At 41.7% G+C, this 138226-nt stretch overlaps 1 protein-coding gene across 1 annotated transcript; it reads right to left on the reverse strand.

Annotated features, from left to right (window-relative positions):
• Positions 1 to 55600: 55600 nt before the first annotated feature.
• On the reverse strand, positions 55601 to 120958 carry FOXO1 (forkhead box O1). The gene is made up of 3 exons (XM_032679630.1): positions 120103 to 120958; positions 60134 to 61487; positions 55601 to 59746 (listed from the first exon to the last, which is right to left on the reverse strand). Exons 1-2 carry the CDS (start codon positions 120700 to 120702, stop codon positions 60147 to 60149), a joined length of 1941 nt encoding a protein of 646 aa, XP_032535521.1. The 5' UTR covers positions 120703 to 120958; the 3' UTR covers positions 55601 to 59746; positions 60134 to 60146.
• Between the last annotated feature and the right edge of the window lie 17268 nt (positions 120959 to 138226).

A 138226-nucleotide genomic window follows, 5' to 3' on the forward strand; every position in this document is an offset into this window, starting at 1 on the left:
AGCTCCTCCCAGTTTGTTGTCAATAGGATTAGCTGAACCTTGGGGAGCTGGAGGCAAGCAGAATGTGGATGCTGCACCCAGACTATGTACCAATCCAATCTCCCACCTTCCTATGAGGTCTGGAGCCAGACCCACACAGAGGTTTGGGCCGAGGCCCTCATAGGGATTTGCCAGTATCTCTGCAGAGGGGGAAGGCAGTGCATGTAGACAATACTGACTGTTGCACTCAGAGAAAGATAGAAAGTTTAGAGGAGGGGTTAGTTGGGCAGAGTAGAAGTTATGTACCTGGGAAGATAGGGACTGTAGGGGGGTAAGAGGAAGGAGGAAAAAAATCACTGAAATGGAAATAATTATCCAATTAAGCTATCACTGAATTGAAATAAATTCAGGTGGGTTGTTTTGTTGGGTTTTTTCAATTACTGAAATCTCTGTTGAGAAGCAGAAAAAGGAAAACATGACTGGGAATTGCTGGTCTGCCTTACAGATATGCCATTATACCTGCTGAGTGAAACCAAAGGGAATAGGACCATCACCGCATTCAAGACAAAAAGATGCACCTCTTAAATGAAATGTTCTGCTCACACATCCGAGCTAGGGCTCTGGCCTCAGATCCAACCAGTAACAGAAATAATAACTTCTTTTTTGCTTCTGACTTCTTATTTCACTTTTAAATTATGAACAAAGGTTTCTGCCTTTGGTTTGGTCATGAATCTGGCCCCTCCAAAATGGGCCTTTTAGATTTAAAAACTTTTGAAATTTACACCAAAAGAAGAGAAAGCAGTGTTGTGAAAAAGGATGAAGAATCTGTGTAGTGAGACACCATCATCTCAGAAATGCTAACAGAGAGCTTTTTGCCCATGCTAATGAGTACCAAACCAGATTATGCTCCTATCTGCACTAGAATTGGGGTATTTTGATCAAATCTTTTCTGCTCGTAAAAAAAAAAAAATAAACAACGGTAGGGATGAAAGAGGCAAAGAAGTCTCATAGGCCAATATCTGCTTTCTAAAGCAAACAGTGGCTCACCTGGACTTCCATCAGACTCCTGAGAAACATCTTAACTCAGGCTGTGACTACAAGTGAGCACTGTACCCAACATATCATCCAGTCAGAATGAGAGAGAAACCTTTTGCATGGCAAAAAATATTTTGCAACTGAACAGAAATATACCAGTATCATGACCATCTTTCATCAACCATGCAGATCCTCTCGATGAGCATGCGAAGATGTTTGAAAGAAGTTGGATTTTGCCTTTCTCTCCTCATGAAGTTTTGCCATCTTACTTCCCCAGCCACAGACACAGAACTTCATCCCTATTGTGGTTTGCTTGGGTGCAGCCATCCTGACACCCAAACACCTCTTCAGCATCCTACTGCTGTGGCCTTCACACAAAACAAGCAACAGCAGCAGCTACTTAAAATAAAAAATGAACAAAATCTCCTCCTGAATGATGAAGACCATGTATTACACACACACCACAAACTGGTGTTTAGCAAATGACTGTCCTTCACTTTGTCTTCTCTTTACATCATGTACACCCATATGTTTCAACCCTGCTGCTGGATCAGCCTGGGAAGATATACACAAGGACAAAAGTAAGGAGGCCTGGCTCAGGAATGGGAAAGCTGTCCTGAGAGTGTGCAACCTATTTCTAGCATCCTCGTCACATGTGGATTTGTGCTTTGCATGGGGCAGAAGTCCTCCTGAGGTGAGTCAGGAAAAGAAGAGACGAGTGAGAAGAAGCAGGACAAAAACATTCTAGTCACAGCTAACAATTTTAGTCAGGCAAGAAACATAACAATTTTTAACATGAGTTTTACGTTTGGAAACCTTTTATTTAGAAGTTACAAAAACATCCATTTACAGATGGTGGAATGTAGCAAAAGCGAAAAATCCCTAAGCCAGGAAGTGCTTTCTGCTTGTTCATGATGGAAAAGATCTGCACCTTCAAATTGCCTCAGTCTATTTTGGAGGTGCAACCTGCTCTGCAGGAGAGAAAGTGATGGGGATGGGCATACACCTGTGCCTTCTCCACCTTTGTACTGCCATATACTCGCTCATGAGCACCCATACCATGCTGCCCCACTGACAGGAGTTCACGTGGCTCTGAGCTGGGTCAATTCTTGGGTTGCTCAGGACCCCCTTCCATTCAGGTGCTGCAATTTCCATTGGGCACTGTTCAAAAGGCGGATGGCCACACTTAGGACCAAGTGCCCTAAGTGTTCCATGGCCCTCTGCTTGGGTGTCCTGCAGGAGTGTGGTGAGTTGACCATGGCCAGCTGTCAAATATCCCCAGCCACTCTGTCATTCCACTTCCACAATAGGATCAGAGGAGAAAATAAGATGAAAAGCTTGTGGGTCAAGTGATCAAGACAGGGAGATTACTTATTGATTACCATCATGCATGAAACAGACTTGACTTGAGAAAAATTAATTCAATTTATTACCATGTTAAAATAATCTTGGGTGAGAAGAAACAAAGGCAAACATGGGAAAAAGAAAAAAAGAAAGATAGAAAGAGATGGAAAGGGGAAAGGAAGGAAAGATGAAAGGGAAAGGGGAAAGAGAGAAACAAAAGAAAATGGAAAATAGAGACAAAAGGAAAAGAGAAAAAATAAAAGAAGGAGGGTAAGGGAAGAAAAAGAGAAGAAGAAGAAAATTATGAATCAGGACTAGCTATTGTTCCCAAATACACTGCAGGTGGAGACAGGCCAGTCCAGGGAAGGACCAGGAGCTTAAGCTCATTTGGAGGTCTATTCCTCAGATAAGAGAAGAAACCTAATTCACTCTAAAGTTTGCCATGCATTTTTTCTAGCATAAATGCAGTAATCTGTGAAGATCTTCACCAATTGAACAACCAACATCAATTCTGGCTGTAGGATTAGTCCAGTGGTTGATGTTTATTACAGAAAACACTTTATGAATATAGCATCCTGGAAACATGCTCACCATATTCCTGAACAAGACTTTAAGCACACTGTCAGACACCTTAGACATGCATATGGGACACACACATGGTCAGTCTGCACTCAAAGCTCTGCTGCAATGGGGTAAAGTTAAGAGCCATCCTACGCCCTGAGACCTGGTGAGGAACACAGTCTATCACAAGCCCCCTGGTTTTCTCTGCAAGGTGAATTTTACCTCAACTGCCACATAAACAATCTCAGTTCTATATTTTAATATCACACTTTGGTGCCCTTGGGTTGTCAGAGCACCTTGGGATGCATTATAATGTTTTATTTCATTCACATTTTGAATAAAAGGCTCCTATATAGGAAGCTGTGAAATAAATTTCTATCTCCATCATGTTCTATCTTAAACCATGGGTCTAAGGCTCTGGAACATTGAACCCTCTATATCTGGAAGGTCTGGGTAAGAGGTGAAGGGCAGGTATCCTTGTGTAGCCTAAATATACTTCAACAGACCATTTCAAAATATATTCTCCAAGTGCATATTTCTCCCTTAAGCCCTATAAATGAAATCTCTTAACAGTAATTAAGCTTTCTCCAGTTGGTTTTTTTGGGTTGTTTTTTTCTGGAATGAGGATTCTCCACATTTGCACCTAACTTCCTAGATCTGTATCTTTGTAGACATCTCTCAAATGATTCTTTTTTTTTTTCAAACAAAGTATCATATACAAAGTGTGCTTTTTATTCTATTTGTACTTTTAATTCTTACACAAACAAAATATTTGTTCCGATTCCCTTGTAATTTCTTGTTGATTGGTTCATTGTTCAGCTATAAGCTCACAGATCAAAATATTCAGAGGAGAGGGCTTTCAGGAGGTCATCTAGTGGTGCCCAAAGGCAGAGTTGACTATACATCAGCTGTTCTTGGCAGCGGCTTGTCTAACCGGTTCTTAAAAACCTCTAGTGATGGAGATTTCATCATTTCCCTAGGCAACCTGTGCCAGAGCATAACTATCCTTATCATTAGAAAGCTTTTCTTCCCAGAAAGTAGGATCATCTACTGGAAGACATATCGATCACTGAGAAATGCTTTGAGATAACGCTGCGCTGTCATCCAAATCCACCAGGTGCTTACTTAGGCTTAACGTTTGGTAAGGAGTATGCCATCCTTGAAAGATACAGAAATGTTTTTGAGCCACTCCCAAGACAACAACTGATAGCAACTGATTCAGATTCAATTAGCTATTGGATCCTTAGTGGCAATAAATACCTCACTGTCTGCTCCTGGATGTCCTCCACACAATGAATGAGTGAACTGGGAACAACACTTCTCCAAAATACTTAATTCTTAAAGAATAGCCATTAAGGGAAAAAAACATTGCCTGGATCAAATACGGAGAGCATCCAGCCCATGATGAGATCCAGATGGCATTGTGAAACAGATCAGATTAGGCTGGATTAAGCCAAATATATATTCCAAGTTGTTTTGCCAACGAGCAAAAAGAAGAAGCTTCCAAGAAGGCCTACTGAGTTTGCAATTTAAACTGGCACTCCATGCAACATAATCAAACCACTTTAGTGACAGGCAGCCTTGTGAATGTGTGGCTTATTTCATGTGTGGCTGTTCTAAAGAAAAAATACAGCAGTTGTTTAAGGGCATTTTCAGTGGTGTTCTGACTAGCAGCTTTTATTTGCTCTGCACATTTCAAGAAGGAAAATGGAGGCCAGGAGAAATCAATCCATTTTGGCTAATTCAATTTTCCATGCCGGGGATTTCTGACTTTAAAAAGAAAGAGACAGAGATGCATCTTATTTCTTTATTAACTTTTGTAAGAAAAATATTGAAGCTGTTCTCCAGCTCTATTGAAAAAGCTTTCCATGGAAACCAGATAATGAAGGTTAAAATAGAAAAAGAAATAGATAAAAAAACAAGCAGAAACTCCAAATCTCAATCACAAACCCTCCATTAAAATTTTATTCTATTCACATCCTAACATTCACTTGATCCCCACCCAAATGATACCTGAGAGATGCTGCTGAGTCACCTACTTTTTTCTTCCATTATCTGTCAAGAAAATCAGCAAGCTCTGTGCTAGTGTGGAGGCTCAAACACATGCAGGGAGGCTATGTACTAGGAAATCCTACAACCCCAAGAATGAACCAGACGTCATATGAAACACTACAGGTGTGAAAGCAGATGAACATTACAGTGGTTTTCAGTGGTCCCATTCTGGACTTCCAGGGCGCTTGTGCTTGAATTCACCCCCTCTAACTCAGGCATGTAATTGAAGTGCCTCTTCACCCTTGGTGACTTCATTAGTCAGTGGAGGGAGACAGAGATTTCCAGCCCACCCAAGCCTTGTGTTACTCTCAGAGATCTCACTCTTACACTATTGCTGACAATAGAACTTTGGAGCATCCAGTTCCTAAATTAGATGCTTCCTTTAAGAGGCAAAAATTAGATAAGAATGCAACCAGAGTTTACAGCACAGTGGAATGCAACAGGGCATCTTAGCTAGGCAATTTCATGCCTTTTGCAACGTATGGTAGAATCTGGGGGACGCATGAACCCATGAAAGAGTGGGGGTGCCTGTAAGCTGTTCTAAGAAACAACCTCTAAGAAAGTTTAGAGCTTGACTCCAGAATGCAGAAAGGGCTCTTCACTCCTTTGAGATTCTCCAGGACATGGACAACATGGCAATCCTGAGACTCAGTTGGAGAAAGGCAATGCAAGAAACTCCTGACCAGAGTACTCCTTGTTGACACCAGACAAGGAGTCCATGGCAAGCCCTCCTCCTGCCTGAGGGCATTTCAGATCACTTCTCCTACGAAACAGCTGTAATCACAAAGGCATGGAACACCCAGATGATCCATTCAATTTTGGCCATATAGCCCCCATCTTGGCAGGCCAGGTGATCATTTCTGTACCTGTGATTAGAATATGTCAGCAGGGTAGGTCCTAGAGCAAAGCTGAAGCAATACCTAGCTGAGGGTCTACTTTCTGACCCTCTGTGAATTTGCACACATAGGCATGTCTGCATTTCCCTGTGGATTCCTTACCAAGGACCTGAAAAGCTGGAGTTGAGACTGTCCCAAAATAATGTATCCTAGGTTTTAAATCAAACCTCTCATTTTCTGGCAGTAGGAACTTAGTCAGCATTCTGTTAGTGTTCGCACGTTGCAGACATGATCATTAAAAAAGGCTTAGGGTTGTCTGCAGCCAAGACTCCCTGTTAGACCCCTTCATCTTGCAGTACCGAGGCTATGTCCTAGAGAGACTAGCAGCATCCCCTAATCCTTTAAACTCAACCGTTCTAGACCACCAAGGACAAAAAGGATTGGCTATGGTTCAGCCTGTGTTTTTTCAGTTGTATTTTAGACTACCTTGTTTTCACTGTCCCCAGCCCAAGACTGACATTTTAGGTTGCAGCAGCTCTGGTGTTTATCTTGCAGAGAGGGCTGCCAAAAGGGCAGCCACCGTCTTGCCCTCTAGCAGTGTGGCCTGGGAGGAAGCAGCAGAGCCACTCTCTCCTACAGCCCTGAAGGAGCAACCCCTGCCTGTCTGGGGAGCAAGCACCTGACTGAGCCAAAGGGCTTTCACCCTTCAGGCACTGTGGTAGATCTGTTCCAGTAGGTCTGGGAGTACTTTACCTGTCATCTCCATCCTTCGTCCCAAACCAGTCAACTCTTTGAAGTACAAAAAAGAATAGCAACTAGACATGAAAGCAGGGAAAGCAGGGTGTCCTCACCTCTCCACAGATTTATTTTCCCCAAACCATTCAGTCTGTAAGAAGAAAAATCATAACAATTCTTTAATCTTAGTTTGGGCATGACTAGTAATGAAGATAAGTGTTTTATGACCAATCTGTACATTGTCACGAGATTCAATTTCTCAGTGATGAACAGAACTAGAAATTATGCTTCGAAGAGATATTCAATTCTATTGATGAAAATCTAACTAAATATAATATAACAAATATATAAGCCTAGAGTTGTCAGTTGGCCTGTTTTCCATGTATTGAACAACAAAATTGCCCTGGCACTAATGCCTGGGAAAAGAAGAAAAAGAAATTACTCACATTGTCTCTCTTTTTCCTTCCCACCACGAAGTCATCCAGAGCCAGTTCCTTATCCTAACATGGGCTAGTTAATAACTCATTTTGGAAGGAATAAGTATATACACTTTAATCTCGTGCCATGATTACTTGCTAATGATAAAAATAAATCTGATCGGGTAGGAACGTAGGAGAGTTTAGAGTGGCCAAAAAAGTCATAATTTCCTCAACTGAACAACTGACATTGAGTTATTTTCCTAAATCCTGTGTGAAAACCAGCCAGCTGCAGGTCTGACACTTTGAGGTGGTCCAAGCTCTGTGGTCCACTATGAGTTAAGATACATCCAAAGTATAAAAGGTACATCCAAAGGGAAGCCAGTCAAGTGGGAACTCAAAGATTAATTAATGGATCTGGTAACTCTTAGCTTCTAGATTCCTGTCCTGCAGATACAAAACCTGTACAAAGCAAAAATCCACCTCAGTATTTCATTCTCCCTTTGCTCCTCAATGAAGACAGTCAGTCCATACAAGACTGCTTTCTTGTTTGATGTTATTTCAGTGACACTGAATCAGGGATTCATATTCAACATTCTTTGCCATGACGATCTTGACTCAAATCTGCAGGAGTAGTTTTTCTTTACAGCTCCAACTAAAAACTGAGGTGCCTTTATGAAAAGGATCTCTCAGCAATGAAATACAAATGTCATAAACTTTGATGAGTTGGGAACTTCCACCATTCTCTGCTCCGAAGTTTGAAAGGACAGTGGGTTTCTGACAAAAACATATTCAAGCAGATACAGTATTCAAGCTAAGATTGGCTTTCAGGAACTATAAAAAGTTTTATTCCTTGGCAATCACACTGTTGTTGTGATTGGCTGGAATTTGTGCATTTCCAAAATAAATGACTGGCTACAGGGGATGCTCTAATGGGCAGAGGCTGGTATCCAATCATAACAGAGTATCCATTTTTACATAGAATTATATACTTATAATTGCACTTTGGCTCTTATTCCCAATGGACCAAACCACAATAATTCTCAATAAGAAATTCAACTGTCAACTACTGAGCCTCCAAAACTTTGGACCTCCAACTAAATTTGCCCAAGCTCAGGAGATCACTTCTGCTAAGACACAATGCTATTAAAATGTTTCAAAATACAAACACTGGGACATAAATTCAGCTTTGGGGCAATCTGACAAGCAGGCTTTACTTTCAAAGCCTCACTTCCACTTGTTAAGCCAGGGAGTGTGTGATTTGGTGCAGATGTTGCAGTTTATGCAACATCACCCAGCAGAAAACCAAAATGCACGTGTCCCACACTGACTCAGCAGAACATGATTACAGGGATGTGGTCTGATGAGGAGGGATCATGCACAAGCTCAGCTCACTGGTTCCCCCTTCCTGGCCTTCCTCCTCCCAGGCAAACAGTCCGTGAGCTGGCAGCTACTCAGGGTGCCATGTAGCCTACAGACAGGGCAGCACAGCAGATTTACGAGCATTCAGTCACTACTGACTCCAAAATACACGTATGGGTATGGGACCAACAGCCCAGACACCAGAGACACTCTTTGTGAGCTCAGGGATGCTGATGCATGTGAATCATATCATTCTCCTTCCCTCTTTCTGGGTTATTCTTTCCCTCTTCCAAAAACACTGTCCCTCTGCCTTCCCTCTGCACCCTGCTCCCACCAGACCTACAGCAGGAATGGAATTTCTTAATCCTTTCTCATAGCCCCACTTCCTGCACTCCAAGCTATGAGCTGTAATGTGTGAGTGCCAACTTTGACATTTCTAGTGTGTTTTGAATTCATGCTCCTCTCTGCCTGAACTTGAGCTCCAAACTCAGCTGGTGGGGAAAATTGTCCTCTTTCTTTTTTCTTTTCAGTTACTTGCTGAGACACCATGCTTCAAGTCTGACTCACCGCCTCATAGAAAGACCCAGAAGGAGTTAACTTCCTTGTCACCCTGCTTTGAGGTTTCCTGCTTTGATACTGCAGAGACTCTTCATATCAAATGAATAAGAGAAGGCAGAGGGGGGTGAAGCCCTTCTAGTTGTAACACCTGGTCACAATCTGCTTGCATGAATAAAAATTACACTCCTCTCTCTTGAGTTGAAGACAATCAGGACTATTTCCCTGCAACCACAATTAAATAAGCATACAGCCAGGCTGAGAGGGGAATGAGGAACTGCACATCAGTCAGTGTCTGGGGTCCAAGCTGCTATTGGCTTCAGCAGCTCTGCCTGTATGCTGCAGTGGGGGGATGTACAGACCAGCCCACATTCACGATTCTTTGGGACTAACCCTTTGATGGCAGAGAGGCTATACCTGTATTATGTAGACATGGCCCTGGATCTCTGTCACTGTGGTCCCCTATAAGAGTATCAGACTCATAGAACCATAGAATATCTTGAGCTGGTAAGGAACCATAAGGATCATCGAGTCCAACTCCTTCCTCCTCACAGGACTACCTAAAGCTAAACCACATGACTAAAAGTGTCTTCCAGATGGTCCTTGAACTCTTGACAGGCTTGGTGCCATGATGCTTTCTCTGGGGAGCCTGTTCCAGTGATTATTATTATTTTTCATGCATTTCTTAACTGAAATTTTCTGAAGTAATGAGGACTTTGCTCCAGCCCAAGCATTTAGTGTCATGGCACCAAGAGTCCATGTTGCACGCTCTTGGGTGACAAGAAGGTGTGCAGGTATGTTTGAGGACACAAAGCCCTCTGAGATAGTGCTGGATGACTGCACAGGGCATGCACACCTGATGCCCTCCTGGTGGACAATATGAGCTGTTCCAGGTAATCTGCTGGGACTGTGTCTTGGACTCAGCTCACTGAGAGAGCCAGGGAATGAGTTAAGCTGTAGAGTCAGCCATGAGTTCAGCGCCCACAATTATTTCTCTGACTTTTCTATTTGAAACTGTGAACATACCTGATGTGGCTGAGGGTGTGGAGTGCCCATGCACAGACATACCTTTCTGGGAATGTCCACAATGGCATGCCTGCAAGGCGTTTGTCACTGGGAAACTGGACCTAGCAAGGATATAGGACCCACTTAACTCAAATGAGCCAATCCATGTCAGTTAGGTATAAGTCTGCCCTCTCCCTGAAAAGAGGGCCTGTTTAAACCACAGTAACAAGGGGTTAAGCTGTGTCAGATTTCCTCCCATGTGCCGAAGAGTAGAAGCATGCACTCAGTTACTGCACCCCAGCTGCTAGTCAATGTATTTATTGTGCTACAATATGCTGATCATAAGTCTGAGCCTCAAGAAATGATTAACATTTCTGGTTTGATTAAGTGAAGGTCCCTTTTGAAGCTGCAAATGATGCCTCTACAATCTATCAAGTAAATATGTATTTATGAATATTTAAAAATGCTAGTTATGCAAATGTGCACTTAGGGAATTTAAAAATACATGTAATTAATCTCTTTGGAGTTGCTGTGATCTGTTGAGTGAATATATATCCAAGGAGAATAATCAAGTCAATAAGCCAACAATGACTATTGCAGAAGGATATTCAGTTGTAACTCCCTTCTCCACAGATGATGGTAGCACACAGTGGTTCTGGAGTAGATAGTTATCTTATGTCTTCAATCATTTCTCTGCTAGGCTGATGAAACATTCTCTGCCACAGCCACAGTTAATCAAGGCATTAAGACTCTCAACAAAATCATTGATGCAAAAAAGAAAAAGGGTATAAAGAATCTTTTCTAGGCTAAATGTTTGTGTTCACATCCTTCATTCCTCCATTCATTTCAGACAAAATCCTTGAAGTGTGCAATGCTTATTTTTGTGATATGTGACCCCAAAACACCTCACTCTCTTGTGGAATCCTCATCCCTAAGTGCACGCAATGTCCAAGGAGTGTGGATTGTCTAAAGGAAGAAATCCTGGAAAACCAGCCAGGTTGGGATTCACTTAAGCTAGCAAAGACATAAAGGAAAGAGATGGTGCTTAAAGTATATAAGGGTTGTTTCCCTTATCTAATAGCTTACTTTCCATGCTTACTCCTGCATCTTGGTCCTCTTGCAGCTATCCTCCATCTGTATTACTTCACACCTAGGATCTCTTTTGTAAAAGTCAACAAGATAAAACACCAACACAGTAATAGCAGGGCAGACTTAGCCTAAGAGGCTGAATGTATCAGCAGCACCTGTCTCTGATCACTTAGCATTCCCACACACTGGCTGCCCAGCTGCTCTCTTATGACTTGCACCTAAGCCTATGAGTCTGTCCTTGTGGAGCAAACAAACAGCTCTAGGAGCCACACATGGTCTCCGGGCTATACAGTGTAAAGGACCATTGGAGAAATCTAGTATCTTTGAGACTTCTTTCTGTTTGCTTAATTTGATTGAAATTAGATAAAGCATTTAAAATTTATCGGGGGCTGGGGCAGGGGGAAGAGCTAGCAAGAACATACGTGCAGAATGTATTCTCAGAAGACTTTCGTATAATTTTCTCAGAAGACAGCATTTTAAAAAGTATATTTGCACATTAGTCTCCTTGGTTACTTACCTAATGAGTAAATAAGAATCTGAGATTCTTCTACCTGAGTTGGAGCGGACCAAACACATCTCCTCTTAACCTTTCAGACATCCTAGGGTGAGCTTCCAGCTAGATCTATTTCACTTCTTCCCTTATCCATGTCAATTGGTAATTGGCTTCATATTCTGTTTGATAAGGCTTTCATCTGAGGTACAAGAGACTGAGGATCAGATCCTTCTCATAAGCCATTTGAACACTGTTCAACAGCCAAGATTAAGAAAGCCTCACACCATAATTCTCCACAGACAAGAGTTCACCTTGTTATTTAGATCAAAGAGAAGAATTTGAACCTGATAGAAGAAGCTTTTGACTGTCCATGTTCCATTCTTTCTGCCTGCTGGACAAATAACCTTCACTAAGACATGATCTGAGTGCATACTTTAGGTTTGACTGGAGACCATCTGCCCCAATGACTGGAGCCAGCACAGCACCCATCCTGTGTGCATGCTCGGCATTTGATTTTTCAGATTTGGTAGCCATAATTTTCAAGACACCAAGAGAACTTCATTGAAATATCTTCCAATGAGGCAGTGCCTCATGCATAACTGCAGTAATGGTGGAAAAGTACCGTTCTCCTACCTCCATGGTTTTCATGCCACGCTTTGCCTGCTTATTCAGTGACAGAGCTTAAGTCCTTATAGGTCCTGTTCTTGGAATAGTCTCACATGGAAACATCCTTTCCACAGCTTGCAGAGGATTCAGCGTGCAGCAGGCCAGTATTGAATACTGGGGGTCACTGGCATCTACTGCTGGCCTGTCCTTTAAGCCCATCAGCCCGTACTGCCCACATGCTTGAGCAGTTAGGCTCCAGGACAGGAATCCAAGAAATAGAACAACTATTTAGTCCTCACACTCAGAGGATAACACTAAGCCCCAAATATTACACACTGATAGCTCTGTATAAGCAGCATAGTTAATTTTTTATTTGTTTCACACATCAAATAAGACAAGCAGTCAATTTCCATCTCCAGACTTCCCAGAGTAAAACGGAAAGCATGAAAGAACCAGCTAAATTTTCAGTGACAAAAATGAGAATGCAATAAAGGTATTTAAAAATAATTGCTTTGAAAACATGGGAGCTGGATCAATTCTTTCTGGAAGTGAAAGGTATATCAGGATCCTTCAAAAGGCATTGAACAGGCTACAGACCTGGGATACAGAGAGTAAGGGCAAAATTGATTCTCATGAACATGTCTGCAGTAAATTTGGGCTGTACTGAAGCCCACAGTCCATGCAGTCCTAAGTACTCTCCATCACACACATAATAACACAAACTCTCTGCACTTACGGTAGCCACCCCACACAGGAGCAGTGCTGGTCCCAGAGCAGGTTTAGGAAATGTAAGGGCAACTGGGTACCAATACAATGCAGCAGATGATACCGTGGATGGTTACACTGACTTAGCAATTCCTTTCCAAAAGCATGTAAAGGCAGCACAGTCTTTCACAAAACTGGTGGTAAAATCTAGACCTAGGGCCAGGCTTGTGCAGAGAGGTGAAGTTCAGCCTTTAGGGAACAGCATTAGTTTCGTAGATACCTTTATTAGTTACATCAGAATCCATCACTACCACACTCATGACCAGGAGCAGCAAATGTACCTTTAAACCCTGCGTGGAAATCTGATCAGTGTGAAAGGGACCAATGAACCTCAGCACAGTTCAGCAGTCTGACTAAAGTTTAAGAATTGACAGCCTGTGTCTAATTTCAGATGTCTGTGAGAAAAAGGCAAAATCAGGACCGTCATGTTCAGCAGTGCACAGACTGGCATTTTCGTGTGCTAAGTTTCAGTAACAAAACCACTTACCTCTAGTGGAAATATTGACATAAATACAGTGACACCAAATACTTTTAGAGAGGCATTTTATTTCTGAGCTTATGACTTACTGTTTCAAGCGGCCATGACTAGTAGATCTCTTAAGCAAATTAAGTCCAATTAGCTGATGTCTAAATTAGAATCTTCTCCCTCCTCAGCTCCATTTGCAGCAATTTTTAGCACAAGAGCAATAACAGTTACACACACTTACCTAATTACAGATAATGATCTTTATAAAGAACTGCTAGAATATGCTAAGCATCTTAGCATAAACATACTCATTCATTCCTACAGGAAGATTATGGTAAAGCCTAGTGATTGTGGCACATAGTATCCCCATGGAAGCTCAGTACAAAATACTGTGTTAGTTGAATGACCTATATCCTCCCTTTCTTACATCCCATCAGCTGCAGGTGATCATTCCCAGGTCAGAGAGAAGATGTCAGTCCTTCCCTCATACCAACAGTTTTGTGGAAAGCATCTTTTATTGCCTCTGATTTGTGACTCTGTCTCTTACTGCTGCCATGAGGCAGGCCAGTCTGAAGATCCTATTTTGTCCCAGACCCCACACTGCTCACACTGTTAGGCAAAAATTAATGTCCAAATTCTTCTACTAGGGCAGATTAAAGTCACCACTTGTCACAAAAGGGCCAAATTTCTACAGTATGATTGGGACAGTCAACATAATAGACCTCCATTTCTCTCCACTACTACTCCTTCCCTTCTTTAATCTTGGTAGTCTGATTCTGATGTCACATAAAAATAATGTATGAAGAAATCTTTTGGCACCAAATGATTGTGGATGAAACTATAGCTGCACTGTATCCCATACACTGAAATTTAACCTGCACATTATAGATTTTTCCTCACTGAAGGGTTCTTTCTACTAAGTACAGCTCAAAGAAAGAGATCTCCTATCCACTTGTAAAATAGAAGCCTGAGCCCAAATGTGGCACTTGGGGACCTGTGGAAGGCTATGGTTACATGAGGAAAAGCCCTACCTCCAAGCAGCTCTGTGTCCCAAGAGTGCTCAAGGCACAGCCCTATATCCCTGTGATGTCCAGGACTCCTCAGCTGCTGCTGTTCCCCAACCCACAGCAACCCTGCAGGTAAAGCAAAAGGCTCCCCAGCAACAGTAAGCTTTCCAGATAACTTGAGGGAGCTGGAAAGGGAGAGGATAAATACACTATAAATACAGATTCCCCGACACCTTGGCAGTGGAGCAACATCAAGATCATGCCTTTGCCTCTCCTGACATTGCATCCTAGGAGCTCAGGAGCAAATGCTGCTGGTTGCTAAGATGGTCGGTGCCACACTTTCCAGCCCTCTCAGCATAAGACCAGTTTCATCTCACTGGAAAGACAATATCTCCTTCTGCCACCATGAACTCCCATTGGCACGTCTCTGAAAAACAGATGTGCTGCTAACAGAGAGCTAAAAGGAACTGAAACACAGTCCCTGCGTGAGCAGGAGCAGCTGTTGAGTTCCTGGGATAGTCCTTTGTGCGGTTTTGGAGCACCCAGATCCTAACGTGCTGTCTGGAGCACACACACATTTTTATGTCTGAGGACCACAACTGCAAGATCTAGGGAAGCAGGCAGAGCAGCAAGTGCATTTCCTCCCCTTGCTGCCAGCAGACCTGAAAAACCACAAACCATGGGGCTGGGAGGGACTGTGGGAGCAACCTCTTCACCAGAAAGTGGTCTAGCATCTGCACCTGACACAAGAGCCTCCCAAGAAAGATTGTACTACTCAAAAAGTTTTGCCAGAGTGGTATGTGCTCTTGTAGCTTTGATAGTACTGGGCTCACCTCCTTAAGAAATTATTCCTGCTTTGTATCCCAATGAAACAACAAAAGAGAAGAAGCCTCTTCTTGTGCAGATCTTGGTTCACAGTTCTGTACTCCCATCCAACAAACTGACAGCAGCCTGTAGTAGAAAATTTTGCTACCCTCATCATCTAATAGAAACAGAAATTCCTGCACAGGACATTGTGAGAAGCACCACATGGGACACTTAAAAGATGTGTTTCCATGAGTTGTTGAGAATATAAATAACACACTTGTATCAGGAGAAATACACAAGGAAAGCACCTTTGCTGCTGTCAGGAACAAGAAGAGATGCAGCAATAAGAGAAAATTAGTAAATGACCCCATTAAGGCCTCAGCTGTTCAATACTGCTAAGTTATAAGGTCAACTCCGAGAACAGCATGATGCTGAAACAAAACTGCTTTGAGAGGCCAAACCCATGCTTGGGAGAATCAGTAGAGATGAGGGTGTTACAAAAGAAGCACGTTTGGTGAAGGACCTGCTTCTACGTGTGGTACTCCATCTGTGTGAATATCAGCTCCTATGCCAACTCATATGACAAGTTACTGTGCAAAACCTTTCGTAACATAGAGGTGAGGTTGCAAGACTGCTAACCTCACCATCACAAACCTCAACACTGTAGGTAAACCCATCTTGTGGCTGTTCCTTGCAGCCTACAGCCAGACCCTCCCCACTGTCTCTGTACAGAGCAACCATGCAATGGGTTTTTAGGAAACACTAATAGTGTGCAGAACGGATGAGCGTGTAGCTCGTGTGCTGGGTTATGAAGATTTCCTGCCTCTTACCCAGGAAGGGCATGGTCTGCAGGTGTCATCTGGGGTGAAAAATAAAGTGCAGTGACTTATTCCTCGTTACTGCTTTGACTTTCAAGGTTTGTGTTACTGAGAGAAACCTTGTTGTATTTATATGGAAATATAAATGTCTAGAGTAGATGTGATAGTAGGGAAAAGAAGCACCGTATTATTTTGGGCAGACAGAGTGCAATTGCAGCTACACATACACAAAACTCCACTCCTTCCAGTGCTAGAAGAATGTACAGACCTGTTTCCAGCACTTGAATATGTGTCTGCAGTGCCATTCCATGACTGATGAAAAAAATAGAGATCCCACAATTGAGGGAGACTTTCCACCTAAACCATCTGCACCATAGCAGCTCTGTGAGAATCACCCAAGAACAACCTCAGCTGGGTGGATTTAACTGTCAAGAAAAAAGGCATTTCCTGCTGGTATGAGCAACAGCACTAACTCTTTCCTGCTCAGAAATTTTTTTGTCCCATTTTACATATTAAGAAATGAAGAAAAAGAAAAGGGCTGTGACTCACCTGGACTAGAGTCAGGCCTAGGACTCATCTGCATTGGTGAAGAGATTGCACTATCTGTTCCTGATTCAAGACTTTCTCTTTAAAGCAACACAGCAGCAGAATCAATGGTGAGTGCACACAGATGCACATTTTTCAGTACCTGAAACTGCACATTTTCTCCCAAATGAGCTCTGAAAAGTGATCTGAAATACTCAATCAAATACAATCTTGATTAAATGAAGCTTTCCATAAAATAATTCCTTTGCATAACTAGGAAATGTGAAGGGCATGTTCTCTTCCGCATACACAGACCTCCTGCTGCATGGGTCCAATAGGCTTTAACAATTCTGCTGTTGAAAACTACTTGCCATAGACCTAATCTTGAACAATAATTCTAGCAACTTCCTTGAATAGTTTCATCTCATTTATTACAAAGCTCATTCTTTACTTTCAATTGCTAATCTCTTTTTCTGCAGCTAGTCCTATACTTTGCAGAAAAGATGGTGTACCTAATTTATGTTATTACTGCAAGCATTTATTAAAATAGTGCTTTAAGGATATCAAGGTGCAGTGGGTCAGGTTTCCACCTCCAAGGCCAGGGCTACAGAGCACAATAACATCTGTTTTACTAAGCAAAATCTAAGCTAGCAAGATGACCTGGAAGCATTGTGAATGGGCATGAGGCATTTTCTTTCTTTTCTCCTGCCTTTTTCAAAAGAAAAGCAAACCCAGCATGCTTTTCTAACTAGCTGAAAGAATAAGGAAGTTGTTCTATAGTGGGACACATCAAGGGGCACTATATTTCACCCAGGGACAGTAGAGAATTTGACTTGGTTACAACATTATCAGCGGACAGGACAAAATCCTTTTATCTGCTTCTAAGCACAGTTTTCATCTCTCTTAGACAATGAATTAAAAGGAAGTAAAGAAGCAGAACCCACAGTGATTTAAAGACTGATGATGATACCAAATGCCATTGTTCAGAGCAAGAAGATCTCCCTGGCTGTGCTGAACTTTCCTGTTATGATACGCCCAGCACCCTTCAGGCCTCATTCCCTGGTGACCACCTATTTACACAGTCTCTGGAGATTCCTCAGACAGGCAGTGAGGAGCAAAATGAGCATTTCTTTTGCTACACTAAGTGGGAAAGTTTGCAAGCACTGTTCTTTCACTTTATGCTGTCACGTCATGTCTGCCCTCACACAGGCATGTCCACCAGAGAGGTAGAGCCAAGAAAGACCCCACAAAGCTGTGCAGCATACTGCACAGTGACGCATGAATATCTCGTAGCCCTGGAACTCCATGCCTTCAGGCCTACGCAAAGTATCTTTAGCAAAAGGAAAACAGGATCATGGCAGACCTACATTTTGAATACTGTGGCATATTTTGGCCCTGTCATTTCAAAAAGTATATAGCAGAATTGAAAAGAGTAGAGTGAAGGACCAATACAAAGTCAAAAACTTGAAGCTACTTCTGTGTAAGCAATAGTCAAGGATACAAAAACACTTCAGTTCAGAAATTATTTGGACTTGTGTGAAACAGGACATCCTTGTCTCTAAACTGGAGAGATATGGATTTGACAGATCAACCACTTAGTGGATAAGAAATTGGCTAGATGGTTGTGCTTTATAGTTGTGGTCAAAGGTGCAATATTCAGGCAGAGGCCAGTCATGAGTGGCATTCCTCTACAGTTGGTACCAGGACCAGTGCTGTTTGACATCTTTGTTGGCAATGTGGGCAGTGGGATGGAGTGCACCCTCAGAAAGCTTGCAGGTGAAACTGAGCTGTGTGGTGTGGTGTGGTTGATGTGCTGGAGGGAAGGGATGCTACCCAGAGGGAGCTGGGCAGGCTTGAGAGGTGGACCTGTGTGAACCTCATGAAGTTCAATAAGGCCAAGTGCAAGGTCCTGCACCTGGGATGGAGCAATCCTAAGCACAAATACAGGCTGGGTGAAGAATGGATTGAGATCAGTCCTGAAGAGAAGGACATGGGGTTGTTGGTTGGTGAGAAATTAAACATAAGCTGACAGTAGCAACTTGCAGCCCATAAAACTAACCATACCCCGGGTTGCATCAAAAGCAGCATGGCCAACAGGTCAAGGGAGGTGATTCTGCCCCTCTACACTGTTCTCATGAGACCCCACCTGGAGTACTGCAACCACATCTGGGGCTCCCAACATAAAAACATGGACCTGTTGGAGGAAGTCCAGAAGAAGACCATGAAGATGATTAGAGGGATGGAACACCTCTCTTGTGAAGACAGCCTGAAAGAGTTTGGGCTGTTCAGCCTGGAGAAGAGCAAGTTCCAAGGAGACCTTGGAGTAGCCCTCCAGCACCTGAAGAAGAGCTAAAAGGCTGGAGAGGGACTTTTTACAAGGGCATGCAGTGATAGAACAAGGGGTAATGGAACTGAGTGAGGCTGGGGTTAGATTAGATATTAGGAAGAAATTCTTTACTGTGAGGGTGGTGAGACACTAGCACAGGTTTCCCAGTGAAGATGTGGATGCTCCATCCCTGGAAGTGTTCAAGGCTACATTAGATGGGACTGCAAGAACCTGGTGAAGTGGAAGGTGTCTCTGCCCATGGCAAGGGGGGGTTAGAACCAGATGACCTTTAAGGTCCCTTCCCAGCCAAGCCATCCTATGATTCTATGAAAAACAGGAACTGAGGGGGAATATGACATTACATATATATCAAATATGCATGTATCAAATACATGTATCAAATGTGTACATGTATCAAATGTGTACATGTGTATCAAATACCCATGTATACAATACATACATGTATCAAATACACATGTATCAAACACAGGTATTAAATACACACGTATCATATCTTGAGAGATATGGAGGAAACAGGGAACTTTTCTACATTTGTCTCCTCATATGCAAAGAATTAGAGAGCATTTTATAAAATTAGCAGATGGCAGATTCCAAACAAATGAAGACACACTTCACACAAAGTTCAGCTGTGCTCCTCACAACTGACTACTGTGGATGTTAAACAGTTTAAAAAGCAATCCTACAAGTTCACAAAATTTGTGAAAACTTTGAGAGCCTGGGAAAAAGAAATAATCTATTGACAGATATTAAGCACAAGGCAATACCCCTTCCTCCCAACTGAGAAAGTGCCTAGAAGGATAACTCTTGGAAGTCGGGTAAAATTTCCCAGAAAAAGGTGTCCACTTTCCCTTTGTAGCCTCATCCTTAGATACCCACTGAGGAGGGAAGGGGAGGAAAGGGGAGGGGAGGGGATAGCTCAAGCCTGTTGACAGACTGCATCTGTTCCTAAAGTTTTCCATTTAATTCCTAATTGTCTTGATGCGTAAACCTTATGTATTACCTTACATGTAAGATTTAGTTTTGCACCTACTTGCAAAGCTTGTTTCCATTAGATGTTGCTTCCCTCTGAGGTTCTGAGCTTCATCCACTTTCATCCACTTAGGAGTTGAGCTGCATTTCACAATGAGAATGAGCTGGAGGTGATGGCAACTGCATAAACATCAGGAAGAGTGTATTTTCTCTCCAGCACAAATCACTTCACTTGACTGGGTCCTTGTCAGCCTCATTTATAGAGGTGAATATATTTACCCTCTTTGGAAATCTACAAACACAAAAGCATGAGGTGAGTGCGGGATGGTAACACTACAAAGAGACATTGCCACCAGCTGCAACTTCCTTTAGCAATAAGTAAAAGACATGGCTGTGAGTAGAGAAGGAAAATAAAATTCCTTCTTATTCACTCACCTACAGTATAATTGTAAATTATCCTTGATCAGATGACATGAGAGGAAGAAATGCTGTTTCTAAACTTGCTTAGAAATCAGTGTCACTAGCACCAAGTGTTCCAAACAGGGACAGTAAAACTACAGTCCTTGCCATGCACACTAACAATGACAGATAATGTAACTAAACAGCTTCTATTCTGCAAATTAAATGCAAGTGTTCTCAAAGGGATGTGTTTGTGTTCATTTGTATTCATTCAACGAACAGCCACAGGGCAAATGATTACTGAGTGTACACAGCAGAAAAATTCTCTTTCTTTGCAGGCAGGTGATTTAAACTATAGACCCTGCACTGCTACTAGAAGGTGCACATCCTAAGACCTGTAGCATTCTGTCCATTTATGCCAATGGGAAGTCTATCCAATTACAATCAATGTGCATATCATTGTTCAAGTCTCTGTAAAACACACACACATACCACAGGTTGGAGGAAATCACAAGTGAGCCATTATAATGATTAAGTAACCGAGCAACCTCTTGAGAAGTTCCAAGTAATTTAGTTTTCCCTGGGGCCACGCTGCTGAGTCCATAGAGAGAGCAGTGCAGCAAGACAGTGAGAGGCTGGCTGGGAGGGCAGCCATCCTGAAACTCTGCTTGTGCATGCAAACAGCGTTTCTGGAACATTCACCTCTTTAACCACTCATCCACCAAGTACACGTTTCAAAGCTACAACTATATTACATGCTTCTGCCAAAAACACAGCTGACACATGACGAAATTTTAAAGAATTTTATTTGCTGTCTGACTACAGAGCTTGACCGGCCCCACATCACTTCTCTTGGCAACTTCATGGAAAGACAATTTTTCTTTGGCCAGTTTCTGTAAATAAGGGCTGGGGGAGTGAGCACTTGGATGGCAGATCCTAGGTCTGCCAACTTTCTTCCTTTAGAATACTGATTTTCACGAAACAGGGAACATTCTGCTGAAACAAAGAGAAACACTGACTTCATTATATTTAAAGTACTTATTAGTCTAGTCTGGGTGATTAAGAAATGAAATCTTAGAGATTGGTTGCAATTTAGCTATGAACAACTCCACAGGAGAGGCACATGGAAATGAGTATCCAGAAAAACCCGGCTTAGCATCCAGAAGTGCCTACACTGCTGTGGTCCTCTGAAACAAACCCATAAAGTGTGGGTGTGCAAGTGGCACTACTCCATGTACCCAGAAATAACTGCACAGGACCTACACACAGACCTATTAGACAATTTCAAATGTCTCTCACAACACAGAGAAGTATCTAAAAGGCTGGAAGGAAGGAAATGGGTATCCATCACAGGAGGTGTTCCCCGCTCAGTGAAATCAGGTCCCTGGAACCATCATCTCCAACACACAAGTACATCTTCAGGTGCTAGATACTTCTGTAACTCCAGTCCAAAACAAACTTCAGTCACTGGGGAATCTCCGCAAGTGCTGTCCTCATCTTCATCTGCAAAATAATCAGGTTCTGGTCACCCTTCTTTTAAGGGTCACATGTTCTCAAAAATATCTCTTAACTTGCCAGAATATAGCAATAGCCTTGTAATTTACCTCACATTACATGGAAAAACATCAATGAAGTAGCAAAACCTTATGACTTTAACCACAGACTGCCAATTACTGTTCAGAAGCAAATGAAGTCTTAACCAAAGGTGATAAGTGTCACTGTGTCGTTTTTCTAAATGAGACAGAAGCAAAAACCAAAATTTGAAACTAATACAGTTTTCCATCTTTTTCATGAAAGAAAACAAATATTTGGCTATGAAATTAGATTTGCTCTTTCAAAAAAAGACCCGAATGGCATTTTTTGTTATATTAATGCTAGTCCATCACCATCATCACTGAAGTCAAAGGCATGGGGACACAGCAGATGATTTTGGTAGAGCTAGGTTCAACTAGTGTTACCTGTTTTTAAAGACCCAGGCCCTGTCCAGAAGGTCCTCCACATGCACAGGTTGTGCAAAATCAGGGCCCAAATAACAGAACTTCAAGTGAGAAGGAAGTAGGTAAAGAAGAGACTGTAGTGAGTTTTGATGAAAGGGGAACTATCAGTCTGTAGAGAGGCTCCTAATAGAAATATTCAGAGAGCAGCCTTGGGTCCATTTTCTTTAATGTTTTTGCAAGTGAGCATGATATGCAAAGTGAGTGCGCTGCTGGTATTTGCTCATACCATAAAGGAGACAGGTCCCATTTTTGTAGGAGAGGTTTGCAAAGCCAAGAACTGGAGGAGCAAGGTGACTGGAGACAGAAAAATGGGATGAAATTCAAAGCTACTCAACAAAAGATCATGTATTTGTGGAGTAATAGTGAGAACTGCTACCATAAGCTCAGAGCTCATTAAACGGAGATGACTGAGGAGGAGAAGAAGCAGGGAACATTAGGTAATTATAGGATGACTTAAGCTACCAGGTGATGCAACAATGAGAAAAAGCAAATATGATCCTACGATATGTCAGCCAAGATATTTCCAGAGAAGACATACAGTGGTTGTCATGACATAAAGCAGTGGTGCAGCATGGAATGGTAATAACATAGAAATGGCTGTACTAATTCAAATCAAGAGTCCTCCTAGCCCACTACCATTTCTTCAGCTGTGGCCAGAGTAAGAACAGGAAGAATAAGAATAGGACAAGCACATTTAAGACTTCCTTCTGATGCTCTCACAACCTTGAAACATTTTCAGCTCAGGGGATTTCCTTCATTAGGAGGGTGGTTTGACTATTAAGCAACCCACAATGTTTTTTTCTTCCAAATTATTTTCAATCTACTCGTGAGCCAATGTAAATTACTTGAATATACTGTGTCCTTCTGCAAGGACTTCCTCACATTTACTGCTTATCACATGGAGAATCACTCCCTTTCTTTTCCTTTTGACCTTAGTTCCAAAGTTTCATAATGTGCCCCCTAATTCTTGTTCAGGATGAAACAAGGAACAGTCAATCCCCATCAACCTTTTCCCAAATTTTTTAATCTTCTCTCATATGTTCCCAAGTGGGCTCTCTTCCAGGCCAAACAGGTCCCATGTCTTCAGTCACTCCATACCCCTGATCATCCCTGCTGCCCTACTCTCAGTTTAAATAGACCCTTTCTGAGCTAAGGAGAGCAGGACAGATTTCAACAGTGTCATAAAGATGTTGTGTTCTCTTTCTGCTCCTAATAGTTCCTATATTTGATATGGATGGGGATTTTTCTTTTACTTTCTGATGAGTATAAATCACTAGTCCACTCATCCATGCCCAAGAAATGTTAGCTTCACCTTGAAGAGGAACAGAAGTACAAAATCAAGCTGAGATAATGAGTGACATGAAGATTTCATCATATGTGTTGAGTTTAAAAGAAAAGTTATGGCTCCTCTCTGTACATATAGCTGAGAGTACCAGGCAAGGAGCAGAGTTACTGGAAACGAAAGGCAGCGTTAGGACAAAGACGTAAACTGGGTTTAGATGTAAATGAAGCTTGCATATAGTCAGATTGGCGATTAGAACAAAGCCTGGAGACTGGGAGACTCTGGAACAGCCTCTCAACAGAAAAGGGTGTAAAAAATTAAATTAGTTACAGGATGGGGCAGAGTCAGTTTGTGAAAGGATGGTTACCTACAGTACCGGGAGATTCATAACACAGGAAGGCCCCACCTAGGTATGCATTTAATAACATAGGAGGTACTTCACACCAGCTCTCTCTATGGCTGTGTTTAGGCCTTCCCAAGGACAATGCTGCTTGCTTGCCTTGTAGGACAGAGTACAATTCTTTGCACATAGATATCCAGAGATCTACTGAAAGCATTCACAAAGAAGTAAAGGTAGACAAAGGCTGTAGAGCTTGCTGCTGGTTAGGGTTACAAGCCATTACAAGATGAAGAATTAGCATGAGAAGATTCAGGAGAGTAAGAAACCTACATTAATCCTACTGCAGAGCAATGTGGTGGGAGGAGCAGGCTACATAATCCCTAACCATTTAAATAATACAGTACTTATTAAACAGTTAAATAATTTAAGCAATTATTTATGGATTGACTAATCCCCTCATTTATTGTTCCCTGTGTAGACAATCTTGGAGTAACCATTACTTCAAATACCCGAGTTTATAATAGATCAGGTAACAGGAGTGTGTAACTAGGTATAGGATGGACAAAGAAACAGATTTGGTTTGGGATAAGGGGCTTTTTGGTAGGGTTTGGTTTTCTGGGTGTTTTTTTTTTTGGTTGGTTGGTTGGTTGGTTGGGTTTTTTTTCATCAACCTCAGCATTTATAAAACCTCAGACTACTACCACATTAAAGAGAAAAAAAAAAAAAAAGACAGAGCTGCCAGATGTCTTCAGGATCACTGTTTTCCTTATCACTTGATATATGATTAAAACACTAGAGGATACATGCTGGAAAGATAACTAGTCCAAGGTGTTATTGTATACACTGGAATAACCTAGGCACATTTCAGAGAACTGTAAAGCAACTTTAAGACATTTATTTCTCTTGGGAAGTCAGAAAACTTGGAGGATCATTTCCGTATGCTCAGAGATCCTGTCTCACAGGCAGGAAGATTAAAAGTCTTCCTTACTAAATTACCAGTAGAGATGGTAACCCTGATTCAAAAGGGTGAGATTAGTCCTGTAAAACTCTCTTTACCTCAGCTGTCAAACATCTGCTCTTTAATGTCAAAAGATTCAGTCTAGTGACATTGGTTGTAATGGTCATAATGCTATGTTTTAGTGCCAAAGTCACCCAGGCAAAACTAGTGACTAGAAGGACAAAGATTTAGAGCTGGTAGATCTGGTTAAATAATCTTATAACATGAAAATATGAAATGTGAAAAAATAATGTCACTTTTCTATAAGGTACTTGGGAAAAAAGCATGTAAAGGTTGTTGAAAATTATTTATTTCATTACTTGGTGTCTATATAGGCAGTGCACAAATTATTCTTTTCTCAACAAAAATACATATTGCCTCTCCCAGAAACACACAAATGTGAGTCTAACGATTGCCCTCTCTATTGTTCTTTAAACAGTAGAGGAGGGGTGTATCACAAAGGCAGCTGCGGAATTTTGGAGGTAAATATTCACCCAGCTATTGACACCTTACAAAGAAGCCCCAGCTTGCACATGCATAGAGATCAGCAGAGCACAATAAAACCTCTCTAAAACAGAGTCCCAGTAAATCAAAATTCTTGAAATCTTGTTTGGAAAACAAACAAAACAAAAAAAAAAGGGGGGGGGGAACCAAACAAACAAAACAAAAACCCTCACGATTTCTGTTCTATTCCCACTGGGATTGTGTCATCTCATCATCAAGAATAACAATAAAATCAATTCATTATGTTCCATTGAAGGCAGCCTCAGGAGAGAGATCAAAGAATGACAGGAAATGAAAGCTGACCGACTTTATCACCTTTGGAGCCAGTCCCAAAGATCTCAAATTAATTTAGATTGGTGGGGCAGTGCATAAAAACTGGCAAGCCCTTAACCAGTGCAGAGTCTCTATACAAACCAGTGAAGTGCTGTTGTCTCTGGGGTCTTTCAGTAAGCAAAACCTTTTTGTGAGTGCTAAGTACTTTTTCCTTTGGTCAAGTTTATTATTGGATACGAGGGGAATACTTTCACGTTTTCCTCTCGAATTCTGCAGGGAGCCATCTCTCTCTCCTGAAAGACCCGGTTGTGACATTTCTGCGAGAAAACCCTTCCCCTGTGGGAGGCTGCCGGCCGTCAGCCCTTTCTGCTCCCGGCAGCAGCCCTGTCTGGCCAGCGATCCTGGGAGAGCATCCCAAGCAGACAAGGGCGCCCGCAGGAACTGGGGGCTGCCTGCAACGAGGCTTTCTCTCTGCTCGAGAGAGCAAAGCAACTCCCCAAAGCTGCAAGTCACAGGGAGCTTGCCAGGGTTGCTGCAGTGCAAAAACTCTCTGTGGGACACTGTGACCCAAGGGTGCTGCTCACATGGGGAGCAGGGATCCCCCCTCCACCGACTACAGTAGGCAGCACAAAACCTCAACCTCCTTTCCCTCATTCACAACAGACCCTGGAGATCCCTCACCCTGCTCTTTATTTTTGTCCCTTTCCTACAAATTTGATTTCAGATGCTTGAGAACAGCCCTCTGAGTACTAGTTTTCCCTCTGGACTTTCCTTGCAATGCCTTATTGTGTTTCATTTTCAAACCAGGTCACTATTTCCTTTTTAGCCTTTGATTTATTCCCCAGGCCTTAGACAACTAGACATGATACTGGCTCTGTGCAACTGCCCTGCCTTATCCCAGACCAAATTTCACAGCATCTGTGGTACAACATGCCAGAGAGAGAGAGAGAGAAGATCCTGGCAGATACCTTCCCTTCCCTCCCCTCACTTCCTTGTCAAACAGCTGCTTCTTGGAAACACCCAGTTAGTCAGTGGATCCCATTAACCCCAGTGATTCAAAGCAGTGTCATCTGCAGCTGCAGACAGGCACTGTCTTTTTCCCCTCCACTGCCAGCAACTGCCAGCAACTCTCTGAATGGCATGAAGCATCTCTGACCTGATTTCTTAGCAGCCCGCTACATGGAGTCTGAGCCTACAACGCTGCAACTCCCTCAAAATAAGATGTGCTTGATACCTTAATACTTTCTACATGTGCTATAGGATGCTTTGAACTGCATGTTTTAGAGAGCGTTCCAGGCAGCTATGCATTCCTCACCATGTGATAGAGCCCCACCACTAAACCCAGGGCCCTATGAAAGGATTCTTTTTCATCTACCCACTGAACATTCAACAAAAGTTGAATTCCTTCATTCAGTCCCCGTTCTACTTTCAGAAGAGGTAAAACCTCATGAAAAAAATGTATTTTATGGAATAGTTCCTGAATTCCAACTTAACTTACCACCTGAGGACTCCCACAAGGAGCCCCACAGAGACTGTACAAAGTTTACATATCCTACTGCATCAGCCAATTTTGAAGGCTCAGTCATGAAAGAAAGCTGCTATGAAGAGTTAAGAAAAGATGTACTTATTGCCATCAAAAATCTCTACTCTTCACAACCAGCTTAAAAACCAACACTTTCTTTTGCTAGTCCCCTCACCATGTTGCCTCACTGGAGAGCAGCTAATATTTGTGGAGGGTCTCCTTGCCTGTCATTCCCAAGGCATAGTGGAAACACATCATGAATAATCCTTGTCATGAGCTGTGTGCTCCCAAAAGAGAAACTCTGTCCTGAGTCCATCTCTTGATCCACAGGCATTCAAATTTTTGTGCAAATAAAAAAAAAAAAAGATTTGACACTTTTTTTTAACTGTCTGACAGCTGTTCCTTGACTTGAATGTGAGGAGGAGTCACTTGTCTCAGAGTAGCTCCTGATGGATATATGCACACGATCAAAACCACTTCCAAAAGCAAAGGGTACTCAGGCTGCTGGCAAGCTCAGAGGACAGAAGGGAAGAGAGACAGAAGGACTTTTCAGCTGCTTTTGCTGGTGGTCAGCTGAGTGTCAAAGTACAGTGACAGTCTAAAGCAGAGATGCTGTCACTGGCACTTGCCTGCCTTGCCTGTAAATAAATAAAAGGCATCATTTTCCTCTGCAATGAATCTGGCACTTTTCACCAACACTAAATTGATTTAAAACCTTCCAAAGGAAAAGCCTCAATGTTTAATTTCTCTGGCTAGCCTTAGATTCTTGGCCCTACTTTTATTTTCCGTAACATCCAGTTTGTTTCTTTTGACATTTGTTATCCTTCAAAAATGCTATTGTAATTAGATCATGACACTCTACAACTATCTCCAAACTTAAATATTCCCTTTCAAGACACTTCATGTGTAAATTTCATGAGATTTTGAACAATGTTATCTTGAAAGTACACTGTGTTCAGAGCCAGGGTGAAAGGAAAATAAACTCATAGAAAATAAAAAGCAATTCTTTTGATCCTCCAGAATAATTTACTTGATTTTATTTATTTTCCCATTCTTCTTTGCTTCCTCTGTTCAGACTAGGAGGGAAACTCTGAAATATGGCATGAAAAAAACTATTTTTTACTGTATTTTCAGCTCAGCAAGGACTGGAAAATTAAAGAGAAAGTAGTGTGACCTGAAAGTAATCTCCATTCATTCACCTCAGGAAAGTTGTCCGACTAAGGGCTGTTATGTAATAAATTATCTGAAATATGGATCTGTCCATTTCAAACCGGTGTGATTCCACAGACTCACCTAAGGTCAGTGGCTGGTACTGCCAAACTCATTCCTCCCCAAATTACTTTGAGTTCATCCTCACATACTTCAACATCAAATAGTTCTCTTTTTACCAGAGTGGCTGTGGCCTAAAACCAGAAGACTGCTTTCTTTTCCCAATTAAATTAATCTGCTAAGGAAACCTCTTCAAAAGCAAGCAAACTAAATTGGCTATTTTTGAAAGATGAAAGATTCATGGTCAGCCTCTATTTGTCTCCAAGTGCACGCAACTGCTTGGAAGTTTGGCTGGAACCTCTCTCTAACTGCTAGCTATCAGTCTTGAGGGCCCCTTTCCACACCAGCATCCAGGGGTGCATCCATAAATTTCCCCTTGAGTTTATGTATGGGCCAGAAGCAGGTGCTGGCCTTGATTTGGCAAAGCTGTATGACCAGTCACATAAATACACCCTCAAAACACTGAATACGAATGAATGCAGGGAGAGGAATCTCTGAGCTGCTCTCAGGCCAGGTGAAAGAAGGAAGAGGCAGAAAAGAAAAAAAATCATGCAAGAAAAAATATTGGAACCAGGTCCAATAATGTTCCCACTGCCTTTGTATACTACTGGCACCAAATTTCTGCAAACTAGTGACTCACCAAAACAAAGAATGATGTTATGGGTAGTGTTATACAAAGATCCCAAAGCCTCAAGACAAGCAACAGAGTCCTAGAGGTGGTTCCTTTTACCACAGACACATTATGGGATCCAACCACAATAACCAACAGACTGTCTGACCTATTTGATCCTGATGCTACACAGCAGCCCACTGTGCTGGGCAGGACTCAGATTTTATGTTCATGCTCTGGGTATACAATCTCTACATAACCTGCTCAAACTTCCATTTAAATCACAGGCTTGCCATGTAGGCTTGGTTTCCATGAGGTTTTCTGACTACGCTCAGGCTCCCAACTCTCCCACCCAACCCTTGGAAACAAACCCACTCTGTGACACGGTATCTAGAAATTAGTATTTCTAGAGTCTGAAAGGATACCAAGCTCATTGCTTAACATGTTAAGAAGAGGAGACCTCTCTTTACCATCGATGTGCTCAGATTTTAGGAGACCAAGCTCCTAAAATTTAAGGCACTTGGCTTTGGAGCAATTGCCGTAGAAATCTGGTAATTTGGTGATTTGGTTTATGTTGATTGGTAGTTTTCAAAGCAGATGAAGATACCTTTCTGGCACATTTTGTATGTGAAAAGCGTATTTCTTGGCCTATGAGGTCATCCTTCCCCTTCCAAAGCAGACTGCCTTTAACAGCTGGGCTTCGTTGCCCAGACCATGAGCTGTTCCTCTGAAATTGTTTCTTCTCCCTGTAAAACTTCTTAGAGTATATTAAAAAAAAAAAATAATCCTCAAGCACGTTAAGTAATCAGTTCAGAATCATTAGGATAAAGCTGTCACTGAAACCCACAGGCGTTTTGTCTCAAGGGTCAAAAGGAGTGACCATTACTAGGTTCTTCTGAAGGCTTCCCCTTTAAAACCTCTTGTCATAGTTCAGTCTAGTCCCTTGGAGCAAACACATGGTAATAGCATTAATCCCCTTCTCTGCCAAACAGGTTTGTTTCCTTCCTCCACTGATATGCAGTAAAACTCCCAACATCAATTCACCACTAGAAGGAAAGGTTGTGAATGAGCAGTAGCGTCAGAGGTTTCAGCTCCTCTCACCTTTCAGGGCACTGGGGTACTCTTCAAAACATAGTTCCACACCTCCTAGTTTGAGTACCATCAGAGGGTATCCTATCTCCTCTCTTACTTTTCCTCTTCTGAAAAAAAACCAGTTCATACTGGGAGGAAATTCATTCAGGCTTAACACCCCCAGTATAAAACTTGATAACACTTTGGGTGTTCTACGAACAGATCAGAGGGACTAAAAGTGTACCGTGCACAATTCAACTAAGTGCAATTCAAATTTTAAAAATGTGTGAAAACAACAGAAGTGCAAGGTTCCTGGATAAAACTGGCCCCTTTCTTCTGCTGTTAAAGGAGTTAAAGGGATTGTTCTTTCCGATTAACAATGGTAATACACTCAGTGTGTCCTAGGGTCAAAATTCTCCTTCAGTTCCTGCAAGTACAAGATGGAAAGAATTTCATGAGACATTATCAGAAAGAATTCACAGTGAGATAAACACTTACTTCTTCCATTTGTTTTCATTCAGGCTTGACTTGTCACCAGTAATTATGACAGAGGATGTGATAAATGTCCGCTCAACATTCGTAAGAACAATATGCTTTACCCAAACAAGAGAACAGACAGGAAAAAAAGGCTAATCATAAGCTAATTATTTCTTTCACTAATTGTTACTGTTCTGAGTCACTGTTTCTATGCATTGCCTCACTTTTTTTTTTCCTTCAGGAATGAAGCAAAGGAATATTTCAATCTTGTTGTGTTTCTTACCTTGCATCTTTTTCTTTTAATGATATGTATTTTATTTCTCCTTGTCAAGAGTTTGTTGATGTTCCAAAACCTACATTTGAGTTTTACAGCCTTCAAAAATCTATTTAATGGCCAAGAAAAGTGAAAATACCAAAATGCTGTGTTTTCTTTCATCCAGAATGTCACTCCTGGGAGGTACACTCTTTTCATGGACTTGGATGGAGCTTGAATGACAATTTAGACCTTTAATTTAGATGCTTTACTCCTCTTTCACCTGCCACTTTTCCAGGAGGTGGAAAAGCTCTTTTGACATAGAGATAAGACCTGTTCTTATTTTGGGCCTCTGCTTTGCATTCATACCTTAACAATAGGTGAAACATCTTGAGCAGGCCACTTTCTCACCATTTCTGAATGAAAAATAAATATGATACATTCAAAGTCTTGACACTTCCTGCTTCCAGGAGAATGAAAGTCATACCAACAGCCTTGGAGAGCAGGTGCCATAGGTAGGTGGTGAAGGAAATGACACAGGCTCTGTTGGAAGATTATATTTGTTGAACCAAATGAATTTAGAAAAGTTGACATTTCACTGAGTTGAATATTTCCTTCAGGAACTGTTGTGGTTCTTTTCATCAAAGCAACTGTGTAAAATAGCAAAACTGAACAAACATTTTGGGGTCTTGTAATTGCCAAGAGAGTTTTACAGACACTGATACTTGCTCTTCTTCTAGGTACATTCTGTGGAGACCTATGTGGACTCTCAAACACACCATCATGCTGTCCAGAAATGGAACCAGGTATGCTGCTGGACACCTCCAGGGTTTTGTGCTGCTAAGCAGGTTTTCTACGTATCTTATTATTTCTTCTTAAATGACAAAGTCTAGATTCTGCAACTAACTGTATAGCTCCTGTGCTACTGAGTGCTCTCACCTTTTCTTGGCTTCCTAAGAAGTGCAGGATTCACAGTGCTTTACAGTGGATTCTCAGCAACCAGCTGGATTTACTCCTCAATAAAAATTTAGGAAAGTCAGGTCTATCATTTACTTAACATTTGAGAGATATGAGAAGTTCTGGATAGTCTACAATCTCCGGGGAAAAGAAAAAAACCACCAACCACCAACAAATGAACCGGGGACAAATTAACATATTGCTCTTTAGAAGCTGCACAGACTGACAATTACACAGCAATTTGGAGTTATTATCAACAACCCTATCACCTTGGAGACTGGCTGACGCTGCACAGAAATATTAGATGGGAAATTAAGGTTAACAAAGGGTTTCCTACTGTTGTTCCTAGTAATATAAGCACTTTACACAGCAGTTCTAATTCTGTTGAACTGAGAAAAAGGAAATGGGAGAAGACAATTTAAACAGGGACCACCGATTAAAATTAGAGGTACCCCATCCTCAATAGACTCACTTTCCCACCAGAAAATCACAGCTGCAGTCTTACTTTACCTTGGTTGACTTCTTCAGAGGCAGTCTTTTGATTGCAATTGCTTTAAAGTTCTGTGATTTTGCCATTAACCCAAGTTCAATAGCTGTTCTTCAGCAAGGTCTTGATTCTGTACAGGTAGAAACATGATATTGCAATGCCCTCAAAGACAGGACAAATTTTTATCCAAAAGCTATGTCAGGTCTGATGCTGAGAGGCAATGGCAAGCCTGACAAGCAGTGCCATTGATGCAATGCTGTCTCAGCACTGCTCATCCCAGTGTACATCAAACGTTCCAACTGAATATGAACTCAAGTCTCTTGATAACAGCTGTGTTGTGTTTTGCTTTCCAGCAAGATTCTGATGTGAATCAAGTGAAAGACAAAAATTCCCATTTCTCTTACATATATGCATCAGCACTAATAAAAATATTTCAAGAGATCTAGGAATTCATTTCCAGTTAGACTGTCTTTTCTGCTGTTTTCTCAAAGTACTGTAATGTTGCCATCTTGCACTAAGAAACACTCAGGTGTTCAGAGATCATACTGCCAAATCCACATTAATATGAGTGGTTATGGTTCTCCATGTTCTCACATGCTTGGGAAAAAAAATTGGTTATTTTGAAGTAGAAGTAGCACAGCATGCCTGCTTAGTGCATCTTTCATCAGGACCCTGAGATGGAGGAGCAAACGTTTCCCAGGTCAGAATCCTGTCCAAAGAGAAAAGCCTTTCAGCTTTCTCCTCATTTACGTGGAGAAGAACACGTCCAACCTTGGACACTGAACGTTCCCAAGGCACCTGGGCCAAATGGACCTTAAACATCAAGTCTTAAGTTCTGCTCTCACTCAAAGACTCACAGCCATCCTGAGCGTGCTGTTAGTTGCACTCCCAGGGATAAAGATGTTTGCACAAAATCAGGACAGGGAAAAAACAAAACCATATTTGGCCTGTGAAACCTCTGTCATCCCTGGCTGCAGTCACTGCTGACATGTAGTATCCTGATCCTTTTTGTTGTATTAGCCTCTCACTTCATTTTACCTTTGGATTGAAAGAAATTTGGAGATGGATCCATCTGTCTGTACAGTATAGCATATGCCAGGTAGAGAATTACACACAATAAACTTTCAGATAACGTTGTTATAATTTAGAATTCATGATACTGGAAGTCTGAAATTTTTTAGAACTTTTACTTCTTTTGAACAGTGTAAACCTGCTTTAAAAGAACTGTGACAGAATGGAAATCACGAAGACTGAATAGCACAGAAATGATCTGCCAGTAGCAAGAGAGCTGATCAAATTCAGGCATTCTTGATACAGACCTACAGCAGGTTTGTATTCCTTACCCCTGTCTCAAGCTACATCATGTTCAGCTATCTAGTCCATGCCTCTGCAACCTAGTATATATTCCAGACCTCCTCCCTCCACTTGACTCCAGTTTTCCTTGTTCAGTCAGTCCCAGCCTCCCCTTCTCTTCAGTCACATATCTGACTCTAGCTGCCTTCCCATCTACCTCCCTCTTTGCTAAATCCTTCATCCACTTAAACTGAATTTATCCCCATTTAACTTTTCAACACTGTTTCTCTTCCCTCTTACCACCTTTGCCTGCTGAGGTCCTTATAAACCTCCCCATAATTGGGTAAGACAGCTTTCTCCTCCATGCTACAGGGGCATCAGGAAAAGATCGTGTGCAGAAGAGCTGTTCTCCATTTTGTTCTCACTTCCAGCAGCTGCCCACAGCAGTTCAAAACACAGTCACAGGAGTTGCTTTCCAGCCCACCACAGACTCAGATGTTCTGCAGGGGGGTGGAGCATGCACATGAAACGAGAGCATTAAAACAAAAAATCACTATAGTTATAATAAATTCTAATTTTTCTTTTTATCTTGAATTCTTCTTTGGGGAAAAAAAATTTAAAAATCCATTTTGGCATCATTTGCCTGTTATAGTTACCTTATGGCAATATACTGTTTTGAAAATTTCAACCTACGTGGTTGAGAACGTGAGCAATAATTAAAAACAGAATATTGAGCTGCTAGGCATCACACGATAATGATAATATAATGATAACCAAAGCAACCAGCCTCACCTGTAATCACATTTTTAAAAGAATAGAAATGAACCAGCCATTTCTAACATCTTTTTGTTCATTATTACTACATCTTTATTTTTTTTCCCATCTGCCACTCATCTCCAGCTCCTCCCTCCCAGTCTGAGTACGCTGTGAAAAGACCAGTCACAACCTGCAGGCTATGATTGTTTTCTAGGACATGTACACAAAAGATTTCACTACATCTGGCCATTTAATGCTACAGCACATTGTACAATAACATCATAATATTTTCAAGTAACTGTGTAATACTCTGTTCTTTCTGAATCAGTCAAGAGTTTCATTATCTAAATCCATGTGAGAACACAGGAAGCTGTGTTTCCCCACCTCCTGAAATATCTGCCGCAGGAAGGAAGGTATATTGTCTTTTTGATGCCCCTGTTTTGCCTGTGAGGTGGTTCTGTGTGCCTGTTTTGCAACAGTACTACAAAAGCAAACCAAATCAAATCTGCTATGGAAATGTCATGTTTGCTAGACACAGTTTGCATCCTTATAACTCAAGGGTGACTGGATCTTGAGCATATCTTCAATGTTATCAAAACCTCTATGACTTGGGGAGCTCCAAAGTGTGATCATTTGAACAGCAGTGGGAAATGAAAAATATGAAAATTATACCCTGCATTTCAATCACCGCTTGTTTTTGTTTTAAGAGAAGGAAACATACTTCCTGAAAGTCTTTTGCTAAGTCTAGGACAAAAAAAAAATACTTTAATCTTTCCTTTTACTGTGTGAAAAATAATATCTGTGGCAAGGGATGATTTTTATGACCTCTGAAGGCATGAAAGCAGAGCTGAAATAATAATGATTATCCAGACTTCAATCTTCCTCATTCTTTGCCTAAACAAATCCTACTTCAGGCACCAAGATTTTGATCTAACTAATAAAAAGTCATTCATGGCTAGGCTTTGCAAACGAAGATTTAGGAAGGCTCTATAGTGTTGTCTACTCTCTTATATGGTTCCGAATCGTGGGTCGTCTACCACCACCACCCGCGTCTCCTAGAATGCTTCCATCAGCGCTGTCTCCGCACAATCCTAAACATCCACTGGTCAGATTATGTGACCAATACATCTGTTCTAGAACAAGCAGCTGTCACTAGTATTGAGGCCATGCTGATGAGAACACAGCTGCGATGGGCAGGGCACGTCTCAAGGATGAAGGACCACCGCCTCCCTAAGATCCTGCTCTATGGTGAACTTGCCACCGGCTACCGCAAGAGAGAAGCCCCGAAGAGAAGATACAAGGACTCCCTGAAACAACATCTCAGCCTTGGCCATATTGATCACCATAACTGGTCTACTCCGGCCTCAAATCGGGAGGCCTGGAGTCACACCATGTATAATGCTGCTGTTTCCTTTGAGAACGCACGCAGGATCACTCTCGAGGAGAAAAGACAATGCAGAAATAATCGTGTCTTGCTGAATATACCACCTAAGGAGTCTTTCTGCTGTGCCTTTTGCAATCGGATATGTCTATCTCGTATTGGCCTCATTAGCCACCAGTGTGCTTGTAACAAACGTGGAATAAAAAGTAAAGACATAAAGATTCAGCACAGCGAGGAAAGTAATACTAAGCAAGTGCAAGTCGCTGACATGATAAATCTCAATTCGCAAGTGCAAATCATCAAAATATCTCTGTGAAATTTAATTTCTTGGATGTAAAAGAAGACTAGCTTTATAAGGCTTCAAAATACTTTTTGAAAATTATCCTCTTTTTTCTACTTCCTGCTCTTCCCTCCCTGTGAACAAGAGACATGATTCAGAGAAGCACTTACACATGCATGTACAATGAGACACCATCAAGTCCCACTATCAAGTCCCACTACTGGGAAATGAATTGGAATTTGCACAATTCTAAACTACCCCTTCAACTGTTTCTCTTGCAGCTTTCTGTCCTTACTGACCATTCATGTCCACTCCTTAGGCCTTGATCTGCAGGTGCTTCAGTTTAGCTGCAGGAATAAATGAAGAGAGACAGACAGACAGACAGACAGACAGACATTTATTTCTGCAGCTAAACTGCAGTAGGGATGGATGTAGAAAATATATAAAACAGAAGGCTCACAGGCTGCTACTGGCTGCAGAAGCTGTGGGTTTAGACCTGGGAAGACTACCACAAATACAGGCAGAGACAAGCAAGCTTTGAGAGAATTGTCATAAAAGGCTGGCAACTCCCCTTCTGGGCGTTGCTTTGGTCATTAGGGAGTAGCAAGAAGAACAGACAAGTGCCCAAGAAATAGGACAGAGCAGGTAACTGGGTCCACCAAAGAGATATCTCCCATGAGAAAGTGGGATGTGGTCAGAAAAAAGTCAATAGTCAGAAAGAATCTTTACACAAGGAAAAGGAGCACTGGAGATCCCGAGCCATACTGCAGCCTGCCATACAGATTGGCACTTATTCTTGTGATGAGAACACAAGACAGCTGTAAGCAACAGCTTAGCCTTGTGCTCACCAGTAATTCAGGAAATTTCATACCATATTTACTGTTCTCATATTTATTGGTCTAGGAGAGCTGGCATGTTCTAGCAAGGCTAGTGGGAAAGCATAATGCCTGAAAAAAGGTGAAGAAGGGGGGGGTTCTTCTTGGGCTAATAAAAGAATGTTTTTAGAAAGGCAAGTTGTTACTTAAATTTACAGGATAACTTTTCCCTCCACTATTCATTAGATTGCATAAACATTTCACAGCAAGAAAATAAAGACTAGAAATTGACCCAGTGGGCTCTGGTAGTCCACACCACTTGTTATTCTCTCTCTCTGTCAGCTTACAGAGACAACTTGATTTTTTTTTCGTTTCACATATCCATCTTCATATACAGTCAACATTGGTCTACTGGTATAAAATAGGGCAAAAAAAAAATCTGAAAGTTTAAAAACAGTGCTTTTGGGTCACGTATATTATTGACTCAGAAATCTTCCCCACAACAATCTATGGTAAGAAAGGAAGAACAAAAAAAAAACACAAAAGGTTGCTGAATAAGATAAAACACTCATTCAGGACTTGATAATATATTCTCACATGGATATAGTTGTACTTCATAATTCAATTTCTCCACCGTCCAATTATCTACAGACAATTTAGTCTTGGGTGGATTATAATAGGTTCTGCTTCAGCTCAGCCAAGACAGAATCATAGATGGTTGGTACAAGGCCAGCAGCAAAGTAGTAGAAGATTGCAGAAGTATTTTCAGGGTCACTTCTCATTCTGAGCTTCCTACAGTGTGTCCAAGCATATTATAATATTAGCTTTTTATGTTCAGCACATATCCAGCTCTGAGGTAGAAGTTTTTACTTTCCTGCTTAATTCAAATGTCTTTGAGATGTGAATAATTACCCCCTCAACTCTTGTGCAGGGCCCAGGTATAGCGTGCCTTCCCACTCTCTGTTCTTCTAACATCACTGTTTCTCTCATTTTTTCAAAATTGAATGCTAAATACAATGCTTTCTACTGACCAATTTATCTGATGTACAGTTAAGCATAAGAGCTTGGTTTTGATTATTTTGCTTCAACCTTTTTACTGAGGAGAACTGGAACTTGGGGAAAAATTCTCTTTAAGTGCTTTTTAAAATTACAAGTCTACACTCCACAGTTCAACCAGTGTTATACTCTATGTGCCTCTGAATATATTGAAAGAGACATAAACTGAATGCTATGAGACCTCGGTTATTACACTGCATTAATACCACAGACCTTAACTTCTCTGTAATTCTCACATGCAACTTCCTCTAATGTCATAAAGTCCCTATTGTCTTGTACAGAACAGCGTCTGGTACTTTCCTCCTTCTTATAACATTGACATTTATAATACCATCAAAAGCTTTGAGGTTTTCTGACAAAAGCTCTCAAACCCTTGCTTCCTGTACTGATCTACAGGCAGATGTAAAATTCACAACAGAGCAGTATGTTCACGAACAAGCTCTTGGTTTCAAAAGTGTTTGTGTGTTTTAGGTTTGGGGTTTTTTTTTCATTTTACCTCTCCCAACATGCACTATTGGCTGATACTCTATCTGAAAATCAGCATCAAGGTGGTCTTAAGCCCCTCTGTGAGTGAAGGTAAGCTTTCAAAGTATTATCTGCCAGACATCAACGCACACTTCAAAGCAGATTTTTGGAGGCCCTGTACGACCTTTCCATTGCCCGGTTTGCTTTTTCCATTATCTCTTCATCAGAGCTAGAATCTGTTTTGGGTGTTGATGTGGCAATCAACACTCTACAATGTGAGCTGGAAGAGACCCAGGTGATACAAGTTCTTACCCCAAGCCCATAGGCTCTCCCCGCTAGCCCTCGATCTTTCTGCCAAACCATGGGAGCAGTCCACCTGATTCATGTACACAACACAAGTCCGACTTCAGTGGCTTCACTCTAGACTTGGAGTCCCCAGCTGGCAAGAACATCCTGCTGCGTAGGTGTTCTGGGTGACGAGCTTTAGATCCTGCCAGCAGAGACACGCCTGGATCCTCCCACAGAGAGCACCCAAGCTGTTCACAAATAACTATCCTGGAGAGCAAATGTTCCATTCCATCTACAGGTTTCTCAACATTTCTGAATTTCCTATTGTTCCCAGAGAAGCAACTCCTGGATTACAACCCTGCTTGGTGGAGTACCTCTCCCTAGAGGTAGGAATATGTTGATCACATGAATAATAGAAGTACCTTGGCAGTAGCTTCCACCATTTCCTCCCATTAAACAACTCCATTTTCATCAAAAAATATCTTTAGAAGGATATTTTTCATTTAGATAGTTGTACTGCCTCCAAGATCAATCAGTCAGACAGGTCTATAGGTTTATTCCTTTTCCTGAAAAATCTTTTTAACCTGATATATCCCTATAACCCAAAGGCATGACTAAAAAGCCAATATCCACAACATCATTAAATCCTTTGCAAAAGATTTAAGTTCAAGACAATAAACTAATAATCAGTGGGCTAGCATAAGCTTGGTTGGTTTCACTATCTAGCTTCTGGCAGCAACTCTGCCAAATTTATTTGAACTGTTTACATTGTAGATGGCCTCTTAACTATGTCTCAAAAAATCTAGCAGCTCATCTTGGTCCACACCTTTTTTTTATAGCAAGCAGCAGTGCCTTCCAATGCCCACGAGTGACTGTTCTGTAATAATGAAGCCTGTTTTGCAGGAGAATCTGGGCTGCAAACAGCTAAGGAACACTCAACTCATTCCTCTCAAGAGCTCATCCCCAGGTTGGAGGACAACCCCCAAGCAGCTCTTCCACATACCTAGGTTGCTGGGCATTTTTTCCTGTGGGGTATTTCATAGCCATGAGGAGTGTAGCAGCAGATTCCATCATATCCAGTGGTCTGAGAGGTACGTCAGAGAAGAAATTACTGTGCTGTGATCCTTTGCACAAGGGGAGATTGTGGTCAAAGGGGCTGAAAAAGGAGGGCTACTCCCAGTGTGCACAGAAGTCAAGACATTCCATTGCAAGTGGCAAATCTGATGTGCTAGTGAAATACAAAGTGTTCTTACCATGGTCTTAGAGATCATTAAGATCCACAAACTGCAGCTTAAAAAACCACTAACTTTAATAATACAGACAGTCCAAATATGCCTTAAATTTTTGTCTAAACTATTCATCTTTACAGGTCTGCAGACAACTTTTCTTGCCATCATTACTCATGTTCTAAAGCCTGGTTTCCAATGTTCCCATCCAACATTTTCAGGTTACCAAAGGAAGAAAACCCTTAATACTACAACTCTTAAGCAACAATATTTGTTGAGTAAGAAAATCAAGATACACCAAATGCTTATATTTCTGATTCCTTTGTACCACAACTTCTATGTGACTACACTCAGAATATTATTGCTTTGCTAGGCAAAAGCTGAAGACAGCTGAAGACAAGACAAGCTGAAGACAGACATGCATCAGGACTTCAAAAACCCTCAGCATTCAAGGATGGAAGAAAACTGGAAAAGAGGAAGAGCATGGACAAATTGTAATGTCATATTAGGAGCCCAGGCTAATGGATAAATAAATAGGTCAACTCCATTCTATCACTATGACACTGAATCTAGTAAAATGATTAGTAAAAGGATTGAGAACTATGTAGAATTTTATATAGAAAATTATAATCACCATATATTTATGAAAAATAAATCCTATCAAATTAAATTGATGTCCTAACATGACAGTTTTTCATACCAGTAATAGGCATGGTAGAACAGCTTAAATATATAAAAAGGATTTTGGTGGGCACTAACATTTGCACCAGAAAGATAGAAGATGAAGAAGTGAATAAAATGTGCAATAAGTTTGATCAAAACTGTATTGGCAAAATGTCAATGGCAATAGTCATCAAGCAACAGTCTTAAGGGATGCTCCATAGGCAGAGATTCCCCTCAGGCATCCATGACTCTGACCAATCATGGGTCATGATTTGATAGCAAACTTGCAGTGCTGAACTTTGGCCAAAACACAAATGCGATCTTTGGATGTTTGAACAGATCTGTACTAAATCCATTGTGGGAATAATTCTGTGTCAGTGTACCCATCTTTGATATCAAGGGGAACACTGGAAATCAGAGAGGAACTCAAAGAATGGCTGAAGAGTTTTAAAGATGTGCCTTATGAAGATTCCAACCAATCACTCTAATTTGTTCCTCAAAAAGATTAAGAGATAAAATTTTATCAGAGAGTAGAAATTCACCCACTCTATCAGAAAACATGAGGACAAGATTCCCAGGCTGAAGGCAGAGGTTAGGCAACCAGCATAGCATCTTCAGCAGGGTTGGTTACTTTGGACTCCGTTTATAGTCAACAGACAAAAATAGGGTGTTATGGGGTGCAGTTCATCTACATCCATTTTAGATGCCTAACTTCAGATGAGATACATCATACCCCAAAAGTGCCTATATCTCTTTGCTTACCAGAGAGAGAAATTGGAGTGGAGTGAAACAAGTTTGAATACTCCTTCTGCAGAGATCTGAAGCTGGGAGTGAGATAACCCACATAACCTAACAGATTCCCTCTTGACAGCACTGGGACAACGTATCAGTAGTCAGAGTAGATTTCCTTCAGCAATGGCATCTAAGTCAGGGTCAAAAAGTGTATTGCTGTTATGATAAGTCCCCTGGTTTGCATTATGCAGGCGGTCAGGCAGTGCTATTGCAGTGTTTCCTTCTGGCCTTCCATCAATCTACACTTGGCTAATTGCTTGAGAGTTGGCTTGAATTCTTCACATGAGCAATTTCATTTATGTAAACCATCAGTCTTTTTTCACTGCATATTGCCAGGTAACAATGGCTATACTATGCAGGCTTAAACAAACATTATGTGTTCCCTTGTGTACACCTACATAAATAGATAACGTGTGTATGCATACAAACACAGAATTTTTACTTTTATGTCTGGATCTTGACCCAGCAACAAGCAAGCTAGAGATACCTCTTCACTACAGTATACTTGGATCTAGGCTGTTGGTGTCTTTCTGACATTTTCTTTGGCGACCAGCAGGTCAAGGAAGGTGATTCTCCCCCACTGCTCTTCTGTAGTGAGATCCCACCCGGAGTACTACAACCACGTCTGGGGCCCCCAACAAAAGAAGAACATAGACCTGCTGGAGCAAGTCCAGAGGAGGGCCATGAAGATGATCAGAGAGACAGAGAACCGCTCCTATGAAGACAGACTGAGATAGTTTTGATACCAAGACCCTCAAGATTTGAATAGTGGTTTGAGTCAAACTTTGCAATTTTTTTTAGTTGTTAGACAGTTATGATTAAGAAATTGCATTGTGGACATCATATGCTTGGCTAATCTTTTGTTTTAAGGGAAAGGGAAGACAATCCCAAGATGAATAAATAGGCTGTCTGGACAAGAGCCACCAGGAGTGAAGTCAGCAGGACTGAGCAGTGACTGGGAAAACTGGCTCATTCAGGCGATGGGAGATTGTGACCACCAACTCATTGACCAACTACTCAAAACAGACCCCAGACTCAAATGGAGGGAAGAACTGCACATGTGGGCTAATTAGTGTGAGAAGCGAGAGATACAGCAACAAATAGCGGATTGAGTAATAATAATTAAAAAGTTATGCAATATGTAACCAATGAATGCTGATACATTTGTTAAAATGTATAAATGGTGTAAAGTTTTGATGATCGGGTAGTCAGTCTTTTGTGGGTTACCACCAGCTCCCTACTTTGCAAAAACTAGGATAAAAAATTGAAATACCTTGCCTTGGTATGTGAGTCAGCACTGTGCACCAGGTAATGAACCCATGTTCAGGACAACATTTTGGACTATTCAGCCTAGAAAAACTTAGGGGAGACCTTACAGCAGACCTTATAGTACCTAAAGGGGGGCTAGAAGAAGGCTAGAGAAGGACTTCTGGCAAGGGCATGTAGCGATAGAACAAGGGGGAATGCTTTAAACTGAAAGAGGCTCTGTTTGGATTAGATATTAAGAAGAAATTTTTTACTTCTGGAGGTGGTGAGACACTGGCACATGTTGCCCAGAGAAGTTGTGGATGCCCCATCACTGGAAGAGTTCAAGGCCAAGCTGAATGGGACTCTGAGCAACCTGGTCCAGTGGAAGGTGTCTCTGCCCATGTCAGGGAGTTTGGAACTTTTATAGCTTTAAGGTCCTTTCCAACCTAAACTATTCTATAATTCAATGATTCTATGATTCACTAAGCAGAACTCTGCTTTAGCACAGTAGAAGTTTCCATCTAGACACAGTGGTGAAGAGTCACCAGTTTGTCAACATACAGTATAAAAAGAAAATAGGCAAGATTAGTTGATACTGTTGATACAGTTGATACTGATCTCCTGTGAAGCAGTGAGCATTTTCCTCAATCCAGAGGGAAATGAGCAACAGTAGAAACATATGAAAGAAGACCATTTAAATTGTTTTGCTCAGTAACTAGACATAATGTCTTGCCAGCAGTTCTTCTTGGTTGGCCCATTCTACTGGTAAAAATGGAGATTTTTTAAGAAGATACCTAAAAATGCCATCCTAGCATCTCTACTAACAGCATTCACACCTCTCACTTGTTTTTCTGCTCTTCAAGTTCCGCCTTGGTGAGAAGCAGAGGCCAAATGAAAGGCAGGAGTTAGGTAGGCCAGTTCACATCTTGTGTTGCAACTTTGTGGGAAGGAACGCTTTCTCTCCCTATTGTAAATTAGGGAGAATAATTCCCTCATCTCTGTCTGGGGTGGAGCTGCCACAGAATTGCATACCTTTGCTTTCCGAAATCCAACCAAGGGCTATTATAGTTCCACATGTGACCAAGAAGCAAACAATCAGCTTAACCTGTCCATGCTAGTTTGGGTCTGGGACTCTCCCTGTCCTGACAGCCCTAGGAACAATGATAATAAAGCAATGGGAGAAGAAATAGAAAGTGATATGGCTATTTTCAAACTATCAAGTGAAATCTGTCCTTTAGTACAGCACATAGCTTAGTTTTGTCAGGTCACTGTTAAACCAAATAAGAACAGCTGCCTAACAAGAATCCAATCCACTGACAAATGGTCGAGCTAACACATGGAGAGAGGATAGTGTTACTAAGAAAAGTTGCTCAGAGTAGAAGGCATCTGGTCACTTTCTGTAGTACCAGGTGACCAAAAAAAAAAAAAAAGATTGCAAGATGAGTTTTTCAAGCACTTTTTAAACCATGTTTGTTCTGAGTCCAAAACTCCAAGTTAACTCAAACACCTGCTGTTTGTGGAACTGTCAGCTCAGTTCCTCAGAAATATTAGGGGATGCCCAAAGGGCTCCTCCCATTTTCCTGTGCAAGGCTCTTGTACACACAGACTTTCTCTTTACAGCGTGCACAAAGGTAAGAGGGAAGCTCTAGCCTAAGTAAACAGCCTCTGTAGGAACAACATTTAGGTGTTCATATGTATTTTCATCTGAAGAACTCAAAATATTTATAAACTGTCATTAACTACCTTCCTAAAATCTCCTGTGAAATAGGTAGGTAGCCCCATGGGTTTGGGGACATGGTATACAAGCTCTGGAGTAATTTTTTTCTCTTATTTTTATTAAATTTTACCAGACCATTTCAGCTAAGTGAGATAGCTAGAAGCTAAACAAATAATGAAGCCGAAACCTTAAAACTGGAACACGTTTTTGGATTCAGCAGCTTAAATTTTCCAACAAATGCAGGGGGTTTTTTCCAAGGCTGAACATCTCAGACATAAAGATATCAGGCTTAACCTATGCTTAAAGGTCCCTCAGCACCTGATAGACTTCACAGCTGCTGAGTTTTATTGCTAGAACCAGACAGTTCAAGCTGGGGACATCAGCCAGTTTAATAAAAGCACAGCAAAATATCTCAACAATGACCTATTCCACGTATCATGTGTTATGGGCATGCTCATGCCTTATCACAAAGTCATGTTTGAACAGAACGTTGGACTGTACGCAGCAGATTGCTACACCTGGTTGTGGAGCGCTTGTCAATTACAAGGAGAAGCTGAACTCCCTGGAAGTGAAATCCACTGTACACCAACCACAGGCTCCGAAGGAACTAACACCACCACATAGTCCAAAAACAAAGGAAAGGAAGAGGAGAAGGAAAAAGCCTGTCTCCTCCTCCAGACTTTTTTCTTCAAAATAATTATGAGATGAGAATAAATTTGAGCATTGGAATATGTACATATAGTCTTTTTTTGCACAGATCCATCCATGTCTAAAAGTAAAGGGCCTCCTGGAAATCCTTCTATACTGCAAATTATGCATATGTCGGTTTCTGCTAGTTTCTCTAGGGGCTTAAACCATGAACGAGAGCCACCAGAGGGTGAGAGAGTGGATGGAGAAGACATGTCAATTGTTCTGAATTCTCACATATAAGTGGGAATATGGTGGCTAGCACCATAAATGGGGTTAGACTTCTCAACCAGAATTGAAAGAAGAAGCAGCACTGGGGAATTTTCACAACAGAAGTAAGTTTAGACCCCAAGTCAGACAGGCCTTTTCTGCATTTGTTGGAAAATTTAAGTTGCTAAATCCACAGCCGTATTCCAGCTTTAAGGTTTCTGTTTCAGCATTTGTTTATCTTCCAGCCAGCTCACTTTCAACTGAAATAGGTTTGTAACAGGATAAAAAGAAGAAATTATTCCAAAGTTTCTAGGTCAGAAGCACTGTTTAGAGTTCTGTTAATTAAATGGACCTGGCTTTGCAGAGAAAAAAAATGTAGCTGGCATGAACAAAATAATATTTAAAGCATGGTCCTTCAGGGCTTTCTCAAAAGTGAAAGCTTTCTTGCTTGGTCAGTGCTGTCTGTCACTTGTGTTCACAAGCACAATCAGCGGTGTAGGTCTCAGCACCTGCCTTTTAGGCTTCATAGTAATGTCTGGGTTTCCCTGGGCCTTGCTTTGGAGGAAATGCTGACCTAGCATAGTTCCATCTCTTAGCCACAGCTGCTAACTCCTTAATTTCCAAGACCTCTTTTCTGGTAAGTTATTTTTTGGCTGAATCAGCTCCCTGAGCCGGTTCCTTGAGTAGCCACCCTGCATGGTCAGCAAAAGGATCAGGACAAGTAGCCAGAGTCTCTGAGTCTCTGCAGTCACTAACATGTGGAGTTGCAAATGGTGTTGGGTTTGGCTGGAGCTGAAAGGTGTGTCTCAGCTGTTTGTTTTTGCAGGTGACTGCTGGTTTGCAGAGACAACTAATAGCCCCATCCCAAAACTCAGCACTTGGCTAGATGAATCCCATTTCCGGTTTCCCTAAAGACGGGCAGAAAACCAGCCCCACATATAGCCTTGGCAACAGGTGTGCATGCATCCACCATTTTCTTGAAGCTGCCTGCCTAGACATCACAAATTCATCTGCTTCAGCCCAATCCTGTGACCAAATAGGTGATAGATTTAGAAGCTGATATAGTAACGAAAGATGTATTTAGCAAAAGCTGAGAACAGATTTGATGTCTTGGAAACAAAGCCCAAGGTATATCCCCGCTTGTAGTCCTAGGGGTTCAGGCAACATTTTGTCTTTTGAAGATTCCTTTTGGTTCTGAAAAATCTCCATTTCCATTGCCATCTGCCTCATTTTGATTCCACTGCTACCAAGCTTGCACTGACAATGGCTCTATCTGGTGTCAGGCTGTCCCAGTGACTGACAGTGTGTTCATTTTATGGGTCACACTTGATCAGCCACACAAATTCCATTAACTACTCCTGGAGCTGAAAGTCCATGGTTCCCAGCAGCCTGGTGGCCTAGTCTAGACCATATGTAGTGTAGACTATTAATTTTATACAGGACTTAAAATACACTCCATAATATTACATAGATATTCATTCAGCTATCAATATCTCCATTAAGCTCATTGCTTTGACTTACCTTATCAGCATTGGCAGAAAGAGCATACACTGTCACACAGCACAAATTGGCTGAGAAGCTGCCTGGACATGTGACCGGGAACATGTTCCCCAGCAATGTTTGCTGGCTCTGCACCACAGTGACTCTTAGATCAGGTACATCCTGCCCAGCCGCTGGTTCAAATGACTGGTAACTCCTCCCCGTCTCTCTGCTCTGCACTGAGCAGCAACTGAGTCTTCTTTTTGCCATTTCTTTCTTCACCTGGCCCTCCCCTCTCCTCCCCAATCCCCTTTCATTTACCTCCCTTCCTTTTTGCAACTCCTGTCCTCTAGGTTTTCCTTCCCCTTACTTCTCTCTTGCTAAACCCATCAAAATCAAATATGAAAGATTTGGATCATAATACTGGTTGCCAGCACGCTATTCAATCCATTTCTTGTTTTCCCTTTTCCCACCCTGCTTCCCTTTTCACAACAAAGACCATAAAGGCTGCAAATCAGAGATGACTTCCTGGAGAAGGTTTTTCCAACACCCAGCCCAACAGGACCCCATTCTGCCATATACAATGCTGATAAATAGGAGTATAAATCTCTTCGAAGAGCAGAAGACCATATAAATGCAATAAAAAACAGCCCAGAAGCCTCTCCCCCCTCGATTTCCATCATCTGTCAAGGAGTATGTTTATCTCTATGCTCCACATTATTGGATTTCTTTCGGACTCTGTCTTCTTGAAACCAAATCAGTTATTTCTCCACACAAACCTAGTAACTAAGATATGCCTTGTTCAAATGTATAGATGAAATGTGTTTCAGTATTGTCTATAACCTAAAAGAGCATGAAGGAATAGAGACTATTTTTTTTATTTAAATTCACTGATCAGAGACATATTTTTGTCTTACCTTTAAAAAAAAAAGTCAAAATAAGTCATTAAGCATTTGGTATATCAGAATCCTTTCTCAACTGAGCAATAAGTAGATAATTTTCAAATATGGTTAATATATCTTAACCTTAAAAAAGTAACACTTAGGAATTTTTAAAACAGTACTGTGCCCTAAAAAAATTACAGTCCCCTAGAGAAGTGGGTCACCTTTTCAAAAGATAGAAAGCACCCCAAGTAAGCACAGATGCTGTTTTCATATGGTTTCCAGTGTCATTGAAGTTAGAGTCTGCTCTTGCAGCTGCTGAGCTCAATTTATTATGTCTGCACCACTAAAGCCTCTAGGAACCTGAACACACAGAATCAGAGATCACCCTCCCTACATCCTGCTTTTGATGAGTGTTTTCCAAGTGGGTAAACCAAATCCTTAAAAAAACCCCTAGAAAATCAGTGCCATTGTGAGCCCCACAAGGATCGCTCCCTTCATGCAGGGAGGGCTCAGGATTCTCAGTGGGCAGCCTAAAAGCACTTGCGATGCAGCAGTGAGCCACCTAAGCAGAGCAGCCTTCAGAGTTGGGGGCAGCCATGGGCTTGGCAATGGGCTAGGCAAGCCTTTCTTGGCCAGGGTTCATGTTCTCCCCTTGTGCCGTGGGTAGGAATCGCATTCCAGCAATTAGCACAGCAGCCCCAGGAACGCAGAGCGTGCAGGGCTGGCTGACTGAGACCCTGCGCCAGCAGATCTGCCAGCTGGATTTCATCCCCTTGGCTGCCAGAAACAGCTTTGTATCATCACTCAGTTAATTAATGCGCAAAAGGCAACTGTGATGTTGGTATGTAATTGCCTCTTAAATTATGGAATTATAAGGCCTTCCTCAGTCAGATTATGAGGATGCACAGTAACACAGTGAATAAAGGAGCTGTCAGGGTCACCTGTGTTGTGTGTTCTCTTTACCCAGTCAAAGGTGCAACAAGTCATAACTTCTCCACAAAGCTGCAGTAACTGATTGTGTAAGTAGCACATCATTGCACATGAGGGGGAAAAAATAAATAAAAAGAAATAGGGAAAAAAAGAAGTTAACGAAAAAAATGAAAAATTAATAAAAAAAAAAAGTTGATACAAATCACCTCCAAATTAAGTTTATTCAGAGGGAGTAGGCTTACATGTTTCACTTTGCATTTGTAATAGCTTCGGAGTGTCTGCACAGCTTCTGGCAGAGAGCTTCCTGAAGTTCTCACAATGACCTTAACATATCTTAATGTTGCTAATGGCTAATGCAGTCAAAACAGGGTTCAGGACAAACTAGGAAACTTTGAGGAGAGACATGGAAGCCTTCAGAACCGGTCATACAAAACTATTGCTTACTACAATTTGTCACTTGCAAGTTTTTTCAAAAATAGCATTATTTTCATCATGTTTGGAAAGTGCTACACACCTTGAGAACACTCCTAATCAAAGCAGGCAAAAGAAAAGCTGCTAAATAATAGCAGATGCCAATAGAAACAGGAAGGAACTCTGGATGCCCAGTTTCAGACATTGCACACATGACTTGAGTGCCACTAAACTGTTGCCAAACCTATCACCAACAAAAAAGTGGGTGAGAAAAGACAGGGAAGAGAGAATGGATCTGCTTGATAATAAAGCCTAACCAATGCTTTATAAAATGCATGGTTCTCTATTATCCAATTTGAAATATATTAAAACACCCAGGTTTCAGTCAGTTGAGGCACCAAACATTAACTTAATTTAAACACCTTACAGTTTGCATTTATGGAGGTTTAGATATTTCCATTTTCTTTTAATAGTGGAAATTTAGAGAAAATAACCATGCAGTTTTGAAGAGGAACATACAGAGGTGACATCTTTCTTAAAAATTCTTTTTGAATGTTTTGAGAAGAGTCAGTGTTGATCAGACTTCACATTTCAAAGCTTCACAGAGGAAGCAGCTTTGGACACAGATCTAAGGAAAGAAAGTGACGTTTGCAATGCATACGGTAGTCCATTAGCATTATATTTTCAACATGTGAGTGAAGTCTGTGATTTCCTGCATGTTGACTGGTGAGCTACAGCATAAATTCACTCTCACATGGTATTTATAGCTGCTGGCATTCAAGACTCAGTTGCAATGTCTACTCAGTGTCTCTTCACATGAAGTCCTATAATGGGCTGATTTAAGCTCCAGGCAGGATGAAACTTACCTTTCCTTTGCCTTTAGGTCAGCATCTCTTAATCAGTTACTGTGAGTTAACAAGCCTGGTGTCATTCTGTTAACATCCGAAGGAAAGAGCTCAGACTATCAATCTGGCAAGAAAATGCTGTTTTGTCCTCCACTGGAATTCCATTATACATCATTAAAATATTTAAAAAGCAATAAAACTGTTTATTTGACACACATTTCTCTTCTGGCTGACCCTGGCTATCAGCACTGGAGAAGCTCCTACCACTGACACACCATTACTTCTGGACCAGTACTGCTAGGCTCACTGTCCAGTATCACTGTTGAATGTCTTTGAAAGGCTTTCACATGCCCACATGAATAACTTTAACCCCTTATGTAATGGTCTGGTTTTTAGGCCTTCCTTGGTGACCAGCTCGAAACCAAGGAAGTGCCTCTATCTCGGTATTCCCTCCCATTTTTTATGTAAGTAAGGGTATAAATAAGAAAGAAAGGGGAGGTTCTCCCCTCTTCTTTTCCGGTGGACTTGAGAACGGCAGGTCTCTGTGGCTGGTCTTGCTCATCTGGGAGTTGAGGACCTGCAGGGCCTGTTCTTTCTGCTGATCCAGGAGGCAGAGGGTGGCAGGGGCATTTGGTACGATTCTGTTTTCTCAAGGGGAGTATTAAGATTTTCTTTTGCTAGTTCTTTATTGATTGTGTATTCCTGTTTTGTTTTTTTGTTTGTTTGTTTTTGTCCCTTGTTCCCTTTCCCTTTGAGGGGTGTTTGGGGTTCTCTTTTTATATGTACATAGTATTGTAACTGTATATAACTGTGATATATGTAAATATATATATTTTGCTATAGTTCTGCTATTTCAGGTTTTTCATTGTTTTTTTTCCTCTCGCTCTTTGCCGGAGAAGGGGCAGGAGGAAGGAGGCTTTTCGCTGGGTCCTGGGGACTCGGCGGGGAGCCAAACCAAAACTAAGACACCTTATCAGCCAACAAAATTTAAAAAAAAGCAGTGCTTTAGTCATGGGTGTGGGAGGAGGCATGGGATTTCTAACACACTGTCTTATCCTTGCCCTGAGCACAGCTTCCATGTAGCTGCTACAGAAGAGCTGCTTGGGATGAACAGAGATTTTGTTTCTCCGCGCTCTGTCTTTCTCTGACATATTTCTGTGCATTTTTTTCTGCCCTAAAAGCTTAAAAAATCTAACCAGCAATTTTGCATTTGTTACATCATAATTTATTATGGTGAGAACATAATTCCAGTTGATGCCTCCTAGTGAAAGGTATCTAGTAAGACTCCCAACACAATATCCATGATCACTGACAGAGAATCGGAAAGGGACACGTAGATGTTTGAAACCTCTTCATGGACGGGTGTCAGGCAACTGTTTCTGATTGTACCTATTCCCAGCATAACTAAGACTCTGAAGACAACTCTTGTAAGGTCAGATCAAAAGGTCCACCTGCAACAATGTCCAGTCACTGATAGTGGCCAGCAGTGGATGCATAGGAGAAAAGAGCACAAGGGACCGGCCACAAACTGAGTAATCCCTTCCCTGGTATATGCTCCAAGCTTCCAGACTTCCTGAGCTATGGGCCACATTTGAACCACTGTATTTAATTGGATGAACATATCTTGTATTAATTTTTATAATCTTTTTTTTTAATCCATTTATACTTTTGGCCTTCACTACATCCCATGGCAACAAGTTCCAAATTTTAATTATGTACTATGTGAAGAAGCACTTCCTCTTGTTTGTTTTAAACCTGCTGCCTGATCATTTCATTGGGTGCCCCAAATTGTGTCACAAGAAATACTGATTAATCACTTCCTATTCACCTTCTCCACAGCATCCACAATTTTACAAACCCCTATCACTTCACTCATCTATACCTACCCTCCCTCATCCTTTCTCCTGTTTAGTCTCTGCTATGAACTCTGCTAGTCCTACTATTATTTCTACTGTGGGGTTTTTTGTCCACAGCTAATTGTGAGCTGAGATCTAGAAGAAATACTTTCAATGACTCCAAGATCTTTCTCATGGTGGTAACACCTCATCCAGAGTTCACACTTCCCTCCTCCCCTGTGCACTATTCCACATTTTTCAACAGTTAATCATATCTGCTGGTTTATCAACGTATCACAAAACATGCTGAAACCCTTCCGCAGCTCTTGGCACATCCTGACATTTCACTGTTCTGTATAGCTGTGCCCTCAGTGACTTAGGTTATCAACTGCTTTTGCTGACTGTTCAAACTCATTGAACAACACAGGTCCTTGAGGAAAGGCAAGGTTCCCTAGCATGGAAAAGCCAAATATTACTCACATTTGGATGATCAACCCTTTAAATCAGGGTAGGCACTGAGGACTTCCATTATATTCCAGTTGTCCGAGGAACTTAAATGAGGAAAATTCTGAAGCAACTGAAAATCCAAACAGGTCACATTGATCACTCATGTTCCCATGCTTGCTGACTTAGGCACATTCATGAAGCACAGCTTCTTCCAGCAGGAACATGGCTGCCATTTTCCCCCAGTCACTCCACACAGCTACTGAGTCTGTGTCACATGTTCTTTGAAGTTACCCCACTTGGAAGTCATGCACAGCTCCTACAATTGTGCTAGCACCCCTTTCAAAGACCACCATCATCATTTTTTTAACTTAATTTATCTGGTATGAAGTCCTATTTAAGTAACAGATCACCCAGTAGTTATGCTGGAGTCTAGCATATCCAATATCATTATATTATTATTCAATGTTATTTTTGGAGTAAATACTAGCCCCATCTGCCTGGCATTCCTCTCAGTCACCAGCAGGCTCTTGGCATTCTGTACCTACCACACCAGGACCACTGAGATGAGGACAACCCTGCTCAAAGAGTCTGTAGGCAAGAGGGCCATACTTCCAATTTTTTCTGAAAATAAACTTTCAGACAGATGTGCTTATACTAGCAGTGTTTGCCCGTGGTAGAACAGGACGTGGAAACCCTACTCAGAAAGCCCTCTTCAGAAAGCCTTGCCTTGAAGATCAACAAGGGTATGAGAGTTAAAGGACACTGAGGCTGGGTGAGACAGGGCCAGTAGTGGAACAACTGAATGGCTCCAAGACAAGTCCCTTTCCCAGAGCCTCCCCTGTCATCCCAGGCTATTTTCAATTCAGAAGCCTCCCAGCAGAAGAGTCACAGCAGACAAAACTTCCCACCTCAAAGGGCTCCTGGTGTTATCCACTGAGTGAATCAACTTTGGCTTTGGGGCTCATTTGGGTGTTAAATTGAGAGATCTGTTGTATGGGCTGAGGAAGGAAGAGGCAAAGAACTTCTCTAGCACAGCTCAGCCATTGTCATTGGAGATAAAAGGAGGGCACAGGGCCTTGCCTAGTCCAACTCTTCTGAGCAGAGTGGAAAGATATTTTAAAAAGAAACTACAAAAAACAAACAGGAACACTCCTCTCAAGTGCTGTAAATTGGTGGGGTGCAGGAGGAAGAGAGGGAGGAGCAGGAAGTGGTAACTTATTTGGACTCTTGAAATGAAACTCCAGTTCTCACAGGGTTTCACAGCTCATCACTTGTTTTCACCTGGTCAAAAACACTCAAGCAACAATTCAGGCCAGGATTTTGTGGCATCTGTGGCTGTTACTGGACACTTCAAAATCCAACAGAGAGGAAGCTCTTTTATTTGCTGCTTTAGCCGTTACCCCTGAGAGGTTCTTCGGCCTTCGAAGCAACCACTTAATGTGCATTGTCATCCCAGAATCTCTCACACATCCTCCCTTTCCAATGCATATACGTTTCTATAATGGGCTTTTCCATTAGCTCTTCTCACTTGATTGAAGTTGATTGAATATTTCAGAAACAATTTAGACATTCCTGCCAAACACAATTCCCTGAAAAAATTCTAAAACTCTTGTGCAAGGTCTGGGTAGTTGCCTGCTCAGGTAGTATCCCTCTAGGGTACTGAGAAGGAAATGTGACCATAGAATCATAGACTAATTTAGGTTGGAAAAGACCTTTAAGACCATCAAGCCCAACCATTAACCCAGCATTGCAAAGTCCACCACTAAACCATGTCCCTGAGTGACTCATCTACACAACTTTTAAATACTTCCCAGGATGATGACTCAACCACTTCCCTGGACAGCCTGTTCCAATGCTTCTCAACCCGCTCAGTGAAGAAATTTTTCCTAATAACCAATCTAAGCCTTCCCTGGGGCAACTTGAGGCCATTTCCTCTTTCTTCTTGTTACTCAGGAGAAGAGGCCAACATTCACTCATCTCGCATGGAAAGATCTCTTCATTTAAGGGTGGCATGAGCAACTGTAGAGGAGCAGACAGGAAGGATGTAAAATGTTGAGGTTCCAAAATATGAACAAACTCTTTGTCTGCTTCTTCACTCTACAGCCCTATTATACCCATCAGAAGCTTCCTGTAATGCTCCTCCAGTTGTACTGCCCAAAGCCCTCATCCACTTTCCCATCACCTCAGTGATAAACATCCACACAAGAAGTTTACTTGCAAAAAATACATGCAAAATTTCTGAATGCCCCAGAGTCCAACAGCAAGTAGAAAAATATAAAATAAGATGGGGCGCTGTCCCTGCCTCCTCATTTTAGCTAACATATTGGCACATGCCAGAACATTACCCAAAGCAAAACATCACCAGGTAACAAACAGAGATTTGCATGCAATCCAGCAGTAGGCATGACCCCAGCTCTGATCACTGCAAGTTATTCCTTCCAAGGATCTTCACAAACCACATCTTTGCACACCAGTTGCACAATAAATGGCTGCAAGATTTAATGTCATTTGTAGTTTTAATTGGATTATCAATTGGCATGACATAGTAGTTGATGTTTCTGCACAAAAACATATTTACTACCATGACATAGAACTCACTCAGAGCACAAGTATGCTTTGAGGTTTCCATGCTTGATCAGCAAATTCAAATCCCTTGTTGCCAGATTGGCATAAATTGCTAGCCAGTCCCTTCCCAAGAGACAAGCTTTGACTATCTCTCCTGGCAGCAGTAACTAGTCATGTACCAATTAAATGTGCATCCTTTCCAACAACAGCTTCACGAACACCCAAATAGAGTCTCTCTAGATGTTACAACCCTCTCATTCCAGAAGTCAGCCTTTTCAAAATGTCAGGGAAGATATCCTCAGCTTCCCCTAACATGAAAAAACACTTCCAAAATGTGCGCTGAAGAAAGAAGGGCGAAGCTAAAATAAAGATGGAACTGCAAAGTACAAGTAGAAATTATTTTTTTAGCTATTTTTAAAAATTTCTATTTTATGTGCAATGCGTTCTTTCATGCTCTTTAGGTCTATCTCTGCTCACTTTAAGATCAAACTGGCTTTTTTTGCCAGCAATTCACTTAGAGCCTGCTTTCTGCCACCGTTCTCCCTCCCCACCTGCAGGCAAGCAGGAATCTGGGCCTCACAAGACAACTGTGGCGTGGGTGTTATTGGCTGTCTGTTTTGGCAGCCTCTCATCCTTTCTTCCAGCTCTGTTTTGAAATACAATCTAAATTAAAAAAAAAAAAAAAATAGAAAAATTAGACATTCCTGCTCTCTCTACTCACATCAGCAGTGCTCCCACTGCCACAGCATAAAGCATGGCTGCCAAAGGAGCGGCACTGTGCAAGTTGGCCTATGTATCGCAAATGTTCGACAAACAAAACACGTACTCTGAGAAAAGGTACATATTTCAGGAGGGGTAGAGGAAGGCAAGAGGTGAAAACCAGGGCAAAGAGGGTCAAGAGGGCTTTGTGGACTGCCTTGCTTTAACAGGGGGAGAAGAGGGAAGAGAAAAATCTCGCTCCAGAGCCGACTCTCTCCCGCATTTAATAGCATTAGGTTCTAACATGCAATTTGCACTCAAAGACTAATTCTTTCCTGTGGTTTGATGGATGTTAGCATCCCTTTTTTTTCTTCTTTAATAATGTATTACATAACATTCCGATACACTAATTACCATCTCATGTCATAGCAATTTTATTAAGAGCTTATACTTACAAATACCCATTCTGAAAGGATTTCAGGACTTTTTTGTAATTTTCTCTGAACTACGCTTGCTGAAGCATTGGCAACATGGTCTGATGCCACCTAATGCAGCTTCCAGTAACAAATGACACATCTCTACACAAAGATCTCATGAGCCCTAGGAGTTAGGCATGGATTCTTCTTGCGTTTAGTCTCAAAGACTTGTAAACAAGTTACTTTTAGCACACTAGGTTGTGATAGAACACTGGTAACACAGCCCTGTTAGGTTCCTGTACCTGCTACAGTTCCAATTCCAGAAGCAATGCCAAAAGAGAAAAATTCCTTTATACCAAGTAATGGAAAATTTGTTAACTATTCTGCAGTTAGTGTTTGCTCATTAATATGTTATCATCTCACCAGGCAAAGCTTGGTACCATGAGGTATTTTTCTGTATAAAATTGCTAATGCCATCAGGATTGTCCAAATGGGATCATCATCATTAAAAAGATTACATGGTAAGGAAAGTGATTACAACAAAGTCTGAGTAGAAGGATTACTAATCACAAGTAGAATATTGGTACAAATCTCATTCTCTGTATACAAGAAAGGACACAAAACCTTTTAAACATAATTTATATACATTTATGGCTTTATACAACAAATTGTCAGGGATTGTTCTCATGTGTCTGTAGAAGTACATCAGGCACTTTTTCTGAAAATATCCACATAGGAATTTTAATTTTGCAATGTGACTAAGTCAGAGCAGTGAAGCGTTGAAGAGCTGTCAAACCACTCACAAATAGAACTAGCAGTATGTACATGCCAATCTTTCATAATATTGCTGGTTTGTGGAACACCTTCAAAAAAGAGGCCAGTTTTAATGTTGAATAATTTGCTTTTTGCTTGCATAAACCATGCTGCATCTTACATTATGATTACCATAATAATAATAATAATAATGAGAATACCTTATTTAAAATCAGTCATAAATTAAGAATTCTAGCAATTTCATAATGAAAATAGGAATTTCAAATCAGTAAAAAAATAAAAAAGTACTAACATACATCCAGTGGTTTAACAAGTGCAAATTTTATACTGTTTTATAATTGGTCCAATTTTAACTTCTCAGGGATGCTCTGTTGATTTAAGCCAATAATAAGCAATACGATTTTTGCTTATAAGTGTAGGCAAACTGTCAGTTTATCAAAGCAGAGCTTTCCAATTAATGCATCTACAACCTAAACATATATCATATAGCTATATTATGGAAACCATACATCTTTATATTTAAAATATCTGAACAGCTCTATAATACAATAAACTTTTAATAACAGTACAAACCAGAGAAAAGTCAAAAACAAGGCTGCATAGGTAAGATCATCTGCACAATTCACAAATCAATCATTTACAACAATTCTGACAATTACTCCAGAAACTTGGTACTTTTACTGAAAAAGGATTTATTACTAGAGGTCACATAATGTTTGTTTTCAAGGCAGACAACATGCTCCTTCACCAAACTTCACAGTATTCCAGAATTACAATTGCAAAATAATAGAATGGCACCACCAAAAAAAAAAAAATTGATCACACATCCAAACCTCTGATTACCTACAACTGTTTTCTCACAATAATTAAAAGGGCTTCCTACAGACTGTTGTAATTAAGGAACGGCTACATTTATGTTATTCATAGTTATAAAAGGAAATGAATAAAATATATGTTTACAGGAAGTTATACAGTAGCAGTTAATAATAAAAAGGAGGTATATTGTTAAATGTAGCATGTTCAGCTGCATCCCCATAGAGTACTGCTTTCTTTGCATGCAGACGTGAATTTTACGACTCCTTTGGCCTATGTGTATCAGTGCCTATTCGGGAGTAAACATTTTTGCACATGCAGCAGGAAGAAGGATCTTCAGAAACCTATATGTGAGACTTTCACTTGCTCCACTGCCAGTACTTACTATCACATTTCAGAGATTATGAATTTGATAGTGAAGATCCTACTAGAGATATTTGCCTGTAAAAGCAGGTGGCTTCATTGAGGCTGTGGCACTAAGAACATTTGATTTTGCTCAAAACAAGTTCAAAGACTGATTTCACGCTGGGGGAGATCCTGTATCACAAGACAGCTTAACATCAGCCTCTGGAACTGCTGACAACCATAATAGTATATCTAAAAAAGTAGGACCAGCTGTAATTAGTAGTGATTTAAGCCCAGTAGGGAGCTAAATGCTAGCACATCAATAAATACATTGCAGAGCCCTAGGAAAGTCATAACAGGATCATTAAATATATAGCTTGTTACTAAATTTCATTTACTTGGCACATCCTGTTTCTTTCTGCACCATACACCATTACTACAGGGAAGATAAATTTCAATTAGAATGTTTTCCAGTTATGAGCCATTTAGACAAAAGAAAAGCCAGTCCTAGCACAAAAGCTGTTCATCCTGTCAGTGCATAAAAAAACTCCAAGGATTTCTATAACACAAATGTTGTGTAGCAACCAGTGAAAAGACAGGTGAGGCCTGTTATCCACACATCCATAAAAACTGCATCGTGCAATTACAAAAAATCAGAAGTCATGTATTCCAAAACCCACTCCTGAAAATGCTCTGGTAGCTGTCAGTGTGCCTACTCCAACAAGAGCAAGTTTTTCCACAGAAACAAGATCTCTCTCATTAATGCTTTCCCCTACCCTAAAGCTCATGCATTTGTATGTTTGCCACTTACTTTATCTTTCTTATTAAAAAAAAAAAAAGACAACATAATGTTTTGTCTTGCAAAAAGGCGTCACGGAAATTTTAGCCTCCCACTCAAAGGTAGCATTCTTTCCTCTTCAAATGTACTACTTTACAACAGAAACACTGATGAACCCCAAAACTAGTGCTAATTATGACAAATGACAATTTTTTCGTTAATTTTACTACAATTATGAATTTTCCACAAAAAGGTCCTGCTCTTGAGTGCACAAACATTATGAGACCTCCATGAAATAAATATAAATGTGAAGCATTGTACAAGCATCTTAACAATGAATACTTAACACTTTGTGGTAGTCAGAGTGAAAATGATAATAAAAGCAGATGACATTTCTAAAACTGCATATATAAAACTGATTAAATACTTTCTAAACATAAAGTTGTCTATATTTATACATCACACAACAAAAAAAAGGGATGTCAAAACAGAAATGTTTTGTATTCAAGATCCTTATTAAGCTTTTTCTTTATTAGCACTCCCAAGTGCTATGGAAATTTATAAAAACATGTACTTAATCCAGTTAAAATACTGTACAAAATTGAGAGGTTATGAATGCTGCCAGATCTCAGATTTATTTTTTTTTTTAAGTTGCCTATGTAACAAAAGTAGATTTTAATTATAAGAAAAATAGTTTGGAAAGTATTCCAAAAATTATCTTAAGCCCAACAATAAAGTCATTAGTCTGACAATGAAATATATTCTTGCATAAATTTACACGAATACAGATAACTTACCAAATGGCATTTAACCTACTGTTTGCCTTGAAAAGTCAATGAGTTTAGTAGGATCATATTTAACAGGCTATTCTATTCCCATATGAAATGTGTGGCAATTTTGAGTAAAATAATGTAGTTCATACTGCTGCAAGGCAAGTCCACAGTTATCTCAATTCATCAAAACACAGGTAACATCAACAAAGGTTAAACTCACTTAGGGCATGAGATCATCACAGTATTCTTACAAAAGTTTATAAATTTTTCTTGGACCAAAACAGATAGTCTTAGAAAACAATTCTTCTTCTATAGATCACACTGTACAAAATCGAAAGCACGACATGATGTAAGTAGGAGTCTTTGCTGTGATTATATGGTGTAGTGAATTTGGCACTTCAGAGTAATGAAATTTCCAATGGCACAGTTCTTATCTACAGCAGCACATAACCTGCAAACCTTGGGCAAACATCCTGTACAGGAAAACACTCTCTCTGCTGCCAACTCTGACGAAAGGAAGAAAAAAGAAAAAAAAAAAGACCCCCAAAAAAGTCAGTGCATGCGCACAACTTTGTCAAGAAAATTAAAAAGAAAGGTGAAGGACATCTTTGTACTGCTTTTCTCAGTTCCTGCTGTCAGACAAGTCTGAAGAATTTAACCATAGCCTAGGAAGAAAGAAAAAACAACAAAAAGAACAAATTAACATTCATACTAGAAGATTAAATCTATTAAAATATGCTCAAACTATATTTAAGATACCTTAAACAGGAGGAAAAAAATTATTCATTACTGGCTAGTTACCAGCAAGTTTTTTGTTTAAAACATCAATGACAAAACGTAAGTGCTCCACAAGAAGTAACAGAAGTTGGTACACAACAATCATAATGCACCAGTGGAAACCTGATTTTCAAACTAACAAAAGACTGGAAAGTGACTGACTGTTATAGAAGCAGTTCATATGCCAACACAGAAGACCTCCCAGATTTTAAGCATTTTGACATCTTTTTTCCCTTTAGCTCTTTTGCAGATTTATCAGAAAAAGCACAGCTTACCTCCTACTACATCCTAGCCTGACACCCAACTGTGTGTGGTTGTCTTTACGCTGTGCTGAAAACTTTGGTTAGGCAATACACTGTCAAAGTTAAAATCTAATGTTTCTCCATCCATAAGGTCATTACGGATAATCGACTCCATGTCACAATCCAACCGTTCAATTAACATGTCATCTAAGTCACTGGGAAGCTTCTCCTGGTGGAGGGAAACAATTCCCACCCTTCCATAGCCGTTGCAACTGTTAACAGGGGCATACGGATTCATAGCATTCATCTGCATTGGGTGACTCATAGGCACTTGTAACGAAGTCTTCACTGTTGACAAGCGATTTAGACCTGAAGTGTGTGACATGGTGTTCACTGTGTGTGACAAGGCACGGCCATTAACTGCAGGTGTTGGCTGGTTATGTCCTTGGTGAGGGCGGGCATTAGGATTCATCATTTTGTTGTGGGGTGGTTGGCTGCCATAAGTTGGCATCACCGAGTTAGTGACCATCAGCACACTTTGGCCCAGCACCCTGCCACCAGCCTGGGAAACACCAGTGTCTACTGATGCCAAGATATCATTGTGCGGTGGAGAATCGGAAGTCAGTAACTCCTTCAAAAGTCCAGGATAGTTATATTGGCTCATCGATCCATAGCTTGATTTACTGTCTTGGAGAGTCTGCATAGGAATCTGGGACAAAGAGTTCATGCTAGCTTGAGCATAAGTAAATTTCCTGTAGTCTGGATTTGGTGAGCCTATACTTGTGGTTGAGGACGCAAACGAGTAACCTGGTGTTTGCTGCATCAGGGTAGCAGATGAAGACTGGGTTGACACAGTCATTGATGTATTAGGTGACAAGAGATTAAGATTATCCAAAAGATTTTCCATGTTCTCAGAATTACTCATCTCTGAAAGGCTGGGTAGAGTAGAAGTCATTTTGGTGGCTGATGATGGGTATACCACGGAGTGCACATCCCCATCTCCAAGATCATCTTGCTCCGGCAAAATAGGAGAAAGTCTTCCACTAATTGTACTAGCATTAGAGCTGGTTCTAGGTCGAAATGTACTCCAGTTATCAAAGTCATCGTTACTGTGAGAGCTGGGACTTGCAGGCCACTTTGAGAATTGTGATCCAGGGCTGTCACCATTTCCCTCTTGACCAGACTGAAGGGCTGCTTTTTTCTTGGCAGCTCTGCCTCTGCTCTTGGCAAACTTGCTGTTGTTATCCATGGACGCTGCTCGCCTCCTAGGAGATTTGCCACTCTTTCCTCCTTCAGGATTGAGCATCCACCAGGAACTCTTCCCCGTTCCCTCATTCTGCACTCTGATGAACTTGCTGTGCAGAGACAGGTTGTGACGGATTGAATTCTGAAAAACAGAATAACATGTAAGAAATAGAGAAAATATGCATCTTTTATGGCATACTAATATTTGCTTTTGTAAACATACTCTCATTTTGTTAGAAACACAGGGGTACTCATAAAATAAGAAAACATGCCAGTATGGAAACATCTTTTATCAGCTCACCACCTTGAACTGGCTGAAACAAGCTTACAAAGAGTCATCATGTCAATTTGTCTGTCATCTGGCCCGATCACATCTGACATTATAAAAAGTCAAATAAAACACTGAAGGAACTGTTCTGAAATAAAAATTCCTAATAAAGGAGACAAAATAAACCAGAAGACCAAGAAGATGACTGAAGATCTCATTATCAGCTTCACCCTAGTGAATTGAACTTGACTCCATTTATGGATTTTTTTAATTATTATTTTACACTAAGTTCAGGAACGCTAAATCCCGTTCTATGGTCCTTATAACGGATTCTCATCCTGCACATCACTAAATCCTGCAAAGCTGCAACATGCAAACTGTGACTGTTGCCACTGAGCATTAGTGAGGTTTATATTACCTGTGTTATATGAGAAAATACATATAGAAAACCAGTTGAGGCTTAAGTTCTAATTTTTATAAATAAACATCACAACTTGCCTAAGAAATCATAAGAGAGGAAGGAATGCAAAGAGCACAGACATGTAAACATGAAAACCTCAGTCTTCAAACCATCTTTTTCTTTTAAAATCAACATTTTAAATATGCAAAATTGACTCTTCTAATACCTGAGGGCATCAGATACCTTGTGCCAAGAACGACCAATGGTACTGGAGCTTTTTGTTACCTCCTCAGCTATAAGTAAGAACACGTTTTGTTCTTAAATACAAAAAAAGAATAAAAAAAATAAATAATCCAAAATGGAAACCCACAGGTTGACCTGTTAATAAGAGACTAATCTGTGCTTTACCGGGCTGTAGATGAACATATTTTTCGTCATATAATTTTCTGCTGAGCACATGTAAAAAACACTGTATCAACAGAAAAGCTTTCCTATATCTTGACACTGCGGCTAAAAAGGTCACAAGTTCACAGAGTGCTGAAACAGGCAGCCATGGATATTGGTAGAAGGGTGGGACAGCAGCATGGTCTACATGGAGATCCACCTAGATGGTCTGTGCTATGACAGTGACTCATGCAGAACAAGTACGAGGGAACCACAAAACAACACATGAAATGCATAAACAAGAAATTAGACCTCAATGGCAGAGAAATCAGTGATTTGCTACTTGCCTTCCATCCATAGTAATTTTTAGCAACTTGTCCAAAGAAACTTCTGGGAGAGCCAAAATGGAAAGACTGTGTCTAGAAAGCACTAGAGTAAGGTTGATCTTCACCAAAAACCCAGTTGACCAATTATGTCAAAACAGTAAATGGTTGTCAGACCTACAAACACCCTGTTCTGTATTTTCTGTTTTCCTATCTATCTATTAACTCCCATCTATCTTCTCCTAAGTTTTTAACCTGACACCCAACACCCACTACAGCACCAAACTATGAGGATGATACAGCTCATGGACCTTTGTATGCCTTGTGAGGCAAATCAGAGGATGAGGGACACAGCCACTGCTCTGGTCTGTGGTTGCTTTTGCTGAATTTTCGAGCCCAGAATGCTGACTGTGACAGTAGCATCTTCAAAAATGTCTTCCTACCCTTTCACTTCTCTACATCTACTTTCTCAAAGATGCATATCTTTCCCCATACATCTCGCTGACAGAAGAAAGGAGCAAAGACCATAAGTAAGCATGAAAGATGAGAACAGTTATCTCATGGGCCCTGGCTCAAATCAGAGACAACAGGCTCAAATTCCCTGCAAGAGGCATGACATGTTTTGGGCCACAGAAAACCAACCAGCCAAAGCAGGACTGGCCACCTGCAGAGGATTACTCTAGGGTCAAAGATGAAACCTTCAATAGGTGAGGGCAGTAAGGAGGTCTTACAGTCCTGCAACACCTTACAGGCACCAGTGTCTTGAGACTACCCCCCCCCAAAAAGTGCAGCTTCACCCTAAACAGGGACACAAGACATTCCCTGCAGATGATGGCAGACCATGGCCTCAAGGCTAGCTGTTCAACCAGGACAGCAATGAGTCAAACCATGTGCCTAGACTCAGAAGCATTTCCAACCTCTCCTCCAAAGAACCATCTTTAACAATTTATCCCAGTTAAACAAACACCAGAGACAAGTCCCCTTCCCTGGCAGTGTTCAAGGCCAGGCTGGATGGGGCTTGGAGCAACGTGGTCTAGTGGAAAGTGTGCCTGCCCATGGCAGGAGAATTTGGAACTAGATGATCTCTAAGGTCACCCAAACCATTCTACGACTCCATGATGATTCTATGATTTGAGCGCTTCCTCACTCAATTTCAAAAGGAAGCCATTCTCCTACAAATTATCAAGTAGGACTGAATCTCTTCCCTGCAGGTAACTCTGCAATCAAAATATCATCCTCAATCTAGCAATAGGGTGTTAGGGAAGGCCTTGGAATTTTATTTGCACCAGGTGCAGCTAACACATGGAGAGGGTAAGCCTGAAAATCCATCTTTGGACTTGCCCACAGCCCCAGGGGCTGGCTGAGAAGCCTTGTGAGGCTGGCCTGGCGCAGCCTGTTGTTTTCACTCAAAGAGCCACAGCCAAATCCCTGGCTGACACAAGTCCAGCTCTAGAAATGTCGCAAGAAAGTTGTTCTGTACGGCTGTTGATTAAAAAACCTCCTGTGCCAGTTCATTTTTGTACTGTATTTTGTAAACATACCCAGTTGGCTAAGGATCACTGTTTACTATCAAAATAGGCATATCGAACACATGAAACATCGGGCAGGGAAAACACCATGACGAGGTTCAGCTCCCTTTGCTCTGCAACACAAGTGTTAAATATTTAAGATGCTGTTCCTTAGTCATCAAAAATGTTATAATCTGGTATTATTGTACCGAGGACATTTGAGGTCGCTCTTTGAGTAACAGAGCTGTCTCCTACCTCTGCCAGCAATGAAAAAAAAATTTTCCTAACAGGAAAAGGTTTGCGGCCCAGAGCTTGTTACATAAATTCCTGTTTTTCACGCAGCCAGCAGGACATTAGAGAAGCTATGATTTACTAACTTGGAAAAAGTGTTGAAGAGGTAAATCTTGTGAAAATATGCACTGCTGTTAATGATGTTGTGTCTACAAATCTTTGCCAGATGTAAACACAACCTGATAAAAAAGTATAGTTTCAGCAGTGGATCTTGGCTGCCAGAGGAACAGCGTGGCTGTCAGTGGCTGGGGCACACGGTGGCACCATCAGCCCCAGCACACTGCAAGATGCCCTCAACCATGACTTGCAGTTGGACTTTGAAGCAAAGCCTCCCAAAATCTGGCCTGAATGACTCCAAAAGCAACCATCTGCATTTTGAGGTGGGTCTCTGTGCAGCAGTGATGCATGACAGATCACACGGAGAATAACCATGCTGGAATTTTATCCAAATCTGGGTCAGGATGGCAGCAGGGCTGCTGCCACCTGTGGAGTGCTTCCTGGGATTGAGTTTCCGCCTCTGGGATAAAGTGAACCTACTTCATGCCATACTTCAGTATTCAGACCAGAAACCGTGGATATGCTTATTGTTACTTGCTGATTTAAGATTCCAAATATGCAAAACCAGTATCTGCTACGTGAAATATGATGAGCCCATACCAGCTAATAAAACTTGTGAAGCCAAGAAAATTATTCCTTGAATCTACACATTTATATCATTCATCTCCATTTCCAACATTTCCATCAGCCCTACTGATATCTAATACTGCATTTAACCCCAATATTAATACTAAAACATGCAAATTAAGTTTAACTTAACTAATTGTTGAAAAAAATATATCCCTATCACAATTGAAGTTAAGGTATTTAATTACTTTTTTAGCAAATTGTTTTGGGGTTTTACTAAACATTCAAAAACTTTTTTACACTTGAAAACATTGTACTTACTGAAGCGAGACCATACAGTCACAGTGGCCATCTTTCCTTCACACCAGCCCTTGGAGTACCCAAAGGAGAGAGAAGCAGAGCACTGTTCTGCTGCAGAGCTCCTCTTTAACCCCACTTTAACCCCTGCTTCTCAAGCAGGATCTAACTGTGAGGATCTGTGGGTATCTGGGGAGCTGCAAGATCCAACATTTATTTGTAAAAGTACCTGTAAGTGCTCATAGTCTCTCCCACCCTCTCACCCGTGGGCATAGGCAGCACCCATTCATCCATCCACAGTGGCATGATAGCCACCAAAAGGGAGAGTGAAGAATGGATGCATCAGTCAACACACTTTAGAAAAACAAGTGGATTTGCTATCAAGGTGCATATGCTGACAGCATTGCAGTAAAGCATACCATGGCATCTCAGAAAGAGAGAGATCCAATAGTAATCAGTAACAAAGGCAGGAGTTGGTCTCCGGAGGCAGATGTAGCCATAACAAACTGGGAGGCCATAGGAGTAACACTGCTTCCATAACACATAGGTCAAGGATTTCTATTAAAATTAAGTCTAATGACTGCCCACTAAGTTTTCATTTAGAAGACATCACAGCAGTCCACTGCTTTCTACACCCCATCCAAGGAGGTAGTCTACAGAAGTTGCAAGTCAGTTTATTTTACCATCAGCTGAAATGACTTCAAATACAAATTGGGTCACAAGACTTGACTGTAGTTCTCAGATCTCTTCAAACAATATCTGAAACAGATTTGGAGGTTGAAGAGAAACTTTCAGGGAACATGATACTCAACACTGCTTCTGCAGAAGAGGGGAGGCTGCTTATTTATTTATTTTAACTGATAGTTGGAGGATACTGCAATAGGAATATGCTCAGGAAAGAAAGGGTTGAGGACAAGTAGGAGAGAAGGTCAGAGATCCATCAGCTAACATTATCACTGTTGAGATGTGTCTGCTGTGATCAGTGGTGACTGGCACATGAGCCAGCTGTCCTGATGCTGATGTCCTGATATTGACAGCTTACAACAGGATTCCGAACCAGCAGAATCTCCCCGTGGAGATACCACCAAAGCAAAAGCTTTGCAGCAGAGAAGTGAAGACCTCAGGATTTCCATATGCTATTGCAGAAGACACCAGACCTGTCTCTAGGTCTTTGTGTGGGGACTCTACAGCAGATCCAAATGCTAAAATCATCCTCCTCTTGGAGCCTCAGTGGCAAGTACCACTCCAAAAAAGAAGTCATTAAAACTTCTAGGAAAGTGTGCAAAGGACAGGAGGTTGTCTAGCACACTTTCTCTGGATTTGTTCAGCATTAAGAGCCAGACAGCAGTAGCAGGGCCTAACCATGGCAAGTAGCACCATGTAGCATCTATCCAAGGCTAAGTTAGACTGTGCCTGGCAAAACAGGCAAGTCTGCCTGCACCCATTTTGTGTGGTTTCCAACTATTCTGGCAAGTTTGCAGGGGCTAGGTGAAGAGGCCAAGGAGGAAAGAGAACATTGGTAACTCCAGACCTACCAGAATTCCCTTTGGTATAAGAGTCTGATGTAAGGCAGTCCTGTTTGTCTTATCTAATGACAATGAAATACAAGAAGTTCAGATGCAGATGCTGCACATGAAGCTCCCTCAGAGCTGGTGTTGGACACTCAAAATTGATTCGTCAACAGACAGCACATAACATATTCATAAATCAGCCTTAGTCACATTTCTCTCAAAGAAGGGTTCCTGATACTACAATGTTCACCAACACAACCACACGTTGGATGCTGTGTCAGAGGCTTCAAACGCTAAGGAAGTAGCTAATTTTGCCACCCAGTTGTGGCATACTTTGATTACCACTCAGAAGCCTTCTCTGTTGTCCAATAAGAGCATGGACAGAAAGCATGATGCTTAGCCTCAGGTCAAAGAGTTGTATTTAGAAAGATGCTGGAAATTTGCCACCTGCAGCTGCATGCAGGTGGAAGGGCAGGATTTCCTCCCAAACAGGTCATGCTTTTTTGGGTCCTTTGTTCTTGTGGAGGTGCTTTTTTTTTTACTTCATTTTTTTCTCCTGCACTGTTATATGGTAAAGAAGTATCAGCTGGAAATGTGAAGAAATACTTCTGTCTTACTAGAGGGACCTTGCACTGTTTCTATGTGTTTTCCATTACAGATGGTGGCATAGTGAGAGTCTTTCCCAGACCACCACCCATGAAACATCATCTCCAAAGATAGACATACTTCCATGAACTGTTTCACGTGATAAGATTTTGGCATTGCATCCCTTATTTCATGCATGAATGTACAAGAACAGGACAGACTGCATCTTATCATTATATGGTTGCTATACATGTCTCCAGCACAGAGAGAGGTTTCCTGTGACCACATGTCAGTGGCATTAATATAAGTCCTGTACATTCTGCAATCAAGTCCACAAATTTATACTATCCCACATTTCCTTCTCATAGCTGTCAAAGACTAAAAAACTTTGAACACTGAAGGTGTTTGGCCATCCTCCAGGTTGCATCCTGCTGCCACATATGGCACAAGGGACACAATCACTGGAGTTTTCTCCAATGGAGCATGGTATGTAGTAACAGAAAATACATACCCAGCTGCAGACGCTGATGTTTAAGAGACTCGGCTATGCATTCCTACGTGTCAGAACTGGCAACTCTACTAACACACATTTGATTAATTTCCAATTTCTATCCCCAGATATCCTGCTCCTCATTCTAGGTAGACTCCTTGGAAGCACTTTTCCATAATGGCAGTTTGGACATTTCTAATGAGATGGTAACACCTGCCTACTTTCTCTACACAGGCATTTAGAAAGAATGAATGTAAAAACCATGAACAAGGTTCATAGTATGAGAAGTATGCACACAGGGCAAGCACACTCCTGAATAGTGTTCCACATATGATGACCCCAACCAAAACTTCTTATGACCACTCTTATGTTTTCTGTACCTCCGAAAGAGACAGAGCCACAACCAGGCTAACAATGTCCTATGTCAGTGCCAATACTATGTTTTATAAGTACATTTATTTCTATGACCACAATATAGGTGTGGTATATCATCAACACAGTGTACATCAAATATATAAACATTTGCTAGAATTTCAAAGCCAAGGAAACTAAGTGACATTGACTAAGAAAAACAGTAGATAAAAATGCACACAAATATCTGAGGTTTGTTGGATCGACCTTCCTCCCTCTGGTAAAATCATTTGGGAAGCCAAGACAGCCAACAGGTTTGTCTAAAATCTATCCATTTTCAAGTGAAAGAAGGGAACAATAAGAAGGAAATATAGTGTTATTTTAAAAAAAGGTAAATAGCGATCAGAATAAATGATAGCTTTATTTATCAACTTCATTTATCACAACTTTAAAAGTTGTGAAGTGTAAAATATTAGGGAAGAAATAAATATCAGATAAGAAAATTTAAATCTAGCAGGAATAACCGTATTTGTTGATCCAGAAAAATCCTAATGCTGCCTTTACAAAACTGATGCTGCAACCTTTCTATTCCAACAGACGGAAAACAAGTCTTTGAAAAATATAGTAGTTTCATATTTGTAAATAAACATTTCTGTTTTCCACAAATATAGAACATATATATATATATATGCATATGTACATATATAGCTTATGACAAAGATGCACTTCCCAAGTTCATTAGTGGCACAGGGCCTCACTGAAGAGGAGCGTTTCAAAGTCAAGATACCCTTATAACTGGGGCTTCTTCTCCTCTCTCTTTAAGCACTCCCAGACCTCCAGCCTTCACAAGCAGCCATGCAATTACATCAGTAATGCAAAAACAGCAAAGCAGGAGAACATATGCATAACCTGACTGACTGCAGTCCCAGATCCTATCGTAGAAAAGCTGGTAAAGGAGTCAATTAATAAAACATCAGAGGTCAGGGAAATAATTAGTCTTTCAAAACAGTCCCATGTAATACAGGCCATTGCATGTACAAAAAACTATCTTTTGTTCAAGAAAGATAAGCGAGGGAACACCTGCAGTTATGCCAATGTCACACGGAATGAATGACAGGGCAGGCAAGACTGGTACCATGCACCACTGCTAAAGTGTGCTCATCAAAGGAATTAAGAGCATTAGAAGTATCTACAGTGCAGTAAGCCATGAGGAAGGCTGCTGTGATTCATGGCAGCCAGGTAGCCCTCTCACAATTATTCACCACGGGCTCTAACGCAGTGACCAGGAATGCAACTCTAGAGGGATGCAGGCACCACAGCAGTCATAACAACTTGAGGCAAAGTTGTCCTGGAATGCAGAGCACAAGTAGGTTATTGCAAGGAAAACATTATTCGCAATTATAAGTAAAGTTTACTAAAATTATTTGAAAAAAAATCTGGAGGAATAAAGTAGCAGTTCATCCATACGATGTCAGAATGACTAATAGCTTAAAATTTTATTATGGGACTAGAGCAAAGAGAGACTAAGGAGTATTTATTTTTTTTTTCAGCCAGTGGGAATAATTATGATCAGTAGGACAGAAAATGTTAATTACTCATTTCCTGTTTAACAGAAAGTCTGTTTCACCTCTGCCACTCTTCACCGTTACACCCAATCCATCACAAAGACTACAGCACTGTTTATAGAAAGCTTCAACCTCCACCCCCCTTTTTGCCTTTCTAAAGCTAAGCTGTCTTGTATTGACTTTCATTAGCTCTATTGAAGAGGTACAAGTGTGTATACATGCTAAATATATCAAACTAATTAGACCAGCAGATCATCTTAAAACGAGCACTGGGAACACATTTTCACCAGTAAGAAGCAATAAGTTGAGAAATAGGTCAAAGACTCAGTGCAAATCACAGAGGTGAAAAACATCACAGGACTCATTTTTTGCATTGACCTTTATGGACACACAGAGAACTTTCCAATGAAAAAAACAAACAAACAAATAAACAAAAACCCCAAACCAAATCAAAAAACTAAACAAACCAAAAAAAAACCACCAAAAAGAATGGGGAAAAAAACCAAGACACCCAGACGTGATTACTCCAAAAGCTTTAACAGGGTAAGTGAAATAACTAGAAAGATCCCTGCCTGAGAAGTCACATAAGCTTTACATGCTAAAAGCCCTGCATAAGGACCAAAGCAGTCCTTTGCCACTTGTCTAGGTAAAGGCACAAGCAAACCTAGCCCTAAATGTTTGGTTTCAGTTGGATACTGTACTAGGGAGCCACACATCTCTTCCATTTTCATGGATTAAGACTATTTGCTTTCACAAAATCACTGATAACCTAAAGGGTTGGAGTGATTGTCATGAGCTGACGGATTTACAAACAATGTGCTACCCACAACAGCCGAAAATAAGTTAAAACTGAGGCAGGTAAAGCAAAGCAGGGATGTGCTGGAGATATGGGCTATGTCCATGACACTTGCCCATTCATTGTATTGCCTTATGGGCTAGCCACCATTGAAGAAGCTTGAGGACTCATTGACCTGCAACAACGCCTACTGCCTGACCATAGACCTCTCCTTAGAGACACGGTGAAGGAGCAGATGCCAGTTTGCAGTCATGGTTCTGCAGACAGAGGCAAGGGTGCCTGCACTGCACCCACAGCTCCTGTAACGCACATTCATCTGACAAGGGCAGCAGAGATATGTTTAGGAAAGGCATTAAGCCTGTCTGCATTTCTTACCTTGGGAAGTAATATACCAAGGGTGATGTACAGATCCAATAATGTAAGAAGTTGTGTTGACTGAGCCTTTGCATAGATTGAAGAAAAAAGAAACAAGGAAATATATCTCCTTATTATCCTTATTACATCTGTATTGCCTTAGAAGAGGAAGTCTTTTCCTTTAGCAAACAAAGCACTAAAGCACTCAAATTCTCTGGACATGGATGCTACTGAGTACTAGCTTTTCAAAAACAAAGAGTCAATGAAAGCAACAAGCTTACTTTGCAGCAGGGTTAGCTGTGCCCCACAGGAAATCCCTGGCTTGAGGAAACTGCAAGTCTTGTAAAAAGAAGGGCAAAGCCTTTCATTTAGAAGCTGAATGATATCTTACATACATCTCACTATGCATTTGATCTTTATTTTGACTGCAGCAAGTGAAAGGATAGACTATCAAAATTTTAGTGTAGTGCCCAAAACTACAAAAAGAATACTAAAACAGTTGAGTGGAACTTTTTGTTTGGTTTAGGGCATCTTTAGAAACTGTTTAGTGCATCTAGTGGTTAAGATGCTGAAGATTTCACATTTGTAAGGGGATGATGTCAGCTTAAAAATAAGAACCACCCTATGGATTTCACCTAATGTTGTAAATATCTGATATGAATGTAGTGACAAAGAGAAACTTAGGAAAGAAGAGACAGACATTCCTATTTCCTTTAGTTTCTTTTGTATGTGAACATAGTCCAGTGTATAAGGCACTGTTTTACTGATTATTTTTTCCTCTAGCCAATTCACCCTTTATCTGTCTCATACATAAAAAGAAAATAAAATATAATTTTCTTGTTAACAAATATTAGCATGAAAAAATAGATTTCTTAAGTTTTTATTAAAATAGCTTAAACAGGATCATACTTAAGTTCTCTTTAAACTCCTGCATATCTACCAATCTGTAGAGGATGCTGCCTTATGCAGTCAACATTTGTTCATTTTCTTTGCGTTCTGTTCTTTTGCTTGTTCTTTACTGCAGAGTTACATGAAGCAATTATATATTTTCAATTACTCCTCTTTGTACATCCCAAAGAGGCACCACATAGACTAGGTATTGTGTTTTTTCTCACTTCTTTGAATGCAGTTTGCCTTGGTACTTTTTTCCCCCACCACAGAAGCAAGTCAGACCACCAGTGCACTCTCTTTGGGAGAGCACTTTTCAATTCAAGTCTGCTCCCACCGCCTAACAGATTTTACGTAACATGATTTACTACTCCAATGCCAACAAAAAACCCTCATCCAAATTTCAATAAAGCCTTGGGCTATATTCTAGTGTGCATTGCCCCTCTCCACTGTCTGGCCAGTTGCAGCCACCCTCTTTCAAAAGGTGTGGTTTACTTAAAGGGATTTTAGTTGATTTTCTAAGGACTCCGAGGACTTGTGACAGGTGGTTGCACTGTTCATGCCAGAGTCTTCCTCTCGAATGCTGCTTTCCGTGACGTTCTTCAGGCTGCAGTTTCAAGAAATGTTGGCACTCGTCACCGGTTTTTAAGACATCTGTTCAGTATTATAAAGCCAGAGTCGTCCAATCTTGCAAAACATGTAGCACCAACTCTGAACAATTACCCCTGGACACAGTCACAACTTTCAGCAGCCTGTGGGAGGCAGATACTATTTCTCAGAGCAAGATGGGCAAACAGAGAAGGGAAATCTAAAGAGCAATTTCTCCCCTCACACTCATTTTGGAAGCATTCCTATTCCCTCACTACTGGTAGGCTGTGTTCTGTACTTAACAGACCCTTATTAAATCAAAGGACTATTTACAACCTACATACTGGCAACTCTACATTCCCATAGAATGTCATCTGGCAAGAGTGACTTAAACCATCAGCTCTTCTTATTGCTTTCCTCCTTCCCAAGCAAGAAAAGTAAAAAGGACAAGAAAAAGCCATGTTTTTAATGACATGAACGGAATTAAAAGAGTAAAACCCAAGAGCTCTGGTGCACCAGCACTCATCACAATACCAAAATGTGAGGGTTTTTTTAAGTAGTAAATTATTACAATGAGGACAATGAAAAGGAAGATTAGCAACACCATTGTGGCTTGCGACCTTTTACATTCACACCTGCTGCTAAAGGTGCAGGACCATGCTGGACACAGAATAGGACAGCTTCCAGAGTGGGACACTGTTATGCAAAAATGAGCTTTTTTAGGCCTTTGGGTCCTAGTTTTCTTGTGACAACTAGGTCTAATTATTCTCCTCTCTTTACTGTTTCCCTCCATTTGACATATGCAAGAAAACTGGCCTCACCATGGCTGCCCAGAGACCAGACCTCATTCATTCATTCATTCTCCCATTCCCCTGAACAGAGACTGTTCAGACACAACGAAACTCTGGGTTTAAGGTGCCCATTGCCAGGTACATAGGAGATGTCCCATGAAGGACATTGCTATAACTCTCATCAGTTCAGAAAAGAAAACATTGCTTTTGAAAAGCCTCCCCTCCTCTTTCCTTGAACTCAAAAAGCTCTTATCAATTTCAGATTAGGCTCCCTCCTCCTGGAAATCACAGCCTTCACTTGGTGCAAACTTTGCCAACATTGCTCCCATCCCCCCATCAATGAAAATCCCATGGGTAACTGGGCAGCCCGAGCCTGCTGGCCTACTTATTCACATTTAAGAACTGCAACAGCCAACTTCACAATCACAAAGCCTGCCATAGGCCTCCCATCCCTCCCATTCTTTTGCCCAAAGATGGGGAAGGTGAAGGAGTTTCCCTCCAGTTTTCTCCAGATATGCATTAGAACGCTATGGCAAAAGCACAGCTGACACAGGGAGCTAAAATGCCCTAATCGATTCAAAGGGCTGCAACAAGGAAGTCCGAAGATACTCTACAGGGACTTGTTTGGTATTTGTCTCCTTCTGACAGCTTTTGCTTCTTTCAAGTACTGCATTTTAGTTTTCCCTCCTGCAGACATTCAGAGAGAGAAGCAACACAGCCCCCCCTGTGCAGCTCCAAAGACACACAAGCTCTTTTCTTGAGTGGGTCAGAATGGGGCACTGATTTCAAAAGACAAATAAAAAATAAAAATTACGGGACATAAACTTACATCAGATTAAAAATAGCAGGAATGTCAGCAGTAGGAGCTGTCATTTGTAATAGCTACCAAGACACAGGGAGTTATTTATTCTGTGGATCACATAAAGGCCTCTTTAAAAACAAGGATGAAGCAGAAAAAAGAAAGTATGTTTACTGGAGCAAGTTTTCCAATACTATTTATCTAGCCAATTTTGTTTATGAAGTTTTATAATAGTTTGTCATTGATACATCTATGAGTTTATGTCCACAAGATTTGTTAAACTGCTGGCAAACTCCAGCAGACACTGCAGCCCTTGCTAGTCTTGCTTACATTTTTAATTATTTTCAATTTTGACGATATTGCAGAGAATGTTTCCACATTTTTGTTTGTTTTTAAAAAGAAATTAAAGTCTTCCCCCAGAAAGTCAGGTGTTTTCAAGTATTTTGTTTGGTGATTATTCATGTAGTCATAAATTATGCAGAATATTTGGCAGGCCATGTCTTTGTTAAAATGTTTGTTTTTACTTTTTCAGTTATTGTTTAGATCCTGGTCATAACATGCTTCAGGTTGTTTTGAACAGCAAAGAGGAAATAAGCAATATTTTAACTTATATCACACTGTACCAACATTAAGTGCCTACGCAGCAATATGCTGCCTATTCAGTATTTTCAACTTTCTTCCTGTCCGCTGCTGACTTACAACAGCAAGATAATTCACAATTTTACAGTTTTGCAACCTGTAAATACAGACTCACAAGCATGCTCGGAACAAAACACAAATAAAAAGAAGCAAGAAATAGGACATCAAAAAAAGGGGCAGAATGTAAAGTAAACAAATTTGCTGAAGGTTGGTTTTGAAATCATAGGAAAACCAACAAAGGTCTTCTGGAGTCAGCTCACATGCACCCAGGCGTTGAAGGTAACAGAGTTGGACAAGGCAGAGCCCCAGCAAGGCACTGTTTGCCTACATTCACCCTGACACTATGGCAGAGAGTTAGAAAAGAGACTTTGAACTACAAGCCATCCCCACTGCTCTTTAGGATCACAGTCTGCAGTGTATGTGATTAATAAACCTGTCACAACTCCTAAGAATACGCCCTATGGTTTAGAAAAAAGAGACATCATTCCAAATGCCACACAGTTCATGCAAAACAGTCTCTGTGACAAAGCAGAAATTACAGAACTACATTTCAAAAATTTCTCAAGGATTTTTTTTCTATAGGTTTAAGTTGGACACTATATTTCAAGCATTCAAGTCTCATGAAGAAGGATTTCCACCTCTCCTCTGCTAGAGAAGTCTTAGGAATTCCTCATTTACCTAGGAAGGAGAGGGAGGTGAAGAAAAGAACATAATTTCTTCCAAGACTGGTTTTTTAAAAAGTCAGTTTTGGATCTATGAGTGAAGGAATCTGGACTAGTACCTTGAGGATATCTAAGTACCAACTGCAATTTTAATAAAGTTAGACACTCCTTTTAATGAAATTCTCAAGTCATTAGCTGAGTTCAGGACCTACCACCTAAAAACATATTCCTCAAATAATGGAAACTGGCAAAACAGCCATGGGCTCAATCCTCCTTTTTCCTCCTCAGTCAATTATTCAAGTACCCCTCATTCACTCATCCAATGCTGCCTACTTCTTTCAATGTCAGGCATTTCTGGGGCATCTGATAAGGAAGGCAGAGTTATCTTGCTCAAAGTTTGCCTAACAACAGCAGCCATCCCACACACACATATATATTCAATATGTTTGACTGATTTTTCAAGGAGAGTAGAGGCTGAGTAATTTTTGACAAGAAAAAAATACAAATCTCTGTGTTCTACAGCTCTTTTAAAAAAATAAATCATATTTTAAACTGAAAAGACTTTTTTTTTTGCAATTCTCACCTATTTCTGTCTGTCTTTGTGTTAAGTTTTTAAATGTGAAAACATTCAAGACTGAGCATAATCAACCAAAACATTAAGATACACATTCACCTCAAAGGAGAATCGAAGAGAAGCCTGCGATCTGTACAAATCCCCCAGCTGCAGTGATTTCTGTGCAGTCTGTTGGCAAACAAACACCACAGAAACACATTTAAAGCAGATTTAAAGGCCTATGAAAGAACTTGTCAGAGAGTAGCAGTGACAAGGAGCTTGCTTTCTGGCACAGCTAAAGGTACACCATCCGCTTGCATGACTCCTCCACACTGCCACAGAGGCTCCCCACTTCTCAAATAACCTTAACCATATAGATTTCTATTTTTTAATCGGGTCTATTGACAAATTTGCATGCTTTCTACTGTAGCTGTTCTCAGCCTGTAGTCCACATACTCTTAGGGGCTCCAAAATACTTGTAAAATCCTTTCCTTCAGAAGGCAGCCAAGGGAGGTAGTGGCAGTCAAATGTCCCCTCTCTGTTTGCACTGGCTTTCCTGTAATCCTGGCTTAAACACACATGCACCACAGGAGGAAAATAGACAATTTTAAATTGCTGACTCTAGAAAAAGAGCAAGAACCATCTAAGATTAAATCTGGACCCCAGACTTTGTCAAAAGGCTGACTTAAAGGATAAGGCCAAAGAAGATTAACACAAGTACGATGTCAAAGTACACTCAAATAGCAACAGCTTCTTGACAAACACTGACAGGTTGTAAAAACCAGAACATTTAAGAGGAGAATTCAAAATCCTGCAGTCTGTGTCTGAAGGAAAGTTCCCCCAAACCAGGTTCTGGCACTCGTAAACTCCAGTTTTGGTTGCAGTGATGCAGCACAACTCACTAAGCCCATAACCAGAAATGCAGACAACCCAGATGACTTCAGAGTAAAAAAATCCTTCAAGAGACACACTGTCCAGTGGAAGAGGTGACATTCTCCTTTCAGCTGCCAGTAGTCGAAGAGAGATGTGGTAGTGAAGAAGCGCACAGTTCAGCAGGGGACATCCGCAAACCCATCAGCAATGTCAGTAAGTACAGGGAAAGAGGTGGATTCTTTGGCTGCCTCCTCTCATTTCTGCTATGAGGGGCAAGAGGCTTTTGGATAACTCCTATGGAAAGACCTTTCATCTCCTCACACGCAGAGACCAAATAAGAGCAGGTCACAAGTTAAGAAACTGTACCAATTTGTGGTTGTCTTCCCAAAAGAGTAAAAAGACATGATGAGAATAACCACCAACAACAGCATTAACAGAGAAGGTTTTAAAGACCATGACTCGTATTGTACAGCAGTTTCATCATAACTGCTCAATAAGCCACAGTAGATACCAGTCACTCAAGTGACAGTGAGGGAAGGAGTACTGACTCCTGAAACAGGGAATACTTCCCTGAACACTTTGGGTTGTTCCTCTGAGGCAGTCATAGGATTGCAGGGTGGTAGGAGCACCTTCCTCTGGTAGGGGATCTGTCACTCAAGTTGTTTCTACTTCAAATGAAATCAGGAACCTGCAACCTCAGCAGCAGCTTCAAAATAGGAAAGCTACTGCTTCAAATACACAACCAGAGAGCACCTCTAGAAGAGCTTCAGCCAAACACAATACTGATTCCCAAGCACCACCCACTAAGAAAGAAGTTTCTTGTCAATGCAATGAGTTTCCCCATACAGAAGATACTTCTCCACAGCTCAGTTGCCATCCCCTGAATCTGCATGTTACTGGACCCAAGCCTGTCACTGACCAAACTTTTCTTTCTTGTCCTGCCCACGCCAAATTTAGCTTATTTCTACTGGAATGATGACATCCCAGCATCAGAACTGAACACTGGCACTTTCCCCAGTAAAAGAACCAATACCCCCACACCAATTCCCAGTAGCAAAAGCTGCAAGTAAACAGGTCTCAGTGATTCAATATACAGACAAAACTTATCCTACTCCAGTCCACAGAAACTTACCATTTATTTCTCTATGCCCAACACGCTTTTCTATTGATGGCATTAAAATACTAAAATTATCATTGCTAGTTACAGAAGGCTCCAGGGAGGCCTCATTGCAGCCTTTCAGTACTTAAAGGGAGCTTATAAGAAAAGTGGAGAGTGGCACTTTACAAGGGCTAATAGTGGTAATACAAGGGGGAACAGTTTTAAACTTAGAGAAGAGATTTAGATTAGCTGTTAGGAGGAAATTCTTTACCCAGAGGGTAGTAAGGCTCTACAACAGATTGTACAGAAAAATTGTGGATGTCCTATCCCTGGAAGTGTTCAAGGTCAGACTGCATGGTGCCCTGGGCAATCAGATCTAGCGGGTGGCATCCCTGTCTATGGCGGGGTGGTTGGACCTATATGATAGTTAAGGATGGTTGGAACTAGATGGTCATTAAGGTCCCTTTCAACTCAAGATATTCCACAATTCTATGATAGTTCTACCAGATGAAAATCTGCTCTGCTTTGGTGCTATTTTTCCTTTGCCTACATTATGTTCATTATGCTTAAATCTTGTTGTTTCCTTTTTTTTTTTTTTAAACCATTTATTATCCATTCCACGACCCCCAAGGTAGGAGAAAAGGCAGTAAAGGCAGTATAAGGAGTACCTGTGAAGATTAAAGGCCATAATGACAATGACAAGTCACACACACAGAAGAGGTTGACACCCTCACTGGTATTCTGGTTGTTGACTCTCTTAATCGCTTTCCAAAAGTCTGACAGACCAATAACAAGCAGCCATGAAAAATAACTTTCCCTCCCAGATGCAGCTCTCCCCAATGGGTTGAGACACAAAAACCTGTGACACACAGTAAGCTGACCTCCCTTATGTACAGCACCACCACAAAAAGGCACTTCTGCCAGCCTGGTGCCTGCTTGAGTGTGGAAAGGTGGAAGGAGAAGAGGAGGGAGACAAAATGGTGCCTGGCACCTCTGTCAGACGTTTTGGAAAATACCATTTTCTCTAGGGCAGAGAAGGAAGCAAACAGCAAGCACTGCAAGCACCATCCCTCAGCCATGGCAGCACGCATGCACATGCATACGCACTTCCTCCGGCTTCAGGAAAACAATGAAGTGTGGGGAGGCCGGCTCTTATATAAAGTACATGCTGGCTATATATAAAATAAGGAAAGCAGCTGCTTCAAAAGCTCAGTCACCCTTTTATCATCAACAAGGCTTTAATTAGTACCCATCTGCTTCCTGTTTTATACTACAGAACTGACTTTCACCTGTTTCAGCAAAACACCCCTTCCCCCAAATGGAAGTGTGTGTACACACACAAACACGCACAAGATGTTAACAAACACCTTACGCTTAAGTAATTAACATCTGAAATCCTTATTCTGAGTATGTGGGCTATATATTTGCTTTTCTAAAAAAATTAGGCCTTGCACGATCTATCAAATGTCCCAGCTCACACCTTTAAATCGCGCACATTATATGCTTCACTACTAATATTAATTCATTGGCACTCAGGGACCCAAAGGAGACTGGAGCCCTGTTGTACTGGCACTGTACTACAGAGAGGCTGCCCAGAGTACTCACAATGGAAGTGTGGGTTTTTCCTGAGGTCCGTCACACACATGAAAGGATTTAAATAAACAATGGCAAAGCTGATAGTTTGAATCCATTCTTAACTCACCCCATTGTTTGAAGAGAAGAAACAACACGTAGAAGAAAAATATTACTGAGGGAGGAAATAGCTTCACCTTTGAATTTCCTGACATTTTTCCTCCCACGCTTTTCCCCTCCACACGTCAATTATTTATTTATTTTGCAGGGAGAAGACAAGTGAAAGTCAAGTACACCAGCAAAGCTACGTGCTGTCAGACCTGCCCACCTCTCCTGCAAGAAGGAGCTACCAGCACTTGAAAGCTTGCCAGGCACAAGGTAACGAGAGAGCAAAACAAGAGGAAGCGAAGCACTAGGAAAAAGAATTGCTTGGCAATGACTGAGCAAGGAGCACCACTTGCCTGCTCCTAGGCCCAGCTGTAGAAATGGGAAGAGGGGCAAATGTCAAAAGAAGCAGTACTCATAAGGGCTTTACATAAATTTTGTGAGTATGCAAAGCCTTCTCAAACTTAAAGTCACTCATCATGGAAAGGAGCTTTTCTTAGCACACCTTTAGCATCAGCCACCACCTACAATGCCTATTCTGTCAAAATAAACCTGGCAACCACTCCACTCAAGATCCAGTTTTGGAGTAGGAGAAGATCTTTCTCTCTTTACATTTAGAAACCTCATCTGCAACAGCTTTCCCAGATGCACAAAGCTGACCTAACTCAAATAAGAGTTTTCTTCCATAGCATCTTGGAACTGCTTCCCAAGATTTTGGATTTGCCTGTCTGCAAGGTTCATTAGATTCACATGCAGAAGGATATTTCAGAAAACTGAGATATTTTTTTTTTTGTTTTCCATTCATTTGAAATCTTAAATAATTTGCTAGGTTGGGTATTTAACTTTTAAGAGATTGCCAACAAAGAAGGAGAGCCATGAGAACAGGTAAACATATACACTCCAGAATCAACCATGGCAAGTATATTTATTCCTCTTTCTTTCCCCTACAGTAACAAAACCCCAATCCTCCTGACGTCTTCCTTATTAGGGAACTTTTCCATTTCATTTTATGGGGTTGGAAGAAAAAGAGAGGGATAATTCAAACATCCAAAGACTGAAAAAGAAGGAGAAAAATAGTCATTCCAGTAAACAGAATCACAGCAGTTACCCCTTTGATGTGGCTACTCATGGTGCTAGCATGAGTAACCAGCATACAATATCCTCCTGTGCCCCCTACACGATCAGACAAGGGGAGATCACATTGTTGGCAACACTAGAAGGGTCAACACTAACAACACAACATTGTTGGTTGTAAGACTCATTATTCAAGGAAGCCTACAGGAAAGATGGAGAGAGACTAAGGGCATGTAGTGGCAGGACAAGGGAGAATGGCTTCAAACTGAATGAAAATAGGTTTTGATTAGATATTAGAAAACAATTCTTTACTGTGAGGGTGGTGATGCACTGGAACAGGTTGCCCAGAGAAGTTGTGGATGCTCCATCCCTGGAAGTCTTTAAGTCCAGGCTGGATGGAGCTCTGAGCAACCTCATCGAGTGAAAGGTGAGCAACCTCATCGAGTGCCAGTGGTGGCAGGGGGGTTGGAACTGGATGATCTTTAGAGTCCTTTCCAACCCAAACCATCCTATGAGTCTATGATTCAGACTAGGAACACTACAAAATTTATTTGTAGCATATTGCCATTTGTTATTAAAACAGCACGTCAAAGTACCATCTACCTCTGTATACACAGAGAGACTTGTGCAGTATCGCACAAATCTCATACAGATTAATAATTGTCATTCCAAAGTAAAGATCGAACCTTGCTTTTAAATCTCCAACTTCTGAAAGTTCTCAGCAATTCTTCTGCTACATCACTGTCTAGGAAAGGCAGGATTTTGTATGCACTCTAAGGGAGGTACTAGTAAAGAGAATGAGCTCTGTTGCTAGAGGAAAAAAAAAATCAAATGAAAAACAAACAGGCTTTCAGGCACAATGAATGCTCTGAGCATGTGAAATAGGTGACAAAGGCTGAAGCAAAATGAGCATCACAAGTGAGAACTCCAAATATTTCTTGGAAAAGAAAAGGTGGCTCACTTCTAACTCAATTGCTTCAGAGACAGAAAAAATAGGTGCACTAGTCTCTTGGTGTTTGTTTTGTTTGGTTTTTTTAATGTATAGATTTTATTCACTAGTAAAATTGAATAACTAATTTTTTCCTAAAAAAAAAAAAAAAGAAAAATATTTCTAACCTTGTGTTTTCACCTAGAAGATTACACCACTACTTAGATATTTTTCCATGATATCTCAAGCAACATATCACAAAACTTCATCCAGGACTGAAACAACAGATTGTCTCAAGAGCAAATGACAAAATATTTGTACCAGAAATCCTGGCAAAGTTGCATGCAGATAGGTTTCTGAAAAATGGGGTTCCAAGAATAAGTCACCCATGATTCCAAAAATAAGAGTTAAATTCAAACAAAAACTGGATGTTCACTTTGCACGGTACTGTAGTCCCTCCCCAAGGTCCCACCCTCACCACACTCGAGACACTTGCTAACCACAAGCCTCTGAAGTCTGAGCTTCAGCTAAACACACAAGACTGGGGAAATGCAACTAAGTCCAACATCCTGGCTGTGTAAACCAGAAAATGGCACACTATGGGGTGGTCAGCCATTTCACTGCCAACAGACTCAAAACTGAGTATCGGGGCAGTCGCAAAATTCATGGCCACATCTACAGGGGTCTGAGCTACAGCCGGCATGGGATCATCCTATCAAGCAGAGCCAGGAACATTTCTGCCTGCAGCTGTGGGCATGCTGGTCAGGTGTCTCAGCCTGCCACGGCACAGCTCAGACAATCTCCACAACACTCACCCTCCCCAAAGCACTGGGGCAGGCACCCTGTGAACTGAGGCACAGAGACATGTCATGCTTTGGTGCGGGGAGCACTGGAGCATGACTGCACCACAGCAGAAACAGATGTCTGACACTACGCTTATAAACAGGAGAAATTTAAAACGTGTAGGTTACTTCTCCACCTCCCCTTTTAAAAGGGCAATGAGCAGCAAAGTTCATTGGACAGTACTGACCTTTTTTAAATTATTTCTGGGGTGTGGGACGCACTGCATTCAAAGCTCTGTTTGGTTTTGAGAACCTTACTCAGCCAAACAACCATGTTTACTGTATTTTTTTTTGTTGTTTTTACTGTCAATAGCTACTGACCTGATAGGGAATTCCAGCATATTTTGAAACAAGAGTAAGAAAAAGGATCCTTGATTTAAAAGACATATTTAGTCAATATGTTTCTGATCCCTATAATCTAGAGCCTTCAACAAACTTTTCACCACTAGCTTGTCTTCCTTAGCGATGGCCAACTTCATATATATAAATACTGTTCAAAAAGGCTATGCAAAGCTAGTGATGTTTGGCAGGAGACAGGCACACACTAACAGTTCCAGCCTGATATGAAGAAGCTAATACAAATTTTATGAAATTCAGCACTCATTCGTGACCAAACTTTTCCGTTAAGATGACTAAACAACTGGCTTGATGTATTTTGCATAAAAGACTTTAAAAATGTAATATGGATATGGGGGAAGGAGAAGTGAAACAAGAATGAGATAATGACATTTCAAGATAACAAGAGAGCATTACAGTCTGGTGCACATAAGCAGTGTCCTCCCTTTCCTTTCTTCCCCTCCACATTTCTCTCTATATATGAAATTAATGGAACTTTTTAAGCATAAAAATCAGAGCTTTAACTAAAAGTTTGGTCGTACTCAATAGAGTCCAAAGGAATGTGATAAGAGGAATACAAAACAAATTCAGCATCTCATAACATCAGCAGATACAGTACACAACTATATTTTTGGTTATAATAATTACAAAGCCACACACTGAATTTTATTCATTCATATGACATAGCATAAATTTTCAACTTAAAATCCTGAGTTTTCAAAAAAAAAAATCAAAGCTGTTGGTGTTACCACAGTAGCCATGTAGGTTATACACAATTCTCAACATATAATTAGTTCAAATGACAGTTAGACCAAAACTTACTTTCTGAACCCCAAAAAGTCAACAATAATCCATCAAGCTGATGACTTTAGAAATTCAACCACTTTCCAACATTTAACTGGCTCTCCATCATATTTGTCTTACTTTGACCAAATATATTTACTCACATTGGATTGTCACGTGCTGTGATTGTTGCTTCAACACATTTAAGACTTACTTAAGTCACATTGCAAATTTATCTTAAAAAAAGACACACATAAAGGCTTGAATTAATGTTCATCCAATATAAATTCATTTTGAGCAGGTCAAATCAGAGGGCAGATCCTGCAAATGACCATGGAGACTACTGCTACCAAGAGATATGCCTGAATTAAGGCCTATCAGAGCAAGGCACTCTGTCACAAATACTGTGTTTAAATAAGTGTTCACTGGATCTATCAAACAACCTGCTTACTTGGGACAAGCAGTATTACATGCAAATTCAAAGTTTTGGCAAAGAAAAGTAGTCAAAACTTTCTATCACAGTTAATTTTATTGTCTTTAAAGATATTCTCTTTTATTTCTTAAAAACTTAGGTTAATGAGAAAAACAAAACATGCAGCACTGCAGAGTTCAAATAAAGAATAAGAGAGCTACCTACATGAGCACAAGAAAACTTGCTGGGACTCAAAGACCAGTGATAAACAAACAACACAACTTCACCTGATATTTTTTTCTTTAGAAGAGAAGCATGGGAAGGGCCATTCAGTGACAAAATACAATCAAATGACAAGTCTGCAGTCCAGCTGGACCCCACAGAAACGCAAACTCTGCTTCAGCAGCTCTGGATTTCAAGGGAAGTGGGAAAAAGGTTCCCTGCTAAAGAGCAGAGATGGCAACATGATCAAGTCAGACCTCATTTCATACTGCTCCCTTCATATCGCACCTGGGGCCAAAGTTCAGCAAAACTGGATGAGGTTAAAAACTGGCAAACCTCAGACGATTTCCTTTGGTACAAGGAAAGGCAGAAGACTGACCCCTGAAGCCTGCATGTGAATGCAAATACCAGCTGTAGGACACCAAGAGTTTCACACTCCTCCTGAAACCTAATGTCCATACAGTGGCGGAAGACAAGCGAGGTCCTATATGCTTGGCTTCTAATAGGAAAAAAAAATCACTCTCTACTACCTTTTTTAATTTTGCGTCTGGGCATTGCAGTAAGAACAAAAAAATAATAAGAACAAAGAAATTCTTAGAAATTCCTGCCTTCTAAAAATACTAAGTAAATTAAAACTAGCATTTCAGAGCCAGTGTAATCAGAGCCATTCAGTAATCTGAATGATAAAGCACTACTAACCCTTGGTCCAGTTATTCCATCATGGAGAGTAACCCTTAAAAAAGACCTCAGATATTCAGAGCCAACATTTAACTGTCGCTGTGTCCCTGTGACTACTAATGTATCCTGCAGTTTGATTTACTGCTAGTAAAACTCTTAAGCACAGCTGTGATGAGACATCTTTCTGCATCCAACTATGAAAATCACATTATTTTTAAATTGATTCATTTAACTTCAGTGTCATTTACTTCTGTAGTATCTCAATTATGGCAAGAACATGCTACTGCTTTAGGCCACAGATAGATGACACATTATAAGAAGGAAGAGGGAAAAATTAATTTTCTATATTAATGCAACAAGATCTCTCACTTTTTTAATATAGTGATGTTGCCTATATTACACCTCTCAAAAGGGGGGAAAAGCATCTTCTAGGAACTTTATTACAGCAGTCACTGTACTCATAGACACCTAATCTTGCCAAGTGGTGATCGCTTTACAAACACAACCACAGACAATATGGTGCCCAAATTCAGCTGGTCATGTCACCAAAGCCAACAGGACCACAAAAACCCATCAGCAGCTACATTACTTCTCCCTGCCTCCAACCCAACCACTGACAGCTTCTTGCCACCACAAATGCAAGGATGATTTGGGTAGTGTATTGCCCAAAAGCCAGGGATGGAGTATGCTGAAGCAGAGACACAAGGAGTTATGTCAAAATTCCCAGCAACCAAACCCACTCTATTTTATTTTTTGTGGGCTTCATCTGGCTGATCTTCCTCGATAACCTCAATAACCCTGCTTTGCAAAAAATAAATCACCCCACAACTGTTCCCCTCCTACCCAAACCAAGGCCAGGTTGTTTAAAGAGTTCAGACCTCTTCATCTAACAGAGGACAACCTACAAGATTACTTAAGATGTTTCTGTTGTCCCTTTTTATATGTTGTCACTTTAGTACTTAAACCTGACTGTACTCTTTGGACCATGAGACTCCCTGTAGAAAGGAGCTGTTCATCCAAGTTCACCTAACAAATCAGATCTCTACATAATTTTCTTTGTTGTGGATTATTCTATCAACACAGGTATTGCATCACATTCTACCAGGCCTTCTGCAGAGGAGGAAAAACAGTAGCCTCTCAGTCAGAATGGTACAACCTGAGACAGGAGAATACAGTCACAGACAACCAGTGATATGGGAGAAGTGTAACGTTGAACCCATGAGGAAACACGCATCTGGTAAGGGAACAGCATGAGCACACAAGCAGCCCAGCCTGTCACCAAGGTCTTTAAAACACTACAAATAGTTAAACAGACTTTTGAATAAGAATAATGAAGCACTTTTGTAGAAAGCTTCTCTCCAATAAGAGACCACCAAAATGTATGTTTTGTACAGGTGCATCCAGAAGGCAACGGAGACAGATACTGTAGGCAAACCAGAAGCTGGTGTGAACACCACAGGAGTGAGTAAAAGTGGAAGAGAAAACAACAGTAAGTTTAATGGGGACCTGAAAGTTAAGAGGAGACAGATCAGATGCGACAGATGCAAGGGAGGAGGAGGTGGTTAGTTTGGTAGGATGCGGCATGGCCTAGTCAGGAATGTAGGGTGTTGACTTTGCAACCACACTGGGAATGGACACAAGTATGGTGCTTTTCTCATAGCTAGAAGCACAGTGCAAACACAGAGCAGCTTCTCACTTCTCAACAGTGTTCTCCAATTTGTTTGAAATGTGCTTCAGAGCCTTTAGCAAAATAGAAAGCAGTCATCTGCTTTCATAACAGCACCGCATCTGGCACTATCTCCCCTTTTCCCTAGGGGATTGCCATTTCCCTGTAAAAGGGAAAAAAAACACTTTTACTCTGATGGTGGTTAAACAGTGGTAAAAGTTGCTCAGAGAGGCTGTGGAATCTCTACCCTTGGAGATACTAAAAATCCAGCTGGATCTGGTCCTGAGCACAGCACTAGCAGATCCAGCTGTGGGCAAGGGGCTGAACTAGACAATCTCCCAGAGGTACATTCCTGCCTCAACTACCCTCTAATTCTGTGGTCTCTCTCTCATTCTGTCTCCACTGATGGTCTTCTTAGAGCCTGGAAACTCTACACTGTCATGGGAGGGATGGCCATATACACGGTCTTAAACAGCACTTTGATCCATGCTGCCTCTCTGCTCTTTTGACAACTTGGCTTAGAGCAATTCCAAAGGAATTGCACTCTCTGCATTTTATGAGAAACATAAAAGACTTTCAAATACTTAAATGAAAGATTACAAGGGGCCTCACGTTCCCAAACCATCTTGGACACTGACTCACCACTGTCTGAGCTTTCCAAAACCATGTCACTGCTGCTCCAATGTACTCTATCCACCCCTTGAAACAGAGTTGGCCCAGCACAGCTTTGATTTACACTGCTTTGGAGCGGGTTTGGGTGAGACAAAGGAATTTCCCTGCAGAATGTAGTCACCAAACAATGACTTCTCCCTAAAACACAGGACGGATTGAAGAGCAGATGGGTTAAGGAGATATTACTGTTTCTGTGCTTTGGAAAGCAGTGTTCAGATGCAGTCGCTGCTGTATTTCAGCTACTGTACGGATAAAGTTTAAACCACCCTTAATAGGCCCAGACAGCCACAAGTGTGCATCTGAGGAGCTCTGCTCAGAACAGCAGAAAGCCTCTCCTCGCTCCCTCTATGCCCCAAAGGATGTCTCAGCTACAAGGCTGCTCTTAGAGGATCTGGGGTGCATTGTCAATGGGGCTGTCCAGCTCTTTTAGCTTCAACCTGCAAGGAAGGTGTTAGGAGGCATCTGGCAGCTGGGTAACATTGTTTGTGGTACTTTGGAGATGCAGGACAGCTTTATGGTCAGAGGCTCTTGTTCTGGCAAAAGAAAGACTGCAGAGAAAATAATACACAAGTCAAAAAGATAAGTCATTAGCAAAGCAACTAGTGCTTTAAGTAAAAGAAGGTAATCTAAAATTGTATCAAAGATTGCAAGTATTAATGTTATTGATGTTTATACTTTTAAACTTTTTTTTGCATGTGAATTTCTCCCTCCTGAAGAAATTACAAAGGCAGAAAACGCAGAATGATTACAAAGTAATATCCCTCAAGAAAGACAGCCCAGCAACTTTCTTCAAATTAATTTGCATTAAGCACTCTGAAAGCATTTCTTTTTCTGAAGAAAATGTTCTGTGTAAATTCTAATTCATTTTCAGCTCATTACCTCCCAATACACTCAAATGTCATCAACAAATAAAGACAAGAGAGAAGAAATATCATCTCCCTCTTCTCTCACTTATCATTATGGAAGCTTGGTACAAAGTCTATCCTTAAAAAAAAAAAAAAAAAGGAGGGGGGAAGAAGGAAGGGAAATCCAATACCACAAGCTATAGCAGTCCCCCAGATCATAATACAATTCTTAATGAAAAGAATGCAAATAGCTGTCATAGTGGACAGCTTTCACAATGGACTGATTATTTTTAAAACAAGGTCATAGGATAGAAAAAGAAAATTCAACAGTGAAAAGAATCTATATATCATTTTGATGAACCATAACTAAGACTGTGTAGTATTACTACAAATTTCTGAAAGAAAATTCCAAATGTTCACAAAAATCAGACTATTTTGATTTTTTGCCAGACAGGCTACCTTCCAAGAACAAAAGTGTGGGAAAAAATGCTACTACAGTGACAGAATAACATCTTTACTTCTCACTACTAAAAAAGAGACAAACTGAAGATAAAATGAAAAGGTTGACAACTACTGGTGGATCTTAAAGCTCACGTCTTCCAAGAACCAAGGTGTGATCATAAGTGATGTCATCTGGAGAAAGGGGATGAAAAGATGAAAAAGAGTGTCTAAAAAAGCACTAGGATTTTCCTGAGTGTTTATCAATGGCAAATACTAAAGGTAATGAAATTTATTGATAAAGGCATTTTTCTATTAATTACTAGGGATTTTTTTTTTTTAATTTTTTTGGGGGGAGGTGGGGGGAGGGTCTGATTAATTAACTTCTCCCATTTCTTTTTCATGGACAATGAAGAGACATCTTTAATATGCAGACTACGTAGGTTCCACCAACCCGCACTAAATGTTTTAAGTGTAACCAAATTAACATGGTCTCAAGCATATTAAGTCCATAAATTTTTAATATGCTATAAAGCAGGAGGCACTTAATGCAACTTTCTGTTTGTAAGGAACCGGGCAGTACTCGATGGTGTAAACATGGCCACCTGTCTCTCTCTAGTCTTCACATACTGCACAAGAGCCGGCTTGAACATTTGTTTGCCTAAAACGCTCGGCATATGGTTGAACTGACAATTTAATAATATTTCGATACGGATGCTGCCAGATTTTTGGCGGGAGATAAGCATGTTTTATCATTAAATATTTGTACTGCAGTAGCACCCAGAGACCTTGAGCAGAAAGGGCCTCACTGTGCCAGAAGCAGAGGGTAACCGAGTCAGTGACCCACAGAACTGACAGCCCAGGACAACCAGGCTACAAGACTGAGCAGAGTATGTACTACACGTACAACACTGGAAAAAAGTCTTCCTCCCAAATTCACCTTCACTTACCTGTTAAGGTTTCTCCCACCAGTCATAATTGACCTGGAGACAGAAATTGGAAGGATCTACTCCACACCAACTTCCTACCATGCTGAGGAACCACAGTGACGTTCATGGGGGAGAGGACTTCTTTATCTTTGAAAACCATACTTCAGAGGCAAAATCAACATATAAATTTGTTTTCTGGACCTAACAGCTAGAGTCTTCATTAACAGCACCACACACTGAAGCTTTGCCTCCTACATAGTTTCCTTTAAAGAGCTGCACGTGAACATTGCTCAGTTATTGAAGATCATTCTATCTGCAAAATTTATAGCATACTCTTATTCATGTTCCAGCAGAAATACCTCTTCCTACCTCGATTTCCATAAATACTTTCTTTTGTTATCAGAATATCTTCTATCCTTAACAACCAAGTGCAAAGTGAATAGAGGAATTGGATTATGCATGAAATCAGGCCTTGGGATACCTTCGCTCCATTCACACTGCTAAAGCTGACTTCGTGATGTAGACATTACCAGAAGAAGTTTTCCCAGGCTGCGCATTAAATCTAGTGGTAACCCTGTAAGAACAGAAAACAATCCCCTGTATACCACAGCTGTAGAAGTCTTATCCTTCAAACAATATTTCCTACACAGTTACTTCCTACAAAAATGGGCTTCATTAAACCATATGCCAAGAGATTCAAAATAACTATGACCCGTGGTACAGAGAAAATGAGAGAAACAGAAGTTTCTATTTAAAAAGAAACAGTGTATGTGGAAACTTAGCAGTAAGAGCATAACAATGAAAGACCTCATTAACAGTAGAAATGTCTCACGTCTGATTCACCTTAATCTTTAAACAACGGTACGACACGTTTGCTCCACCTTTAAAACCACTACATGAAAATAACTGCTGCAGAAACAGGATTTGAGCACATAAATGATGCATGTCTCCTAAAAGTTCTGTGCAATTAAAGCATCTGCCTTTGCAGATTCGTGTATTGGCCATTCTACACAGTTCTGGTTTTTTAAATATACACACATCATACAGAAATTAGCAACAGAAGCACTACTTTTTAAATATATAAGTTTTATACATAGGTATGTACTATATATATATATATATGTGTGTATTTCCTTATATGTGCGTGTACATATATATAATCCTTAGATGTTAAGATGAGACAACTCGCAGTCTTACATTTCACTACAGCTGGTAACACCTCTTTTTCCCGGGCTTCGCTCCCAAAGGAATAAACAGAAACAGACTCAGATAATTTACTTTCATCCAAGGCTCATTCCAACACACGTATTCTTGAATACTTTTGCCTGGCGTGTGTTTTTAATTGCTTTTTCTGTATTACATTTGCTCTGACTTCATATTTAACCAAAGGTTTAACTTAAGTGACCCACAGTACTTTAATGTGCCTTTACAAGCCCCGTTCACAGCTGACGAGTGAACTCTGTCCTTATTGCTATTTGCAGACATGTCTGCACGTGCCTCATACTGCCTTCTTGCTCCTAGGACTTGGGGCAGCATGCAGAAGACATAATTTCTAAGAAAGTAGTAATGGTTATAGTGGAAGTTATTCTAAAAGATCACAGAACCTCACTGCATTTTTTTAAGGTAGTTGACGGGATTCATAGTTTTATTTAATATTTTTGTGATTTCTTCCTCTTAACAAGAAATGTGACTGAAAGCTTCAACAGTATCAACATCAAGAAGATTCTCGGCTTGCAAAATTTAACAAGCATTTTATGCACATAAATAACAGTAATACTACATCATATTTTAGGAGCCCGAAGCAACACCATTAGCATTTCTTATTCACTTAATCTAATATGATAAATTAAAAAAAATGAAAATGTGATATTTATGAAGATACATGTGTAACTTGAAAATTCAGTGTGCTCCAGTTATCTATCTACTTTAAGTTATAAGTACATGCTTTCAACAAAATACATTCAAAGCCCTTGCTTGAACATGAAGGCGTTCATGGATAGATGAATTTCTTGATCTTGGACTCTAAACACAATAAATCCCGGGCAGAGAAAAGACTGGAGCAGAAGGATCTTAGGCCTAATTCCCTAAAGGTCATTTTTATATTCTGAAATTGACTTTTAAAACACCATTTGACTGCGATCAAGTAGTGAACAGAGCCTGCGGGCAGTGATAAGTGCATTCAGACTAATTGGGTTTAATCCTGGCATTAGGCCTGATAGATTAAATATCTCCTGTTTTACCCAACTCCATCTCAGGGATCCCCTGCCATGGGGTACTGCCTCCTCCCTCTACATCACTCCTTCCCCCAGCAGGTTAGAAAGCCAGGCACAGCTTTCCCTGGACAGACAGCAGTAGTAAGGGGGGAGAAATCCTTTTACGACTGGACCTCCTCCCCACTCGTTCCTCCCTACATTTGCTATCATTGTGCTGTAAAACAAACTGGAAGGGAGATGTCAGGATAACAATCACAGGAAGAGAGTTTGTGACAGGCTGGTCTCAGAATTATGGTGCCCCAAGACAGGAGGGCAAAGGTTCATGCAGGAAACGATGCTGAGACCAGGACCCTGCCCTGGCTGGCAAAAGGCCTCTCAGGGCTACGGGGTTTGGGAGGAGGAAATGTATTTTGCTCTTTACCATTTTAAAGAGCCACTGTACAGTACAGGATGCAGGATGTTTGCATTTACAAAAGATCTCAAGGATTTGCAGTTAGAAAAGCTCACTGTGCATGGCTCTGCGTGGCGACACAACTCACAGCACACTCTGCTCTGCAGCATCTGAGCACCACGCAAGAAATCCAAGTATCTCTCTCACTCGAGTTGTGAAAAATTTCAACATCTCCTCCCATAGAGGAAGGACTTCTCTGGCTCCGAAGATGACTTCCAACAGTGGCAACAAGTTAGACCATTAAAGAAAAGCATCTGCCAAACCAAAACACAGATTTGTGGTTTCCACAGGACTAGGGTGCATTTGAAAGCTGCTGCAGTTTCCAACACCATTAAACACTGACTATAACAGAAATCATGCAATAAGGAATGCACAAAAAAGTGTCTTTGAAAAATAAATACATTTATTTTAGATGACTCAGAGTACTGTGTGCTCTAAGTTAAAAAACTCCTTGTGAGAGGATTTCAGATTACACTGAACCAAGTCATACTAGCTTCTTTCTAGTGACTCTCCCTTCACCTTCTGCTGAAGGAGAAACAACAACATCACATGTTGCGCTGCAGGTCTGGGGTGGGATAGATGTTCATAAACACTCAGTCATGTGTCTCTGCTGTTTTCCACATTTGTAACTTCATGCCATTTATTTATATGTTTTGAAATTCCAACATAAACTTAAGTTTAGGATCCTCTAAAAGTTGCCCTTTCTGGCAATAACAAAGTTTCTAATTTGTTTCCATATATATATATATATATATATATATATATATATATAGGAATAAAAATGCAACTTTCACTCATGTTTCTCTACCCCATTTCAGTCAATACTCCCATGTGGCCATTCACAGCAGAAACACTGGGTTTTGGCTGTGCATACCCTCATATTTCTGGTAACAGCTTCCCTTATATTTCACCGTCCCACTAGTGTGTTACTGCAGCCAGTGACTTCAAGGGTGTTCTTTGAACTCAGCCTGCCCACATAAATGCCTCTTTGAGAAGCTCTACCCTGGCACCACTTTCATGCTGATGCACGTGATAGAGGCTAGAGTCTCAAAGCCATAAAACCCAGCAAGTTCAATCACCCACAGGAGTAGGAGGCACAGCATTCTGCCCACACATTGCTGTGGAAAAAAAGCATACCCAGACGTCCTGATCCGATTAGCAATTCTGGCATCAAATCCTCACCCAGACAAAATATGTGTCTGATACTTGCCTAGGACCAGTTCAAGATTTCTCAACAGTGTAGACAAAATTGAATCTGGTGGCATCACCAGGTTCATAGGTGGGAAGTTGAGAATAGCCCCAAAAAAGTGTTTTCCACTCCCTGCAGCATGACCTTCTCCATCCATCTACTTCATACGCATTCCCATTGCAGCAGGCCTATCCTCTATCTTCTCAAACCCAGACTCAACTAACCACATCTGTCCAAGTCTTATTCCTTCTACAAAAGCTATTAATCCTCCACCTTGTCCAGCTGCAATCCTTATTCATAGTCAGGCAATTTTCAGGCTGCTGCGGAAGGGAAGGAAGCACCAGCCAGGGGGTTTCTTTGCCTTGGGGAAAGGAGGCAGTGGGATTGGGCAAAACCACATGGACTCAGAGTTGGACATTTTTCTTTTACCACAGTCCTACAAGCTGCAGTGATGACTGATGCTGCTGAAGAGGGCTTCTCTCCCACAAATATGTGGGCTGCTCCTCCCAGTGCAGCAGAGGGCGGTGTGAAAGAGAAGTCAAATAAGCCATCTGGGCACCAGTTCACTCCTTGCAGGCTCTGGTTCAAGCGACACTGGCAGCCATCACCCTGCCAGCTTCACACATGCCATAGTATGTTCCAACACCCTCCCGTGGCACGCACAAGGTCTGCTGTTCAAGGATGCAGGGACATGTCTTCACCCTACGTAGAAACCATCATTAGAAGGTCCATTCCTGATCAGTGTAAAGAAAAAGACACTAGATGCAATGCAGAACCTCTTTCTGAGAGCAGCTTTTTCAGGGTGCTTATTTTATAACTGAGGGAGGGTAAAAGGAATACTCTAACAAGGAAGAACAAGTCAGTATAAAATTTAAAAAACAAAGGGTATGGGACCCTGTTGTAAAAAGCATTGGAGATTAAGAAAAGCTCTGTGTGCAGGTAATACACTTAAAAAAGGGATTGTTTCCATCTCCCAGAAAGGAAGAAGACTCAAAACCACACCTAAATACTTCCTCTTTGCTGCCTTCTCTGGTTTTCCATGGTTATCACTTTGGGAGGCAGAGGCTTCTTGGCTGCATATTTAGTGGTTGGTTCACAGAGCAAGCAATGGCTTAGAGAAAGGAGATGACCAGAGACCCAGAGGCAATAAGGATCACACTGTGGTTTATGACATGCTATGGTATGGGTTTTCTTTGCAACATGAGCTCACCATAACCTTTTTAATTAAATAACACGCTTCCTAGAAAGACCCTTCCTATTATATATTTGGGATAACTACCACAAATAGGGTCTAGCAAAATACTTCCCACAGAATTTGTTCAGTGTTTATGTAAAACAAATTCAGAAGTGGTCCAATAATAAACACTTGCTCTTACAGGAAAAATTCAAATTTTTACTATGAATGTTCCCAAGTTTTCCTCAGAAATATACAGTAAAATATACACATATATCCAGCTAGAGTTTCTCAACTTATTGTAAGTGAACTGGTGCCCAGATGGCTTATTTGACTTCTCTTTCACAAATTCTTATCGTAAAGCAAATGATGATAGAGGCATACATACTTGAGCTTAATACAAACCCAGCTCGATAAATTGATGGTAATTCATTCTTAGCCTTAAAGCAGTCTTTGATAGTAAGTGTGAAGCTAATAATACTAAATAACTGTAATAGAAAGATGGTTGGCATATGTAGAGTTAATCACCTATACATTCCTGTTTTATGATTACAAAGATACTAATCATCCAGCACTGTGCATCTAAGGGGAGATGAAACCACTGTGTTTCTTTACTAACCTGGATTTAAGTACTTAGAATTTAGTCCTGCAACTCTCATTTTTATTTCATCACTTTTTCTCCCAAAACATGTGCTATAACATCTTTGCTATTTCATAAATAATTATTTGCATGAGTCTTTTGAAGTTTAAAGGAAAGTATCAAGCAGAAAACTCTCTCAGCTTGATACCTGGTTTGCCTAGAAAAAGCCTTGTGGTAACAAACACCTAATGCAGTGCCACATTCAGACCAAGTAACAACAGCAGAGTATGTATTTTGACAACACAGTGATCTTACTTTAAAAACCCACCTTGTAACTCCCAAGGAACAGCGACTTATACTTTCTTTGTTGATACACATACAAAGGTAATTTCTTATTCTAAATTATCAGGCAGCTCTTCCTACTTACAGTCGCATGATCCCAGTGAAAGCACCTACCAACTACAATTCTATCTCCAAATACTCATTAATCCTGTTCTGGGAGAAGCTCTCTAGTTCTGCAAACAGCATAATCGAACTCTGTTCAAAACCTGTTTTCCAGCTTTCCCTTCAACACAAGTTCAGGCAAATTAAAAAAAATACATATAATTGTTAAAGTAAATGACATTACCAACATAGTCCATATGATAAAGGGTTAACAATACAAATTATCTCTTGAATCTACATCACCTTTGTGTACTTTGTACAACATTTTCCCATACTGTGACTTTTCAGATTATATATGTCAGTATTTTAGCCTAGAATCTAGTATTTCCTCTCCATCTTGGAAAACCTGTGCAGACCCGTGGCATTGGTAGCTGACAAGCCTACAGAAAACAGGTACAATTTTGGATCCTTGGACAATTTAAGGAGAACTACACCAGTTACGTGCTTCAGTTTCTCCTACATGCAAATATGGAAAGATTATTCTTACACACACTGGAGCTTCAGCACAGCTAGAGAAAATTCCTGGGCTCCTATGATGAACTGTTATACCTCCGATTTTGCCATTGCCAAGGAACCTGAAGCTATCAGACTCCCTCTGCTAAGTTTTAAACCATGTGATTTCTTGCATCCTGATTTTGGTAACACATTAAGTACCACATACTCCATAAAGATGATTTTAAAACAAAACACACAGCAAAATTTGCTATGGAAACATACCAAGCAGTTTTTGTGATCCCTTGTTTAAATCACTGCACAGCTAAGTGGGCAACCTGCATTGGTTAAGCAATCAATTATTGTTGCTTATTGTTGTTGCAACCAAAAAATATCAGATTTTGCATATATCCAATATTGCAAGACAGAAATGCTGTAACACTGCTGTACTTTCTGAGCAACCAGGGAGAAAAGAAACAAAACAGTAAAATATGTGTTGAATAGAGGATTTGATGGTTAACTACAGAATTCTGTTAAGAAGCAGTCTTCAAGAAGAAAATGATGAGTAGTCCTCTCATCAAGAGAAGGTGGAAATATGCAAATAAAGGGTCATGCAAAGCCTAACTTCTTCAGGAGAATAAATAGCAAAAAGTTAGCTTTTATATGCACAGGAAAACTCATTGAATCTTGATTTAGTATTTGTACTCAAACCTGTACTCAGTATCTGGCAACCAAAAGATTATACAATCTCTGTAAGATGAACTCAACAGCAAACCTCAGCATAAGCTGAACTTTGAGGTTAACTTCTCCATCTTCCTCATAAAAAAGCAATTCAAACTCTTATGCACATAAGACTCCACATAAAATCAAGGGGCTAGGATCTTCAGCCATTTTACCTACAGTTTGTCTTTTGCAAGTAACTTTTGCATGTGCTAAATGTGGAAGGGCACATCTGAATCACACACCATTTGTTACTCACTGACAAAAACCAAGTCAGTACGAGGGTGCCTCAGCTCTGCAGCTCAGGGAATATATAGCCAGATATCAGATTAAACCAAATGACCAGCAAAAACCAACCCGTAGAATCACCAGTCACTTCCTCTCTCAGAAGCACCAGACCTCAAGCCTCTGCTGTTAGAGGAAAAAGTAACGAAATATTGGCAGAGCTCCTGTATGTGGAAGGAGTTACAGTACCCACCTGCATTCAAGACTGGTCCCTCTCATTGAGCAAACCTTCCTTCCTACCAATGCCCAGAGCAGGGCACTGGCTAAACTCTTATTTTTGAAGACACTCTCAAAGTAGACATGATTTTCTGACCTACATTTCTACTTCTCTCATCTACTCTGTATGTCTGTGATTGAGTAGAGACCTCCAGCCACAGATTGTCCACTGTGACACTTACAAAGAGCAAGAGACAACCTAATGTGTTTAAATACCTACATGGGAGGAGTCTTAGCTCATCCACTAATGAAGATCTCTATTCCTTTCCCAGTCATCTTTCAACAATTAGCTATCACAGGGACGTGAATTTCACAGATGCCCTAGTTATCAGTAAATGCAATAAATAGGCTGATACTGAAGGAGTAGAGGACAAGATGATGTCACACACGTCATAGGAAAAGGAGTATTTTAGGAGTTGGCTTGGCCAGTCAAACACTTGAATTCTGGTTACTTTTATTCCCAGGCCATAAAGTTTGAAGTTATTTACACAAGCACGAAACACAATGGGATAGATACTTTTACAAAAGAATGAAAAGCCAGGACTTAGCATCCACAAATGCACCCAAGCATTTCTCAGGCTACACGCAAATGCAAGAATAAAGCCACTCACCCGATGGCAAAATACAGTTACCTCTAAGGTGCGATAAAGCAGCGGCTCCGCTTCAACACTGCAGGATTGTTTACAAGAAGGGAAATGAAGCCCAACTTCTCCAGCTGAAGCTGCAGAGGAATTCAAGGCAGGCAGAAAGTAATTATTCAGCTGGAGTTTGGCCAGGACAGTGGAGTTAGCACTGCTGTTCTCACAAACTGTATTGGGGGACTATGCAATGACCACCAGCACCGTCTACTGAGTCATCAGTGCCACTTCCCGCAGAACCCAGGTTCTCCTTGGAAATCTCCCACTTCTGGATTGAGCAACTCTATCCCTGGTCAGTTTGGGAACAACACTGGACAAGGAGAAAGGGCGAGAAGTATAACTATTAGTGTCACTTTCAAGAGCAGTAAATTTTACATGGATTAAAAGGATGGAATTTTTATATATAGTAAAAAAGATAATTATAATGAAGGCATCTGTCTAGCTGGCACCACCTACAGCAAGACCTGCAAGCAGTAATTGTACAATAACAACGTGGTGTTTAGTGTGAGGTTTAGGACATTCTGCCAGAAAACCTAAAGTATCCAGGTTGTAAAACACTGTAATAAGTAGGTAATCCCCAGCCTGGCGTCCAAGTTACTGCCCTAACCTGTTCCTTATGATTATAAAATGTCTCAGTGTCAGCAGGTTCACTGTGAGTCAGAGTTGAAATAATAAATGGCTTATTCTCCATCCTGATGGAGGAAATACATCACGGCTCATTGTGGCTCACTTACTGAGGCTTTTTTTTTAAACAGGAAAATGTAAAAATAACCAAGTCATTCCGCCTTATTGCACTTATTTTTGATTAACAAAGCCCTTATTACAATCAAATTAGAAAAGAAAAAACAGCATGTTTTCAATAAGGTCTACAAAAACAATACCTTAGGAAAAAATACAGAAGAAAAAATACTGCACAAACAGCCAAAGAATATGAAATTTGTGACAAATAGCCTCTTTGCCAAAGTGATTCCACCACTTGGCTTCTGTAAACAACAGGTTGCCTGATCTGAGGTAAAGGTCTAGACTCTAACCTTGATGGCACTTTTGCTTCCTCCTTGCTCCCTCCTTTGCTCCAGTGTTCACAACATGCTCACAACTCAAGTCATGCGCTTGCACACTCAGGACCTCAAGCTCCAGAGGAAAACTGCTCTCTCTTGCTTCCTGCATTGCTAGCGAGCAAACAGTGCCCTACTTCTCTCAGGTCTGCCCTAACACTACACACAAACCACACAAAATGTATCCTTGAAAGCTATTAAGAGACCCATGAAACATCAGCACCCCAAAAATACTCATGCTTTACCTAACACAGAAATATATAATAGCAGGAGTACTGTAAGCAAGTTCTGCAATCAGTCCTTAAATCTTTTGTAAACTAAAAGAACAGTAACAAGTAGAAGAAAATAAGCATCATTATTTTATGGACTCAGCCAAAAGTACAGACACCTTAAGATGACTATTTCAAGCTCAAATTTGGAGCACATGTATTTTTATACACATACAGAGTGGTCTACATACAGAATAATATAGAAAAACCAGATCAATATAGAAAAATATATGAGCAAGTTATATATAAAAGTCTTAAACAACATCCATTTTTGAAAAAAGAAATGAAAATACCTAAAATAGTAGAAAACACAAATAGACAGTATTTGCACAAATTATAAATGAAAAAATCTGAGATGAATATCATGAAGACAGCCCTAGCTGTTTCCAGGGAAATATCTGTTTGAAAGGATTGCATGTTCTGTGACTGCATATTCAAAAGACACAGTAATTTACATTAGACATACAAAGAATACAAAATTCTTTGAATTACAATAACATGCACTAAGACTATAAATTTTCTCCAATATTTCATGGTAGGAAAAAAATCCTGACATCTTTTTGCATTATATGTAGAAAAACAAGTTATAAACCAATAATTTAGACTGGAGTATGAAAACCAAATGTTAATTCCCAGACTACTACTGCTAATAAACTGGTAATCAATAACTACTAAGTTATTTATGACCAATACTGTACCAAAAATGCAGATTAAAGTACAAAGTCACTTTTAAAGCATTCTGTCTTGACTGCAAGTTTTTTAAATGTACAGTTTAAATGAATAAATTAACAATTTCCTTCTCTTGCATATCCCTTTCTGCAGCTTCTTATACATGCCTTAGTAACTCAAATTTATCACGACCTTTAAAACCTCAAGATCCTGTGGGTAACAGTGGCCAGGACTCAGAGCTACAGGACAGGCATCTTCATCCTATGCATGTTTGGCCATGCCAGAGTCTGCCTGTGAGACACACTGTAGTGTTGGTTTCCACCCCATGCTGTTTTCTAGCTGAAAACCCTGAATAATTTGAGTTCTGTTCTGGTGCTATCCATCAACCCTAATTCTTGGCAGCTACTTAAAAGGACTAATGGTCTTGCAATGGAGTCATGGGACTTTGACTCATGGTCCCAGATTCAGCTCCTGGTTCCACCACCAGCCCCCACGCTGCTCCAGCCCTCTCCTCTGCCCTGTGCTCCTCCTCAGCTGCCCCACCACCACCAGTGAGGATGCCAAACCTCCTCTCCTCTTGGGCCTCCTCCTAGGCTTTAGATGATGGTTTGAAGGTTCTTGATACGTTCAAGGTTGCCTTTGCTTGCAGTTGCTCCTCTCAGTTGCCTTTGATAGAAATGCATGTCAAAATATGTGAAAATACTGTTGTGTGAAAGGTTGATACACTAAATCTACGCAAGCACAACAAACCATGTCATAGTTTCCTGCAGATTTACCCACATCACACCCCACACCACCATGTCCCCCACAGCTTCCCATGGGCATAACCTCAACCCCACAATCTGCACCCCTCTTCCAACTTCACTACTTTCACTCCTTTATCCACAGCCCCCAAATACTGCAAGTCCCCAGTGAAAGGCCCCCAAACTCCACAGCATCCTTAAGCCCCTCCTAAACAACACCCCTTGGCGGGGTCCACCATGTCCAGAATTTGGACTAGCCAGAAAGCTGCTATCCACCAGGAGGAAAACAGGAGATCCAAGCATGGTTACTTAACTCTTGAACTGAACCTTTTTATTTTTTAAATTATGTTTTATGACATTCATAATAATGAATATTCCAATGATGAGCACAGAAGCTGGATTCATTACTGCCTTGTGACTCATGAAAGGTTTTTTCTAAACTGAGTAAAGTTTCCATATTTTTTGGGCCACATCTCATATTAGAGCTACACTTGAAAAAAGTGTTACAAATCAAACAACTTCAATGACAACACTACAAAGAAGAACAAAACACCCAGCATTTGGAATGGCAAGAAATTAGGATTTATAAATATCCCCCAGATACATTTAGAATTTTTAATGCCTTTCATACTTTGGACTTCAACCCTTAAACATACAGGAAGAATGTTTCATTTTAAGCTTCTGGACTTTTCTTTTTAATTTATTTCTGTTTTGGCTTGTGATGTGAACAGATCTGTTCAGTGACATTACACAGCACTGCTTCTGAAAGCAAAAGTCTGCTCTTTTCTATCCTACACCAGTAAGAGAAAAAAACCTCTTCCTTCTGACCCAAAGATCACAGAAAAGAATACATGTATCTAAAGACAAGACTTGCAGACAGTTGTCATAGCTTGTATTGAACAACAGAGTTGGAAAAAGCACACAAGTCTTGAAATACAGAAGCTTCTCCTTTAACTCTTTTCATTATTTTAATTTATTAATGGGAATATTTATTTTCTTAAATACCATTCATAACAAGTTATCTTCCTTATTAATTGTTTGTAACACTCATTTAATACTGTATCTTTTTCTTTTATTCTCATCTGCATTTACCATGTTAGTGAAGAATTGATGCTTCCAGGTAAAGATTGCATTTTTGAACTGATAGGAAATCCTATAAGGTCTTACGGTTGTAGTTTTTCTCCATAACAAACCCTCCATTACGTAGCAGATTACCTACCTTTAAGATACTCCTTTTCTTTGTGACACATATTGTCTTCTCTTTAGAAAGTAAAACTTTCCTAACTAAGCCTCAGCAAGAGAAAGCAGGATTTTTACAAAGCAAAAAAACCAGAAAAACACAACTCATGGCACTTACGATTTAACTGACATTTCAAAGAGTTCTCATTTCCTCTCTTGCCTTTTCTTATAAACACCACAACCAAAACACATTTGTTTGCTTTGGTTTTCAAAACTCTTCTACTCCAAAATATGAGAAAATTTCTCTGCAACCCACCGAGCTTACCGGCAAGTTATAGCTTTTGTTCCATATCAAGATCTTTCAGCCTTTACAGACTTTCTAGACAGTACAAAACTTGCAGTTCAGATACACCTTACATCTGTCCTGGGAGTTAGTAAGCCCAAGGCTGATGGATGTCATGACAATCTCTGGCTCAAAGAATATATTTCACCACACAGAACTGGGACACATAGCATACTGCTGTGTATCCCTGGTCTTGCTTTCAAAATGGAAAAGGGTGACGACCCTCTTGGGCTCCATAGGCATGGAAGTTATGCTATTTATTCGAAAAAACCCACACCTATGCTGTGCGTGAATTGTGTGGTTGTGCTCAGCCTTTAAGAGCCCAGACTTCCCAGTGCTGGCAAGCAGGGAGTTAGGTGTGGGTTAAACCCCATGTATGACCGTCACCTTTCCACCTCCTTGGAAGAGCAGACTGTTGCAACCACAAGTGAAACTCATGATTTCTCTAGTGACTAGAAGATAGTTGCTTTTTAATCCTTCTTACAGAACCTTCTTCCCAGTCCTTTAGTGGCCACTGTGGTATAAGCAAGACGTCCAGAGCTTGGTTGCCAAATCAGTTTGTCAGACTATAGCCTGCATAGAGAGAAACCCAGACTTTTCAATGTCTGCACAACATGGCAAACTGGACCAGTCCCCTATGGAGTCAAAATGCAAAGTCCTGAGATACCATCTTAGTCCCATGCACTCAGGACTATACCTAAACTCATGGTGTCTCCTAATTTGAGTCTAAAAGGAACTCTAGGGATGTGCAAAAGGGCTGTCTCCTTTCTTGGCAGTTATTCACTGTGCCTGATGAAGTTTCTCCTTGTGAACATTTAGAACAGGAACCTATTCTCATTCACTGACTACCAATCCCAAATAGACCAGCCTCCTAAGCTAAAAGCAGACTATGTAACCCTCTCCATATCCACCTATCTTCTTCCCCTTCTACAGTTACCCAAGGGCTTTTCTTGCAAGACCAACAGGTACACTTTGAATCACAAAAGTCAACAAATGGATAGGAACCACGAGACATAAATAAAGGCAACTATTAATCCTACAGTTAGGAAGGAACCTGCAGGCAACCTCACCTGTTGTTCAGAAGAGGACTGTGGTGTCCACACCAGCTATTCAGTCGGGGGCAAAGGAGAAACCTCTATTTCCTATTTTAAAGCTTCAATGCTGCAGAGGAACCTCAGAACCTTAATTGGACTCTCACACAACTGGTTTCCATAGCAGTTGCACACCTGATCTTTAGGTTGCCAGTACAAAATGAAAAGTCAAATCTTAAACAGTAAGCAAAATCTGTTTTTCTTATTGGTGCAAACTATGTGAACATTAACACAAGATTTACACGGAAGGGGAAAACAGGTGTTAATGGGGAGAGGAAATATTCAGTACAGATATGTTTTGCTACTCTATTTCTATTCCTCATGTAATAAAATCTAGTGTAAGTGGTACTTAAGCAGATCAGCAGCACTAGCAATGAACTTGGTCAGAAGTTTCTGACAATAAAAGCATATTCTAGCCTCTGGGTTTTTTTCCTTAAATTTGGAAGGAAGTTTAACATTTCAGTGTAACTCAGTCCATGTTACAGACATTTCTATGAAAAGGCACATGTCCTACAGCAAAGCTCATTTAACAGTCACTTCCCAGCAACAAACTTAAAGCCTTTGTTGGCAATTTCAATTTCTGCTCTGCATGATTCATTTATCCCTGGGATAGGCCTGAGCAAGGGATTCTCCCAGCAAAAGACAGACTAATCAAATTATTTCAACTCAGTCAGGTATTCACTTTATGCCATCCAGCCCTGATGGCAAAATTACTTGTAATAGCAGATCTCCCAACGTTAGAGGAAAAAAAATTATCTTCACAGGCTAAACACTGGCTTAATCAGAGCCAAGAGGCAAAGCTCCTACAGTCAGAAAGATGTAAATGTTACCTCTTTCTCATTCTCATTCCTAATCTTTTACGCTGCTGGAAAGTGGCTTATATACATATACACAAAGGTCTTTTCCAACCTAAACAATTCCATGTTTCTACGACATGCACCCTCATTTCAGACATGCACTAGACAGAACACAAAATTACCCCACATGCAAGGCAGCATTGCTACATTGCATTCCAGTGGCTGGCATGGAGAGGACAGATTTTTGTAAGATGCTGAAAGGTCCCAGCACAGTGGCCAGGACTGAGCAAAAAACCTGAAAAGGCTTGAGGCTTTCCACCCCTCCTTCTGAGCAAATGGGCCATCCACATGTATCCAAACATACGTACTCCAGAAGAGCAAAATTCTCCTTTCCATTTTCCTTGGCCTCCAGCAGGGAAGGGAGGTAGAACTCAAGTTGGTCACCCAAAAATGTTATAGAGGACAGCACAGTAAGGTCTCTCATACCCATGTCCCCTGCCTTGTGTGCTGCCATTAGGCAGGGACACCAGCCACTGGGTCACCACAGGGATGCTGACTCAAGAGCCGGCTCGCGAAAACAAAGCACCGCCCTGGGCCACAGCTGCGAGTTCAGCTGGTGTGTTATTAAACCCTGTTGTTCAGGAGAACAACTGGAACAGTTTGGAAACTTCTACCTCAGAAGAAATCTCCACAGCCACAGCACTGCCTTGGCTACCACGTAGGTTAATGCAAAAGGCCTGAAGACCCTGGTGTAGTTGTATTTCATATCTCCATCATTTGTTGCTACTTTTATACATCATGCCTCGCTAAAGGCACCTAACCTGGTGATTTTTTGTGTCAGTTATCTCTTACCTCTGTCTCACCCTAAAAGATAATCTGAAAATTAAGAGGTTTAATGCACTTTCCCTTTAGCCTGGTTACTGAAGGACAAGCTGCAGCATTAGTTCATCTGCTGGGCACCTGCACAGCACGGCATGGCGGCTGGCTAGCAATGAAAAGCAAAGGAAAAACCAGCTCTTGCCCCAGGAGTAGACAGGAAACAGGGGTAAAAGATCAAGCAATGGTGCCAATAACTATGGTGGGTTATTCTCTTCCTCCGCTCCCACTAACCCCTCTAAGCACCAACAGCTTTCATCTGTCTCCCTGAAGAGAACCATTCAGGCCTCCACCTCCCCTGGTGCCCCTTCTCTACATCTACCAACAATGTTCTTGCTCTCATCATCTTTGAAAATGGAAATATTTCTTCTCAGCTATACAGTTTTTGATGTTGACAGCTTTTATTTCACACATGAAGAACCTCCTGCATGCCTGAAATCTTGCCAGCCTTTTCCCATGGTTCCCTTAACCCTAAGAAAAGGCACTGCCTCCTATAAGAGCATCATGACGCCACTATCACCACTATTTCCTATGTTCTCAAATCCAATGCAGAAGGCAGTCACATGCTCCTGTTTATACATCCCATAATACAAGGCCGCTATTTATCAATAAATGCCTTGAGGTGCAGAGCAAAGCTCAAGCTAATAAAAATCTGCTGGGATAATCTGCTATTGTTTCACATCAGCAACAGCAGTGGACAGGGAAAACTGAAGGGAAATTGTGGATTTAGCAGAGAGTGTCCAAAAAGTAAAGAGTAAAAGGTTTTTGAAGAGTTGGGGAACTCTATAGCAGGGGCACCGATTATTAGTGGGACTAATCAGTTGCCAAATCCTCCGATTATAATTGGTATAACTATAAAAAAGATTATTACAAAAGCATGAGTGGTAATGATCATGTTGTAGATTTGGTCACCTCCTAAGAGAGTTCCTGGTTGTCCGAGTACTGCTCGAATGAGAAGGCTGAGGGTGGTACCAATCATGCCAGCTGGAGGAAAAGGCAGCAGAAGTAGAGGCCCAACTTTTTTTTCCCTTTTTTTTTTTAAACTCAAATCCAAGGCATTAAAGAATGACTTTAAAAATACACAGGCAAACAGATATACGCTATATTTTGCTCAGTAAATAACTAACCATTGGAACCCATGGCTGCAGGATAACTGCTGGAAAAATGACTTGCAGTGATTAAAAAAGGATTAAATGGGTTTTATAAGCAACAGTATCTGTTGTTAAACATGCTAAAATAAAATTACAAGAGTTAATAATCCATTTGCTTCAGGGCATAAACTAATCCTCATCTAAGGGTAGCAGAGATGTGCTTGTATGTCAGCTCGATATCTGGTGCAACAACTCCCTTCCACAGGCAAGCAATCCTTGCTTTTAATTCCTGGCATTTAAAAATTGTCTTTCTTGCCTCAAAAAGAGAGCACGCTATTGCTCAGGCCTTCAACTGACCTCACATGATTAAGTGGCGTTTACTAGATACACCATTTCCTTGAGGGGCGGGGGTGAAATGCATGAAAAGGGAGGAAAACAGTTTAATTGCTCCACATTTCAATATTCTGCTCTCAGTTTCTTTAAATACAGTTGTCAGGGCACTAAAACCAAGCACAAGAGCTAAAATTATTGTAAAAAGCTTAAAAACATGAACAAAGCATTAGTACTTTCTATTAGTACTTTTCAGTGCAAACAGTTCATCAGCCAAATCATTTTGTGAGAAAATCAGATGTTTGAGACAGGCAGCAAGGGAAGGTTTTTAATGTCTTAGAACAGAAGAATTTACTCTGCCTGGTAATAATTAAAGCATTATCTAATATCATAGCTTGGTTCTCAAAGATGGAATAGGGTTGACGTACAAAGTCCTTGAGATTATGATTCCAGCCCTCTCCAAACCCAAATCTAAATTCATGAACCTTACTAACAGATTGGCTAGTCTCCCAGATAATTGCTTCTGGACAAAACACAAGATGGGACATGACGCGCTCAATGCTCCAGTGTGGTTATGAATTTTTGGTTTCAAACACCAGTTTGCACTATCCCACAGGTAGGACAGCTGCATGCTGGGGACACTCCTCCTCTAGCTCAGGACAGCTCCTAGTAAAACAAGTCTTGAACATCAGCCCCACCGAACTCATTCCACAACTGACCTTTCCCTCTACACTGCCAGGCTACACCCACCAGTTTTATCTCTCTGCAAATGTTTTATTATCATCTTTGATTTTTAGGGGGGGTGCAAATTATAGCTGGCTCGGTTTGATAACCCAAAAGATCAACATTTGAACTGTGATTTCAAAAAAGGACTTTGCAATTAATCACTTCAAGTCACTAGCAAGTCAGATCAAGCATGTCCAGCGTGCTTCTGCAAAGTTTGGCACTGATCACCCAAGAGAGCAGTATCAGTACTAGAGCCCCATGTTAAACTGATAACTAATGCAAAAAATATAAAATGCCGAGGGGGGGCAGGGGGAACTAAAACCAAACAAAACAAACAAAAAAAAAAGTCTCTGAAACTTAAATTAGTTTTACAAAGAATGCAAACATACCATTTCATACCACTGTATGTATATATTCCCTCTCCTCCCCTACTGCTGAAGCAGCAAACCATGCATGGCAGATGGCATGATTCATCTGAAGATTACTCTAGCAGCACTCTATTAGCCTCTAAGGAGTAAACTAGGATAAAAATATTCTGAATGTTAACTGAAAGTAGGCAGTTGTCATGAGGAGTCGTCAGGTCAGTCTTCTTGCTTAGTCTGCAGAATTTTCCTTTCAATCAGCAATAAGCACTACACATGAAGATAACATCACTTATTTGTTCTACCTATCAGGAATTAATACAGAAGCAAGAGAAGCAACTGCAGGACAAAAAGGTTTGTTTTCCCACACATAAGTAAAAATGTCAGGTCAAGAGCCACAGAACATAATGCTAACCATGGCCCCAGCCATTTCTGGTGAGATGGGATAGATTCGGTTTCTAGAGACTGCACATCTTAGCTAGGGGAGCAACTTTCCACATGCCCAGCAGCTGAATGCAAATCTGCTCAGTTGAAAACATGGAAGGGACCTCGGGAAATCTGTCCCTGCCCAAAGACATCAACAATTATGCCCACCACCCCATATGACACACAGAGTAACTTGCCACGGAAGTGACAAAGGGCCTGCATCACATTCAGTGTCAAGGCAGTCTTACCAAGCAGCCTGCTTTAAAAATTCAGTTAGAGCACTATAGTATCAGTCCCCCTGATTCACACAAAAGACAGGAGTCAGCCGTACTGCATGTCTTCTCTCAGAGGAATTAAAAACCATAGGAAGTAAGGAATTGGGTTTCCAGATGCAAGGAATACTGAGCACTCACTCGCTGACCTGTTGGACTAGCACAGGTTGCCTCCAACTGAAACAATATCCCTCATTTGAAAAAGAGAAACAAAAAACACACTTAGGTGGTTCAGATTATGCTGACAATAAAAAACTCATTACAGTGCAGGATACTGCCCCAGGACTGACCACTGTAATTGCCTGGACTCTGGGCCCCAAACTAAAAATCTCCTTCCCATATAAACAGTCCAAAAGAACTGATTTATTTTTCTGCTCCATCAACAATAATCCTCAGTCAACAGAAGCTGAGTATTTGGTGGGTTTTAATATGCAGGTTAACCAACCAGGGGGTGAAGCCAGTAACAGTTGCCCTCATCTTTGGAGAGAAGGTGGTGAAACTGTGCTTAATGTCATCTCTTCAAAAAGGTGTTTTCTACATATGTATACACTACCACGTCAGCCTTGTTGCATAACCAAGTTGTGCAATCATTGCAAATTCATTTACATCTTCATTTTTGTTTCAGAGCTCCAAAAAGAGGAAGGAGAGATCTCTGTCAAGGGATGGTGTGGACTTTGCAGAAGTCCTTGGCCACAGGAGGATAGTCTGAAGAAGGGTTGGAGGCAGTGGGAGGGCACCAGGACACATTCACTAATGCCTCTACTGCTCACCCAGAGCAGATGTTTGGAACAGAGTTTTAGTTAGAAACCTCAAAGCAAAGAATGACTTCATAGCATCAGGGGATGACTAGCGTTGGCTTGGGCTGCAAGCAGAGAAGATTATGGTTTCTCCTTTTAATGCTTATTACTATGTCATTGCCACAGAACTGTAAAGAAGAAAATGGCAAGAGCGCAGTATCAAGTTTTCATAGACTGAACAAACTGGATTATTCAAGAGTGACTCAAGTTTCCTAACAAGCACGGAAAAGTCGGTATTAAGATAGTATCTCTTGATTTTCCCAAAATCAATTGCAACAGGCTGCACTTTTAAATTCTGCTTTAAACTCTTATCCTTGTTTGTATTTCAAGAAGGTATTTACTGGATTTACTACATTTGTATACAAGGAGGAGACAACACACCAAAAATACCAGAGACCAGACCCTAGATCAGCACTAAAACTCCACCAGCTAGAATATATACTCACACAATGTTGAGTTCACCTTGCAGTAAAGGTAAACCCTCAGTCATAAAGATCTGACACCATAGTTTTACTTGTAGGCTGTGTATATTCATCAAGGAAAAAGGAGAAATAAGGTAAAAAAATTAATCCCCCAACTTGACCCAAAGGTGAAAGTTCCTGGTTCAGCCCTATCCATCCAACTCAGAGGTTTACAGACATCATGCCACTTGCATTTAAAATGCTGAACTGCCTTCCAGCTCTGCCTTTATTTCCAACTGAATGATGGCAGGGACAAGATACTATAACAGTTGTGAGAAAGTAAAGCTGCTCTGAGTTAAGCATGCAGCCACACTCTGGGTTTTCACATCTAACAAAAAAAAGTATACTTTTTTGGTATTGCTTCCTTCACTATAGATTTCTCAATATTAATCAAGATCTAAATATATCTAGCTAGATAAAAATATATAGTGCATTTTTATTTATGTCTAAATTATATAACACAATTTGATCAGATCACATATGAGGCTGCATCCTCATCCTGAACTTCAAACACCTTCTGGTTTGAGCTGCAGACCTGTCTGCCGAGCAGAGCTCAGCTCAAAGAGTCAGGGTTGAAGCAGGACAAGCATAGCAGTGTCAACAGGCAAACAGCAACTGCAAAAACCTTAGGAGCCTCACCTGGCTCTGGCAACTGAACCTTCCTAAAAGTCACTACAAAGTTCATTAAAAAAAAAAAAAACAGTAATAATAATGAATCTAAAAAAACCTAGTAGTAATAACGAATCTAATCAATAAACATTTACCTGGGAACAACATTTCATAGAATCACGGAGTCATAGAATGGTTTGAGTTGGAAGAGACCTTAAAGACCAACAAGCTCCAACTCTACCACCACAGGCAGGGACATCTTCCACTAGACCGGGCTGCTCAAAGTCCCATCCAACCTGGCCTTGAACACTGCCAGCGATCGGTCATCCACAACTTCTCTGGGCAACCTGTGCCAGTTTCTCATCACCATCACAGTAAAGAATTTCTTCCTAATATCTAATATAAACCTACTCTCTTCCAGTTTAAATCTTTCACTTTAGCACAGGCATTGGTTTCCTCACCTGAACCTCCGGAGACATTGAAAGACGTTACTGAGGAATAAAGCCAGCAGCACAGTATCCTCCAGAGAGGCCAAGGGATATACCTTAACTGATTTAAGTAGTGAGGTATCTATTTAGTGAATCACTACAAACTTCTCAGGTAACTGCAAAGAGGAAATGTGATTCCTTTCCTTGACCTCCTCTTCACACCTGAGCAGCAAGCAGAAAAGTACCCACAAATGCACCTGGAAGACAGAAGCATTTCAGCAGGACTCTGCTGGCAGGCTTGGCTCCTGCACGAGGCAGCTGCCAGGTCACAACTCACTGAAATCTGCACAGCAGCACTCTGCCAGCATTGAGGCAGAACCCAGGCTCTAGGCTTTCCCAAAAAGCCTCCTGCTCACACCTCCCCACACCTCCCAGTGCTTCCACATGAGAGGACGGCTGCTAGGGGCAGTTGGGAGCAGCCCTCAGCCCCACAGTGCTTGGATGCTGGAGCTTCATAGGGCAGTCCTGCAGGGGAAGGGTGCGAAGCGACAAGGAAAGAAGAGAGGGACTAACCAAACAGTCACAAGTTACACCTGCTAATTGCGCTTTTCCAGGCATAGACAACAACAGCAGGTATAATTCCTCTTCCCTCAGAGCACTACCGGGATGCCTTCAGAGAGCCAGGTTTTCTGGAAGAAGGGGCTTGGGGGGTGGCAAATAATTATATTTAATTTGAAGGTTCACATTTGAAGAGAATATTTTTGGAAAGAGAAATCAACACATTAACAGTGAGCAGGAGCACAGAGCACATAATCCTTTCACATCGTGACAAGAGAGAACTGCGGAGGCCTGCTATGAAGCATGTCTGAAAAACAGCATCTTCATTTTTTGAATATCTAATTAGGAGTTTCTATATATTGCAAAGCATTGCTATAAGATATAATTTAGTTGGCAAACACTAAAGATCTCTTAGTCTGTAAGTATGCTTTTGGCAATCAAAATTCAAATCCAGATATATATCCAAGATATGTATGGCATTGGTACCTTTTTTTTAATTCTAACAATTACAATCAAATTAGCAGATTAGTTCAAATCAGTTTTAAGCATATACCAACTACAAGCAAATGAGCCTATACCACCGCAACAGTATATTTTTGGATTATTAGTATCCTTACTCCTGTTAGCAGCTCCAAATACATTTAACACATATTAAAGGGCACTAAAAATCTAAAAAGGCTACAGATGCCAGAACGTAGCACCAACTTGAAACTCACATATGCCAAAAAAACATTTGCAATTGCACTAATTCCCACTGTGGGAACCGAAAGGCAGATTCATATAACACAATGGGCAACAAATCCATTCCTTTAATTTCAGTCGCCAAATTTTAATTAATTTCCATCCAGGCAAACATTTCTGCTGATCTTGCAGGATGTAAGCTCATTTGCACAATAAATGCGGTCTAACAAGTCACCACATTTATAGCAAGTTGCTTCAGTCTTATCTAACTGCATAGTTTGAAAAGTCAGTGATGGGTAAGTGAAACCCCACCCACGTCACAGTTTCTGGAGTTAAGCACAAGAAAACTGAAGAAGTCGCTATCTTCCCATTGCTAGTGAGACCACCAACAGCATATTGAAAATTAGAGTCCATATTCTGAATTATGCGTATACTCCTTATTCAGGAAGGGAAAAAAACATGCACTTTGATTTTCTCCTACAAAACTAATGTCCATATTCCAATGCCCCAGAGCTCCCTTTTCAATAAATCAATCAAACTCAAAGACCCTGTGCTGTATAAACTTAAATAGGTCAGCATATAAGCAAAATGGCCACAAGTTTTCCCTGTGTCAGGAGGCACATATCACTACAGCACTAAAGCAGACACCACCGGGGGTGGATCTGGCAGCAGAATGGGTAAGTGGGGCAGCTCAGGACACAGCCTGTGCATAGCAGCTGCTGCCCATCCACATGTGGCCAGCTCCAACACGGAAACTTACGGCCAGGTCCAGGTAACCAGGAGTGGTGTAGGGCCCTCCCTGATGCAGTACTTTTGCTCACTTGCTACCTCCTCCTCTGCAGCATCAACAATGGAACAAGAGAGCGGTGCCAATAGTGCGCGGCTACCAAGCTGCAGGTCAGCCTCACCAGCAAGCGGCTGCTCTCTGCATCTCCTGTCCTTATGAACCTTCAACTTTGCCCAAAACTACAGTTTCCATGGAGAGCACAAAGGCTGCTCACACATATCACTCCGTATATACACACCATTCATTTCATTAAAAAAGGTTTTAATTTCCTTATTTCCACGCATGATGAACATTTCATTCTGGTAGTAGCTAAATTACAGGAGGAGTGTCTCTAACATTTTCAGAGGGAGACACCAACATGCAAGAAGCAGAGAGCAGCCCACTTCAACATTTCACATCCTGGCACAGAAGCATGGAGGCCTAGTAATAAGCAGCCTCTGAACAATATTAAAAAAAAAATTAAGATGCTAAGTAAGAAATCTTATATATTGCAAAGCACAGCTAGAAGATGTAATTTAGTCAGCAAATACTATGGGTTAAAGGCATCTCTGCTTGCAAGCACTTTTTTGGTAATCAGTCCAAATTTACATCTGAATATGTACTATTTCAGAGACCATATCCCCAGTATGTTCTCTCAAGTACACATGTGCCAGGCCTCAGAACCTACACCTCTTAGACCTCTGTAACAACAGCTTTGACAAAATTAAAAAGGAGCCCTTCATGCTCACACCAACACAAGCCTAGATTGCACACACCAGTAAAGCACTTGGAGAAGCATAGGCTACTTAGAAATGCAATCACAGCCATCCCTGGCATGCTGTCTTGAAGCAGCAACAAGACTGAATGCAATTCCAGCTGCATGGATTCCTAGCATTCCCAAAAACTAGATTTCTAAGATTAGAACAAGAGAAGACTTGTACCTTTAAGTTTAATTAACTCTAGAATAAGATGTCTTTTCAAACAGAACTATAACATCATTGATACTATGCAGTGATGCAAGATGCCTTTAACAAAAGTAAGCTGTCTAAGCAAACCTAGCGTTGCCCTCCACTACTCCAGCGATTCCTAATCTTTGTCTGACACGGCAGCTGTCAGAGTCCCAGGAGGTTTTAAGTGACTACATTTTTAAAGCTAGAGTCACTTCTGATCCCAGGTACCACAAACCAAAGCATTGCTAAACCTTTACCATTCGTTACAGAAGTGCTTCAAAACTTAACACATTTGCCTCCTTAGATATCACTTTAAGCAATCTAGTAAAGGCCAGTATCCACTATTGAAATCTAGAACAAGCATGAGGCCTAATGAAGTTCTTAGAAGATAATCATCAACCCAGTAAAAGCAGCTGACTTAGTTCTTTTTATTCCTCCACCTTCTACGTTAAGAATGAAGACCTACCAAGAAACCTCATGATACAGCTGCTGCACTGCTCACTTAAGACATCTGCATAATACAAACTACACAACAGGAATAAAGCACCTTTGTTGGATGAACACAAGTGAATAATGTTTACTAAGTATATTTAGAAATAATAGTTAAATGTGAATAGCACGTGTCCTCATAGATCAATTCAATTCATGCTGAAGCTCTCTACAGAACAGCAGAGATGCTGTTCTTCTAAATGTGTCTTCCCAGTGCACTTTATTTCTGAATGCAACCTGCCATCATGAAAAGCAGTGTTTCCCCAGTATTTAAAACCCATTTTGGCAACCAAACTTACAAATAAAATGCTAAAAACTTCATTAAAATATTAGTATGCACTACCATATGCTTAACTATAACTAGCTGCAGCCAGCATCCGTGAATTTGAAGTTCCTTCCTCACAGGAGTTGACAATAAAGTAAATATATCCATCTTCTACATATTTCTGAAAGAGGAAAACAGTAAACTATTTATCACGTTATCTTCACTATGTCTTACTTTATTATTCATTACTCAAGGTTATAAAATGACTTCCATTAGGAATCCTTGTTCCATATATGAACTTTCTCCCAAAACAGAAGGGGCTGAGGGTTGAATCTCTGTAGCCACAGCCTTACATATTTCACAAGCCTGTGGCTGCAAAATGTATCTGCATTTTTACTCCTAAAGCCAAGCACTCATTTTACAACATATTCACCAGTTGAGTAAACAGAGATGAACATATTTAGATAGCATTATGCTTTGAAACTGAAAAAAGCCTGAGTAGACATCTCAAGACTACATAATTTCAGGAGTCTTATTAAAAAACCCAAAATATTGCCTATTTTATTGTTGATCATTGTATTAAAAAAAACAAACAAGAAACAAACCACCTCACATACCTCACCTAAACGTTTTGTATCTTGTACCACACTGTTTCCCCTTTCCATCCCAGGCAACAAAAGCCCCAGTTCCTGAAACCACCAACTTCACCAATAACTTGTAAAACCATGTAAGTGAAGCAAAAATAATGTTAATAAGGAAACAGCTGACTGTGCCACAAAGAATACATGGCAAAGAAAGCAGTTACCCCATTTTTGTATCAAAGTTCTTTAAAGTCAGGCACTTCAAGAAAATTTAGTTCATTATGTCAGTATACAAAGCCACTCGCATGTTTTGTTTTGTTTTGGTGTTTAGTCTTACTTATAATCTTACAAGTAAATGAGCAGATATCACAGCAAATAGAAAATAGGCAAAGAAAATTAAAAGACAATTAACACATAATTCAAGGCCCTGATGGGAAGCTCAAAACCACTGAAGAATGCTGGGGCACATTGGACCAGATGGCACAACCCACTGGCAATGGGCGTATCTTGAGCATCCCAGCTGCTGAGAGGTGGCTCAGTCTGTCCTGGCCTCGGCCTGCCTGCAGGACAAGGCCAAGGAAGCCCACCCCATGCCCCAAAAACAGAGCAGCATCATATAGGTTTGAGGCTAGAACAGACTTTTTCCTTCAAGCAAGAGCTGAGGTCAAAAGGACAAATGTAACAGAAGAAACAAAATTTAAGTTTAAAAGGAACAAACAGTTAAGAGTTTGTTTCAATAAACGTTGTGATACAGCTTTGCCATGAGTTACTCAGGCACAAGCAAGGAGAGCACCTTGCACTTGCAAAGACTAAGTTGAACTTTCATATCTGAAACTAAGCAAAGTGCAAGCTGGTGACTCACAGACAACGTAGGCTGCTACAAGAGACATTTTGTTGGCAGCAAGCAGGTATGCAGGACACAAAATAGTTTTCTCCCAACAGGGTCGGCAGAGGTTGGAACTGGCGTAGCCATTTCTCTGAGCATGCCCCAGCTGAGGCCAGGTGTCATGGCAGAGCAAACTCAACTACAGCATCCAGCTGTTGAGGCTATTACTAGTGCCACATGTAAAAAGGTATGACTGTAATAGCATTTACCTTGACAGAATCCATAAACAGAAAACCAAACATACACACTTGTATCTGCATATGTATGTGTGTGTGCTGCATGTATGTATAATACAATGCATGGTGCTGGGTGGGGGTACAAATCACCTAGGGAAACATCTAAAGGGACAGAGGTAAATGACTACAGGTATGTAATCAGTACTGAGGGAATACACAGCAATTAAATGCAAACTTCAATTCAGTTGAGCACAATTCAATTGTGTTATTTCCACCTAAAAATAAAAAGAAAGCATAATAAAAACCTCACAAAGATGATAGTTAAGGTCCCTTCTAATCCAAACTAATCTATGACTGTGATTCTATATAGTCACTTTAAATAAATCATACAAATTTTCACAATTTAAATTGTTCATTATCTAAATTCAAAAGCTTCAAACAGCTTCATCGAAGATTATTCTTGATTTCTCAGCCTTTCTAACATTTTTTTACTACATGTGGCTTTCAAATCAAATACACCGCAACCCAAAATTCATTTTGCATAGAGACCAATCCACTACAGAATAGAGTGCTGACCACCAAGTACTCCTATGGTAAGGCCATGTCCCATGCCTGTTTTGTCCTCAGGCTTTGAAGCTTACATACACTCATCCTTCTGCAGCTAGATATCTATTCTCATTCCTTCAGTAATGGCAACAAATGCATTTAGGTGATCAAGTTTCCTTGGGACTAGAAGTCGAGGAGGTATACATGCTCATGTGACCTTAGCACCTGCCACTGTGAAAAATCAACAACACATCCACCAACAGATGAGTGACACCAAAACTCCATGTTTTCTGTTTAAGAAAGTTACAGGTTTTTATTTGAACCCATTTTCAAAAGCAGGCTAAAAGGATGAGACCATTCAAGGAAGCTTAACTGTGACACCACCTTTACAATAAATCCCCACACTTGCCATAAGGCAAAGACATCATGAAATATGCACATCACAGAGATGTTTTATAGATGATGATTAGCCAAAAAGCTATCAGATTTAAGTAAAGGAAGAGTTAGCTACAGCTGCATTGAAGTTCTTCTCTCTTGTGTCTCAAGTCCTGTGTCTCCCACTATCACAGGAAAGGAAAAATGTTGCTTTCACTTAACTACTACCAGGAGAAAAGTTTCATTCTTCCGTGCAACTTGCACAACAATTTCTTTGTTATCTCTGAAACACATCTTGTTCTTGGCTTCTGTTTTCTCTGAGCAACACCAGTCACTATCGGCACTCATTCACAACCAACAACGAAGCAGGTCTGGCAGAGCACATCTCAAGTGCTTCATTCAAGGCAGCTACACCATGGGAGTTCACAGGGACTTTGCTCCCTTAGAGTTCATAAAGCAGAGTTTGTGACAAGAAAGTCTGGAATAAACTACTTTGTATGTATAAATGAGAACAATTTTACCTACTTAAATAAGCTACTAATAATTTTATGTTAATACCTTTAGCTTATACCCTTATTTTAAAAGTCATTTTTTAATGTTTTTATTCGGAATAAATTGGATGCTATTTCAAGCTCCTAACAGATCATGTTGACACTTTTGAACTTCTTTATTCAGTAAAAAATGAAAAAGCATCTCAACATCAGGTATTAAATCAGGACAGTACATATTCACAAGCATTTAGCCCTCATTTTCTAGGCAAAAGAAACACAGCCTTGCCACTATGCAGAAAGTGTACATTCCTTTTTAAGTTCTCATGTGTTCCATATATTTTTTGTATAATTAAAAAGGTGCCTTATTGCACTCATAAATATGCAAACCCCAACAAGACCAAGTATCTCGAAGTTTTACTTAAGGGGAAAAAAAATACCGCCTCTTTCTCAGACTGCGTCACACCAGTGCACAGTGTACTCCCAGCCCTAAGTCAGTGCCAGGCTCTAACGCGAACCCGCGCTCCCTCTGTCAGCAGAAAAGTCGGTTGCTAATCTGTGCTCATCTGCCGAGCGATGTTCCTCCTCTGCGGGGCCCTCCGCTGACTCAGGCTTTGCTCCCAGCCCTACGCCTGCACCTACACCAGGTCCCCAGACCACGAGCAAACCAACAGCTCCCAAACTGCAAAAAATAAAAATAGTCGTTTCTCAAGATGAGCCGTGGAGAAGCGCTGATAAACAAGGCAAACGGGCTGCGCGCCTCAACCAGATCGGTTATAGCATTGACACCCAGTGGCTGCTGGTAACTAAACCTGAAAGTGTGTTTCAGAAATGCCACGCTTACTTAGCTTAAGTGGTAAAATCTGCAAGTATGTAACTTTCAGGGCAGCCTGGCAGTGATGCAGCCAAAGGAAGGGATGAGAGCAACATGAATCCGATGCATAAAACAGTGACTATTTAATTATGGAAGGAGAGTACATTTGTATTTACCTGCCAGCAGTGGCAGGGTACGTACTGCACTGTACCAGAGGGTACTACAGCCAAAAAACATACCAGTAACAGCTCTCCCTGTCATAGCAGAGGTATGCGAGCATAGGAAGAGCTCTATCAGAGGGAGGTGTGCAAGACTTCTTCCTTTCTGAAGCACCACAGGACGAGCAGCAATAAAAATAGGAAGAGCCTAACAAGTTATACAGCTATCAGTGTTTCTTATTTGCTCGCTTGAATTTGGGAGTTCTTTTATTTTGGTTTGTTTGGCTTTTAGTTCTCTTCTACTCCTTCTGAAAAAGCACTTAAGGAGACTAAAATACCACTGGAAAAAAAAAACCAGCATTTCCAAGTGACAAGTTACCTATTTTAAAAGTTGTCAGCTATCAATCACTTCCCTCCTATTAAAGTTTTTCATGACAGATATCTTCAGATAATTATCCTTAAAATTTTTTTAGTCAAACACATCGATAGAAACTAACAAACGACTTTTACGAGCCTTAAAAGCCTTCAGCTAAAATGAGTTACAGATCAATCTGCATTGCCTTAGCAGGATGTTGCTTACCTCTAAAAAAACCCCAGGAATTTACAAAAATCGGATGTAACAGACATTCCTAGCGATGCAATTAAAAACACATAAATACAGGATTTGAGTTGACGCTTTCTTTTTTTTAAAAAAGGCAAATAATACAAATACTTCAAAGCGAAGCAAAGAGTTCGGCTGGCCCTAACTGGAACTAAGTCAGGAACACAGCAGAACGCGCCGATGCCGTGCTGGGTGCGTGCACCTCACGAATTTACTGCCATCATTTAATCCCTCGCAGGGCGGAGGAGGCTCTGCCTGTACGCAGACGGCAAAAACTCGCTCTGACACTCTCATGCAACAGTGTCACGAAACCCGGCATGCTTCTGCCGCACATAGGGGCATGGGTGGGTGACACGTTCTCGACAGAGGCCTGGGAGGAAGAGGATTGGTTCACAGCAGCGTTAAGACTTTATCACCCATTGGGAATACAAAGCTGGAGGGTACCACGGGCCTGGCACTGCCACACAGCCCCCCTGGAAGCTTCGCCTGGCTCGCCCTCCAACCGTATGGGGGGTAGCCGGTGCCCACGGGGCCACTAGGGACCTGGCAAACGGGTCCCCCAGGAGCCGGGGGTGGCAGCGCCGCAGCCGGCCCCACCGCCTGGCTCTGGGCAGCACCGGCCGCTCGGCTCCGGTCGGCGCGGGACTGAGCACAAATCCCGGCCGCCAACAGGTTGCTCCCACTGGTCTGCTGCGACGGCAGGAACTGCGCTGCGGGAGGGAGGGAGAAGCTCCGTCTCACCACGTAACACGAGAAAGACGCTCCGGCAATCCAAGTTTAACAAAGCCATCACGACAAATATTGCGGCTTACTCATTAAACACACGGTATTTCTGCAACCCTTGTCCTGCCTCCGCTCTTTCCCCATCCCTGTTTGCCTCTGTCCCGCTCCGCCGCCCGACGGCAAACCCCTGCCGCACCGGCACGGACTGGGGCCGGGCAGCCCCAGGGGCCGCGGCGGTGCTCCCACGGCCACCCCCAGCACACGGGTGTTGAGCCCCGGCCCTGCCGGCCGCCTCAGGGGAGCAGGAGGCGGCGGCGCTCCCGCCGGGTTTGCCCGGGGACTGCGCCGTGACACCGCGTGAACTTTTGCTTTCGGCGGGGCAGGGCTGGCGGGGGGAGGAGGGCGGAGAGCGGGGGGGCGGCTCCGGCCCCTCCAGCGCCCCACCGGCGGGAGGGCTAGGACGCTTTTTTTTCCCTTAGCAGTTTTCCCTCTGGAAAGGTGGAAAAAGAAGTAAAAATTTAAGGTTAAAAGCAAAGCGTGGAGCCGGACCACTGCAGGCTGCGCGGCGGGCGGCGTGCAGCCGGGGAGAGCGGTGTGCCCAGCCGCCTGCAGCGCTGCGGCTCCTGCCTGCGCGGCAGCGGAGCCTCCCGGGACCCCCCTCCGACGGGGCGTCCTCCACCACCCGCCTCTCACCTTCCAGCCGGCCGAGCTGTTGCTGTCGCCCTTATCCTTGAAGTAGGGGACGCTCTTGACCATCCACTCGTAGATCTGGGAGAGGGTGAGCCGCTTCTCAGGGGAGCTCTCGATGGCCTTGGTGATGAGGTCCGCGTAGGACAGGTTGCCCCAGGCGTTGCGACGCGACGAGCTGCTCTTGCGGGGTTGCCCGGCCACGGGGCCCGGTGACAGACCGGCCACGGGCGGCGGCACCGGCGGCACCGGCGGCGGTCCCGGCGGGTGGAGGCGGCAGCCGGCCTCGGGCGCCGGGAAGTCCCCGCAGCGGCAGGCGGCCGCCTCCGGGGGGGCAGTGGCGGGGGGCAGTGACGCGAAGTCCTCGCTCTCCTCTAGCAAGCTGAGGTTGCTGATGAAGTCGGCGCTCAGCGTTCCAGAGGCGGCGGCCCCGGCCGCGGCCCCGGCCGCCCCCTCGGGCTGCCCGCCGCACGACGGCGCCGGGCTGGAGGTGGCCGAGCTGGGCGGGTTGAACTCCGGCCGCGGCAGAGGCCAGGTGCAGGAGCGGGGCCGCGGCAGCGGCTCGAAGTCGGGGTCGATGTCCACCAGCTGCGGTGCTTCGGCCATGGCGGGAGCGCGGCGGCAGCAGCGGCAGTGGGGTGGCTGGGGCTCAGCGTCGCCGCCCCATGCAGGCTCCGGGCGTGGATCGGCGCGGCACCGACGGCGCGGCCGCCAACTCTCCTGGCCCCGCCGCCCTAAACCTCCGGCCTGACCTCCTGGCCCCGCCGCTCTAAGCGCTGCCCCTGCCCGGCTCCCGGATCCTTGCCCTCCGCGGCAACTGCAAACAGAAGCGACCCGGCCGCCCGGCGCACACCGACTGGAGCGACCGCCCCGCGCGGGCCCGCCTCCAGCCTTCCTCCTCCTCCTCCTCCTCCTCCTTCTCCCGGCGGGGAGGGACGGCCCGCGCCGCGCCAATGGCAGCGCCGCACCGCCCGCCCGCCTCCCGCCGCGGGGCCGGTTTGGCAGGAGGGTGTCGGTGCCCCCGTGCTGTGTCTGGGTGGTTTTTGTTTTCCGGCGGCGGAGGGGGGTGAGAAGCGGCGGACGGCGGTGCCCCCCGCGGCCGGGGCTGCCCGAAGGCAGTAACTGCCTGCACGGCGAACCGCGGGGGATTGCCACGGAAAATGCACCCGCAGCCGCTACCGGCGGGGTCCTGCCGCCCGCATCGACGGGCCCGGTGCCTGACGCCTCCGGGGATCAGCAGGGGCCGGGGAGCATCCCTCGGATGCAGCGGGGTGGCTGGGGGAGTGCACGGAAGCGGGGAGGTGATGTTCCCACCAGCATCCCGGCAGCGCTGGCTCCGAGCGGAGCGCTCCTGCTCCCCGTCCGCCCGCCCGCCCGCCCCGCGGGGGCCCTGGCAGCCCCCGCGCACGGGACCGGGGGCTGCGACAGCTGCCCTGGCTCCCTCCTTCGCTCCCTCCCTCCTTCCCAGGCCGCTCCTCGCCAGAAAGTGTCTGCGCCTCACGAAGTGATAAACCTCCCCTTCGTCTGAGCGTGTTTTCCTACCGTGAGTTGGTGTTTTATTCCATGAGCAGCCGCGGGAGCGCGGGATAATTTCATTTTAAGTCAAATGTTAAACATATTTTATATTTTTCCCGGCAAACCCCAAGGGCACACAATTTATTAAAGCTTGTATTCCTCCCTTTCAAAAAGGCAGAAGTTACAGGACACATCACCTCTACCTCCTCAGCCCATCCACATTCAAAGATATATAGAGAAATATATATAGAGATAGATACATACATACATGTTCGAGGCAACTCAGAGGTGTTACTCTGTTTAAACTTAAAAAGAAGACATTTGCTTAAGCTAGGGAAATGATCCCAGGGATGAGGCACGACTCAACACCTTGTTCGAATTGGCAAATCCTACTTTTCAGAAAATCTGTTTTGTTCTCAATAGGAGGAGTGCTTTTAAAAAACATATTTCAGACATGGTTTAGTAAGTGACAAAATTCACAACCAGCCATGGCATTTGATGTTGCTTGTCAAAGAACCACCGGAGCTGGGTAACTGTCAAAGCTGAGCCAGAAAACCTGTTACTCTTCTTCCCTCCTCTATGCATCAAGGCAGAGAGTGTTAATGTTATTTAAATGCAGTTCATTGTTCATATAAAAATATTTTCTGAAAACGAGTAACAATAATGAAGGGGAGAGAGTACAAGACTGGATTTAGGCCCACAGCATGTAATTTAGTGGCAGATCATACATCTAGATACACATGCTGTCTATTATGAAAACACTAAGACATACACAATGACACCCAACTATGTAGTTTGTGCAAAATATGCATGAGTGCATATTAACTGCTCACGTTTTAAAGCACTGTTTTTGTCATGTTTATTTTACCAAATGCCAAAGGTGATTATACCTTATTATAGGTTGGCTGCTTGTCAGATTTCAGAGTTGCTTTGCCTCTAAGTCACTTCTATGTTTTGTAAATCCTTTAAAGGATTCAACCCACAAGTTTATATTGTTTAGCCCACAGATTTTAGAAAACACCTAAACACCTTTTTTTTTCCAGGTTTTTTTTCAGTTAAAAAAAAAAAAAGCAAGCAAAATAGTCACAGTTCAAGCTAATAACTTGCATGCCATGTTCAACTTGGAACAGCTTTATGTGGCAGTGTTACACAACTCGGCTGCAGTAGTTGCCCTGCAATAGGGGAGAGCACCCTGCCTAGGAGAAGCAGAGGTTATATAATGGTGAGAAGCAGCCAGGGACGTGCAGCGAATGGATGTGTTTAAATGGGAGCCAAAACAAAAGAAGTGCTCAAGAACACAGAGCACTTTTTCTTTCCTGGGTTCCTGAAAAAAAGAGATCTAAGAGCCAGACTGGCACCCATCCTGCTAAAGGAAATGGATTTATTACCCAGGCTTTCTTCTAAGGACTTTTTTTTTAGTCTTGTAGTCCTTGCTCTTTTATTTTGTCAAAAGTAGAGATGTTATTCCCTGAACTCAATTAGTATACATAGATGTTGAAAAAAAAAACTTTCATTTTTCAGATGCCAACTGTGAAAACTGGGAAGAAAGCTACTGCTGGGTGATTTTTAGGAAGCCCTGGTGTGTACATGGTTCAGCCCAACTCATTCTGCAGGACAGTGGTTATACCCCCCCTTTCTTGGCCCTACATCGCATTGCTGTTGCTCACCTCACCTTCTTGGTGAGGCTCTGCCACATTTGTGCCTGATATCACTGATGTTCTTGCAGCTCAAAAGTTAGCAGTGTATACAGTGAGTACAGACAGCAGTTTGCAGTGAAGGGTGAGGGGCATGGAGGTAGAGACAGTAAAACCAGAATCTTCCAAATGCTGCATTTGCTCAGCAAGTGGGTCCCCGTGACTCACAACACAACAGGCAGGGCTGAGCTCTGCTGCAGGGATTTTGACTAGTGCTTGCTAATGGCTGGGACCAGGTCTACTGAGGTTTGGAGGAAGGATGAAGGCCGATGAGACCTTTCCTGGGATGAGTAATGCTGGCAGTTTACTCTGACTTTGGCAGAACTGCCCAGGTGAGTGAGTTCTTCTCTAAGGCCCCAGTCCATGCATGCATGATTCTCCACTTTTCTTTAGGACTTCTCTCCATCAAGTATTTGGGGATCAAATTAACAGATTTTAGAGTCAAAGCAACAAAGTGACATGCATGCAGTGCACAATACAAATGTCTAACCCTGTCTACACTGCTCTCCCAGTGCACTCCAACACTGTTGACCACACTTAGGAGATGCCACAGTGAACAAACCCACCCATTCTGCTGCTGAAGGGGAGCTTCCAGCTCCTAAAACAGCTCAGTACAAGAAATTTTCCTGCATCTACAAATGACAGCATTAGGTTTATCTCATCTCCCACAATGCTGAAATGCTGATGGATGCACCACAATTCATTTTCTACTCCCACCCTCCTCCTCCTACACTCCACCTTTTCATTTCTCTACTCCTACTCCTGCTCCTGTTTTCCACTCCTCTATAATACAATGTCTCCTATCAACCTTAGCATCAACTTGTATTTTTTTTTCAAATTTAAGACCTGAAGATTGCCTTTTATCATCACTGGAATAAAGTGGAGCCTTCTATTCATATTCTGGGTCTGAGGAAGCCAAAATAAAGGATCTGTGCTGTCTTTTTACTACTGTCTGTATAATTCACTTCCTGAGGTTTTGATCAAATTCAGCAGGAGATTACATAAAGTTGAAAGCACTCATACTCTATGTACAGCTCTTTTTTTCTACATGAGTGTGCGTGGTGAGAGAGTACAAATGTTTTAACAGAATAAAAAGCAGCAATGAAATACCAATTTTTGTGTGGTATCATAAGAGCTGGGAGAAAGCTCATTTTCTGAGGAGGGATGGGGAAGTTCAGCCCCTCCAGTTTCCTCCCATGTCTCTCAAGAAGGGACTGACTTTGATTGGAAATGCATGTTTCCAAGGAGCCTAGGTTATTGCCACGGGACCTCAGTCACATCTGCTCCCAGCCCAGGGTAGCTGAGTGCTGCCCCACACAGGAGGGTTTGGACATGTCCTGGTTGAATAAGGCATTTACATTGCCCTGCTAAGAGAGTTCAAAGTGTCTGAAGCTCTCCCAACCCATCTGAGGCTTCTTACTGAGCCACTGGAGAAAGGCAGTCCCTCTGCACAGCATTTCAGAGCAGGAGCTTCACTGCTGTGAGTTTCCTCCTGGCACTACTCATCTCTCTCCACCAACCAAATGAACCGCAAATGGAATTTAAAGATCTGCTAAACCCTCACCACAGTTTGGTAGTACTGAGCTCCCACTTCCTTTCCACCTGCCCTCTGCCTCCTGTCTCACACAGCAGCACCCACAGGCAGGGTAGGGTCCATCTGGGAGAGGTGGAGGTCACATTTAGGATCACTCTGTGGTCAATGGAGAGAAACACATTCTCCCTGTGAGTGATTCACCACCCCAGATAGTGGAGCTGACTGGCCATTGAGAAGCCAGGCACTTACTCCTGGTGGTTCCCATTCACTTTTAGCTAGCTGCCTTCAGGCCAGCAAATTCCACTCGTCCCACTTTATAGTGCACAGAAAACACATAATCTCTGATCTCTCTGTCATTGCATCAACAGTAAGAAAAAGGCTATGCCACACAAAGTTGGGCTTACGGGCTAACTGGGCACTGCAGAGAGACAGCAAAAGAAAGGCAAGATGACTAGTCCTGCTTTTCAGGAGGAATTGTGGCCACCATGAACACTTACAATGTGCAGAAGGCCTCAGAGAGGATGCATGGGCAGAGACCAACTTGGAAGCCAGGTCTACCAAGACCCGGTCCTTAGGCTTAAAAAAATTCATGTCACCAAAGAGTTGTCAGGTACTTGCTGGTGAGGGTTTTGAAATTACCTTGGTTTAGGTCCATCTCTGCCTACACAAAGGCAAAAATCTTGAACACTCCCCAAGAGGCAACAAGGCCCTTCTGGATTTACATCTGTGTGGTTAGAACTGGGGCCATGTGCTGACTGCATTGGTTGCCCACCTCACTGGCCATATTTCAGACTTGAAAACTGACAGATCCTCAGTGTGGTGCAACTCCAGCCTCCAAAAAGCCTTCAAGGAGCCCACTTCTTCTCAGAGGAGATGGGGAACTGTGGCTGGTGATGGGAGAGCTGCCCAAAAAACCAAATACCATCTCCTTCACCTCCTCACAGCCTGCTGCAGGGAGCTGGACTGCTGTGACAGAGGTTTGCACAGCAGCTGCTGCATCCTTCTCCTTCTCTCCAATCTCCTACTTCTTCTTCTCCTTCTCCCCCTCCTCCTCTTCTTCACCACCAGCAATTGACAACAAGCCTTCAAACCAGACAGCAGCAACCCAAGCCAGCCCCTTCCTCCTTCACCAATTTCTCTGTAGCAGCTTTAGTGGTAGAGAGCAGTCAGAGGGCTTGTCAGGCACTGATGCCAGGAGGAAGGGTGAAAGGGAGTTGTAAAGAGGGACAACGGTGGGGTCATGCTTCCCAGACTGGGAGATGGAGCTGCTGGATGTTGGGCTACCAAAATCTTGGTGCAGACCTAATGGCTGCTGATGTTGGACCACCCTGGCTTAAAAGAAGTGCCGCAATAAATATTTAGTTACAAAAGTTAAAAAATAATTTAGTATTAAAAATATTTTTTACTAAAAATAGATAGGAAAAATATTTACTATGTGTTTTGGGACAGTTTCCTTTGATGTTGCTCATACTTCATTTTTTCTCAGCATCTGCAAAAATGTAAACAGTTAAGATTTGAGGGCAAGATTTCATGGAACCATTTCTAAGTTACACTATTATAAGGAATCAGAATTTAATTTTACATTTTCCTGTGCAAAAGCTCATGCCAGAAGCACTTGTATGTTTTTTCAACCTAAGAAAAGAAATAATAATAAGACAACTTTACCGGTTGGTGTGATTTATGCAGCTCAAATTCCTGTTAAGCATGGCTCTTAACATTTGGACAAAACTATATTCACTGAATGAGCTCAAATGAGGCATAAGTTACTGGGAACCAGAATCTGCTGCCACAGTTTGTAAACAGAAGCTAAACAGAAGAAAATATTTGACATAAACTGCTCTCAATGCTGTCACAACCTAGGTTCAAGACCTCCCATTTAAACATATGTCCTCTTGCACCCACATATACACACGCATAAGTGAAAGATTGAGGTACAGTATGACCAAGAAATGGTCCTTACCAGGATAAATACAATAAATAAATACCAAAGGTAGTGTCAGCATAGCGGTATCTGGTTTTAATGTGTCATGTGCAATCACTGGCTGTGATGTAAAAACAGAAGGCAAGAGTTTATCAGGCTTCAGATTCGGCTGAATCACCTGGCCCACCCCTATGCAAAGGCCAATGTGCCTGGAAGTAAATACAGTTCAAGTGCTGTGTGTGTTTTCCAGGGTGTTGAGTTTCTGTTTTGTTGTAAATATGATCTATTACAATATTCTCCCACATCCCACTGTCAATGTTTAAACATTTTCAGGTGCATTTCTCATTTCTTGGTTTCCTTTATATATCACTGAAGGAAAAACTGACTAGCTTCGCATGATAGCTTTTGTATATTAAATAATTTTATTGTGTTTGAGCAACAAGCTAAAAACAGGACACTTGACAGTTATGATATAATTCAGTGATTTCCCTTCAGCCCTTAGAAAGGAAAATTCATGGCACAGTACAATGCAATGCTTGACAACTATTTCATCTTCTTTTCCCTTGTTTCCCTGGAAAACTGATAGCTACCTGTTTTCAAGGAGAAAAATAATTTATAGCCAGAATCAGCAGGAAGGCTGGCAAAAAAAATATTTTTTCCATTGTTGAATTTGTGCTTGGAAAGCATATTTATATATGTATATAACTGGATTTGCATACAAAGAGGTCATTATGTATATGCCACACAAATACATATGCATGATAACATTATATGCATTTTTTGCTAGATTTATATAGATGCAAATATGCTCAGACAATAATAGTAAGACAGTATTTTGGCATATATGCCTATATTCCTATGCTGCTGGTGACTAACACACTACAGAAGGCAATGTTTGGGCAGGACACTCAGTAGGTAAGGTCTGTAGTTAAAAAATATAATCCATAGGGTAAATATCCACAGCAGGACAGCAACCCTAGGCGACCCTAGCAGAAGGACAGCAACCCTACACTCTTTTATCTCTCTGCAAAATGGGTATAATAATGTCTATCCATTGCAAACCTGATGTTTGCAATGTTAACTGGTAACTGTTGTAAGTGCTTTGAGATCTGGCGCTGCAAATGCAAACCTTGCTCATGCCTGGGTTGTGAGGAGAATATACTGATGAAACCGAAACCAGCACGGTTCTACCTAAAGGCAGAGGCACACCACGTACCAGCCTGGAAACATATAAGAGCAGCAACCAGTAGTTTCAATTTTACAATTGCATCTGCCAAGCCCCAAATAGTGAACCTCAACCACGATCAGACAAGTTTGTGCCATGTGATCAGTAGTGGGAAGGCACATGTTGGGCGGCAGTTTGGTGGCTTCTCTTTTTATGCAAAAAGGAGATGGGGATCACCAATGAGATTTAGGAGGGGGATTGAGGCAGAGAAAGGCATGGGCTGCAAAGGGGTAAAATGGTGGGGCTATTCAGATCCATCCACCCACACATTAGAGAAATGCTGCTGCAGCTGTACAGAACTCAGCAGTGGCTCCCTGAGAGACACCCACTTTCACTCTTTGCTGCTGTTGTGGCTGATAAAGCAGCTTGCAACAACAACAACAAAAAAATCCAAAACCTCAAAAAAGACCCAAGCAAACAAAAACTGAATCTGACAGCAACTGGACTCTCTGGTATCTCTTTGCTGTGGCAGGGACCTGTTCATTGAGGCACAAACCCACAGGAGATATTCTGTCCTCTCCAACAGGTGCCAAAGCCACTGGAGGATGGGAAATACAATGAAGGGGAAGAGGGGAAAGAGTGAGAACAAAGGAAAAAATGAGAAGAAAGAAAGGATGGGGGGAGATAAGGGAATCACAAAAAGAAGTCACAATGAGGGAAAAACCCTAAAGAAAGGAAATGAAAAAAATAGAAAGGAGGAAAAGAAACATGGAACGAAGAGAAGAATGACCAGTGTATGAAGAAAAAGGATGTGTATCAGAGCACCCCGAATTGAAAATTTTGCAAAACAAAGAACCCTCGAAGATACTTAAAAGACACTGAAGGACTGTCATTCCAGAGCTGTGCCTCCAAGCGTCAATGGGCAACCCCCACAGGTGTCCAGAGCAGGTCTGCATGGGTTACTCCTAGAGAGCTCACCCAGGCCACGTTAACATCGCCACCACAATGTGCATTGTGGAGATTTAATGGGCAAATGGATCCAGAGTTTCTGTCCTTGGTGCAGTCAGAAGTAATATTGCTTTTCAAAACTCTGCACTGTGGTGAAGTTCACACGGTCGAGTGCGTGCTGGAAAGCTGGACCTGCGCCTTGGTTTCTGCCATGCATGAACCAGTCAGCATTTCCTTTCCCTGTGATCCTGGGGCATGGCTGACGTTGCCCTGCAGCACTCACAAGTCTAGAGTAACTACCCCACGCTACAATTCCCTGTGATGTTTCCAGCAAAATCAGGCAGTGCTGCAAAAAGATGGAACATCTGGAGTTGACAAAGGAGTCCTTGTCCAGTGGTGCTCCATCCTGAGCAGCTGGGCACAACGCATTGACTGATGGGCTTGGGGATGCCAGGGACTGACAGCTCCTCATGAAGTGGTATATCAGGCAGCCAGCTGCTCTCACACCTTGACCCACCTGAATAAACAGCAAGGCACCCTCAGCAATTCTTGCAAGCCATCTACCCGGGAGGACCCAGCAGTGATAGCCACTGAGTGCTTGGATACACACTTGAAGAAGCACTCAAGAGTCAAAATAAAATGGACAAGGGATAAAACTGAATTTTAAAGAATTCCTTAACATATATGGGTTTGTAAAAAATTTGAACCTTTCATAGTTTTGTTGTAAAACTGCATTTTTACATTACAGGAAATTCAGTGCAGAAAAGCAAGAATCCTTGTTTATTTTCCAGATCTGTCAGATGTACTTTCCTTTCAGTTGATATCTTCTTGTAATGTTTTTTTTTAATGAAACCTTTTCCTTTTATTTACACACCTCATCCTACTCTCTGTAAAATATCTGCTGTGCGGTCACTTTGCAAACAAGCAAGAAGCACCCTGTTCTCACAAGACTCAAAAAGCACTACTATCCCTAAACATGAAACTTCCTGCAAAATAAGACTTCTTTAATGAAAAACAAGTAATGCAATTCTAGATGCTGAAAGTGTTAAGGCTTTAACACAGCCAGGCAGAGTTGCCTTCTCTGTTGTTCCTGAACAAGCCTTTCCAACCACTCGTGATGTCAGGAGGCGCCATTCGGACAAATAGCAGCAACCCACATCTCTGTGGATTTTCCTTGGCCTCCATAAATAGGCACTTTCTTTGCTGCTCCATCATGTGAGTCTAATGAGCGTGGTTTTTTAAACATTGAAACTAAATCAGCAGTGCAGATACAGGCACCAGTCTGAGCCTGTCTAGATCCTTTCTCCTCAAGGCCCTGTTAGCAGAGGGGCACCCAAGTTGTGAAGCAGATGTACAGCCTCCTCCAGAGCAACATCCAAAATCCTGCACAGCAGTATGTAACCATTCAAAGTCAGTTCCCCAAACCAATAAAACTCCATGCCTCACACTTCTGAAAAGCACAGAGGCAAGGAAAGGACTTTCTCCAGAGCCACAAGGCTGTGGAGAAGGAAACTACAGAGGCAGAAGCCCAAGGCCAGGAGATGACTTGGTTTGTCACCAACAGTCTCTAGGTTTGTCACTGTGGAGACTGACCAATGGACATAACTGTGTTTTACACCTCTTGTCTTATGGGGCTGGCACCTACATAATTCAGACCCCTCCAGGGCAGCAACTTCAACCAATGATGAACATCTGGAAGTTTGAAGAGAGGTAGAAAGGGTGAAGAAGGTGGTATTCAGTCATCTGTGGTCTCTGTGAAGAGTGGGAAGGATAAGAAAAGGAGAAGACAAGGAAGAGAGAGAACAAAGAAGCCCAAAATGATGTCATCATATTCCTAAAAAGCTATCAAAATCTGGTAGCTGAGAGAGGAAATTGTAAAATTCACTGCTGAGTACATAGAATTTCTCAGCAGCTGGCTGGTTATCAAGGGTCGTAGTTTGCAGATAGTGATGACCAAGTATTTCTGACTCACCAGAACAGCTCTCAGTTTTATTTTCTTTTCTGACAGATCTTCAGGAATATGTCTTGTCCTCCTGCAGTTTTTGAGCATTACAGGTTGGCATTATAACCTTTCACTTCAATTCTTGTTTCTCTAGGGACAAGACAGTACTTTGTGGCCCAACGCAGCCCAGAAGAAAGTCCTTACAGAAACAGTAACCCAGATCACTTTCAGCCCCTCTTTGGTCTTCGGCTTGATCCAGCTACAGGTGAGAGAGGAGACTCAGTGGTTGCTGGTGATATGACAGCAGCAGCCAGAGTACCTTAGAAGCCAGATGGATGGTTAGCAAAACATCAGCTGTGGATCATTGACACATCGGTTACACAACTCTTCATCCCAAACACCGCTGTTACACCATGGGTAACACTCCTCCTCCATGATCAAGCCCAAGATTTTCTTACAGTGGTCAGAAAAAACATCCATTTGAGCAACATCTATGAAGTCGTGCAAACAGGCCTATAAAAACACCTACATCAATAGATTCTTTCTTTGATAATTTAATCAAATTCATGTGCCAATGTCAGATGAAATCAGCATATCTCTTCCTCAGTGGGGTTACGGTTTAGCTGACAGATTGCTGTGTGTGCAGCACTGTTTTAGCCAGCCAACAGGATCTGCAGATGAGCGAGGAAGTGGGTAAGTGCCACGGAGGTAAACACAAGGTCAAGAAGATGGCTAGAGAGAGAGTGCAAAGTGCTAAGCAGAGCAGTGACAGGCATCCAGAAGGGATTTTTCACAAGCATGCTGGCATGCTCTGTTGCACAGCTTGCTCTGCTCCGTAGGTTTCAAGCAAAAGCAGACTGTGACAAATATTTAGAGAGTGCTTCACAGGAATCGAAGTTGAGAGATGTTGAATCTGCACTGGCAGAGCCAAGCAAAAAAAGTGGCGAGTGAACTTTTTCCTACACAGATTGCACAGCAGAATAAGTTCCCTGATTTCCAAAGACTTTTTTCACTTCTTGTCATAGGCAACCCTGCTGTGAAAAAGTTTCTGGAAACCTCTTTGCAAAACCATAGTGGCATATCTTGTTGAATCAACTGGGATGAAAAAAAGGCCAAAAATTTTTGAAAGTCCTATTAATGACCCACAAAAGCTGTTGAATGCTCATGTTGGGCATCGTCTTGCAGCAGACGAGGAGAGCAGCCTGGCAGCTGCTACGCTCAGCACGGTAGCGGCGTCGTGTTGTTCCCTTGTGGATGATTCACAAGGGCTTGGTGGGGGAAGCAGACAAATCGTGAAGGGGATTTCTTATGATGCAGTGAGTTTAGTTAGAAACCAAAAGAGCAACCCAGGCCGTTGGAAACAATTCAGAAATATGATTTTCCTTTTCAGAAGACAACAGCTTTTGTTAGCCCTATCACTGTGGGCACAGCAAGAATGTGGGAGAAAAGCCCTGTTTCACAATATAGTGCATGTGGCTTACATAAAACCTTTGCTCAGCTAAGTCGAGGGAAAATAGAGTTAATTAACTTGTTATGGTGGTAAAACGGGCCTCTGCTGCCTTCTAACAATATCTTCAGGCAAAGGGAAAGTACCTGCAATATTCCCAGTCATAAGGTAGAAGAGCAGCTTTCAAGTCCTTTTTCTGCTGTCCAAGGCTTCTGGGGAGATGGGCGTTTAAGAATCTGTGTGTGGCTTCATTTAGCAGTTCAACATGTGTGTAAGATTCACCTGCCATGACTCAGGCATCTTGGTCCTTGCCAATCACCTTTACCTCCATTTGTAGTTGAGGAAGAAAAACAGGCAGAGAAAAATCACTTATCCAAAACCTGGCCTGAGAGACAGGAGAGCTAAGCAATTCTCTGTTTTGACGTCATAGAATCATGGAATGGTCTGGGTTGGAAGGGACCTTAGAGATCATCTTGTTCCAATCCCCCTGCCAGGGGCAGGGACACCTTCCAACTGACCAGGGTGCTCTAAACCCCATCTAACCTTGGTCTTGAACACTGCCTGTGATGGGGCATCCACAGTTTCTCTAGGCAACCTGTTCCAGTGCCTCACCACCCTCATAAAAAAAGAATTTCTTCCTGGTATCTAATCCAAATCTACCTTCTTTCATTTTAAAACCATTATGTCTTGTCCTACCACTCCATGCCCTTGTCAAAGGTCCCTCTCCAGCTCTGTTGTAGCCCGCTTTAGGTCATGGAAGGTAGCTATAAGGTCTTCCTTCTCCAGGATGAATAACTTTTACACTCTCTCAGTTTGTAGGCAAGGTGCTCCTGCTCTGATGCTCTTCATGGTCATCCTCTGGACTCTTACCAAAAGATCTACATTGGACTTGTGCTGAGGACCCCAGAGCTGGACACAGTACTCCAGATAGGGTCTCATGAGAGGGGAGTAGAAGGGCAGAATCACCTCCCTTGACCTGTAATAAAAGTCTAATAATAGTATCTTATTAATACCATTATTACTATTATTACACAGTACTATCAAGCATACAAATTTATATTCAGCTGTGAGTCTAAGAGACCTTTAAGGTCCCTTCCAACCCAAACCATTCTATGAATCTATTATTTAAAACCATCTTTATGCTTCACTTTGATAAAAGTTACAATCTGTGAGTGTTGTTCAATCTCTGCTACTAAATTTACTTTAAAATGCCATGCCGATGTTGTAGACTTAATAGCAACTTAAAAATGAGTATGTTGACTGAAAATGGGTTGGTGTCAGACGAGAGGGAGAGAAGATTGATAACAACTTTAAAGTCTGCACAGACTATAATCAGAATTACCAATGGCCTTTAGAATACCAGAATATACTTGTTTGGAAGAACTACAGATGGAGTCAGCTGTTATTGGTACTATGGGGTAAGGTAGATTTCCCCCCTCTCAGATCGCTCCCTTCACCTGTTAACCTGTTATAACAAAGACTTGTTTTCATCAGCCAGTCTTCTGCAGGGCTCACCTTATCTACCAGCAGAGAATGCTGGTTCCGTATCAGAAGTGGGGGCAGGACAAAGAGCGATGGTGAGGCGGGGCAACGAGTGGAGAGGGAACCTTGTGGCAGCAACCAGGGATTCCAGGGTGTTGATGTATCTTGGGAATGCAAGGGATTTTTTTGTCTTTTCATGAAGGTAGGAAAAACTGCTTTAAAGCAAACTGATACAAAATGAGGGCCCATGGAGACACTGGCAAGAAGCACCGAGGATGAACTTACAGAAAATGGCATGGAAGTCTGTCAACAGCATGGAAAGAAGCACATACTATCAGTGTCTGGCTCTCCAAAGATCTTTTTCACTTAAAATAAACAAAACTTTCTAGTACTTACTGAGAAGCAAAGCATGCACAACCTGCACAGTAAAATAGAGAAAGATCACAGAGGAGCAGGAGAGACCTTTCAGAAGACAGCTATGTCCAGTGCCATCTTCACTATAGATAGGACTCTTCACCATTGAAGTGAGACACTGATTCACAAAGCAACAGTGCACTAAGAAGCAGCATGAAAGGTTTTGAAGAGCAGACCTGTGTTTGCTGAACACAGCATCTCATGGTCTGCTGAGAGGTAAAGGATTTAATTTCATTTCAGCAGTGACTATTTGATAGAAAAGCAGAACACAGCCTTAGACATGCAAACCATAGAAATGTTCACAGGAATGGAGAAGCAGTGCTTGGGTCAGGTGCCAGGTTTTATCCCTATATGATGGGACAAGATGAAGGTAAGAATGAACCTGAAGGCTCTCAGGCAGCCATCCAGATGAAAGCCAAGGGTGAATATGCTCTGATGTACATACCTTTATCTTAGTAAGGAACAGCTAAGGGTAAAAATAGGGAAATCTCACAAAGACTGTGAAAAAAAATGGAGCAGAAAATGCTCTGTGATACCCCATGAGCTGTAGCTCTGGCACACACAGAACCATGCGCACATTTGTAGGGATGAATGTAGGCTTACAGAAGCATTAAGTGCTTGTGGAGGCACTCCTGAGTCCTTTAGGGAGAGTGTTAAATCAAAGCAGACCTACCGGGGAGATAACCCTTCAACTTTTACAGTAGGAGGAAGATGATTGGCCTCCATGACCAGCTGATCCTGTTGCCCTGTTAAAATGTGCTGGTTTGAATCAGCTGCAGCTCACATCAGCCTGTTAGCCAAGCACAAGTATCCTGACACCACGAGAAATTACCATGTTTTAACCCCAACTGAAACTAGGAGAGAAATACAGATTCTTTTTCTCCCCTCACTATTTTCTTCCTCCTCAAATGTTTGTGTAGCTATTGTTCTGCAGAAGATACAACTATCAGTCCACCTCATCACCTCCTTCACCAACACCAGCAGCACTAGCAAGGAGATATTTCACGTGACTTTTGGCCAGAGCCAGATGGGTGGTCCTGCAGTGCCTGGGCCACTGGCCATGTGGAGGAGCAGGGTGAACCCACCCACAGCACTGACCTACAGCAGAGCAATCTTAACCACGTAGGGACTCCTGATGAAGCTAAAGCCACTCTTCATTAAAACACACCTACCTCATTCCTGTCACTAAGAAGCAATTGCATCAAGAAGTGCCACTTTGCAGCAACACCCTTTGGGGAGATGTGATTCACCAGATCTGGGTCACCTCCTCTTGCCTTTGAGGTACATCTGTGCTGTGCTGGGATATGGGAACATCCTAAAGCAACTGTTGACATCTCTTCCCAGCAGTGCCTCTTTCAGCAGCTGCAAACCCCACCAGAGCTGATGCTGCTCTCAGTGCTGCTGACACAGTGTGAACACCCTTTATTGCAGCACAGTGGCTGGAGGAGATGACCTCAAAAAGGCACTTAGTAGCAGAGCAGTCTGGAGGACATCTCCTATGGTGCACAGGTTTCCTTACATTGGGTATCCTCACCGTCACCTCTGCCACATGAAGGAGAGCCACACAAAGCTATCTTGCTACAGGGGTGTTTATGGGCTGAGAGAATCTTTCCTCTAAACAGGGAAAAAAAGCACATAAAGTGGGTGTACATGGGGAAGGAGTCCAGAACATGACAAACTGGTATTCACCACTCAGCAATGACACTGCTGATCTGCCAGGTGCCCACACTGGTGTCTGTAGACACATCTGCCTCCCTCCTAGACTAGGTGGCAGACATTCACATCTGTCTCATGGGGGCCATGGACAAGTGAGTGATTGGTCATCTGGGACTTTTTTTTTGTTTGCTTTGGCTGGTTTGGATGAGGATAAAACACAGGAACATTATAAAAGGCTTCTATTGTGCAGGCCAAGTTCACACCAGTGCAGTAGGCATGGAAGGGGTTGTGTTCTGTCTTCGAAGGGCTCAAATTCTCTCCCATCCCTTCAACTACATGAGCCTTTCTCGGCTCCCAAGGAGATGGATTAAGGATTACATTTTACAGGGCCTTCCTCGGATGCTGTCAGCATCATATGTCAGCAACATACTTGGGGTCATTCATCACCCTTTGATCCCAGACAGCACTGGTGACAGTGGCTTCTGGCACAGCCACATATTGCCACCTCACTCTGCAGTCCCAGAAGAGCAGTCTCCACCCTCTATCTGGGAAGCATCCTCTGGGGTGTAATTCCTCATTTTCTCCCAGCTAAGAGAGCAAGTAACCTCTGGAAATTATGCATTTCAGTGCCATGGTGTTATGACCTTATAATCAGCATGAAGCAAACATTGAGTTAACGAACAAGTAAAATATCATGGACAAGGAAGAAGAATTATCCTTTGCGAGCATTTTCGCAGGAGGTTATTGACACACTGAATAAACATAGTCCAAGAGACTTTTTAAGCTTCAAAACATTTCTGTGATGTATGTGAAAAAAAAAGGTACATATGTGCTGGAGATCCCTGTTCACATCTAGGGTGGGAACTTGTAGCTTCTTTGCCGTGTACAGCAACCATAGCCCCAGCAGTTAAGCACAGGAAGTTAAGAAGAATACCACAGACATTTCTCATGTGAAGAGGTAAGTTAGCTAGTCTGAAAATATTTTACCTGAGTAAGGGTGTGACTAGTCTATAGGGCTTAAAATCTTTTTAGGGTGTAACAAACTACAGTGTTCCTTCTTTCTCTGGGATAAAGTTCTTCAGTCCTCTCACGGAAATTTCATCCAAGATGGAAAAGCCATTTATCGGGACATCGTCTCAAGGGAAAACCTTCCAACACATTGGGTGAGAGGGGTGATAAGACATAACATTTGGCTGGGACTAAGAGTCGCAGTGCCATTTGCACACAATTTCGCATTTATTAACGCAACTTCAGGAGAGATTTCAGAGCTTTAATCACTCCGATTGATTGTGATTAGTAATGATTTGTTGCGGTGATTTGCAGTGTATTTCCTTATAATGCAGTTTAAGTATAAATCTGCCTTGACTGGTTCTGGATAATTCAGATAGTCTCTAAGAATTGTTCCTCTGGGAGCAAAAGCCTGGACGTTGTAACACCAATTTCCATCATAAGATGCTTTTTAAATAAATCAAAACAATTGTTTTCACTCAGGTCTTTGCACTAAAGTGACAAATGTTTCTTGCCCAGCTGCTACAAACTCTGAACCCATTTTTAGAAAGCCTATTGTGGCAATAAAATTGATACAGAAGCTTTAAAGGAATGAGTGTTGACCAGCTTGTCATACCACAACATTCATAACACCTTCAGGGAGCAGAACAAACGGTTAAAAGGAAAGTTAGCTGACTCATTTCGTGAGTAGCCGGTGTTACTCGCAGTAGCTTGGAAGTTAACAGATAAAAATGTTATCACAGCCAGCAGCAATATAGCCCTAACGACAACAGACAGACTGATGTATAAAATAAGTCCAATTAACTGTCTTAAGCATGGGTGCAACTTGGATTTTTGTATTAATATTCCAGTATACTGGAGACCAACTGACTGCTGTAGTATGCTTTAGATGAAAAGCATTGCATTTCTGCATCTTCTGCTGGAGAATAATTTTATTTAAAGACATATAGAGACTTCAAAGTGCTACTCCTTTCGGGTAACTAGGCCAAATTTTTTATTCAGTTACACTGATATAACTTCAGTTTACAGTAACTCCATTGCCTTCATCAGCACAATTAACCACTGCAACAATTTACTCAGTGATGCTGTGGGCTCCCTGTTGCTGGAAATCATTAAGTCACAAATTTTTGGCTCATTTGCTTGTTTTTTTCTGAAAGAAGGGGAAAAAATGCTCTAGTAGAAATTAATAAGCCACACAGCTTGCACTGCACATTATATCAGATTAGAGAGTTGTGTTGCCTCACTTTGACTTCACGATACATGAACAAGACTCCCAGGTCTTGTTCACCTGGGAGATTCAGGAGTTCTAGGATGGCATGGATAGCCTTACCCCAAAGCAAGCATCTCGGTTCAACACAGTTTTCTCCATTTAGGACCATTTTGATGGGGAGGGATGCACATTGA

This window comes from Chiroxiphia lanceolata, chromosome 2, assembly GCF_009829145.1.
Source record: "Chiroxiphia lanceolata isolate bChiLan1 chromosome 2, bChiLan1.pri, whole genome shotgun sequence".
Taxonomy (NCBI): domain Eukaryota; kingdom Metazoa; phylum Chordata; class Aves; order Passeriformes; family Pipridae; genus Chiroxiphia; species Chiroxiphia lanceolata.

What these genes read in the sequence shown, in the direction of transcription:
- FOXO1 (XM_032679630.1), bottom strand. Translation starts at nt 120,702, where the DNA reads ATGGCCGAAGCACCGCAGCTGGTGGACATCGACCCCGACTTCGAGCCG. An exon ending in ACAGCTCGGCCGGCTGGAAG is followed by an intron (nt 61,488 to 120,102) that starts GTGAGAGGCGGG and finishes TCTGTTTTTCAG; the next exon opens with AATTCAATCCGTCACAACCT.